The 118,525-nt window shown below is 34.5% G+C and overlaps 5 protein-coding genes and 1 long non-coding RNA gene across 9 annotated transcripts; 1 reads left to right on the top strand and 5 right to left on the bottom strand.

The window, feature by feature from the left end:
• Window positions 1–3,161: 3,161 nt before the first annotated feature.
• Window positions 3,162–50,038, bottom strand: snama (something that sticks like glue). 4 transcript variants are annotated; one of them, XM_089638157.1, is made up of 18 exons: window positions 49,827–50,038; window positions 49,017–49,243; window positions 47,820–48,060; window positions 44,603–44,717; window positions 42,193–42,317; window positions 41,245–41,405; window positions 36,133–36,303; window positions 35,562–35,699; window positions 34,494–34,820; window positions 33,756–33,826; window positions 33,122–33,259; window positions 26,513–26,586; window positions 26,245–26,367; window positions 24,917–25,105; window positions 23,423–23,587; window positions 22,617–22,739; window positions 22,195–22,329; window positions 3,162–7,792 (listed from the first exon to the last, which is right to left on the bottom strand). In XM_089638157.1, the coding sequence occupies exons 2-18, from the start codon at window positions 49,180–49,182 to the stop codon at window positions 4,258–4,260; spliced, it is 5,997 nt and encodes a 1,998-aa protein (XP_089494283.1). In that variant the 5' UTR covers window positions 49,183–49,243; window positions 49,827–50,038; the 3' UTR covers window positions 3,162–4,257. The 4 variants fall into 4 exon arrangements, with proteins under 4 accessions (XP_089494283.1, XP_089494282.1, XP_089494286.1 ...); XM_089638156.1 differs by having other exon boundaries at window positions 33,095–33,259; XM_089638160.1 differs by lacking the exon at window positions 33,122–33,259 and having other exon boundaries at window positions 34,668–34,820.
• A 6,185-nt stretch (window positions 50,039–56,223) lies between these two features.
• On the bottom strand, window positions 56,224–68,533 carry LOC149419225 (soluble calcium-activated nucleotidase 1). The gene is made up of 4 exons (XM_089638161.1): window positions 67,563–68,533; window positions 63,715–63,924; window positions 60,895–61,128; window positions 56,224–59,118 (listed from the first exon to the last, which is right to left on the bottom strand). The coding sequence occupies exons 1-4, from the start codon at window positions 68,097–68,099 to the stop codon at window positions 58,915–58,917; spliced, it is 1,185 nt and encodes a 394-aa protein (XP_089494287.1). The 5' UTR covers window positions 68,100–68,533; the 3' UTR covers window positions 56,224–58,914.
• Window positions 68,534–69,711: 1,178 nt separating this feature from the next.
• On the top strand, window positions 69,712–82,447 carry U2af50 (U2 small nuclear riboprotein auxiliary factor 50). The gene is made up of 10 exons (XM_089637737.1): window positions 69,712–69,832; window positions 69,910–70,210; window positions 70,392–70,550; window positions 71,906–72,036; window positions 72,135–72,217; window positions 73,756–73,878; window positions 74,509–74,596; window positions 79,524–79,686; window positions 80,694–80,778; window positions 81,774–82,447. Exons 1-10 carry the CDS (start codon window positions 69,817–69,819, stop codon window positions 81,903–81,905), a joined length of 1,281 nt encoding a protein of 426 aa, XP_089493863.1. The 5' UTR covers window positions 69,712–69,816; the 3' UTR covers window positions 81,906–82,447.
• Window positions 82,448–82,566: 119 nt separating this feature from the next.
• hoka (membrane protein hoka) lies at window positions 82,567–85,698 on the bottom strand. The gene is made up of 3 exons (XM_089637738.1): window positions 85,480–85,698; window positions 85,194–85,277; window positions 82,567–83,315 (listed from the first exon to the last, which is right to left on the bottom strand). The coding sequence occupies exons 1-3, from the start codon at window positions 85,523–85,525 to the stop codon at window positions 83,149–83,151; spliced, it is 297 nt and encodes a 98-aa protein (XP_089493864.1). The 5' UTR covers window positions 85,526–85,698; the 3' UTR covers window positions 82,567–83,148.
• A 2,606-nt stretch (window positions 85,699–88,304) lies between these two features.
• Window positions 88,305–99,298, bottom strand: mRpS23 (mitochondrial ribosomal protein S23). Its single transcript, XM_089637739.1, has 3 exons — window positions 99,152–99,298; window positions 94,017–94,178; window positions 88,305–89,037 (listed from the first exon to the last, which is right to left on the bottom strand). Exons 1-3 carry the CDS (start codon window positions 99,193–99,195, stop codon window positions 88,725–88,727), a joined length of 519 nt encoding a protein of 172 aa, XP_089493865.1. The 5' UTR covers window positions 99,196–99,298; the 3' UTR covers window positions 88,305–88,724.
• LOC149419229 (uncharacterized) lies at window positions 97,343–98,896 on the bottom strand. Its single transcript, XR_016302869.1, has 3 exons — window positions 98,529–98,896; window positions 98,118–98,339; window positions 97,343–97,771 (listed from the first exon to the last, which is right to left on the bottom strand). It is a non-coding gene; the product is annotated as an uncharacterized LOC149419229 (long non-coding RNA).
• Window positions 99,299–118,525: the final 19,227 nt, after the last annotated feature.

Here is a 118,525-nt window from a genome sequence, read left to right on the forward strand (position 1 = left end):
AAATATCTCTCTAAATATAATAAACACAGAGTTCAAATTTTAGGTATTCCTCCGCAATACATTTATGTATTGCATTAAGCAATTACAATATATAAATACTTACCGAGTGTATAGCACAGGAGGATGAGGATTTTTTTAACACCCCAAGGAAAGGGTTAATACCATAGACATATGAATATTAGTAGACCTGCCCTAAGTGATTAAAAGCGTATTATCCCCACTCCCCATACCAGTTCCATTGGAGACGGCTGTGCTCGCGTATGGCCTCAAGTGAAATTTGAAAACGTGACGTCATCATTCTTGTGCGAACTATGGTCGAGGCATCATCGGTTCATTTTACGAAATAACACGGCAAAATGTTGACTTGTACTATGAAAACTTGTAAAAATAGATGTGAAAAAGAGAATAAACCCAATTGTCGTATTACATTCCATATATAAGCATTATTTTACTTTATTTTAAGCATATTCACATCGTATAATATGAATCAGTTGTTACTATCACATCGAGAAACGTCTGGACGCGAAACACAAAGCTGGTTGGTTGCTGGGAAGTAAATTATGAACATTTATAAAAGTGTCTTAACTAAATACTTAAACGAAATATTCGACTCTGAAAATAAAACTGAATTTTTTTGCCGAATTTGGACTTGGCAAATTTGTTCATAACGTGGCGAGTAATTTGCGCTCCCATGTAAAAATGTCTATTCATTCAAAAGCAGATTTTACTTTTAAGAAGTAAATGGTGATATTATAATGCGAGATGCCTATTTACTGTCAGATTGATTTATTGACGAATCACAGTCAGCTTCACTCCCTTCGTTCTTCAACAGTTGATTTTACCCCTCGCCATTATCTTCTCGTCTATTAATTCCTATGTCTGTGGTTAATACGGGTTTGTAACGTGGTTACACCGGCGGCAGGAAAGTTTCGAAAGATACACAGTAGGCCCCCTGTTTAATTGTTTGTGGAAACTGCAAAATAAGTGTGCCAAAGAAAGAAGTGATAAATTTATTCTATTAAAAAGATAAATTACTTAGTTTACATCACTTTATTTTTATGTGCACAATCTATGTGTTTTATCAAAAATTATAAATAAAAAATATTCCAGGTACTATTTAACCGGCGTTTTATATGAATAACAAATTGAAGAAATTTATATTTAACAATAAAGATAGCGATATTCGAACTAAAAAATCAGGAGTTTACAAAATTAATTTAATGTAATGATTGTATTTTCTTATGTAGAAGTAGGTTAGGAAGCAAGCGCAAGCGGCGTTTCGCTCCATTTGCTGTTGATTCATTCCTTTCCCATAATTCAAGCAAATGTAAACGCAGCATAACAACCTGTATTTTTTAACCGTGTATTTACATCGAAAGTATGATCATTTTCAATAAATGATCAGCGAACTCAGTCACTATTTCCTGAGAGAAAGTCAAGTTATATCCAATTTTCCAATTATGTCCTATATCCTGTATCTAAATTTCGCTAATAAACAATTGGTTGATGTTAATGAGTGTTAGTCTCAATATATGGTTAGTGATAGCACGGATCATTGTGGAAATGTGTTATATATTTGTACAGCACCCTTGAGGTGATTTTGCACAAAAACGGCGCTATACAAATCATCCAAATATTATTATTATTAAAGGAATGTAGCCAGCGCAAGCGGCGTTTTGCGCTATTTGCTATGGCTTGCAAATGTATTCGCGCCATAAGGCATTGCAGATTAATAATTTTGAAATTTTAGTAATAAGAAAAATTTTAACGTCAATACAGATTTAATAAATAAGCAAAAAAATAAACAAACAATCTTTTATATTTTCCTACCTGGTATTTCCCTTCTAATGAAATTATCACCTCTCTCCAAAGGTGATGCATGCATAATTTTTAACTTTAGTGTACATTTACTCATGATGAAGTGAACATTGTTCGTGAAACGTGTAGATTGCTTATATAACAATAAAGTAATGTAAACCAAGTCATTTGTCTTTTAATAAAAATAAATAATGCCATCAAAGTGATAACCGGTTAAAAAAAATTTCTTTGAACAAAAAAATATTTTTCACATTATGGCTACCATGATAAGGGCATGAGCCTAGTAAGGTAGGTAAGAGAAAACAAATAAATTTTATTATTTATGTTATAAAATAAATACACATTTGTCAGAAACTCTTTGTATCACAATAAAATAATAGGTAAATAATTTGGGATAAATAATGTTCTAAAAATCACAGAACTCGATTGTGAATTTAAACTGGATACTCTGTAAATCGGTTTGATCATAAATATATGAAACTAGAGATGGGTTGTTTCACAGAAATTGAACAATTCATCAAATTTCAACATCCATTCAAGTTCTGTTGTTATATCATTATAGGCTAGTTACTTGATAGAACTGAAATGATAACAGAACTTGAAAAGAACTTTCACAGAACTTGAAAATTAACTTTGAAATTTGAAGAATTGTTCAAATTCTCCAAAACAACCCGTTCTAAGTTGCAAATTTTTTTTATTCACAATACAGTAATTTGGAATATTGCAATAAAATCTGACTGGCGGATTATAGTGGCATGTCATCTTGGGATGTAAGGAATTTATCTAACTTGGTATTGGGAAGGTTAAAAAGAATTAACACACTTCAGACGGGAAAGGTATTTCTACCCGTTCGGTCGATTGTTGCTTAAGGACGGGAAGGGTATTTTTACCTATTGCGCCGGCTACATTTCAATGGCAAAAAAGAATAAATTATCCAATGTTTTTGTATGAATATTATATGCCAATCTCTTTCTAAAGGTCCCAACTATATGGACATAATTATCAAATCGCAATACAATTCTTCTTTTTATATTTATATTCGAGTCTTTCGTGTACATCGGTATTTCAACAAAGGGACCTTTTACTATTGAATACCTGACCCTTGATAGGCAATGAGTTTGAAGATTAACGAAATAAGTAATTTTTCAGTTAGTTATTAGTCAATAGCGATTTAAAACAAATTAAAATAATTCGCAAGGGACCTTTATTTTCGCCCGTTTCCAGCGGTCTGCCGGCGCAAAAGATACCCGCCTGAAGTGTGTTAACAGTTAAAGAGGAAAATAATAATAATAAATTAATGATGGGGAAAAGGGAAATTAAAGACATTATTCGAAATATCACTCTTTATTCAAAACTTATGAAATTGTACACTTTACAATAATATCTGCAATAGACTACAGTATGTGTACTTTGGAATCGCAATAAATTGCCTTCCCTCACTTCTCAACAGGTGAAACAAAGTTAAGAAAAAATCTAGTCCGATATTTTCAAAACATCGGACAAAAACATTGGGTCGGGGCCCGAACGTTTTTTGATTTCCATCGGCCACGGAAAACAAAAACACTGTGACCTTGCTCCAATGTTTCATGTTAGCACAGACCCGCCTTTAGCCAAAGTAATTGTGCACAGAATCATCCTGACATTCAAAGTCACTAACAGGAACATTCTAGACATGAATTCGTGGAAAATGAAGAAAAAACACATTTAAAATGGAAATATATTAAAAGTGCAACCCTAAATTTGTGGCTGGGTTTGAAATAAAACATTAAAAGTTCTTATAATTTTGTCCCACGTTGAAGAACTTTTATATAATCTTACATTAATATTTAAAGTTATATGAGAAAGTATCCTATTAGTTTCTAATTCATAACCACTCGAGCGATGGAGATTTCCGGGTGATCGGTTTTTGATTCGGCCATTTGATTTAAAATATTATGCTTACTGCGGTTTAAAGCCAATGAATCCACCTAGATTCCAATTTCCATCCCATATTTTAATTCATAAGTCATAATTTATAAAAATCACCTACCTAAATTTGGGTAGCTATCGCTCAAGTGGATAAGTGGTTAGTTTGAATTATTTGATTATCCACAATATTTTCAGACGTCATCATTGTTGCTAAAAGTATGGTCGATAATATTTTGCAAAAGTAAAATGACATAAAGCTAGGCATATTGCCAATCCTTCCATATTTAAAAAAAAAATCAAGTATAATAATGATAAAATGACAAGTCCAGTGGCAATTAATTCAACTAAAACAAAATTGAGATGTTACATACCACAATATTAATAATGAATTCCAGTCACAAAAGTCTACATAATATGGCGAGATTACCAGGTAACTCTGAAATGATACCTTTATTTCCTCGCCCACGTTTGCCCATGTTGTAGGTATTTTAGAAAAATAACAAAAAACTACATACAAATTACTAGCGTTCATTATTTGTGTTTTGACTTCTTCTTCTTTTTGCTAGCCTTTTTCTTGTGTTTGCGTTTCTTCTTCTTTTTCTTGGGTTCATCAGAGCTAGAGTCAGATTCACTTCCGCTTTCACTGGTCTGGCGCTTGCTTTTCTTCTTCTTCAGCTTTCTCTTCTTGCGGCGGCGCTTCTTGGAGCCGGAGGAACTGGAGCTGCTGGTGCTCTCAGAGGAAGAAGAAGAGCTTGCAGAGTGAGATCTCTTCCTCACATTACTCAAGTCCAAATGGATAGTTTCACTGTTACCTATGTCACCATCTTCCAGGGTCTTGATCAACGGTGCCTTCTTGCTTTCTTGATCTTTTCCATCTGGCTCAGATTCTACAGTTTCATCATAATCAGGTTCAAAGCTCGCTTCATCTAATGTTGATTTTTTTCCATCACCTTCTGCAACCTTGGCCTCGTTTTTAGTCTCAAGTTTAGCGTCTTTGGATTCACTAATGAGGCGAATTTTCTTGGGAGTTCTATCTTTGTTTTCATCACTTTTATCTTTCTTTATTTTTTTTTCTTCTTTTTCTTTTTTGTGTAGCTTCTTCTCTTTTTTCTTAATCTTTTTCTCAGGACTCTCGCTTCGGTTTGCCCGCCTTTCTTTCTTGCGATCTTCTTTGATAGTAAATCTAATGTCTTCATCTCCTTGCCCTCTATGTTTCTCAAAACTGGCAGATTGTGTTTCATACCTATGACTTCTTCCCTCTGTAACAATTCTGTCAGGCCCTGCATTTCGAACATCAACTGGCTCTATCTTGCTAACAAACCTGCGACCCCTTTCTCTGGACGGTTCAACTGTAATCCTCCGATGACCAGGTTCCTTTTCGAATCGTCTCATCTGTGGAGTTCTGGATCTTGACTTGATTCTTTCAACTGTGCTGTGGACTACTCTCTCTTCTCTTCCCCTCCTAGAAGGTTCATCAACTTTCCCTCCAAGTCTTTCTTTGATAGATAGCTTGGGAGGCGGTGTTCTTTCTTGTTTACTTCTTTTACTTTCACTGATTTCCACTGATCTGTGATCTGCGTTACTCGGAACAGTGATTTGTATGTTATTTGCGGACTTTGCATCACTCTCTGAAATCGGTGTAATATCTGCTGAGTACAACTTAGCTCGATCTGTACTGATCTTCTTAATCTCAATAGGTCTTATTGAATTTATTGCCTTGGCAAATATAGCATTTTCTGCTCGTTTCAGGACTTCAGAGGTAACTTTACCGGATTTATCACCTGGGGAAAGTAATTCTCCTTGTTCTCGTCTTTCATTCCCAGAAATCTGATCATCCTCTACTTCCCATTTGGATAGTTCTGGCACAGGGGCAAGCATTTCAGATTTACCTTTATCCTTGGACACATCGATAGTATCGGGTTTCAAATCTAGGTCATTAGCTCTCAATTCCAAGCCATCAAAGGACAATTCTTTTTCATCTTCATTTTCTTCTTCATTATCATCATTATTTACTTCGAGATTTAAATCTTTTCCATATGATTCGATAATGTTTTTGTCTATCCCCTCTGATAATACATCATTATACAGATCGTCAACAACATTCTTGGGTGAACTTTGAGGTTTTTGAACTATAGTTTTAGGGTCAGGAGAAACTGTTTCCCTTTTAGTTCCAGCACTAACTTCAACTTTAAGGATATCTGCTTCTTTAGGTCCTTTACCATCACGAGCATCTTCACCTTTTGGACCATCTACCTTATCTTTCTTTTCTTTTTTCTCTTTCTTCTTTTTCTTTTCTGATTCTTTCTTCTTCTTCTTTTTATCTTTAAGTTTTTTATCTTTATTTTTGTCATCCTCAATCTTTCCTTTGTCGTTATCTTTTTTGGAGTCCCTCCTGTAATCCGTTTCCTTAGAGCGGCCACGAGATTCTCCTCGCCGAGCCTTGGATCTCTCTTCTTTGGGTTCACGCTTGGGTGTGAGAGAGCGGCGTCTTCTGTCTGGGCTGTAATAAGTACCATAATCTCTCTCTTTATCCACATCTCTACTCTTATCGTAATCCCTAGGTCTTTCTTCACGAATCTTTTCATAATTTCTATCTGCATGTTCCCTGGGTCTTTCTGGATCTCTGTGTTCTCTATGTTCCCTGTATCGGTCTCTATTAATGTCTGGTCTGGAATGACCTCTTCCTTGGCGATCATGATGGGAGTAGGGAGCTCTTCCATGACTGTCTCTCGCGTGATGGAATCTCTCTTCCCTTCCATGTGGGAGGCCTTCCCTAGGACCATCTCTCAAATGTGGCAGCCCATCTCTTGATACAGGCGGTCCATCTCTCGGTTTAGGGGGTCCATCTCTTATGTGGGGGGATCCATCCCTCGTGTGCGGCGGTCCATCTCTTGTATGAGATTGGCCATCTCTAGGAATAGATGGATCCCTTAAGCGTAGTGGACTGTCTCTTATGCGGGGTGGTCCTTCCCTTGAATGTGGTGGCCCTTCTCTCGAATGTGGTGGGCCATCTCTCGAGTGTGGTGGATCATCTCTTGAATGTAATGGACCATCCCGAGTATGCAAGACGGCATCTCTTGTGTATGGAACAGCTCTATCTCTAAAGCCTGGTCCATCCCTGTAGTTTTGTTGAGAATCTCTGTAGGGTGGCATCCCATCTCTGGAAGGGCCATCGCGGAATCCTTGAGGACCTTCTCTAAACTTAGGACCATCTCTGAAAAGTGGAGGAGGACCTTCTCTATATTTTCCTGGTGGTCCATCCCTATATCCACCGGGAGGACCTTCTCTAAAACTGTTAGGAGGTGGACCATCTCTAAAGCCGCCGGGAGGTTGTCCTTCCTGGAAACCAGGAGGGTGGTCCCTGAAGCCCCCTGGTGGTCCATCCCGATAACCACCTGGTGGTGGGCCATCCTGAAAGCCTGGTGGAGGATGATCTCTGAAACCAGGTGGACAAGTTTCTTGAAATAGTTGCGTTGGCCCTGGTGGACCGTCTCTTAGTCCAGGTGGGCCATCCCTGAAAACTGGAGGTCCATCTCTAAAGGCTAGTGGTCCGTCTCTTACTCCGGGAGGGCCATCTCTCATACTGAGCCCATCCCTGATGCCAGGTGGTCCGTCCCTCATTCCTGGTGGTTCATCTCTGATACCCGGTGGTCCACCTCGCATACCAGGTGGTCCGTCTCTCATTCCAGGTGGTCCGTCTCTCATTCCAGGGGGTCCGTCTCTCATACCTGGTGGTCCGTCTCTCATTCCAGGTGGACAGTCTCTCATACCCGGTGGACCGTCTCTCATCCCGGGTGGGCCTTCTCTGAAAGGCGGCCTGGAGTCCCTGTAAGGACCATCCCTGAAAGGCGGAAGAGCCCTGTCACGTTCCCTTTCCCTCTCGCTGACACCGGGAGGGGCGATATCATCCTTGCGGTCGATTGGAGAGTGTTCAAAGCCCGGCGGAGGAGGCTGCGTTCCTGGAGGGACATCTTCAAAGGAAGGAACATATCGCATCCTTGGCATATCTGGACCGGACATGGGAACTGGCAGAAGGACGGGGTTAGGTCCATTGAGCCTCTGATACCTGCACACACAGAAATACAACTTGCTTAGTCAACATGTATATCTAACCAATCATTTTAAAAGAATGGATTATGAATTGATGAATTATGATATCCCTCTGGAACTGAAACCATCCAACAGAATATCAGGTTTTCTGAATAAATTCATTCGTCATTTGCAAAATAACACAATACATTTGTCATTTACCAAGACAACATTTTTTCGAGAGATATATTTCATTACTATTGAGCATGTTGGTTGGGGATCACATTCATTCGAATCTGAAGAATAATGTCAATAAATAAATAAAAAATGTAATGTAATTTATAACAGGTTCGCTGCCACAAAATTTTGAGAATGTAAACAAACTAAACGGTCCCAATTAGCCCGGTGGCAGCAAATGAGTTAAAATACCCTTGATGATTTAGTTAAATTCGTATCTTTGATATTGTTGATATGATTTGTTCACTACACAGTGCTAAACAAGATGTTATGACTCTTTGAATTTTTTTTACCTTGTTTATATTTTTTAATTTTTTTTAATGAGGTCATTTATTAATTTAACTTTTCTTTGTAGATTTATCAGTGTTTAGCAGGCATGTACATATATAGTATATAGCAGTGTATCAGGCTGACACCACAAACCACGGGCACCAGCCCATATGCATTTTAACAAAATTGAACTTGTCGACTGTGTGTAAGTGTGAAAAATTCACCTGGCTTTGTAAGATAATAAAGTTTAACACAAATTTATTTCATGTGATGGGGATGGATAATTATGGATGTGTTAAATGGGAAAGGTTCATCTTTGTTTCTTGACTTGCAATGATTTCCCTCACTATAGTGATGAAGAGCTGATCTTTCTTATTAGCTTAGAAAGGAATTTGTTCCAAATTATCGTCTGCTAACACAAAATTATCGTGTGCTAACACCAAATTATCGTGTGCTAACACCAAATTATCGTGTGCTAACACCAAATTATCGTGTGCTAACACCAAATTATCGTGTGCTAACACCAAATTATTGTGTGCTAACACCAAATTATCGTGTGCTAACACCAAATTATCGTGTGCTAACACCAAATTATTGTGTGCTAACACCAAATTATTGTGTGCTAACACCAAATTATCGTGTGCTAACACCAAATTATCGTGTGCTAACACCAAATTATTGTGTGCTAACACCAAATTATCGTGTGCTAACACCAAATTATCGTGTGCTAACACCAAATTATTGTGTGCTAACACCAAATTATTGTGTGCTAACACCAAATTATCGTGTGCTAACACCAAATTATCGTGTGCTAACACCAAATTATCGTGTGCTAACACCAAATTATCGTGTGCTAACACCAAATTATCGTGTGCTAACACCAAATTATTGTGTGCTAACACCAAATTATTGTGTGCTAACACCAAATTATCGTGTGCTAACACCAAATTATCGTGTGCTAACACCAAATTATCGTGTGCTAACACCAAATTATCGTGTGCTAACACCAAATTATCGTGTGCTAACACCAAATTATCGTGTGCTAACACCAAATTATCGTGTGCTAACACCAAATTATCGTGTGCTAACACCAAATTATTGTGTGCTAACACCAAATTATCGTGTGCTAACACCAAATTATCGTGTGCTAACACCAAATACTTTTGAAATAAAAGCACCATTTGTTGTGTGGCTGAAACTTTGTTTTAAAGTTAGAAGTTTCTTTAAGACAGATTTTCAACAGGTAAATCAAGGAAAGCTCACGGCGTTGTCGGAGACTCTTCAAACCTCTTTCAACAAACTCTACATAAAATGGCAGACCTCGTTCATGAGCATACCTTAACTTGCCGCTTTACCACTAAATAATATTTTGTGATCCTTTCAAATACACGTCAACATGTCCTTGTGAAAATCTCAGGCCTTGAGATCTGAATCTTGAGTCTTCTTAATGTGCCGGAGATCCAAGTCTTGATACGGTGGTTCTGTGGTGAGCTGGCAGCCATTGGAAAATATTGTAAGTGACTTAAGTGGAATCAATATTATACCAGATTGAATCATCATACAGAAAAAACCATTCAAACATACAAACTTCTTCTTTCTGATCAAATTAATATAACAAGCTGCTATTTTGTCGTATATTAAAAAAAAATAATACTATTAACACACTTCATGTGGGAAAAGACAACGTCTCGAATAGAAAAAAAAGTTTTTTTAACCCTCCTGCTCCGTAGGAGGACTATACACTTCCCCCAAAATAGTGTTGTGCAATATCTTAATTTTTTTTTTTTTTACATCGCTCTATAATTTAAGAAATCCTAGAAAAGGTATTCCTTAACTATTTTTTAAGATATCACATAATATCTATCAAATTTCGATGCAATAACGATGCTTTCACCCCTGATCACCATTACTTTATTAAAAAATTGTTCCCAACAAACATGCCGTGAGTGCAGTGGAAAAGATGCATTTTTACTGGAAAGGGCTATAATAATAAGTTTTAGAGTTATGCTCAATTTCATAGTCCTTTGCATTACTTGAATGTTACTGGAAAGGGTAAAAGGAATATTAAGAGATACGATCGCTCCGCGATGTACGGGGGACCCTGGTGACCCCCCTTCGGGTAGTGTGTGAAGTTTACCTTCAGGTAGGTAAAGTTCAAACTGCTAGATCTTTAAATATAAAGCATTATATTTTAATGACATATTATAGTAGGTACTCACCATACTCCAGCTACATAAATGTTATATTAAATAAAAGCGTAATTTGTAATACGACTTCATAAACTGAAGTCAGTGCTGGGCATAGACATATGAATATTAGTAGACCTGCCCTAAGTGATTAAAAGCGTATTATTCCCCACTCCACATACTGGTTCCATTGGAGCCGGCTGGGCTCGCGTATGGCTTCCCGTGAATCTTGAGAATGTGACGTCATCATTCTTGTTCGAACTAGCGTCGAGCTATGGTCGAGGCATTTTATGAAATAACACGGCAAAATAGTGGCTTGTGCTATGAAAACTTGTAAAAATAGATGTGAAAAAGAGAATAAACCCAATTGTCGTATTACATTCCATATGTAAGCATCATTTTAAGCTTATTCACATCGTATAATATGAATCAGTTGTAGAAACATATACTATCACATCGAGATACATCTGGATGCAAAATACAAAGCCGTTTGCATAAGAATCAGGGATGTGCCTTCGCCTTTTGCGCTTTAGGTACCACGTGTTAGGTACGCGCTTGTTTCGTATGTACGGTACTGCTGGAACGAGAAGGAGTGCATATCACGTAATGCGCTAGGTTATACCGAGTGGCGATGTGTGATAGAAAATCATGTTTTTTGTTTTTAATTGAAAAAGAGTCATCGGAAGGCAAAATGATGTCCAAATTTTTACTCCAAATACTCTTAGGAATCGCTGGTATAAACTGTGTGTATATAATTTCATTTGTTTTTTTAGTTGTTTTACTTTTCTTTTATCTTCTTAAAATTGAAATGTTATATATTTTCTTAAAGATTTCAATATTTTATTATTAATAGTAACAGAGCGGTTGTGACAACCCTCCAACATTGGTCGAATGTAGCGATTCTCAAGTGTGCGTATCGTTGTTACTGGGAAGTAAATTATGAACACTTATAAAAGTGTCTTAACTAAATACGTAAACAAAATATTCGACTCTGAAAATAGAAGAATTTTTTTTTTGCCGAATTTGGACTTCGCAAATTTGTTCATAACGTGGCGAGTAATTTGCGCTCCCATGTAAAAATGTCTATTCATTCAAAAGCAGATTTTACTTTTAAGAACTAAATGGTGATATTATAATGTGAGATGCCTATATACTGTCAGATTGATTTATTGACGAATCACAGTCAGCTTTACCCCCTTCGTTCTTCAACAGTTGATTTTACCCCTCACCTTTAATTTCTAGTCTATATATTCATATGTCTGTGGTGCTGGGTCAATATACTGTAACGTTTTTATATATTTTATTAAATTACAACTTACTATCGTTGTTATTTGGCCCATATCTTTACAAAAATAAATTAATAATTTCCACATTTTGGTGCCGTAGGTGTAATGATGATTTATTACCCATTTTATGAGTTTAATTTTGTGTCCTTATGATAAAATATCCTTGCACATGAAAGATACGAGGATAAGGAAGGTTTGTATCACATTTTTTTATGTATATACACGGTGTCCGGAAACTCGTAGTACAAGCGGGAAACTGGAGAATCTACACCACATGGGGAACCCAAATAAACATGAAGTCTTTTGATTTGAGCTTTTTCACAAAAAAAAAAAAAAAAACAAAAAAAAATATTTTTCGGCTATTTTAGGGTTAAAGTTTTTTCTGGTGTTTAGGGTTGAACAACAGATGTTTTAACCCTGCAGAGCAGAAATATTTTATGATTACACCGGATTAAATGAAGGGTGATTTCAAAATAATGCTTCAAATCCGAGTTTCTTCATTTGTTTTACTTTCAAATAGTTTTAATTAGTTGGGTACTTTGATCTTCAGTAATAATTTATAAGAATTTGATTAAAAAAAAAAAATAAAAAATCAACTTCTAACTCGATTTACTCGATAACGAAAGTTCAAATCAAAAAAAAATATACCACAAAATCGACTCCAAATGTGATGTAGATTCACCAGTTTCCCGCTTGTACTACGAGTTTCCGGACACCCTGTATAGTTTATTTCTAGAGACCTTTCGAAGATATTGATATATAATATTCATTTAAAGGTATTTGATAACTATCTTAAGTGCCAAAAGTACCCATTGAATACAAAAAAAATTGTATCGATTGAGCACCGGAGTACTCAATACAATTTGTAATCTGAAAACAATACTTTAAGTTCGCGGGATTTTTACCATCTGCACACTACACAGGTATTAATGTCGTGGAAAATCGGCATTTCAAAGATTAATAATAAAACTACCTTTCCCGCAAAAAGTGTGTTAATAATGGCGAAAACAATATAATTTTCTGAAAAATAGTAAATTTGTGATGGAGCATTAATGAACGAAACACTGAAACTATATACATCTGTACTCAAAGATAAAGTTTTAATTCACATAATTTTTACTTGGAAACTAAATCTGGACATTCCATTGAGTGCGTCTTCATTCTGTAGAAGTCAATGACTTGCATACCCACACCACCACACCATATTACGTGCCACACCACAAGCTACAGATACGCCTCCTCAGTATTTCAGCGGGAAAAACTTCAGACAATTAGAATTAATATAATTAGTAATTTACAAAACAAATCGATACGCCAGTGGGTTAAGGAGTACAAACTGAAAAATAGTATTCTCATTACATATTCATGCACACCATTCATACAACTAACAACTAACTCAAAAATCATTTTCTACGCAAAATGATGTTTTTCTCGCATTAATTAAAAACTCATTCATTTATTGAAAATAAGTCAAGATTCCTTCTGTTACAACATGACACAGTAGTTACAGTTAAAAGGTTGAAGAACAAGGTCATAAAAAATCCATAGTATTTTCAGTGAAACGTAACTTTATTTTTTTTCCTGACTTATAAGACAAAATTAAAAAAATTCATTTTGCAAAATAAAATTAAATGGATTCACTGTTTATTGATGACTTAGAAATGTTTTTCCGATAGTGTTCAGTTTTAATCCACTATTGACTGCTCTCCAAAATATGTTATTCCGTTTTGCGTAAATAATTAAATCTTCATAAAGCGCACCTCCAAATCAGCATTCAATTTCCTTTTGTTGATTTTCAATTCCGATTAGGTCTTGATTTGTGAATTTTTGAAGTAACAGAGTTTGTTTCTAAAATAATTATGTAAATAGATAATAGTATGCATCATAGGACAGATTTTTGAAAGTATATTTTACCACAAAAAATTTAACCACATATTTGAAGTTATTAATTGATTGTTCATTATTTTTTACACAATCCATAAAAATCAACATAAAAACAGCTATATATATAAACTTATATTAAATAAATAAATAAATAAAAAATTAACATTTAGGCACATGTTTGAGCTTGAACAGCAATAAAATCTATGAATAGAATAATACATAATTAATTGTAAATGCATTGACCATTTTGCTTTGAAAGCTATCTGAAATAATATGAGGTAAATAAAAATTATGTACTGGATGATAATATTTTAATATTGAAATATAATGCATATTATTTCACAATTTTAGGTAGTATAAATTAGAGAACATATTTTTTTATACATTTTTTAATTGAATGTTTTCCACACTATGATTTCCCGTGTGCTAAGGAGTACATTTTACAATAAAATAAATAATTTTCACCTGCCCAGATATAAAGTCAATGATAATAGACACTCAGAATCTTTGAGGTGATTTCACAAAAACGGTGACCGGAACTCATCAAAATGACAATTAAACACACCTGTAAAAAGTGTTATAAAGTTATGAAAAGTGATGAAACAAAAACTAAGTTAAATAAGTTACATACGTAGCTGTATAATAGTGATTAATTGTCATTGTGAGGAGTTATCATGGAACCCACAAAAACGGCACTACACAAATTATTATTATAGAGACATCTCAACAAGGAAGTAAATAATATATATTTAAAGAGTTATCATTATAGTAAAATTTTTTCAAATATCGAAAAATTTAACCCATTGGTCCCAAACCACAGCTACGAGACGAGTGTGGGTCTCAAGTATGTAACGACAAACAAAAACAGTCATACTGGTGACATCTGAGAGAAAATTTAATAAACGCCAAATCGCTCTGAAGAAAATCAAGTTCTCATTTCATAGTATTGGCATTCAAATTTTTGTAATGCTTTTTCCCTTATAAATTCCCAAGTTAATATGATCAATGTTTTGCAAGCGTCCGGTGACCATTGAATTTCTTAAAATTAGCACCGGGTATGCAAGACATGCAAGTAGCCCTTCACATCCCTAAGTGCTTTGAGGACTACCATACCTAATTATTTTTTTTAATTGTAATTATATTATATACATATGAAAAAAATATTATAACTGTATAAATAATATATAACCAATAAGTCTTTAAAATAAAAATAAAATTGATATAAAAATTAAATGAGTTAATTCTTATGTTCACATTTACAGATTTGAGTAGAAATATTTTTTTACATTCCTTGACACAAATTAATTTATTGAAGCTGGTTAAAAAGTTACATCAAAGGTATGATACAATGCAGATTTCCAATTTTTTGTACAAAATTAGCTATGGGGTGAGGGCCAATTTAAATAGTTTAGGGTCAATGAATCAAAAATTTTAGGGTCAATGAATCAAAATAAAATTTATATAATAAAGGATTTTTTTAATTATTAACTTTGTGGTGATTTTTGAAAGATTTTAAATTGAAAACCTAATTAATTTGCATTTATGACTTATTGTTGTATAAATCAGAAAAATAAATAAATCAGTCTTTACAAACGTCTACTAGTTTCGACACTACCCATGTCATCATCGAGGCCAGACAGCATGAAAAAATTATAAATCTAAAATATGTTTCAACAGTTTTTTCACAAAATAAAATATTATGTACATCGAATTGAATTCATTTTTTAATATTCATTTCTCATAATATATATTCTAGATGTATATATACTGCATGCCTAGATGATGACACGCGTAGGGTCATAACTCAAAACTAGTAGACATGTGTAAGGAATAATTTGTTTTTCATCAAATAAAAATCACCCAAAAGTTGATTTACCTACACAGAGTAACTATTATTAGTAGACATCGGATTATTTGCATTTGTATATGCATAATGTATGTGTGAACCTTTTTGATTGTCAGTAGTGTATATTGTATAGTTTTCGCAAAGAATGAAAGACTGATGTAAGCATAATCATTGAGATTAAAAAAGGGTAGCATAGATGGTTTGGGCATGGAGAGCGAATGAACAAAGAAAGTAGTGTAAGGATAATACATGAACTCGAATGTGAATGGTAGAAGTTGGGGACGCCCGAGGAAGACAAGACACGATTAAGTCAACCAAACACTTGAATCAGGCCATCTATGTATGTATGTATAGGGTATGTATGAAACAATGTATGAAGCAAGGAGTGTGCGATAAGACAAATGTATGAAGTAAGGAGTGTGCGATAAAACAAATTTATTTGGCGGTCCATCCTCTTTGCCTACCCCATGTTAGTAAGTGCATATTTGAGCCTTTTTGTCATTGATTTTATTCTTCCAAATATCAGCTGTTCAAAACTAGAAATTTGGTCTATATTTTTGTCTCTTCTGAGGAAAACGGGCTGTTTGTAATTCAGAAATTCCTTCTGGCTGTGTGTGAAAATTTCACAGCTCCAAAGGACAAATTCCTTTTTTACTGTGTAAATTAGGCGTATATTCGTTAGTGTATATTTTGGCTTTGTTAGTGCATATTTTGGCAACGATAAGAGCGTATTTCGCATATTGATAGTGCATATAATCCAATGTCTACTAAATAGTTTTCCAAAAAAAAAACATTACAATGCGACAAAATGAAAACTGCTAGCAAACATCTATATTTAAGAAAATATATAACGATTGATACAATAACTGAAAAAATATATCTAATGGTTTATAACTTTCAATCTGACATTACAGTAGAACCCCGTTAATTCGAACCCCGATAATTCGAAAAAACGCGTAATTCAAAACTTTCGCCAAAAAAATATCCACAGAAAGTTTTTTTATTACAAAATGGTTTTTTAATTCGAAATTCGTTAATTCGTAATTAGAAATTTATTTTTGTCCGCACACGAAAATTTGTTTGTGTAATTCGAAAAACTTCGATTTTTGTGAAAATAAATCATAAAATTTCGTAAATCTGAATCTAAAAGACAGCCATGACGGTAAAATGCCGATAAGTGTATTTTTACGTGGTTATATATCGCCCTAATTAGTATTATTATTTTGTAAATCGGAATCGATTTACACTGGAGTGTCGTAGTTTTTCCAATTTATTTCGAATATCCGAGTTTAAAGGGCCGAGAAAATTCGTTTGACGCGGAAATATGTGGTAGTTTTATGAATTTACACCAAATATCTGAATTCAAAGGGTCGGCTGCGACGGAATTCGAACACCAAGTTTCTATTTGCGGAAATACGACATACTTTTACGAATATATTTCAAATATCTGAATTTAAAAGGCCGGCCGCGACGAAAACCTGCCGAGAAAATTTTTACGCCGAAATATATCGTATTTTTACGAATTTATTATTAATATCTGAATTTAAAGGGTCGGCCGCGACGGAAATCGGCCGCGAAATTTCGATTTACGCATAAATATATCGCATTTTTACGAATTTATTTAAAATATCTGAATTTCAAAGGACCGGCGCGACGGAAATCGGCTCCGAAATTTCAATTTACATGGAAATATATCGTATTTTTACTAAATTTACTTAAATTATCTGAATTTAAAGGGTCGGCTATGACCGAAATCGGCCGCGAAATTTCGGTTTACGCATAAATATATCGTATTTTTCGAATATCCGAGTTTAAAGGGCCGGCCGCGACGTTAATCGGCTGCGAAAATTTGATTTACGCCGAAATGTGTGGTATTTTTATGAATTTGCTTAGAATAACTGAACTTGAAGGGCCGATCGCGGCGAAAATCGACTGCGAAAATTCGATTTAAACGGGAATAATTCGTATTGATACGAATTTACTCCAAAGATACCACCCGAATTTGAAGGGGAGGCCGAGGAACTCGATTTTCGCCGTCTTTTTTTTTTTTTTTTTCATAAAATTTCGAATTACGTGGGAATTCGTTAATTCGAAATTTGATTTTTGATGTCCGCTGGATTTCGAATTAACGAGGTTCTACTGTATTATCATTATGTAGCTTCACAAAATAAATTAAAACCAGATTTCGTTAACAAAAGAAAAAGATCGTATAAATACAATTCTTATTAATTACTGTATATAGCAACAGCGTGATGCTTAACTGCATTGAAATGGACCGAGACTCAGTGCTTAACAGGGACAATCAAAATGTTAAAAATATCAAATAGGCACTGATCGCCGATTTTATGATTCTCAAATGAGTTCATAAGACCTGGTTTAGAGTCGGTGAAACAAAAAATATAACAAGTAATATTTATTTCAGAAAAATGTTAAAAAAAAAACTCATAAACCCTTTGAACCCATTTTGTTTAGAATAACTCTATAACTCTACTTCTAAAACCACCTACAACTAGTACACCCTTGGTTCTGACATCACGTTAATTCTACATTCTTTTTTAAAACGGCGAGTACTCACTATTATATATTTATATTATTGTGATTGGGATGGGAAGTAATCAATTGGTGGTATAATTTTAACAATAATCAAAATAGAGTAATTATTTCAAATAGATGAAAGTACAACAATGAAATATTAATTATTACAGCTGTAAAAAAATCAAATTCATGAACTTTAATAGTAAAATAAAAGACGAGAATTAATTTGAAATGTTTATTTTAACAAAAATATCACAATTTTTATCACAGAATCGATAGGTACAAATTTGTTAGATTAATTATTAAAAAAACGCACAGTGGCAACCCAAACACTCCTCCATAAAATAAATGTTTTTTAAATAATTGTGGTTATGTTAAATAGAAATTGTAATTTAGAATGAAAGAAGAGATTACAATATACCTACGTTTGTAATATACATGGTGTATCGGAAAGTAGTGGTACAGGCGGGAAACTGGTGAATCAACTTCACATTTTTCGATTTGAGATTTCATTTTCGAGTAAATTGAGTCCCAAGTTGGATATTTTAAGTCAAACCATTGCTTGCTATCGGCTGTTTATTGTGTTTTAAAACGGGTGGAAGTGTAGATCCAGCTCCAATAAGTTCTTAACCCTAAAGTTTCCGAAAAAATTATGTTTTTCGGTTCTCTGCGTGACGTAGATTCCCCAGTTTCCCGCTTGTACCACTAGTTTCTGGACACTGTGTATAAAACATGCATAAATAAATTGAATGAAGTTTTATGATACGGATATGTAGGATTCATAATATGAACATAATTTAAAAAAAAGTCCTACAGCATTTTAGTGCCTCTGGGGAAAAATTATAGTAAATTATGGAAAATATATTTTTAAATCGAGAAAAATATTGTTATTATTATTAAATATAATTAATAATAAACATATAAATTTAATTATTAATAATAATATTAATTATTATAAATAATATTAATTATTAAAATTATTAATATAAAATGGGTTGTTATTATCATAAAATTTCTGATATATTACTAAGCATAAAAATCTCTGATTTATTACCCTAGTAATTCACAATGCAACTCTGATAAATTCAGATTTTTCTCGGTCTGCATTTCAATCTAAAAGTAAACACTTTTTTGGAAATGCATGTTTCAACCCTGTTAAATATTTGAGAAATCTCTATTAACCCTTATGAGACGGGTTGAATTTTGTAAATATATCAGAGCCAAATTTAATATTGAAAATTAGATTTGAAATAATAGAAACGACTATACAAAATCTCCTTTTTTACTTTGGAATTTTCATGGACAGTAACGAAATGCATTAAAAACTTCTAAAACCTAGGTCAACAGCACACTGCAGTGCAACTCAAGGTAGCGCTAATTTCACTGGACTGCAAATGTAGCCAACTGCACAATAGGGGGTTAAAAAAGAATCAAACGTTTTTTACCAGTCATAATAAAGAATTATTCATTGTTAATGTAAATTAATTGATTTATCATTAAAATTCGGGAGGGTAGTTTTAGAACTGACGTTTGTTTTGTTATAATCAGATCAATTTTAGCATTCAGGTTACAGTGCATGTTTATTTTAACAAGCAAATTTTAAAACAAAATGGTTCTGAATGATTATGGAAGGAATAAAATACAGACTCACTATAAGTACAAATAACTGTTACAACATAATAATGTATGTATTAAATACTTATGTACATAACATGAAACAAGATACGTTTTTAATAACCATTTTTTTTAGTTTTTCTTGATTATATACAACCTTCAAATTACAATTACAACTGCCATTATTCTAATTTCATGTTTGATCAATGCTATCTAGATTTATGAAAAATATTTCAATTGAATTTTGGTACAACTCTGGTCGAAGGTTGATGATAAAGTCTCGTGTAAACTCAAATTTCAAACAAAAAACGCATTAGAGGCAAAGCACTGAACAGATAAACCAATAGAAGGGTGTTGAGAGCGTGTCCAAAATAAGCTCAATTTTGTCATACTTCTGGTGAAATTCATCAAACATTGTCAAATATAGAATTTCTTTCTTGAAAAGGGGAAATAATGCATTTTTTTGTGATCTTTATAACCTAAAAATATTTTTAACGTCCATAGTTTATAATAATTTTATAAGCAAAGAGAAGTGGAGTTCCACTCTAATAAAACTAAATTTTAAAATACAAATCATCAGAATTGTTTTTACAATCACAAACTCAGTCTTACATTATTTTAGGACATCACAATATTATTGTAAAAATAAGAAATGGGCAGGAAGGGGATCGGGGAAGTCTTATAGTATTACAAGAATAAATGGGCAGGAAGGGGATCGGGGAAGTCTTATAGTATTACAAGAATAAATGGGCAGGAAGGGGATCGGGGAAGTCTTATAGTATTACAAGAATAAATGGGCAGGAAGGGGATCGGGGAAGTCTTATAGTATTACAAGAATAAATGGGCAGGAAGGGGATCGGGGAAGTCTTATAGTATTACAAGAATAAATGGGCAGGAAGGGGATCGGGGAAGTCTTATAGTATTACAAGAATAAATGGGCAGGAAGGGGATCGGGGAAGTCTTATAGTATTACAAGAATAAATGGGCAGGAAGGGGATCGGGGAAGTCTTATAGTATTACAAGAATAAATGGGCAGGAAGGGGATCGGGGGAATCTTATAGTATTACAAGAATTTCAACAAAACACGAAAGAATTACATATAAAATAAAGATTTTTATAAAATCACATGTCATTTGTATATTTTATAATAAACGTAAGATATACAAAGGACTTAAAAACGCCTTTTAAAATATATTTGGAAAATAAAGGTTTATTACATAAAACATAAGATTACATGATTCAATCAATTAATAAATAAATAAATTGTAAAAACATAACCGTGTCGCCAAAACTCCTAATATCACAGCCATTTTGTATTTGGGGATACATAATAAATTTAATAATACGTATTATTTATTTTTAACACTATGTGATTGATACGCAAAGTATATCAGGTGAAACATTATATTATTACAATAGCATAATTTTAACATGTCATAATAAATAACATAAAATAAAAATCCTTTTATTTTTCAAATCTACTTTTAAATTGTATATAAAACCATGATCATTGTTTTTTAAATGAATTGGAAGCATACAGCGAAGTAAACTTCTGGGCAATAATTAATTATTATTCAGTCGGAATACAAATCAGAATTCTGCGTTAATTATTTCAAAACTAGAAATTATCCACCTAAGGAATGTGTCATCAGGAGTAAATCGTAAAAGGAGCTAGGAAACATTTTACTTTTTCCAAAGAAAAATTTTATTTTCCCTGATTATTATTGCCATTAACTAACGAAAATTTTAGATGTGCATTAAATTAATCTAATATATCTATGCCACATAATAACATAAATAAATCTGTTGGGTGTACTGGAGTTGCTTCCCGGTAGAAACCAGAAAATTTTGCATAATTTTTCAGCAACATTTGCATTATTTTTGGCAAAAATTTACTTAGTTTTTTTGGTGAAAATCGCAATATTTTTTATAGAATTTTGTACAGAAGTGATGTCACGCTAATTTGTTGGTGTTTTGAAACAATTTTTTTTGCAGAATACTGTTGTCAGTAGATGGCGTTTTCGAAGTGAAGTTAGCTGCCTTCCAGTTTATGAATATTTTGTATGTATAATATAACCTTCTTATTTTAAAATTTCAGTAAATTAGCGTTGTTTGCCGGAAATTTTTTCATTTTATTTGGCATAAACATTACGAACGCATATAGCAAATGCGAAATTTTAAGGTCTCTAATTACTGGGTATGCAAGATTTTGTAGGTATGCATACGGCAACAGAATCGAGCATTATATTTTCTTGGGTTTTAATCCTTTAAACCTGTAGCATATTTAAATGAACCATAATCGCTCATCACTAAAATGACCGATCAGAAGAGTAGTTGCATTGAGTTGGGTAATAAATATTTTGAATTGGTGCCTGGCTTCCGTTAAACTCTATCACGTATTGCAGAATGATGTGAGATGGAAGGAATGGGGGAGGGCAGGAGAAAGGACATAAAAAGATAGGAAAACCCACATAAAACACTTGAATTTAATAAACCAATTTAATTTGACCGTAACAAATACTGATCATGGTTTTATTTACTCTCTCAACCAGCGGGGGCGACACGGTTTGCTATGGCATACCTGGACGGATATCCGGGGGGCTCGGAAGGGAAGGGCCTTCCAGGGTGGAGCGGGGGCCCAGACTGGGGGGGCGAGCGCAGGGGACGGGGCTCTCTGCTGGGGCCGCGGTACGGGGGACCTCCTGCATTGTTGAATCTGGAACAAAATTATGATGTTATCAATAAAGTTTATACACTAAGGAAGAGATAAGACACAGCGCCTTTTTCACAAAAGAGGCACTTAACAGATATTTTTATAAAATAGACCAAAAAAATTTGAATTACAATTAATACTTTTCTTCAAATAATATTTTTTTTGTATGAAAAATTTGCTGGAAACTTTTTTTTGGCAAAAATCTAATTTTACGCTTTTTTGAATAGACGGGGATCTACTGTATAAAGCTGGCATCAATTTAAAAATCTGTTACAGTGAATAAAACCAACCTTGGTCTGCCAGGGCTGCCCTGCATGGGCCCCCTGAGGGGGGATCTGAACCTCGGCGGAGTCCTGCGTCTGATAAGGGGACGAATGTCACGGTTGGACAGTGAACGACTTCTTGAACGAGATCTGGAAAAAGGATAACATTATTAAGAGACCATTTTTTTCAATATTTGAAAAATGCTAACAGTTTATCAAGAAAGTGTAGAAAGAATGGAGGTCACTGAAATTGTTCAAACACCAGGATGGTTCAAAGGAAAAAGTATGTAACTTTATTAAAAGCACTATGATCCAAAAGAAATTTTTCACATCAAACGGTGTTCAGAAATTAGTAATGATTCTACGTCACACTCAAAAGAAATATAATATTCTTTGTGTAACTGTTTTTTACACTTAAGTGAGATAATTGCAATGAAAAGATTTTTTGTATTTTTGAAATGCACATATCAAATAATAGTTACACACAAGACCTGACTTGCAGAACCCGACATGCCCAACTGCCGTCTAAATTATTATTTCGGCAGCCCGACAAAAGGATAATTAATAATTCGATCGGTAGTTTTGCCTACACAAGATCAGATCCGATATGTCAGGTTCTGCAAGTCGGATCATGTGTACAGCCTATTGGCCATTTATTAGATGTTAGATTATGTATAACTAGGTGACGTGTACCCGGCGTGGCCCGGAGACTTTTCTCTACTTTCTATATGTATAATATGCATGTATTATATATTTAAACCTTCCGGAAGAAATTCTCTAAATGATGGTGAAAACCCTCAGCACATTATAACTGAATGCAAATGATGCATTACCTGCTCAGAGAGAAGGACTTTGATCTGCGTTCCCTGGAGCGCCGCCGGATGGGGGCTGATGGAGGGGGGGCCCTGCGCGGCGGGGGACTGCGGGAGAAGGAGCGGACATACTTCTCCGGGACCCTGCGGAGCCCTGAGCGCACTGACACGGGACGGGAGCGGGATCTGAAACAAAATTATGTTTTTAGTTTGGATAAATTAATTTACTCTGATGACAGCCATATTGCCATTTTTGAAAGGCAAATCAAAGTCTATGAAGTGTCAGAGAGGTATGTTTTGTCACAATGCATGTGTTTTAGTAACTTGATGGATCATGTATGTATCATGTTGTGACTTTTGAGTGTGATAGAGTGCTAAGTTCGAAAAATTAGACATTATTTGACGATGTAACACAGAAAGATTTTTTTTTTTTGAAAATTCGGTTTTTTATGAAGATTTTCAGGAAATTTCAGTTTGATCTTTATACAAAAACCGTATTATGAAAAAAAAAAAAAAACATTTTTGGTTACAAAGACATCAATACAGTAGAACCCCTGTTAATTCGAACCCCGGTAATTCGAAAAATAGCGTAGTTCTAAATTTTCGCCAAAAAAATTTTTTCATACAAAATTGTTTTTTAATTCGAAATTCGAAATTTATTTTTTCCGCACACGAAAATTTGTTTTCGGTGTAAAACGATTTTTGAACTGAATAAAGCAAGAATGGAGATTATTCTTTTTGTAGATAATGAATATATCTTTAAAATGTAATACCAGTTCTTTGAGGGGAATGTATTTATTAAATATCCTTATTTTCAATTTTGACAGTCCGCAAACCCAACTTCCATAAAATATTTTTTCATAGAAAACTTTAACCATTAAGAACCATGGACAGAGCATTAGTTCGATTTTGTATGGATGGCATTGAAACTAAATCTAGGTGATGAGAAATTGCCTGGCAGCCATCTTGTATGACTAACTTTTGAACTGAATTGTATGCAAAGGGGTGCATAATGAACTAATATTTTATTATGTTTGTTTTGTATGTAGGTTTGGCATTTTCCATACATCTTCCCTCTCACCCCGCGGCTTGAAATTGTTCTCGAATTGCTCTGTCTAGGCCCTAGGTCCATGTTAAAAACTGAGTCTTCTAATATATATTTGTATCTGTGATTATCCAGTAGGCCATAGACAACATACAGAAATAGAAAATATCCAATGGTGAACCAAATAAGTATCTCGCACTGCAATTTCAAAGGAACTAAAGTGCGGAATTCGCTCAATTATAAAGTTAACAATTTTTTATAAATATTAAAAATATTGGATGAACAGTAAAATATAAGTGGATTCATTGGTAATATAGCACTATAATCAGATAACTTGTATCCTTATTAAAATTCGGAGATATGATTACCAAATTAAAACAATCTCTTGATTTACAATACCACATTGAAAGTGCCAACTAATTTTGCCATAGCAGATTACATACATATAATCAATTTGAATTGATTCTCACCTCGAGAATGGAGTCCTCGACCTGATCCTGCTCCGACTGCGGGTCCTCGACCTGGTGAACCTTGACCTAGACCGTGACCTGGAGACGGACAGCGGAGACCTGGTCCGAGACCTCTTCTCTCTCATGCGGGCGCGCTCTTCCTTCTCGCGGATCATGCGCTCAAACGCTTCTAGAGGGTCTTCTGGAACTCTGGATAACAAAAAACAATAATTGAATTAGGAACCTGTATTTGCATGAACGGTTGGTTTCTCAGACAGATCTTTTAGAGAAAAATTATTTGCGTTCTTACATGTTTTACTCCTTCTAGTTTGGCAGTTTTCCATATTAACGGAAAATTACAACTTAATTACAGTGCAACCTCTTATAAGGTTTACACGTAAGAAGTTTTTACAAGCTTAAAAAGTTTAGTTTTGATACCTTGAAGAGTGAAATTTTTAAAATGGCCAATTAGAACTTTTTTCCCAATCCCTCAGAAAACCTTCTAAGGGTGTTTCACTGTCGATCAATTTTTATTTATTTATTTAAAAAGAAAATAACATGATAAAAAAGAAATAATGTAACGAAAGAGAAAAGTCCCAATAAACTACTTTTTAGTAGTTTGTCAATGAGTGCTTTTATCATTGAAAAAACTTATTATACATGTAAAGAAAAATATAATTTTCTTTAATTCAAGGCAATGCCGAGCTTGTCTCGTCATTGTGGCTGTGTGTGTCGTGGACTGTCACTGGCTGGATGTGCGCCACAATACCTACACAGTCGACTCAATATTTCGTAATATATGGTTCAAGACATAGTAAAAATAATCTATGGGTTGTGATAAGGCAGATTGATGGGAATAATTTCAATAATTTGTAATTGCTATCGTGATTGTGATTAAGGAATTGACATAACAATTATAACATTAAATGTCGTTTCTTTCCTTACAGGTTACTGAATACTGTTACTGAATGCTTTTCTTTATGTAAATCTTGTGAGATTAACAAAATAAACCTCTTCTTTCCTTACAGAGAAACTCAATTGTGTTTTAATTGACTGTGTCGTTCAAATCACAAGGAAAATATCATTATATGCATAGTTAATTTAAGAAAGATATTATGTATATATAACTTAAACATACAGACAAATATTATTATGCAAGGCATACAATTATAGACATTATAAAATAATAATAATATCAAAACAGAAATAACAAAAATAAAAGATTTTAAATATCAACCATGTGGCAGGTCAACAGTGATAATATCTAACAGTAAATGGACTCTGAACCTTTGCCTTTTGTCTACGAGTTCCAAGAGAAGCTATAGAATGTGAATGAATATAATATTTACCCAGAGGCTCCTTGAATTCCGGGTTCCCTAATGCCGGGGGGCAGAGGCTGATAGTGCGGCTGGAAGGGAGCCACGGGAGCTCCGTACATGCGGGGACCTTGTGGAGGTCTTCCTCCATAAGCACTACAATTAAAAAGTTCAATAATAATTCAATAAAATAAATAACACAATATTTACATTAATATTACAACTTTAAAAATCAACATAGTTTTAATAATTAACAAATTTTTTGAGAAATTTAAATAATAATAATAATTGGTGTTATTACTTGTAGGGCTGATTAATTAGGGGTTGCCTGGGTTGAGGGGGGTATACTCCAGGAGGGTGCGCATATTCTGAACCCTAAAATAAAGAAAAAAACATCTCATTAGAGTCAAGTACTCACAAAAATAAAATAGGAGGAATTCTTCAGATCTCATTGATTGTGACAAAATGTTTTCATCAATATGTGAATTTTATAAATTTCTCAAGAACAGTAATCGAGTTGTTTTAATTTTTAAATAAGTTAATCTTTTCTTCTCTCTAAATAAGAATCCAATTGAGCTTTAAATTGGTTTATATTAGTAGAATCAATGACATGTTGTGGAAGTTTGTTCCATGCATCCACTACTCTAATTGCAAGGTTAAAATTTTGAAAGTCTCGATCAAGTCACACCTTTCTTTTCTTTCTGTTAACGTTGGTAATCTTAATTCCTTGAGTCTATCTTTATATTGCCGGTGTTTCAAAGATCTTTCAAAGTATTTTTGTAAAGCGTCTCTGTACTCTCTGTATTAGATCTATGTATATCTTTTGCAAAATATGGACTACATATACGGAAAGCATATTCCAGGAGAGGTTGCACACATATTTTGTATACTTTTAACTTCTAGGCTGGTGTTAGGTCAAGGAAGGTTTTCCTGTTATATTTTATTGAATTTGCTCTTTTGACAATCCCAGCAACATGCGGTTCATATTTCAAGTCTTCTGATATGGTAACTCCTTGGTATTGTTGTTAACATCACTGCTTTTAGAGGTGTTCCATTAAGTTTATATGGACAGTGCATTTTTCAACATTGAGTTTTAGAAGCCAATTCTTTGTCCATTGATATACTTTATTTAAGTTGTTTTGCAGATGGTTGTGATATATATCGTCGCTGTGAAATCAAACCGGCATATCTGCAAAATGCTAGTTTTTCACCAGAGCGCTTTAAAGATTTCGCATATGATATTTTCCTTTTAACGTCCGTTTGGTTCACCTCAAAGCCACCTTATGAATGAATAAAATTTAGACGAATACTGCTTATTGAAGTAGTAGTTGCAAATAAATGGAAAATTGCTTAAATTAAGAGTAAAATGCAGATATGCCAGTATGGCTTTAAAATCAGTGTAATATATGCTTTTGTGTCATAGTGGCTTCATCTTTTGGAACCTGTTTTAGGTATAAAAAAAAGATAATGTTGTCAATGAAAAAATAATTTATTGCTTCACAATTTTTTTATAAACAATTAACATAAAACTGCTCTTCCTTTTGCTGGTAACTTCAAAGTTTCCCAATCGTTTATGGAAATCTGAATAAATTGACGGCTATCCCGGCGGTAACTAACTTTAGGATACCATTTTTCTTCTTCTCATCAATGGTCTCTTGGAATAAGCTTGCATCAGAACAGGATTCACGCTCCCATTGCCCCGTTTATTCCTTTTTTTCGCCTCCTCCCAGGCATGTGATCCGTAGGATGTTTTGAAGTAAAAGTTGCCGTCGTCTTTAATTACTTTAAACATTCGAATGTCCAAAATGGGTAAAATTACCTAGGGGTCCTTCAGAGCTTTTATATCAAAAAGTCCTCATGACTCAACTCATGAACCAGGTAAGGCTGGCCACTTTTCTTTGCCGTTTTCATGGTCATGGCGTATTGGGAAGGTAAGTATATCGGTCCGCTTCGGAGTGCTCTTTTAACTTATTTTTCAATGGTTGAGTGAGCCGAATCCACCTTGTTTTGGGTGTGGCCCATTACTAAAAATTTGTGAGTGATATATTTTATTTTTTTTTATGTTGTAACAACATATTTGTACATTACCATCATAAAGTTATTTTTTTGTTCTCCACAACAATTATCGTTGTAAAAGACAACGTCTATTGGACAGCCAGCTTTGTCATTGAAATGTTGCAGTCATTTCATCACACAGCTCCCAATCTCAATAACGCTTCTTTTTCCCTGTGTTGGTTCACTCTTCCACGGGTTTTAGACTCGTATTCCTCACCGTAGTTTCGCATCTTTCAGTTTGCTAAAGTTTTTTTAATTAAATTTGCCTATTTTAATTTATTTTTTTAACCGGGAGAAATTTTACCCGGGTCAGACATTTTGGCATATGTATATGCCGGTTTGTTTTAGTTGAGGCTGCTATAAACGCTTTTGTTAAGTGCAAACCGGATTATCTGCCAATAAGTCATATCTGGGTAATAATAAAAATGTACTATTGTCAGATAATTCAGTTTTACTTACATGATGGACGCATTTCCGCCTTGAAAGTTTTGAAGCAACTGGCGTATTGCGGAATAGGTCTGTCTTCTGCTAAAAAAAGTGGCGATTCCCGCGTAAATGCATACCGGCCCAACGCCATCTTACAGATTTTTATTCAACTATACGACATGCCGGTTCGACATAAAAATAGAAGGGAAAAAAATAAATTTTTTGACACCAATAACTCAAAAGCTCCATTTTTGCACATATGCCGGTTTGATTTAACAGCGACGATATGTGGGTTGGCAAAGAATTATCATTAAGTATCATCTTCGAAACAGTTGGAATCCAGTTTTATCATGGTATGCTGATATGTGCTGTACAAAATAAGCAGAACTGGACTGGACTGAAATAACTGATCCTTGAGGGACACCGAAAGTCACGTATCGCTCAGTTGACAGCGGTTTGACAATTCGAACTATCAACTTTCTCTCGGTGATGAAGGATGTTATCAACATGTGATGTGTTGGTTGGAACAATATTAAAGTCTTCCTCAAAGTCAAGATATAAAATGCCAGTAGGAATCCATCTGTCCCACTCGTTTGCCCAGTAATCTATGTTAAGAATAAGATTGGTAATTGTGGATCTTTTTTATACAAATCGACGTTGTTTCAAAGAACAAGTATATCTCGTTTACTATTATTCTTTCCGTAGTTTTGCAAACGATACTAGTCAAACATGGGTCTGTTAATTTGCTGGTTTGAGTTTATCACCGTTTTTATAGATGGATGTATTTATAGCTCTTTTCCAATCTCTAGGGAGTTTACCGTTCAAAAAAATTGTTACATAACCAGAGCAATAGGATGACTAAGAGTAGCTGCACACTATTTGAGAATAGCAGGAATATTATCAGGGCCAGCAGCTCTATCTTCTCACAACTCCTGCAAAATATTCTCAACTGCTGATGGAGTGAATTCGATTTTGCATAGTGAGCTATCTACATTCAATACTTGACTTATAGTTGGTATATTGGTGTCTGGTTCATTGACAAAGGTGTTTTCAAATTGTGTTGCAAGGGTGTTTGCTATGTCGCTGGTAACTAGTTCATTGGAGAACACTTTAGAAGCAATCTGTTTCCGTATATAACTATAAAATGGTTTCCGACCACTGACTATCAATTTTTGCTCAAAATTCTTTTAGTTGAGAAACAAGATATGTAGTTATTTTTCCTTTTGTATTTCATTTATATACCCCAGATACTGTTGCGCACAGTTCGTACATGTCGCTACTGAAATACCCGATATACCCAAATACTTGATGACCTGCATCGCCACCTATCATTGTTAAATTCTCGAAATGTCAAAACGAGAATGCTTTCATAACCTCACTCTCAACCCTGTAGGAGGAATACCTAACAGTTATTTAATTATACAAATGTATATCGAAAAAAAAAATTAAAATTTACTTCATTAGGCGAAAATAAATTATTTTCATGCTTAAGAAGCTCTGTTCCTTAATAATCAATCAATAAAATATTATTTACATTGATTGGATTGAATTTTGAACATTGATAGCATATTCATACAGTGAATGGATTGGATTATGTACATTGATTGGATATTCATACAGTGAATGGATTGAGTTGGATTATGCATAATTTATAGGATAATCATTCATATAGTAAATGTATTGGATTACAGTAAAACTCGCTTAAGAAGTTCCCACTTTTTTCACGCTTAAGAAGTTTTGATTTTTGGTCCCTTGAAAATTCCATACAAAAAACACGATTTTTTCCCACATAAGAAGTTTTAGAGCTAAAACTGCTTCCCGCTTAAGAGGTTTTAGAAATCCGGCGGTAAAATCAACACAAACGAAATATTGTGTCGCAAAATATCTAAAATGAACCTTTTTCCAAGTCATAAATTGAAAGACGTTGACTGAACCCATACCTAGTACCTGAGACCATAAAACCCTTTGTCGGCCGCCGGGCCATAAGCCGTAACCTGCCATAACCAATAAATAAACCAAATACCCCGTCTCCTAATCCCCTAACTAGGTAAAATAGCAATGGAACGAATAAACAATGCGGAATTATGTAACAAATATGCAAGCGTCTTTAAGGCCGAAATAACATGAAAGATTATATTAAACTCAACCTTAATGACAACGTGGGCTAGATCTACATTTGACGCCTCCTTCAATAATCTTCCCTTTGATAATGAACATAGAGATGTTTCGTAATATTATTGTATAAAATTTTTATTCCATCGAATTTGTAAAACACGAAAAACTTTTGATAATCTATCGGATCACGGTTAATACGGAATATTTCACCTTTAAATACATAACAACATGATTATATGGCGGGGGAGATGGTAAAATATGCATTATAATTACGTTTTTTTTTCATTCAAACATCAAAAATTGCCGTGCATCATGTTTCATCTGACATTTGTCGTAAATTAAGTTTGAAGGTTAGGAAATACATATGCATAAATTTAAAATGTAGATTGAAACGCGTGATAACTAGAAGATGTATATATATTTTTTTCTTTTTTGACCGCTTGGATCATATGAGCTTGTTTTCACGACAATTTAACGTAGGTAGACATAGGAATGACGTATGCCCCGGACTCGAGTTATTAAATGGCTAAAATTGAATCCCACTTAAGAAGTTTTCCCACTTAAGAAGTTTTTTTTCCCCGGTCCCTTGGAAAACTTCTTAAGAGAGTTTCACTGTATGTACATTTATTGGATATTCGTACAGTGAATGGATTGAATTGGATTATGCACAATTATTGGTTAATCATTCATTGATTTGATTGGATTGTGTACATTGATTGGATATTCATACAGTGAATGGATTGAATTGGATTATGCACAATTATTGGATAATCATTCATTGATTTGATTGGATTGTGTACATTGATTGTATATTCGTAGAGTAAATGGATTGATTTGGATTATGCTCAATTATTGGATAGTCAATAATGGCATGCATTGACAGCTGCCAAGTTTTTATTTCGCTCATGAATTTTATGAAATAAAACAAAACTTAATCTAAATATGTATATAATTTATTGAGTTTAGTGTCTTCATATTACAAGTATGAATACTTAATTTATTCCGTGCCAATATGATGACACAGGCTGCAAAAACTGCAGTGAATACAGATACTCTACTCCTCCAAATCGCCTGAAACGAAGTTTGAAGATTTCAAAACATAAATTCTTAAATCTCGAAAACGAGAACAAAGATGAAATTAAAGATCTAAAAAATAAATATTTAAAATCTGGAGAAAAAAAACCGAACAAAAACCAAAAAATGGAGCAATTCAAAATGAATTACAAAATTAATTAGATTCCTTTGAGCAATATACACGCATGAATAATATAGAAATCATTGAAATTCCTGAAAATAAATAAGAAAACCTGACAGATATCATCAAAAAAATTTATACGGAATTAAAAATAGTAAATCCTAACCAAATGGAATATGCCACCAAGTCAAAGGAGACCACCGAATATCATTGTGAAACTTTAACTACAGACAACAAAAACATAAATTCATGGCAGCAATCCGAACAAGGAGGGGTCTAACAGCTGACTATGTAATACATATTTTAAAATGGAATCTTTATATGATACTATCAGAACTAAATAGGTCTCATAATCAAAATGAATACCTTTCTTTCTTTCACTTCCCGGTGAAAAAGAAATTCACATTGCATCTCATTTATTCCGTCTGATAATAAAAACTTTACGAATCTTTTGTCACACATAAACAAAGGATCACACAATATGACAGACAACAATAATGACAGATGCATTATGGTAGGAGACTACAATCTACTTCGCCTACTTTGGTTACTAATAAAACTGTGATCTATGTACGTATGTACTAAAAAAAAGATTTTTCTGAATATTATTGTCATTTTATGTTGTTGGTATAATTCTGAATAGAACATCATTCATTGATTGAATTGGATTGTGTACATTGATTGGATATTCGTACAGTGAATGGATTGAATTGGATTATGCACAATTATTGGATAATCATTCATTGATTGGATCGGATTATATACATTGATTGGATATTCGTACAGTGAATGGATTGAATTGGATTATGCATTATTATTGGATTGGATTATGTAGATTGATTGGATATTCGTACAGTGAATGGATTGAATTGGATTATGCACAATTATTGAATGGATTGGATTATGTTAATTGATAAAATTAGACCGACAAAAAGCTCAGACCAAGGTAGGTATCTTATAGGTATAAGATTAAATTAAGTTACATACTGAAAAATGAAATTGACTACAAATATAAATAGTATATAGGTATGAAACAAAAGGGACAGAACTCAAAATAAGCACAACATGGATAATTCAATAAACATGGTTCACCAAGAGAACTACGGGCAGTTGGACAACCTGCGGGATGAGATGCCCAGACGGCACCACGAGGTGCTGTGTCAGTGGGGGGAGCGAGGGCGGGGGTGCCACTAGCTGGCGGGGGCCCCCCTCGCTCGCAGTGGGCGTGCCAGCCCGCCCCTCCACGTTGGCGAAGCCCTGCAAATACATATTTACATGCAGGTAAATATGCCAGGCACAGGGTTCTCGGTTTGGGTTTATTGAAAAAAATCAATTATTAACCTTATCTATGTGGCTGTCGTCTGTATGTGATCCATGAAGTTTCATCATACAATGTTTCAAAATGTGCCGTTGTGCCGGTGGATTCATGAAATTATTAAAAGCACTGGTTTTGAAAGCGACGCTTTTATTCAGTTTTGAATTTTCATCAGTATTACCAATGAATATACACCCAGTAAAAGAACACCATTCAGAATCGAAAAATTACTTGAAATGGCTTTAGACGTGTTTAGCAACCCATCATCTCCTTCACAACACACCTCAATTGAGGATGACGTAGTTTCACTAGGTCTAAAACTAGTTGGGAAACTTGTGCAGTTTTCAGATTTTAAATAAAATGAGATTATAGATGTTCGAAATTACCGAGATGAAAAAATTTCCTGATTGCAGTGCTCAAATTACAGATTATTCTTACCATGTGTGAGTTTGGTGGAGTTTCCATTCCCGGTGGCTTCAGAGGAGCCCGGTGTCCATGGGGTGGCATACCTGAAATTTAAACAAAGCCATTGAAGAAAAACAACGATAGACACTTAAAAAAATTTTTTTACATTGATGCACTTTACCATTCCACTTTGCCATGCATATATACCAGTAGTAATATTCGGCAACCATTTTTATTTGGCGATACACCCATGTTCCATACATGTACTGGAATGTTTGATTACATTAACCTCTTCACCGTATTCCCGATGTACAAAAAATTATGGTCGTCATAGACTTCACTTAATTCAAACTATATTCTTAAATAATAAAAACTATGTCTCTTGTTTTTTGTTTTTGTGTTTTACATATCTACTAATTGTTTTATGTTTACAATTATTGTTGTACACAGTTACTGGACGGTTGGTAATTTTTAATCTTTGTAATTTTTTTATGTTAACACATAAGATAAAATAAAATTACTATAAGCGGAAAATGTGCAGTGATGGAAGACTTAGCTAGCGTCGTTAAAGGATGGGTTCCTTGCCTGGATGGAAACCCAAAGCATTTGCCTACTTAGCTACTAGCCGGTTGATTTTTTGCAGATTTAACGGATCTATGATCACCACGGTGGATCATGCTTTACATTGTTACATTGAGATGGTAATAAACTCTGTTTTGACGTACTAAACATCATGCATTTAACATTTAAGTTATTATTCGCAGTCATTACCATACGGCTGACTTTGCCTCGGCTGTCTCTCGTAATCTTCAGTATGTGCATGGGGATGATTACGATGTTGGTGATGTTGATGTTGGTGAAGATGTTGGGATTGGGAGTTTTGTTGATTCTGCGAGGCGGGGAGTTTGGCGGCGGTGTCTCTGTTCCCGCTATCTCTGTCTCTACCATTGTTGGAGGTGTAGGGGGCGCCCGGGGGACGCAGCTGGGGCGGCGGCTGCAGAGGGGGCACCTTCACCGTGATGTTGTCGTCATACGAGCCGTCAGAGTCTTCGAGGGTGTCGTCGCGGGAGGCTCGGCGCACGGGGGCACTCTCAGCTTCTGGAAAATTCATTACAATTTTAATAAAAAAATATATTCAATTTTAATGGAATAACTTTTCTTTTAATAACTTTTGAAGGATATACCCATCAATGTAATACATATATCACTGAAGAAGAAGATAATACTAATAAATCTAAACGAAAAATGAAACACAAAACGACACAGAAAAATTAAAAGGTAATTTTCTCAGCTGGGAGACGTACCCAGGTTCTAACCAACGCATCTAACAATTCGGCTGAGTGGTTAGAGGCGTTGTCCGGATAAGATCGGTTGAGACCGTTACCTTTTTATTTTTCTGTGTCTTGTTGTGTTTCATGTTTGGTTTAGATTTATTAGGACTATCTTCTTTTTCAATAAAAAATATTTATTAAGTTATCTTAGTTTGTAGAGTAATTTTCCACTTAACTAGGAAACTGAGAAGAATATAGCTCAGTTTATAGTTTCATAATCGCTGGTCAAAGGTCAAAATATGTCAAGGTGACATTTTACAGGAGAACAGTTCAAACTTTCAATTCTTCTTGTGAATCGAAAAATAATATAATAAGCGTAACTATACATCACTGTTTCTTTAAGAATTGTGGACCATACATGCATAAGACTGAAGTAATCGTAGTTATGGCAAATGAAAGAGGAAACAAAACATAATGAAAGAAATAAGTTAAAACATAGACAGAAAAGGATTCATTTAGATATAAAAGGTGATGAAAACTACAACAATCCAAAGTGAACCAAACAAACCTGCTTCTGCTGTGTTCTCGGGAGTGGGTCCGTTGGCGGACATGGGATCTTGCTTCTTATCCTCCTGCTGCGGAGGGCTGACAGAGGCGACAATGGCCTGCACTGGCGTGGGCTCGGTAACCACTGGCTTTGGAGGGGCTAGCAAATAAGAAACAAATCAATTTCAAAAAAACGATTAACAAATATGTTATGAAATTTTAAAGATTTTTTTTTTCAATTATCATCAAAATATAAGTTAAGATTTGCTAAAAACACAGGAAACACAGGTTTCCCGCAAACAAATCGAAAATGGACAAATTTACCCTCAGGATAAAAAGTCTGATCATCACTGTTCTAGAGCTAGACTGCCCTCCATGCGTAAATGAGCCTAATTATTTCGAAATGCACGAAATTTATAAAGATAGCTCAGTTCATGCGTGAAGAGCCTTTAACATCAAGGATTACATAAATGACATCCGCATACCGGATTAGCCGCCGATGGATCACATAATATGCGACAGCCGGATGGATACGGTTAATAGTAATGCAATAAAATAAAAATTGAATAAAAATTTGTGAATCCTCCATTTACCTTTGAGCACGGGAGGTGGTCTAGGTCTGGGACAGTAACCCGTGTGATTCCTGAAGGTGGTCACCGAGTTCCTCAGAAACCGGTTGGGGATCAGGGTTCCAGGGGAGATGTCCTTGTCCCGGCAGTCTGGGCACTCGTGATCTTCCGACTCCAGGAGCACACTGCGGATACCTGGACAAAAGCAAATTATCATTGTTTATTTTCACTGCATCATCTGTTAAAAGCCCTACACTAGCAATAGGCAGCCCGCTCACCAGGTAGAAACGATTATCTCCTCATTTAAGCACCCCTACCCACAGTTGACAAAGACGCATAAATGTTCCCTGGCTCTGGTTAAAACAAAAATCGTATATAAAAACGGAGCCTGCGTATATTCGTGCTCGTAAAACTCGAAAAATAGTCAACCGATATCGCTGAAAATTTCAAAGTTTGTTCTTGTTTAGAGAGTAGTTTGAATCGTAGAAAAAGTCGGGGACGCCCGAGGAATAATTAATGCAATATCACGGGAATGAGATATGGAGTTGTATTGAAGTTGATGTAATGTAGTTTTGTAACAGTAACATTGTGGTATGCAGTAGTGAATGGTGGAAGAAGTCGGAGACACCCGAAAAAGACATTAGCATTGCAGGGTTAACTAATAATATTTGGATGATTTGTATAGCGCCGTTTTTGTGCAAAATCACCAGGGCAGTACAATATAATATTATAATTTTCACAGATGATACAGTAGAACCTCGTTAATTCGAAATCCACGGGACATCAAAAATCAAATTTCGAATTAACGAATTCCCACGTAATTCGAAATTTTGTGAAAAAAAAAATACGCCGAAAATCGATTTTCTCGGCCGCCTCTTCAAATCCGGGTGGTATTTTATGAGTAAATTCGTATTAATACCAATTATTTCTTTATTTTCGCGGACGATTACCGTAGCCGCCGGCCCTTTAAATTGAGATATTCGTAAAAATATGATATATTTCCGAGTAAATCGAGATTTCGCGGTAGATTTCCGTCGCGGCTGGCCCATTATTTCGAATATCTGAATTTAAATTCGTAAAAATACGATCCTATTTCCGTGTAAATCGAGAATACGCAGCCAATTTCCGTCGCGGCCGACCCTTTCAGATATTTGATGTAAATTCGTAAAAACATGATATATTTCCACGTAAATCGAATTTTATCGGCAGTTTTTCGCTGCGGCCGGCCTTTTAAGTTCAGATATTTGAAGTAAATTCGTAAAAATATGTCATATTTCGGTGTGAATCGAAATTTTTCGGCCGATTTCCGTCGCGCCGTATTTTTAACTCGAAGATATTCGAAGTAAAGTTAGTAAAAATACGATATATTTCCGCGTCCGATTTCCGTCGCGGCGGGCCATTCAAAATTCAGAGAGTCGAAATAAATTCGTAAAAATACGATATATTTATTGGTAAATCGAGATTTCGCGGTCGATTTTCGTCGCGGCGGGCGATTTGAAATTCAAATATTCGAAATAAATTCGTGAATATACAATACATTTACGCGTAAAACGAAATTTCGCAGCCGACCCTTTAAATTCAGATATTTGGTGTAAACTCGTAAAACTACAACATATATCCACGTAAAACGTATTTTCTCGGCCCTTCAAACTCGGATATTCGAAATAAATTTGAAAAAATACGACATTCCAGTGTAAATCGATTCAGATTTACAAAATAATAATACTAATTAGGACGATGTATAACCACGTAAAAATACATTTTTCCGCGTTTTACCGCCATGGCTGACTTTTAGATTCAGATTTACGAAATTTTATGATTTATTTTCACAAAAATCGAAGTTTTTCGAATTACATGAACAAATTTTCGTGCGCGGACAAAAATAAATTTCGAATTACGAATTAAAAAACCATTATGTATGAAAAAAAATTTTTGCCGAAATTTTATTGGCGAAAATTTCGAATTACGCGTTTTTTCGAATTATCGGGGTTCGAATTAACGGGGTTCTACTGTACTATGTATACAATATCAGATGCAGGGAGAAAATGTTTATTTTTATTCTGCCCTAGAATCTCCTAGAGAAAATATTTATTTTAACCTCAAACTTTTTTTTTTTAAAAAAGACAAATATTTGATAAACTTCTACTACATACCATCATTAAAAGACGAAAATGTTGCTTGGGCAATGATGGAGGACACTAGCAAAGTCTGGACAGAAATCCGAAGCGTTTTTCAGCTCCGCTACTAACTGATCAACAATGCTGCCTTAGTTTTGGTCATATGGAATACGTAGCGTTTGGGGAATAAACAAGGAAAAATTTGGAAATAGAAAGTGCAAGTTTTCTACATAATGAATTTGAGACATCAATATGCAAAACAATAATGTAATGACACTAAACTGCACTATATAAATGGTATGTTAATATTATTATTAATAAATTATATGACATCCCCAATTGAGTCAATAGCAACATTTCTCGTGTCATGCTAAGCTCTGCTAGAACATCTGTTTTGCTGTGTGATAATTTGAACAAGTCGTGGCGACAACTAGGACAGAAGTTTTCAGGCAGTATAAAGGCCTATCCGCACACAACAGTGCCGGCACAGTGCCGACACGTGCCGACACGTGACGTATCCATCAGTGTCAGTGAAAAATGATATTGTGGCATACATTTTGTACGGCACTATCCGTACTCGTCAGTGACAGTGACGTTCAGTGATGTCAGTGCTGCACCGACGCTCGCCATGACGGGACGTGAATTTCTAGCGGACAATATTTTCACTGACACGGTCGCAGTATTTCAAGATGGACGACGAACAGTTGATTCAATTGGTCCGTGTACATTCTTCAATTTATGACCTTTCACATAGAAAATACATGGACCTTAATTTTAAATCAAACATGTGGAACAATATTGAAATACACGAAAAACTTTGATTCATCATCTATCAGATGTTTATATAGGGTGGCGAACTCTCCTTCTTCTTCTCTTTTCCTCAACGCATTATGAACCCAATGCCTTCTTCTCACATTAATTTCTTCGTCTTCATCTAATATTAAAGCAATCGCTGCTAATTGTGATCTTGAAGCTGCGTAGAGTACCTACTAATAACTGCGCCAATCACTGCGCGTCGCCGTGTCGTGCCGTGTCGGTACTGACATGTACGAATAGCACGTCACGGTACTGTACGGTACGGAACTGTCGGTCACGTGAGGGCACTGTTGTGTGCGGATAGGCCTTAACCATTCCAAGAGCTATCAACAGAGTTATGAATTATATTAAAACTAAGTATTGCAAGATTTTCACAAAGTCTGGTTTCCAGGCTAAATCTATTTGCTGCTTCAAGAAAGTCTATATTGAGCATGATGAAATTTTTCTGAATTTGTTCCAGTGTATAAATATATTTAGTTTGGTGCGGAGTTCATACACCACTAGCATACACCAGCTGAATTATAATTACATTGGAGATGGCTATCATTGCATCTAGGTCATTTACTCGTAGAAGCTGGCAAGAATATTCAATAAATGAAAATACATTTTTGTCAAGGTCAACGTTAAGGACGGGTTGTTTTGGGGAATTTGAAAAATTCATCAAATTTCAATTTTTATTTTCGGGGTCTGTAAAAGTCCTATTCAAGTTCTGTTACTTATAGGTTAGTTGCTTAACACACTTCGGCTGGGAAAGGTAGTTCTACCTTTTGCGCCGGCCTCATTTCAATGGCAGAAAAGGCGGAATTATTCAATGTTTTTACATGAATATTATATAACAATCTCTTTGTAAAGGTCCCAACTATATGTACATAATTATCGAATCGTAATGCAAGTCTTTTTTTAAATTTATTTTCGTGCCTTTCGTTTCCATCGGTATTTCAACAAAAGGATAGTATTTTATTTGTTAGTGAAATAAATCAATTCCTGGAATGAGGGTTTTTATGACCGTGAAACCCGATTCGAATCTCTTTCTTCGTTCCGCACCCACTCAACTCCTATGTGCAAGCGAGCGAGAGATTTTGAGTGTATTTAAAGAAAGCAGGTATGAGCAAATACCGATAGGCGGACAGTAATAAACATATTACAAGGTTAATTGAGTTGCATTTCAAATGATATTCGATTTTCGTTTAGTACTTTTATAGCTTGGGTATGCTGAGTTAGTATGTAGAAATTTTTATTAAAATATTTTAATTATTTTTGAAGATATAGCTATTTAAAACAAATTGAAGAAATTCACGAGGGACCTTTATTTTCGCCCGGACTCAGCATGGCGCCAGCGAAAAAAATACCCGGCCGAAATGTGTTAACAGAACTTGAAAAAACCTTTCACAGAATCTGAAATTAACTTGGAAATTTGAAGATTTGTTCAAATTCTCCGAAACAACCCGTCCTTGATAAAGTGACATTTCGATTTGTGTTTAAAAAACCCAGTAGAAGTAATATCCAAAGGCAAAATGAATGTATAAGGTCGACACTGCAATTGAACTGCTACGTGACATGCTTGGGCACAATTCTTCAACACTGCAATTGCAGGGCTCCGGCTCCTAAGGGTTAAATTGTTTAGATGTTCTGATGGTAAACACCAGGAGTTGAGAAAACTAGAGTCAGCCGTGATGTGATCCAAGAAGGTTAGTTTGGGATCAACGACGATACCGAGATCATAATGCTTTTGACTTAGCCTACAATATTAGCCCTTTGGGGAGCGGGTATAGCCCATTATTACACATTTGGAATATTAAATTCTAACTTGTTTCCTTCAACCGTTCTGCTACAGCACCAAGCATGTTGTGAGGGTGAAGGGATTGGGAGAGGAAGAGTAAAATTGGAAAATGCCCGGGTATTCAGATCTGGTACCAAACATGTTTAAAGTAACATCAAGTAACGTTTCGATTCTGAATGGTGGTCTTTTACCGGGGCAATACTGAGGATATCTCCCACTTTGGAACTAATCTTCTTATTTCGTTTGGAGGGAGGATCAGAGGGGGACATTTAGGTCTGCAATGGGTTACCCTGTGGACCTCATCAATCGGGCTGAGGAACTAATAGAGCGGGTATTCTTTGACCACTTCACCGCATTCATACATCGCCGACTCTTTTAAACAACACCTCATTCTATTGATGATTTAACTTAGTTATGACTTACATTCATCGCAGAAGGAGTTTCCGCAGCAGGGTATCATGACTGCATCCGTGAGCAGGTCCCGGCACAGCGAGCAGAGCAGATCCTCGGGGATCTCCTGGCGCGGGGCGTCATTGGCTCCGCTGGCTGCCTCCACTCCCGAATCTGATGCTTGGTACGCCTCACTGCAAACAAGCAAGCGATACAGTTCACTTTAAATTGTGCCTAAACGTGCCGCATGGAGATATAGATTGAAAAGGTTAATAATTATAAATAAGTGTACATTAACATGCTTATGTATTCAAATAACTGCATATTGTAAATCATACATACTAATTTCGGCTGTCTGTGTCAAATTCAATGAACTCTAATTTTCTTTGAATTTAAATGTCATTTTCAAAATTGAAACTGCTTGTGTGAAGAATAATTATTCAGACAAGCGATAAAGTAGATACCGAACTATTATACAATATTTAAACAACAAAATTATTTAAATTATTGTCTTTCTCAAAATTCGAATTATAAGCTGTAAGAATTACACATTTATTTAGTTGACAAGTGAAAATACTGAAATAAAGAACTTATCTCCTCTGCTTGAAGTTGTTTTTATCCTTCGACACTAATAACCATAATTAGAAGTGGCTTCATCCTCGCTCACCGCTGATTCTAAACTAAAGTTCTTTTGGTGTCATTTAAAACTGTCTTGTTAACACCGATAGAGGTTAATAACGCAAAAATCAATAATTGTTTATATTACACATACGTCTCAGGGATCTCATTTTTACACCATTCAGTTTACTTCTTTCTCTGCCAGTTCCATGCCTCACCGCAATACATCAGGGTTTACTAACCCAGCACTCCATTATGGACTGCTAGATATAAATACTAGATTGTGGTTAATTCATATGGATTCTCAAATACTCAATAATTCCTTAGTTTAATGGCAGAAATATTAAAGTAGATAAGTCTTACTGGTCGACAACAGGAACAGCAAATTCTCCATCGGGGGTCATCATGGCGCCGGGAGCCTGCGGCCCTTCCACGGGAACCATGAAACTCTTGGGGATACCCGTGCTCCTTCTGATGTCTATGGCCTCCTGGAAGATACAAAAACAATATATTATTAGAAACAAGTTTCATTACATTCTGTAAGTTTATTCATTAAAAATAAAGAAACACAACATGTATATCCGTCAAGTCTAGAAATTTGAAAAAAATGGAACTAAAAAATTTCATTACAGTGGCAGCACCAATTTTACAACAAATTAAGATAGATTTATATGTGAGGTTATTATTGACACCCGAATTTCACTTTTTTTTTTTTTTAATTCCTTTATTTTTCCCAATTTTTACATTTATTACATACAATATTATATAAATCAATACGAATAATGGGAACCCACTAAGGCGCAGCCTGCGCATGGGTAATATATTTAAGTTATTATATTATTGTACCTAGAAATAAACAAACTGTGGATGATAAATTAAATTAAATAGGAATACGCCTGAATAACTTAGAAGCTTTGGAAATTTCTAAATCACCGAAAAATAATTCCCAAATTTTAAATAAACAGATAGAACTAACCAACAGTCCGATTTTAAAGTTGTTTCCTTGCTCCAACCTAACCCGTAACCCCCACCCTTCCTTTGGTCCTCCCCCACCCCCTCCCCCTGCCCCTCCACCAACCAGTCTCTGATGTTCTCTCCCTCTACTACATACTTTCTCTTTCTTTTATGTTTACCTTATATACCTTGCTCTGTATTATAATTTAGTATTATATTTTATTGTCCTGAAGAAGATTGAGTCCAATCGAAACCGGTCGACGAATATACCTCAAAATAAAGTGATTTAAAACTAAGTGTTTGTTTCATTTTGTATAATGTCAAGCCACAAAGTGTTTGCTTTCTTCGATAATTGAATATTTTTCGGTAAAAGATTGAAAGTACGAGGTCCAATGAAACTGCAGTGTAATGTATGAAATACATTATTATTTCTAATGTTGATTCTGTTTTCATTTATATCGAATTTATTTTTGTTTTTAAATATGTATTTCATAGTTTGCAAAATAAATAGTTTCCGGAGACAGAATAGTTTAGATTCTTTGTATAACTCATCTGTTGAAAATGTTCTTTTCCGATTATACATAACTTTGATGATATAATTTTGAGTTATTAGTAAAGGTTTTATATGTGCATGAAGCGCACCGCCCCATCCTATTATTCCGTATATGAGTGAAGATTGCACCAAAGAAAAATAAATAATTTTCAGTTTTTCAACATTAAGCACTTCTTTTAGTCTGTAAAATGTGTATGTAAGATATCTTAATTTACAAATGGTATAATCAATTTGTGACTGCCAATTTAATTTTGTATCAATAATAATACCTAAATATTTGATCTTTTCAACTTTTCCGAGTTCAAAGCAAGATGAGCATATTTCTTGATTACAGTTCTTCTTCTTCTTCAATGGCGCTACAGCCCATTTCGAGCCTTGGCCTCCTTTAACATGAGCCTCCACCGCCCTCTGTCCTCGGCCGTCGTCTTCCAATCGTCGTCTTCCAATTCTTGATTACAGTTAACGTCATGTATTCTAATTTTAAGGTTATTGGGGGGTTTATTTTTATTATTTTTATAAAAGGTTAGGTAAAATGTTTTATTATAGTTTAAGAAGAGTCTATTACTTTTTAGCCATGATGAGACAGACATATGTAATACATTTTGTTGCCTTCAAAAAAGTTTCAGGCCACGATTTTCCATCCACTATTATTGCTGTATCATCAGCGTAAGACACAATTATACCAGGGACCATAACATCACATAAATCGTTTATGTATATTAGAAAGAGAATTGGGCCAAGCACAGTTCCCTGTGGTACTCCATTTTTTATTCCTGTTTCAGTACTATAAAAATCCCCTATTTTTGTTTTTTGTTTTCTGTCTTTGAGATAGCTAGTAAGAATTTTTTAGTGTATCATTTTGAAACCTATTTTTTTTATAAGTAGATTGTGATTTACCGTATCAAAAGCTTTTCTAAGGTCTAGAAATATAGCTAAACTCTTTTTATTTTGATCAACAGATGTGTATAATTTTTTAGTCAGATCAAATATTGCATCTTCAGTGCTTAGTTTTGTTCTGAAGCCATATTGATTTTGGGTCAGAATTTTGTTTTGTTCTAGGTAATTCATTATTCTATTTTTGATACATTTTTCAAATATTTTTGAGACCAAGGAAATAGGTCTGTAGTTGATAATGGATTGATAATGGACAGGCAAAAATAGTACAACTTGGTTTTTCTTCTCTTTTTAATTAAAATTTTTTGTTTTTGTTAACAATGCACATTTTGCAATTTAACTTTTGATCGGGATCATAAAAAGATAACTTACATCAGAATTCCCTATGGGGCAGTTACTAATCCAATGTCCTGGTTGATGGCACTTATGACAGCGGTAGTGTGTCGGAACCTCTCCCCTCTGATTCGCCCCACGAATCCTCTGATAACTAAAAATAAATAGAACAAAATTATTGACACACAAATCTCGTACTTATTGCCAAAACGTGAACACGGCTTCAAGATTACTTACTAAGTTACTAGTTAAGTGACTGATTCAGTTGTAATTTATTTTTTCATGCTTAAAACAATATGTATTTATTTATCAGAAAACAAATTTGACTAAAAGCATGCAAATAATGTTATCATTCTAATTCTAATCTACATTGATTGTCGGGACTTACTGTCGAAAACTTCAGAAAGCAGCAAGCAAAAAGAATATAATTTGAATAAAATTACAAAAGCAAGAACCAAGATAAACAACATAACGTAATCATTGCATCTAAACATAAAAAACGAAAGCTTCTGTAATTGATGGAAAATGTCATTATGTATCGGATACCATATTTGTGAATAGATAAATCTCTAGAAAACAGCTTTGCTATAAGCATGGGATGTGAATGGTCATATGCCTTTCACTCTTTCTATGGAATGCCTATACGGTATGCCCTATCACCGTATAATGTATTATACGTGATAATTATGTGACATGAAAAAAAAAAAGAAAATATACTTGTAAAACTATATTATGTATTCTTAAACTAGTTTATCTTGCATCCAAAAAAAGAATGTTCCTAATTTTCTCTTATTTCAAATCATTTCATTTAAAACATTTCCTCTCAACTCATGAGATTTGTAGTAGGTACTTAATTACCTACCTACTTAATTGTAAACCATAAATATTTTACATAACCTTTTTTTGTTTTTCAAATTTCAAAAGGAATTATACAAATTATCCATAGAAATATCACCATCTCAATGACAATTTCAAACTTTCTTTAGGCAGGTAGGTACCATAATATTGATTATTCCGATTGCGAATCATGCCAACTCTGAACAAAAATTGCAACCGAAAAAAAAGACACGGTAATCTCCATGGCTTGTGACGTGACACAATTATCTAACCACATCCACCAATGAAAAAATCTGAATGTCTATGGAAAAACTGTTGAAAGGTGAGTGCAGGGGGGTATAACTCCGATCGAAAATCGGAACCGTGGATATTGTGACGTCATATTGTTGCCTAACTATATCCACCAATGAAAAACTAAGTCTATGGAATAAACTGTTGAAAGGGGAGTGCTGGCTGAGTGGGACATTTATAGTTGATTGATATTTTGATCTCGAACTATGCCGTTGTCGTGTAGCTTTGACGGATTTGAATTTATTGTTTATCCAATATTAGCGAAATGTCTGTCAGTTTGTGACTCTCATTTCTCAATCAGAAGCAAAAGGCCAAGTGGTTCGTTATGAAATTACGCATTGCCAACACTTAATCTTGACATCTCGAATACAAAATAGAAAACGTATTTGTAAACAAGCAAAAATCTCCTTTTGTTTTGTTTCTAATTTGCTAATTTGTAATGGCCTTAATTAAAGTTCACGGCAGAAATGAATCTATTTTCTTTTTCAGACAGTATCCGTATTCCTGCCAGGAATATGCGTATTGTATCACGCGAGGTATAATTCCATCGTTCTACCTTATTCATAAATGATTTTAGTTGTCAATAATTTATTGTCTTGCTGAAATAAAAATACTTCACATGTAACTCAGTTACATAGAGAAAAGTCAAAATTCGGTATTGTCGTAGAAAAGAACAATCATATTTGAAAATGTTCATTCAAATTTCTACTAATTTTTCAACAGTTCAATTATTTTTCAACAGGATAACATGTTCCATCTAACTAAGCGTTCTCCTAAGCCCTTTTTTGCAGGACAGTACTTTGTTAGATAGAACCTTGTTGTCGTGAGGGAACATTTTAACATTCAAACGATTTTATTTATAAAATAATATTTTAAGCTTGCGAATGGGGTAGGCTCCGAATGAGAATTATACTGTCTATGGTTGCATCTTTTTATTTTAGTTTCCTTTATCTTTGTGACATATTCGAAATGAACCCATAAAATTTATTTCATTTATGGGATCCTACACGGCCACCATCCTGAACCGGAACGTAACAAACATTTTTACAGACAGATGAAATGTCAAATGGTCAAGTTACAATAGGACTCGCTATGCTCAGTCAAATATATGTAGTTGTAGTGCTAGTGTTGGCAAAATATCTGTAAGTTATGTGTAAGGATACACTTTGCACATAATAATCTCTTAAAAAACAGAAAGCAATGTGTCCTAATGAAAAAACAATAAGGAACTCCAGTGACAAAATATAGTGTAAGTTGAAAAGTCGACGGTTTATGTTTTGAAGATCACCTCGCCGTCACTCACACCATTTAGATTCACACATGATTGTAGCAAATCCCGAAAATTTTGAGTAGCGTCAATTAACATCTGATATGGAATCCGAACGATTTCCCACTGGATTTTCGTCTTGAGAACTTCAAGACAGTCTGGCTTGTCAGCATATACCCGAGACTTCAGAGGAAATAGACGAGTGAATAGTGCCATATGACTGGAAACTGATTCCGTAAGACAGCCATTGAATTACGAGCTGTGTGTGCACCGGTAGTTTTTCAAAAAATTTCAGTTGAAATTCACAAATTTCGGTAGATTTTCTACGAATACTGGTAGTTTTTTGCAGAAATCGATAGATCTACTGAAATTTCAGTAGGAATGACATCACTGTGCTCTAAGTTCCACGACATCGTGATAACTAAACTTCCCACTTTAACAGACAAATCAAGGCCACCCCCACTCTCTGAGACCAACCACTCGGCCGTACTAGCCAATCAAAAACATGCGGTTTGGGTGATGAACCCTGTATAATATGAAAACAAAACTCACCAACAAAAATTTGCATACGTAATCAGACTGACAAAATCAAATGTGATGGTGTTTTATTCATTTTTAAATAACGATTTATATATTCTGCGTACAATAAAACTTATATATTCAGAATCAGCAATGTTGATCTTTATGAATGTATTTTTTTTAAGTAATAATATTTTCACTGGAGTTCCTTATTGTGAGTAAAAATGTGTGTGATAGTAAAGTAATATAAAAATGAAAGCACTGCTGCGAAAGATGATATTTTATGTTTATGAGATGCTTCCGCAGTTATTTATAAATGAACATATAATACAATCAACTCACTTGCTGGGATCGTAATCCAACGTGGACTGTGAAATCATAGCCATGATCTTGTCGTCTTCCGAGCCCTCCATACGAGAGAGGTCTGAGCCCCCTTTGGCAGCGCTGGCCCCGTCCTGACTGCGGGGCACGGGTCCCCCCTGCGCTGCGCCCTCCCATTGCTTCTTAGGCTGGTGGGCCAGGGGCACCCGGGCAACCAGCAGCGAGGTGTTCTTGGGGATGAGGGCATTGTTGTCGGAGTATACTGTAAAGAAGTTTCAATGTAAAAATAATCCATTCCTAACTTAATTTTGGACGAGCTAGGCAGCCACAATAGGCTACCAACAGTCTGCCTACAGCGTATCTTTACTTGCTCGCCAAACTAAGAACTCCAACTGAGTAAGATCATCAGAACGTCGGTGTCCATGGCTCTATATGCAGCGCAGAACCAGAAGGAGTGGAGGAGTCGTTCACCAGGGAAATGGGGTGGGGGTCACAATCATCAGCAGTGAGCCAATGACTAAAAAAGAAGATATTCATAACCCTTTTAGAACAAGGAAAATTGCAGAAGCACCCCTTACCAGGAGGAGTCATTTTAAGGAGATTATCAGTTGGCCTTTCAGATTCAAACATATTGAAAACTGGCTCACATACCAGCACTGGAAGGAATTGGAGAAAGCACTCGGAGTGTTTGCCTATAAACGATCCAATGGATTGTCTGAATCGCTATCCCTACCGATTTAACGTTTTCAAAATGCTCTTAAAAGATACAGGCAGTATTTTACGTAATGGCTGAGCTGTCGTTTGGAACTGAGCTACCTTGACCTTATTTAATGGGGACCTGTTTGATTGGTCTAAATAAATTCACAACAGAATTTAGATCAAAGTAAAATGATGCAGACCCAACTTAATCACAATATGTTCTTTAAGTTTTCACTACCTAACAATGTAGAAAAATTAATAAATGCTTGTGCTATGATGGAAGACTAAACTAATGAGGAATCAAACCCACAGTAACTGGTGCAAAACATATGCTTTGTACAGTCCAGCTATTTAAAAGTCAAATAAATAACAAGTGCCAATATTTGTAGAGAAGAAAAATCAGACACAAGAGGATGAAGTCTCTCAACAGTAAGTAGTACATGAAACTTTATAATAATCACAATTGACATTGGCAAACGTCATTTTGTGCATTATAGAAGTGAATGACATAAAAATTACCTTCTTTAGTTTGTGCATTTGTTACTTGGAGGTCAAAGTCAGAAGTCTTTCCGATTCTCTTCTGTTGGAAGATGGCTGTCTTCAGATCTGCTACGGATATGTGTAGGCCATCAAACGTAACAGTGTCATATTCGAGTGAGCTTTTGAACTTGTAATGAACAGACATTACGCCCTATCATGTATCTACTATAACAAGCAGTGGAGATGGATCATTTTTCTTGCTGTAGCTGAAAAGCAAACAGAAAAAATGAAAACATTAGTATCTTCTACTTGATGAATCGTCAGGTAATAAATAGAGCATTATGGGTAAAGTAAACAAATCATTAACATGAGTATCTATGAAAGCCGGGTGAATTTTACTTCCATTGCAATTGCTTATTTCGTGTGTCGTTATTATATGTGAGTATTTACTAAGTTTCAAAATTCATAATATTTTTATTAAAAACCATATGGGACACTTTCAAGAAATTTTCAATGGGAAACATAACCCCTCGAGCCAATGTTTGCCAAGGTCGCGTACACAGAAAGCGTTTCGTTTAAATCGTTTTAAAACTTTCATTAAGGCAAGGTGTGAAATTTTAAATTGAATTCCTCACAAAAACATCGCTACACAAGGCGAATTAGGCTATCAAAAGAGAAACTCCAGTAGCTTATTTTGGGTCTATAGAAAAGGTAATTAGTTCGAACGTTTACAAAAACATACGCAGAGCACAAAATTAAAAGCAATTAGAAGCATAAACTGTCCAAAACATTTTCAGTTCGTAGGAGAAGAAAAAAGATACTTCCAACGATCTCAAAACGACCACTTACTTGGAACAACGCTGTCAGGCCGCCATCATTTCCCAAGGAGTTAATAAATGGAGATTAACAGTGAAGAAACTACACAAATAATAAAAAATCTATGTAACTCATTTAAGACTCGAAATGTATATACAAATTTATAAATAAAACGCAGCGTATTTTATGAGTAAAGGTTTAATTTGCAAAAATTAGCGCCAGCTATTATCCGCAAAACGCTCGGTTCGATTTTGTCATAGAAAACACATTCTACCATAGATAAAAGGGAAAGCCATAGATCGGAATGAGTAAATAGAAGAAACTAATCGAACATATAGCCTTTCAGACGTGGTGATTTCATTAGATCAACTTTTATTGAACGACAAAAATTAAACAAGATTTAGTCAGACGTTTCAGTTTAACTCGATCCGATATTAATAATACAGATGGGGGTCAAGTTAAATTATTCATGCGTGCGTCTCTATATTTTCTGACATTTTGTGAACGACTTGAGAATAACGAACTTGTCATTGAAAAAGCCCAAAAACGACAAATTTGTGTTGGAAAATGGATTCAATTGAACTAGGTGCATCTAATACTATTTTGAGAGATAGCATTACGATATCAGAAGATACTGAAAGGTATCGAAATCATTTATGAAATTGGGATAAACAATTTCATAGAGTTGTTGAATTCCGCTGCACGCACAATGCACATTCATTTATAAAATCAACATTATTTGATTTCAAAATAATTACTACTGGTAACAACAATTTAAGTAGGGGTCGAAGAAAATACACGCACAAAATAGGTTTGGGTTTTTTAAGAATTTAAGCGTATTTCCTAACCTTCAAAATTAACTCGGAAAGTGATTGAGGAAGAATAAAACTTTAATGCATCTTTATCATCTCCCCCGAAATAAATCATTGTTTCTTGTAGTAGGTATGTAATTAAGTTGAAACCAAATGTTATTTTTTCAAATTTTGCATTGTAGGCGTGCAGCGGAATTTGAGAACTGTACTGAACAGATCTGGTCACCAAACGTTCCAAATTAATTTGAAGCAACGTTTCACTTCTGAATGGTGATCGTACACCCGAGTGATCCTCAAAAGTATCTTCCACTCTGGAAATACTAATATTTATCCTAAATGGTCTTATATCCTAAATAATATCTTGTACATGGTTCTGATTGTTTTAATATTATTTTTTTATGTATCATTTTAAAAATAATATTATATTTATCGTGTTTTTATGGTTAAATATTTCTTCTTTTTTATTTCAAAGACAAGCATCGCATTGGTAAAGATCAATAAACCTGAACATGTTGTCATCCGACCACTAATTATTTTTATCATGAAGAAGCTATGTTCTTTAATATGAAAGCAACTAAAAATCGCAAGCGAGTTGAAACATCTGTTCACAGGTCTCGATTCGGTCTAAAACTCGAACGACTATTCACACTTGAACAGCAAAAGTAGACGGGCTTTCATCTTTAGTCGCTCAACTAAAAACTTGACCAACTTTGTTGAAAGGGTTTTCAAACTTATCGATTATGCCTCATTCAGACGTGGCAATTTTAGCTGATCAACTCTCCATTGAATGACACTTGAAAGCTAATTAGTTGACATTATCGGTTTGGTCGACAATGAGTTTTTGGGTTCGGCTGTGGAAAGATTTTCATGTTTCCTCCGTCCTACAACAAGGGTCTCTTCAAGACCCATTTTCACAACCTAATCTTCACAAAAAGCCCTTCCGCAAAGCATCCCCAAAGATGACAAAGACCCTAAGGAATTTATTTTCCTCGGGGTCACCTCTGTGAAGTTGATGTTAAAAAAACTTGTTTTAATCCATGTACAAAATTGGCTTATTTCGGAATAATTATGTTATATTATTCCATTTAGCTGTGATAAGAATAGTTTGGGCTACTTCAGCATAGGGAGGGAAAGTAAATGGGAAAGAGGAAAGTGGGGAAGTACCTGGCTATTAATTTATGGGCACCAAATACGGCTAAAGCCATTTCTAGCAACGCTTAGATTCCGAATGGTGGTTTTTCACGACTTTCCACCGAGGCGATGCTGATATTATCTAGCACCATGTGTGACTCTTTGCATAGATAAAATTATTTTTATTTATAACATTATTTTATATATTAACACTTTCCCTGTCATATCCTTGTCATAATAATTTGCTAATTACTACTTTACACCATACTTTTTCATACCGATTCCCAAATCGGGAGCCACACGAAAAAAATCGCTTTAAACGATCATTATTTTCATGCTTACGATTTCGTACAGATACTCGTAGTTGCCATTATGAGGTGGAACTACCAAAACACAGCAGCGCAAAAGCAACAGCTCTCACAACCCTGTATCCATAAATAAACCACTCACCCTGTTCTGTTGAAAAAGGGTAAATATTCGGATTCGCTGGCTACGAATTATACGAAATATTTTAAAATAAAACCTTCTGATTTACCTTAATTACTATAAAGGGAATTTGACTGCATTTGGGATATTTTTAATTGAAATTGATGAATTGTTCGAATTCTCCGAAATAACCCGTCCTTAGTATTTATTACTGATTGTGAGTGTGTATTACTGTTATATATTGTATATTTAGCGTGTATATTTAACGATTTAACATTTTATTTTGAGGAAATATTCCACGAGAACTCTACGTAGTAGGTACAGATATCTCATAGAATAAATAATATCTATGTATGTTACAGATACCTCATAGAATAAAGAATATCTATGTATGTTAAATTGATTTTGAAACATACTTTTTAAGATAATTATTCGGAATCGCTGGACACGGAGAATTTAGGTATGTTTTATAAATAACGAAAATTAAAAAAAAGTAAGGTTATTATAGGTTAGGTTGGGTTATTGTAGGTTAGGATACTTTAGGTTGGGTTATGATAGGTTAGGTTAGGTTGGTTTAACGCTGAATATACAATATATAACAGTAATACACACTCACAATCTGTAATAAATACTAAGGACGGGTTGTTTCGGAAAATTTGAACAATTAATTAAATTTCAACGTTCATTTTCGGGTTCTGTGAAAATCCTATTCAAGTTCTGTTATTATATCATTATAGGCTAGTTGCTTGACAGAACTGAAATAAGGCAGAACTTGAAAAAATCTTTCACAAAACTTGAAAATGAACGTTGAAATTTGATGAATTGTTCAAATTCTCCGAAACAACCCGTCCTTAATATTTTAAATATAATATGCAACATTTTCACATAATATAGTTACGTAAAAGAATGAGAGATGGCAGAAACAAAATGTCAATCAAACATACACACGAAAATCACAATACGAAACAGCAATAAATAGATATTGTATTATTTTTTACTAATATTTTAAATATAAAACTGAATAAACATGCAACATTTTCACGTAATATAGTTACATAAAATAATGAGAGAAAGTAGATGTCAAATAATGTCTGCATCTTAAAATGAACGAAAATCGGAAATACCAATACACGTCTCTCACGGTACCAACTACCAAAATAGAGCACGTCCCTTTTTTTATCCCGGTTAGACAAACTTGATGAAAAAAGGTGTCATGCAAAACGGCCATTTATGAGACTTTTAATTTGAAAATCTTCAAAAGCAATATGTACAAGACGCCAATAAAAAAACCCGTTTCTATTTCATCAATTTAGAAGTAACACTACAAATTTTCCCCTTTGATTCTGAACATTATTTTTAATATAATAATTAGAATAATATTACCAACGCATTATAAATCGCTTGACGCCATTTGTATTGTAATAAATTCATATCACCCAGTGGGAAATGGGCTTCTAGCTACGTCATGACTTTCTAGCTAATCACCGCTTTTCCCTCTGGATGAGTACCTTGTTAAATACATTTTCTACAAACCTTGGACTGTGACGTCATTATCCGTTTAGTTTATGGTGAAGGATAAAGTCAACGTCTTGTCTATGAAAATATTTCTAAATTTATTAGCGGCAAATAATTTCCTTTACAGCTGGAAATGGATCGAAAAATTGATTTGAACGATCCTGATTTCTACGATACTCTAAATAAGGAATTAGAGTCTCTCATGGAATCTATTAAGAGAAAAAAGGAACAAATCTCGGTGGTTGAGAGTAAGTAAACTAACATGGAATGACACTTACATGTTTTATGACAATAATAACAAATTATATTAATATTTTTTTAAATATATGATGATTTATTTATAGCGAAAGCCTCTATATTGTCAGTGGAGTTTGCATTGATGCTTAGTACCCTCAAGGCGAAAGACCTCCATAATTTGAAGAGAGCTTTTGAAGAGTTTGATAAAAACATGACAGAAAATCCTATACACAAATATTAATTACTTTATGAAAGAGATAAAATAAAATTGTCCATTACTTCCACGTGTTTATTTCCAGTAATATCACTTACAAAATAAAACAAACAGTGTTTTAAAATGTTATTCGTTCTCTGCAAAATAGTATTTATAAAAAAAAAAACAATGACACAGGTAACAAATTTATTTCACACACACTAATATTAAATACTGTACAGAAGGTAATTTACAAAATTTTCACTTAATCCTATTTATATGAAACGCTCAGGACTAGAGGGGTTTAAGTGGAATTCATCACTAATGTATTGGTAGTGAAAATAATTAGTAATGAAAAGTTTTATTTTTTTATCTGGGCATTAATTGCACACACAAGAAAGAGAATTAAATATTTTTGCATACAGCCTGACAGGAGGTTTTAATTATGATTGTTTAAATGTTTTCAGTGGCAACACCAAGACACGCCTTATAGGAAGTTTAAAAAGTAAAATGCATTTTTGTAAAATTTTATCTATTCTACAAAACTATTGAATAAGTAGGTATGAAATTAATAATATTTGTTAAGTGCGGCTTGATGGAAGATTGGAATAATATTTCAGGGTGAGAGGAATGAGGTAACTAGGTACGGGGAAGTGCAAATCATTACTGCCGACCAGAAATATACCATTCATTGCTGCCACTATAGATCGTACCCTCTAGTAATGGAAAATACCAAAATAATTATGTTTTCTATTTGTTCGGTATTTTCTGCCGAATATAATCAATGTATTACCACAAAATCAACAATGGATGAAAAAATTATTTTTACGCCATAAGTCCGTGAAGTCCCAATTTATTCCATACATTCTCATACAAATTTTCCCTACAACTTACGATATTTAAATTTTTAGACCTCCAGTTTTACATAACTTAAAAATAGTCCCAAAAGTAGACTACCTGGATGGATAACAGACTCCTGCAAAATAAAATGTTCTTGTTCAAAATTTTCCCCATACGTCATTGGTATCAGAGATAAAAACAATATTAGAAAATAAAATAAAAAAATTATTTTGTTTAAAACCGCGATTTTTTATTAATTTATTGACCAACCGGTTTCGTTTAATACTCGGTATTAATTTGCACCATGATGATGTTTGAGTTAAAAACCAACCGGTTTCGTTTAACTCAAACATCATCATGGTGCAAATTAATACCGAGTATTAAACGAAACCGGTTGGTCAATAAGTTAATAAAACATCGTGGTTTCAAACAAAAATTAATATATTTTTATTAAATATGTCAAACCACAAAGTGATTGCTTTCTACAATAATAGTAATAAATATTAGAAAAAATATGTAAATTAATTTTTCAATCAAATTTTGGCATTAAGGCGGCATCAGATGGTTCACTCTACTGAATGTTCATTTTAATCTCATTCCGCGTTCACACAGCACATACAGAATGATATAGAAATGAATATTCATCCGTCCTTTCCCATTATGACGATGTCGTCGAACAAAGTTGTGCGCCTTGGAATTCGTTTGATTTGTTACCATTTGTTCGAAGAATTTTACTAAAAAGAAGCAAAGAAAACACCGACGGTGGTGGGTGTGACCAGAGGCGGCTCTAGGGATCCAGGCGTGGTAGGTTATTTGAAAAAAATGTATGACTAATCTTTTTTTTGATATTGTGAAAAATGCCCATATTTTATTATCTATATCAATTTGTAGGTAGGTATGTCATGAATCCGCGACTCAAAATACATATTTTATTAATATATTAAATTGGAAATAACTACACAATCCATGTACTTACGGAAAATTATTTTAAAGAGGATAAGTTTTAATGTAGTTGTGCACACCATAAAATAGTTAAAAACATAAGAGTTTGAAACGCCCGTCCGCAGTATCCAAAGATACTGGGTGCGAAGCTAAGACTATGGTGGTTCCATGGTGCAAAGCGACGTGATGTTTCCATTTAAATTTAGACTTGCGATTCTATTTGACATCTTTTACGTTTTTTGTATTGTTTAATTCTTCAGCCTCATTCTACATCCATAACAACAAATAATTATTCCAAACCTTTCCCAAACTGTCCAATTGAAATAAAACCATTTAAACACACACGACAAGCATGTAAAATTAAAAACCGACATATGTTTATGTCACTATCTCTTTAAAACATATGTGTACTATTCATCGTGCTGTCTCCCTCACGGCTATGACCTGAGCGTCCTTAAGATCCTGCACACCCAAAACGATTTATAATTTTGTAAACGCCCACCGCCAATAGCTTTAATAGCTGGGCACAGGGGTTCTATAGTCGTTCAAAGATAAGAGATTAAAATGTACTGCATTTTAGATTACCGCCATCTTTTGAGATCATTACAAATAAATGATTGGATAGTCTTCATGTGTCGTGTAATTAACTAAAGCCGCCATGCGTTTAACTGCCATATGTAAAAAGGGTTGATATCACGCACAATTATTTGGCATGGGCTAATAACCTCTCCACTCGTTGGAAAATTGCTAGCAATATTATTCTGTTCATCGGTCGGTGATGCAAAATGATGATAGCCGATGACTCTCAACCTTTGAGATATACCCTTTTAATAAATTAAATCATTTAAACATATATTATACAGGGTGTTAGGGGGTAAAGTGCGTTTACTTAGGGGGTCATTCTACACGATAATACAAGTAATAAAGATAAATAACTTTTTCCAAAATTCCAATGTTTTAAGGTAGTTTTTAGTTAAAAAAAATGAATCGTTTGTACTGGAAAATAACATTTGAATTTTGAAAAAAGTTATTTTTCTTTTTACTTCTACCATCATGTAGAATCACCTCCCGAACCTTTTTTGCTTTGACTTTTTTTTTCAATTTAAGTAAAAAAATAATTTTATAAAGATATATGTAAATTTTATAAAAGTATATTTGATAGATACATTTTAATTAAATATATTATTAATATAAAAAAGAAGAAAGCATGATTCATTAAAAAAATAATCTCACAGTTTTAGAACAATCAGCTACCACGCATTGAGTTGCGAAAAAAGTGACTGCCCATTTTATATGATTTCAGAAATTTGGTTTTCAAGCGGATATTTCTGTAAAAGTTAATTCCTACAATTAAAAAACCCCAGGTGGTATTTAAGATTTGGCATTGGTACAGCGGCTGATAATATTTATCGAAACTTCACAAAAAATTGTTTTTGTTGGAAAAAATATCAATCATGACCTAAAAATACTTTTCAAAAGATTGGAGTTAGGATTATTGTGGTACTCTTTCAGAATACAGAACGGTAGAACGTCCCATAATGTTATGTACCTGCGCTAATGCAGGCCATTCCATTTCATTTTAAGAACATGATCAATAATACTAAATTACCATTTTTAAGTTTGTTATAGTAACTGGCACTTGAAGTGAAATGACACTGCGCTGTATAAATGCTATGTTATTATTATTATTCCATATCATGGTACTGAGAATCGGACACTGAAAGTTTGCAAATAAAACTGTCGTTTTACAATAAAAAATAAAAAAAGTATTTATTTGGAGTAAAAAGCGTATGGTAACATAATATAAGAAAATAATATATTGCATATAATATATTAATATTAATGTGATAATAAATAAACAGGAACTATGCAAAATTTTACGCCCTCAGTAGCAAGAATCTAACGTCCAGATTGCAGCATGTGTGACTTTGGAGATTTAATATATGTTTCTTATTTATTTCACATTTTTGAAAAACAATATTATTTAACCGATAAATGCTTTATACATGTAAAATAAATTATTCAAATATTTGCAATAAAATATTATTTACAATAAATCACGTAATTTTAGTTGCCGATAGCACTAGGGCAGGTCCACTAGGCTTGCCGTCTGGGCGGCAAATGACGATTGTTTGAAAGGGACTTATGTAAATCCGAATGTTAGAGAGAGCGCGCTAACATTCAAAACGATTTGAATGAACAGACGTAAGTGACTGCCGTGAAAATATTTAATAAAACACAACCTGAAATAGAGCAAAAATCGCTCTAAAAATGCTTTAGTTGTATTTAAAGATACACTGAATTTTTTCATGCCTTTATCATATTAAATAACAGAACAAAACGTGTTTTTAATAATTTTCGTAGCTTACTTTGTGATTTTTTTCTATCGAGGGAATTTTATTTAATTCACTTTTTGGCAAAACAAATGTACAGATATTATCTGAAAAAATAACATATATATTTTTTTGGAACTTAAAAACTTTAGTTAGCGAGAAACTTGTTATAAATCGGTTGAAATTGGGTACGCGGGGGTTAAGCTTTCTTCAGTACATTTCAAATAAATTAAGAATAAGACCAGTTGTTTTGATGCATTTATTAATATTTTTGGGGGTCAAACACCATTGACCTAAGGGAAGAACCGCCCCTGGGTGTGACCACGGATTTTAAGGAGAACGAGATCTTCAAAGAATTAGGATCTTGAGAGAATTAACGGAAAATTAAAAAAATGTAGTTTAGGAAAAAACTTCAAGACGATTTCTAACAATAAAATAAATGTCAAATACCCTTGGTGTTGCCAAAGTAATGAACATTTTTAATTCCATGTTAGTAAATTTCAACATAAATAAGGCCAAACTGTAGGCGTATTGTTTAATATCTTGTTTTTATGGTATCTAAAATTTATAATAAATAGTTACAGAATTCAAATTTCGTAAAAAAAAATATAACTTTATGATTTTATTCGAAGCTGCTAAAATCGCTTTTTAACCCCTCTTAAACTGAGCACCTCAAATATTTCACTAAGAGTTTAAATAAACTCAAGTCCTTCAAACTTCATGTTTGAAATTAGCGTTTCCTCCATCAACATCTCTCCGTTTATCCGGAAGGCCATGATGAAGGAAGCGGTGGTACCCTGGAACTCCATTGTACGCAATGCTACTATGGCCTCGTCATTGCTCCCTGGAATGAACTTGAATGAAGAGTAGCCGTGAGTCGGGGAAGGCGAACCAACCTAAAAAACAAAACAAAAAACTTATAGGGGCGAACAGTACATACATACATACGTATTAATGTGTATGTTTAACCTTTTTGCAGTTGAAATGGTGTGTAGATTTTCATTATAATCTCTGTTGACTAGTGTTTGTGTACGTCTGTTTAAATTTAACTAGTATGATTGCAATTTGATCAAAAGGTGAAACGGGGTGAGAATCAGTGTTTATTGAGGACATTTAAAATGTCAAAATAAATATGGTACATTCATATGGCAACATTTTGGTAGGTAAGTACTTCATTTATTTGCAATAAATGGGAAAAATCAATTTTTTCGCACTGACATACCATCGGGGACTTTTCTGTGGGCCTTTTAAAGATATACAATTCCGTAGTACATTATTTCGATGTATCTCTTAAGTTTTAGCCAGCGTTAGCAATGTAAGCACCCAAAAATATATTTTTAAGGCTTTATTACAAAACATCGACTTTGTCTACTTTCTATAAATATAATGCGCATGTATTATATATATATATAAACCTTTCGGAAAAATTTCTCAAAATGATAGTGAAACCCCTATCAAAATCCGTTGCGTACTTTACAAGAATTAAGCGCACAAACAGACAGATGCGGATAGTGACATTGTTTCTACAATTTAGAGAAGAAAAACATAATTTAAATTTTTTTTTTTTTTTAAAACGATAGAAGTGTGTTGCTGGCATGATCGTGTAGTAAAAGTAAGCTTTATTTTTTCTTACTTTGGGTGAAATTCATCAAATATTGTAAAATAGCAATATAATTTGGGAGACCGCTGCCGAGGGAACCAATTATTGGATTACCAACACCTCTAGGGAGAGAGACTGGTTGAGGGACACTTTTCGACCTCTCTAGCAAAACTCTCTCGTCCCATCGCCCGTTGCTGCAGTAGGAGGGATGGATTCATACGTCTGCCACTCCTGGACACACTGACCCTCAGATTCTTGCCCACCCCTCATACCTTTTTCCTTCCAAGAACTTTCTTTCCTTCCTATTCTCTCTTCTTTCTCTCTTCATAGATGACATGCCTATGTCATATTTGGGGATGCTGTGTGGAGGGTCTATTTAAGGAAATGAAGGAGAGGAAGTTCTGGAAACGTATTAGGTCGAGAGAACCTGACTGGAGAGATCATAGGGTTTCCCATAACCGGCCTCTCCTGATCCGACCTGGACAAACCTCAGCCCTGCTATGCCTATGGCAGAGGTTTTACTTACCCAATAAATGGTTCCAGGGGCGGCGCTATATCCCAAGTTTTACATGAATAATCATCACCCCCCAAAGTTCCCCAGTATGAGCGTGGAACACGGTGTATATTTATAAAAATCGACATATCTATCCTATGTAGTTTCCCCATGATAGCTACTTATATTCAAGGAAATACGAGGCTTTCCTGCAATAATAATAATATTTGGCTGAATTATATAGCGCCGTTTTCGTGAAAAATCACCTCAAGGGCGCTAATAAAAATAAATAAATTTCTGTGACTTTTGAAAATGAACAATTATGACATTTAACATGGAATTTACGACGCGCTTTTTCACCGTCGTAAAATAAATATGTTTGCAAGTGACAAAACAACAAACTAAAATAGTATTAAGATGGATAATTTCCTTTTCAAGCAAATGAAATATATTTTAGTATGCTAGAACCATTTTTTAAGGTTTAAAATACCATCAAATCTAGCCAATTGCGGTGAGTTCCTAGCATATCCGCTATGGATAAGCTTGAATTACAAGGGTTAAGTACTTTTTTAAACCTACATTGACTACGTTAATGTCTGAAAACTCGGGATTGGCAGTGATGAGCACATTACATCCCTTGCTCTCATCCTTGGTCTCGTTGTAGGGTTCCTTGGAACACCTGCGTGGCAGGAAGACCCATTGGTTCCTGTGCGGAGACCAGGAGCCTGACTCGTGGATCATGTAGCCAGGCCAGTCTATCCCGATGGCACGACGGATCTGCTTGTACGGCAGGGCCCAGTTCATGTGGCGAACCTGCAAAAAAATGTATTAGAAATGAGACCTCTGCTGACCTCTGTCATGTTGAGAATCAGAATAACAGAAGAGTATGTATGAGGATACACAGGATTTTCCAATAAGAGGTGTTATTTTGAATAGCCGGCTATTTCGGTAGATGTTACTTTTGAAGCTGTCATTTTTTGACATTTGACAAGTAGAAATTACGCCATTAATAAAAATGGAACGATACACGCTTCAATAACGCATTGAAATTATTAAAGTTCACTTGAGTGAATCAAATGCCAAACCATCTTGAGTGATGAGGCCCATTTCCACCTCGGTGGCTTCGTCAACAAGCAAAATTGTCGCATCTGGGGCTCGGAAAACCCAAGAGTTATTGTTGAAAAGCTTCTCTATCCTCAACGTGTGACTGTTTGGTGCGGTTTATGGTCCGGCGGAGTCATTGGACCTTACTTTATCGAAAATGAGGCTGGAGCAACAGTTACGGTGAATGGATTGCGCTATCGAGAGATGATAAATGATTTTTTATGGCCGGAATTGGATGGTATTGATCTGGACAACGTTTACTTTCAACAAGACGGCGCTACGTGCCACATAAGCAACGAAACCATTGATCTTTTACGATTGAATATCAAAATAACACCTCTTATTGGAAAACCCTGTATAATATGAATGTGAATGAAGGAAGGCGTGCCGGACTATCCTCTCTGCCTACCCTTGCGGTGAAACGGTGTGATGGTTAGTTAGTTAAACTCTATTTTATTTCACTCTGTAGGAAGATGTCCTCTGCATATTATTTATTTTTGGTTTATTTCAATAGATTCCACATGACCGGAATAACTGTATGATCAGTTTCACCATAAATAAGAAAAAATTGAACTTACTTAGCCCAGTATACATGTATATACATATCGTTTTATCTCTTCAGTGGCTATAACTGATATTGTATTCGCAGCAAATTTTTAACATTGCATACATATACATAACTTTATATTTAACTAGCTATACTCCGCCACGCGTTGCTGTGGCTCAGTATGTATGTGCAGATAGAGAAACAATAGTGCGAGTTGCTCTTACGTCCAACAGATGGCATTGTTTTTAAAAAAAAAAGCATGTTTGTTCAACAAATGGCACTGTTTTTCAAACAAAGAATGTTTGTTTAACAAATGGTGCTGTTTTTCAAACAAAAAATGTTTGTTCAACAAATGGCGCTGTTTTTCAAAAGAAGCATGTTTGTTCAACAAATAGTGCTAGTTTTCAAAAAAGCATGTTTTTACCTGTCACAGGTGAGATATATATAATATAGGTATACAAAAACACAAGCGTATTCCAATGCAACGTTGTGTCAAAATTTCAAAGCTGAAGAACTTTCGTAGATTTAAGATTTAACAAATGGACATTTACATTTTTATTTATGTAGATAGATAGATAGATGAAAAGGCCTGTACCACTAAGCATCAGAAGAGATAGACACGTTCTTACGCAAAATCTGGGTATCATTTCCACAAGCTGAAGGCGTTGCCTGCCGAAGAGCGCACATAGAAAAAATCAGACTCTTCGCAGAAAAGTAAAGGTTGCTAAAGTAAGGTAATGGTTTTGCAGCTTAGTCCACTGTGGAACTTTTCTGCACAAGGCCTCGTTTCTTACCGAACCGTCAGGTGTTCATTAAACTTTCTTGTGCTCGTTTTGCGGTGAGTAAATTATAAAACATTTTTAAGGCAATGCACTACGTTGTGTAATATTTTGAATCGTGCCGCTATCAATAATACACCTTACGTAGATGGCGATAAGGCATAAATTCCGCTTCACACCATCCACTTGTTTTGATTTATGAAAGAAAAAAAATGCCCAAAAAAAGTGCCTTTTATTTTATTTTGTGGATGTTCAGGCACAAATATTTAAATGTTTTTCGATCATTTTATAAATAACTTAATTTGCCAAATTATACAATAAACCCATAACCGAAAATGGGTTCGTAAGTAGGAGATTTTGAACTTTAAAGCAGTTTTCATAGGCCTACACATTATTTTTTTCTGGGCTTAAAAAAAGACTTAATAATCTAAAAAATTCTCGATTATTTCAAAGGCCAGGATGTATTCTTCTCGCAGTATTTAATTAAAGCATCTGAAACATTTCTAGGCGACCAAATTTTCAAACCAAAAACACATGATTTTAAATTAATTAAAAGGTCTAACTAAATACTGTAACAAAATATTCGATTTTGGAAACAAGCCGGATTTTTTTTTTCTGATTTGGGTTAATAAGTTATAGTTATTACGCAGCGAGTAATTCGCGCGCCATTGTAAAAAGGACTATTTATTCATTTTATTTCGATTTTATGTTCGATGGCTACAATAGTGAAACTTTTCAGATTCATTTATAGATAAATCACTGAAAGGGACACACCCACGCCACTTCCCTGTTCCACGCAATTTGGTTTTCACTCTTCGCCCTTGGGTGTATCTGTTGTTTCTTTAACCGTGGTCTGTACTATAAATCTTAGGTATTATAGGTTTTGATTACCACATTGTAAATTGTCTATAATAGGTACACATTTTTGTATTTTAGTTTTTATAACAATAAGTACAAATTTTTACATACCTCCCCATGAAGATTAATTAACTTGATCCACATGGGATCTACGCTTTCGAACTGGCCTCCGGGGGTAGTCCACTCTTTCCCCATGGATCCCACGTATAAAATATCCCCTCGAATAGTCGCCCACTCTGACTTGAAACCCTTGGTGGTCCGGCCATCACCGTCTATCAACACAACCCAGGGGATAACTCGGTTGTCTAGTATTTCATAAACCTGAAAAACAAAAACAAAAAAATTTGGTATCTGCGGTTTTTCGCATTGGATTAATGGGTATGGTCACCACACTGTGATTCAGGTAGTGTAATAATGACTCGTGTGTATGTGTTATAGTTCGTGATACAGGAATGTGTTACAAATTAGGAAGGTGGAGTATAAAGATGGGGAACACAACAGTCGTAAGTCTTTTATTGCGTACTAACCATCATGCTGTCCCATTTATACTCGGTTGGCTCTTTCACACATTTGGTCAGGGGCAGTTTTTCAACAAGGGCACTTGGGCGCGTGCCCTCCTATCTTTTTAGATGAATTATATCTTAAAATAAGTACTTTAAATATCAGCAATCGAGTTCATATTTTAGTGGCAAAGTTTTTTATGATAATATATAAATTAATTACCACCATCTATTGGCGATTTTTACAAACTGAGTGATTTGCTAAATTTGCATGACCGGGCTCATTTCGTTTCATGCCCTGAATCTTGGTGGTCTGCGCGCGCGCATTGTGTAATGCACTACATAATGTCTCAAACACAAATATTTAATCCCAAACACAAATATTTGATTGTGGGCTCAACCAACTTCTCTATCTGGCAATTCTGACCACTTTGTTGGTTTTATAACACGACATTGAAATTACTGTGTTACATGTATTTTATGGTACCTATCTAATAGCTAAAAGTTGTAAACTTTACTTATTTATTTTTTTAAATGAAAAGGTACATTGATGCCCCACCCAAATTTGAACCAACAGGCCGCCACTGGATTCGGACATAAGTTTCTTTACAGTATCACAGATAATAGAAATATAAATAAGAGAGATGGGCAATGAACCATTATTATTATTATTATTATTTAATATCAACGGTATAAATATACCATAAACAATGATAACATGTCACAGTTAAAATTGTAGAAATATTTAAAAAAAAGAATTACAAATATATGTGGCATTTGATTGTGAAATGACATTAGAGAGTAAGTAAGTAAGTAAGTAAACATGAGATACAAGTACATAAGTTTAATTATTAATTATTTTTATTATCAGCATGAAACTGCACACATTAAAGTGTCGCCAACATTGTTCATCCATACAACTGCAAATCACATCTATGCACCGCCTTTATTCCTAGGGTCAGACCAAACGCATGTAACTTTCATTATTTTCACTGCCTTGATAGTTCGAGCAGATAGGTCGTTTCAATGTCCTGTATCGCCCTTTTTTTCTATTACTATAGTTGGTTAAGGTTACATAACTTACTTGACACTGCTATCGACAATCATAATGATTAGGTGAATAGCTTCATTGGAAGTACAAATTGTTATTTGCGTGTCATAAATATTATGATATGGTCAACGACAAATAGTGTAAACTTCAAATATCAATATTATTGCAAAACATAATAGGACAACTCAAGAAGGAAAAAATGTGTTTTACTCATTATTATTGGATGGAAGCTGACTGGTACATTATTTTGTACTATATTGTATTTGTGCACTTAATTATTATAAACTAGCTGTAACCCGGCACGCGTTGCTGTGGCTCAGTCTGTCTGTGCAGATGGTAGAGAAACAATAGCGCGTGTTGCTTTTACGTTCAACAGATGGAGCTGTTTAAAAAAAAACACGTTTGTCCAACAGATGGCGCTGTTTTTAAAAAAAAGCATGTTTTTACCTGTCACAGGTGACATCTATATGATATAGGTATATAAAAACACTAGAGATGTTCCGACTAGTCGGCGACTAGTCGGTAAAGCCGACTATCCGGCCACTATTGTAGTCGTCGATTAGTCGGCGACTAATCGGCAAAGAGCGCCGACTATCCGGCTTCTTACGTTGTATGTATTTCTCAATAATATGAATGCGGGGGAACTACATGAAATAAAAACCTTGATTATATTTATATTTTTTTTTTATATAATCAGTCTAATACATTAAAAAATGTAAAGCAATCTTTCCTTTGGTAATCAGTTTTTAAAATTACTTGCTTGTAAAGAAAACATAATTATGACATTTTTGAACAAAATTAGTACCTATCCTAATTAACATAAAAAACAACATAATATCTTCTTATCTTCAATGAACATTTATAAGTATTTCTTATTAATAAAAAGTAGATTTTTTAAATTAACAAACTCAGTTATATGTATTAAAGCAAGATTGTATGTACAAGATGCACAGTAATATATGTATAAATTATATAAATATATGAAAAAATTCAAAACATGAACTTTTGATAAAAACAAAAAAAAATGCAAAAAACATATTTCTTATAACCATACCTACATAATCTAATCAAATCAAAGTCACAATTGTGACAACCAAAAATATCATAATCTCCTTATATTTTTTAATTAAGGGTAAATTATGATGTAAGAAGACTAAAGCTTCTGCCCTTTCTGGTAGCAATCGATTTCTTTTTGTTTCATATATGTTTCCGGCCTCTGAGAACAGCTTCTCACTGTAAACAGCAGGGACTGCGGGACAGCAGAGGTAGACTTTGGCCATGCGCGACATTTCAGGGTACCTAGAACTATCCCCGAAACCGTAATCGGCTTAGCCGACTAGTCGGCCGACTAGTCGGTCTTATTACAACCGACTAATCGGTTAGTCGGCGAAAGTCATAATCGGCACATCTCTAAAAAACACACATGTGTTTGAAAGTAAAGTTGTGCCAAAATTTCAAAGCAATCAGTGAAGAACTTTCGGAGATTTAAGATTTTAAACAAACGAACATTGAAATTTTTATTTATATAGAAGATATCACTCTTTAACTTTTGAAGGTTATACCCAACAATGTAATATATCATTGAAGAAGAAGATGATAGTAACAAATCTAAACGAAACATGAAACAGAAGGAGACATGAGGTATTATTAACCTTTTGAACGCTTTAATTTGCTCCCTTTTATCTATACCCGTACGCGGTACATATTTTCAAATACCTATGCACGCAATTAAATATCAAATTATAGCATTTTGGCATGATTTATTGGACTATATAGACAGAACAGATTATTCTCCACAATATGAAAACAAATCCTCGTGTGTCAACACTCTTAGATGTTTATAAAAACAAAAACATAAAATTTCATACAAAGACGTACCGTATCTTTTGAATGTGGTCCCGCCATTCACTCGGCGTGTGTGTACTTAGGCCACTGCGCATAAATAAACCACTTGATAGACACAAGTGGGACACCATGATCACTTATCATTTTTAGTTATGAAAAGTTGTGAATGACATACTAGTACTAACGCCATCCGTTGACAAAAATGTAAACTAAAGGACTAAAAGGCGCGAAGAGGCGCACTTGATTATCGGTCTTTTTTTATGAAATACAATTTTATTTTTGAGAAATTCTTGTAGATGTCAGCATCGTGATAGTTCTACGAATGTCCAAGTGAGCAAGAAATACATTTATGACGAAAAAGCACTGGAATATCGGCCGTCAAAGTTTCCGTATCAACTGTTGATACAGCCGCGTGTGAGTATAGACTTTTTGTCGTAACAACAGTTGATACGGCCGCGTACAAAGAGTTAATATTATAGGGTATTTGGATAAAGTCAAATCATAAATATAAAGATGGTTGAAACAGAGATAAACCTCAAAACATTTATTAGGTTTCCACTTACCATTCCCGATCTGTCATCAAAAGTAAGAAGTCTTCCGTCAAATACTACGAGCTCAGATAATTCCATTCCTCGTCCCTTCAGGGCATAACTCGAGCTCAGTATAAGAGGAGGCTTCGTATCCCATGTCACAACCACAGAGTTCTTCGAAGGGCTGTAGCTAAGATACCCCTTCTTCAAATAACTACGCCAGGTGTGTTTCTGATCGTCTGCTAGTGAATTAGTATCTAAATCTGCAACTATTGCTATTCTAAATGACATCATGCCCCCAGATTTAATCGGAGGGGTTAAGGGATATGTAGAATTGTATACCCTAGTTTGTGGAGTCCATTGATGAACATAAGGACTCGCTTCTTTTTTACTGTAGTAATAGAATATAAATAAAACTACGACTCCGACTGTGCTGACTAGTGTGATGAATTGTGTTTGTACCCTGACGGTCCTGTTACCCACTCTGTAGGCTGTGGGCGTCCTGAGCGCCGAGCGCCAGTCTCTCAAGGAATTCCTCATTGGATCTTCTGCGTCGTCTAGCAATAGCATGACTTTTAAACATATACACTATACACGTTGTAATTCACATCACATTTTACGTAAAATATCGCATTAACGTTCACTGGGTAAATTCGTTACCATCTTTGGGAATTCGTCTGGTCTGATCTGTCACTCGCAAAATTTAGACAGTTGACATCTCAACTGTCACGTGGCAAAGTTAATTTTGAAATAAGCGAAAAACGCTCGCTAGCAAGGTATTTTAAGATAGATAACGCCGATATTATCTTACAAGGAAGCAGATTTATGATACTATTCAGTCAGAAATCTTGCTCAAACTTCATTGTGCTTCGTTGATAACTCTAATTTTGACATTTTACGTACATAATTGCCAAACGAGTAGCTACATAGATAAATACTTAAATATATAACACTCACGATCTACGATATATATGAGTAGCTACATGTAAAATAGGTTCGGTACTTAATTATTTATGTACTCATGGTTCGATGCACAAGTAGCGTTGACAATCGATCAATCATGATCATAAATATTATGGTTTTCAAATTTAAAAACGAAATCGTGCAAACACCTTCACTATGGCTAGACGGAAAGAACATGAATGTAAGTCGTATCGTCAAGTAAATTAAATCCAATGACTTAGGATGGGTTGTTTCGGAGAATTTGAACAATTCTTCAAATTTCAACGTTCATTTGCGGGTTCTGTGAAAGTCCTATTCAAGTTCTGTTAATATATCATTATAGGCTAGTTGCTTGATAAAACTGAAATAAAAACAGAACGTGAAAAAATCTTTCACAGAACTTGAAAATGAACGTTGAAATTTGACCAATTGTTCAAATTTTCCGAAACAACCCGTCCTAAGAGTCATGCCTGTAATTTTATAATAGTTAAATGTACACTCACTAACAGCTACGCACGACGGTTCCCTAGGCAGACTAACTGAAGTTGGTTTAACCATTCATCGACGACAATTCATCTCGGTTGACGGTAGATCTTGGGTGGATGAATGGTGGTTGGATGCTCTGGCGGTACAACACGGTTCAACTTTACGTTCGACTCAAGCAGATTGATACAACCGCTCAACCAAATCGAATGGTCTGTAATACCCATTACAGTGTACGTCGTGCGCCCATTATGAAATAGGGAGATATTACGACGAAGTTTTTTTAGTGTGTCCTATGTAAGAAAATATTCTCTTTTCAATGGATGTATGACTTTGTACAGAGCACGTTCGTTTCTTTTACCAGCTTAATTTATTTTATGAAATCAGATATTTCGATTATATGCACCACGATTACAAAGTATAGACCATAGATCAGTGATGAGCAGGATCGAAATATTTTAACCAAAAGAATCGAATGATTAATCGATTTAATCACGCAGTAGTCTTGGGGGGGGGGATGAATTGCTCTTCTACTACACTGTCATGTCATCAATTACTTGTTCGATGACGTTTCAAAACTATTGTCTTGAACTGCGTGATGATTTTTGACAGAATCGATTTGTACATGACATTGTATCTAAATATTTCGATGATTAAAAAGCTCGAGTAAATCATCGATTGTGCCCATCGCTACCATAGATAGATTCAAAGAGAGCATAAATGAACCTGAAAGAGAGTGGTATATTTATGATTCAAATTCATGGTTTTTCTATGGTCTCGCGGTTGTCTGCCATTTTCTATTGATCGAGCGTCCGCCGTTTCTGTTTGTAATTTTTTAAACAAAAAGTTTCTGTTTTAAATAATGGGTGAAGACAAAGGTAAGCTTGGTTGTGATGATTAAAAATTATTAAATAATATATACGCATTTGAATGAAGTGATGATTGTAAATTTTAGAACGCCGCCGTAGATCGCGTTCCCGAGAGGGACGAGAGAGGAAAAGGTCGAGGTCAAGAAGCAGGGATCGCAGAGAACGCAAAAGGAGCAGGTCTCGTTCACCTAGCGGGAGGAATACTAGATCGAGGAGGCGTAAGCCTTCTCTGTATTGGGATGTGCCACCACCAGGCTTTGAACACATCACACCTCTTCAGTACAAAGCGATGCAAGCCGCCGGTCAGATTCCGGCGAATATTGTTGCAGACACTCCTCAGGCCGCAGTGCCGGTCGTTGGTTCAACCATCACTAGGCAGGCCAGACGGTAAGTTGTACTCATATAATTCTTAAATTTTTGCTGTCTGAGCTATTTATTTGCCCATTGGGTCTTGCTTCACTATGTAAGATTTTTCTCCTAAGAAATCATAATACGAAACCTATACCTCTAATAGTGTCATAATATTTATGTAGTTTAACTGGTAAAACTTATTTGATTTTATTTTTAGGTTATATGTTGGCAACATTCCCTTCGGTGTGACAGAGGAAGAGACGATGGAGTTCTTCAATCAACAGATGCACCTCTCTGGGCTGGCTCAGGCCGCTGGTAATCCAGTTCTCGCTTGCCAGATTAATCTCGACAAGAATTTTGCTTTCCTTGAGTTTAGGTTAGTATATTTAGCTTATTTCAATAAATGTCTGACGAATTCACTGTTATTAAGCTGTTACAAAAACCCCATATATGTTCGCATTGACAGAATGGCCGTCAAAAAGTCCTGGGTTGATCGATAATTTTGCCCAACCCTTTGGCAAAGTGATTGGATACTTTTAAACACAGAGAAAATGACCATAGATAGATCGATGCTCTGCCGTCATGTTGACGTAGACCTAAGATGTATAAATTCTCTCGCCACGCCCTTCACGGGTACTCACTGAGCTGACAGCTCCTCAATCAAATGTTCACATCTTTTGAAAAAGTTACCTGATTGATAATCTGGGTAAAATTTCCTTACTCCCCTTAGTTCTATACAAATTATTGAAATAACGCTTCGTTACAACTTAATTACTACAAGAAATAACTATTTATGTCGCGGGAGATGGTAAAAGAAGCATAAAGTTCCATTTTTTCAATTGAAGCTCAAAATTTCCCATGTTTTGACCAGTTTTGATGCCATGTTTGATCTTTTTAGTAAGATGTGTGATATTTACTTAAAGATTCCGCTTCAATCTAAATACGCATTAATTATACATATACAGGGTGTATCGGCACTAACCCGACAAACTTTAACCAGCTATTCTTTAGCACATTTGGAGTAAAAAATGTTATTGGCACTTTGCTGTCCGGTAGCATTTTTTTTTCAATTAAAAACAAAAAAAATTAAAAATTTCCACACTACATCACTGTCATTGGCATTGCGTTTCGTGTTCAACAGCTGTTATAAGCAAGTATGTCAAAAATCGTCTTCGCTCTTTCGCACACACTAAATAATAATAGTTAAAAATGAGACGAATGGTGCCGTGCCATTTCGTTGTGATTGTAGAAGTGCGCCAATATAGGTACACACGTGCATTATTCAACGGAATTCGAATAAAATATTTGCCAGATGGGTTTTCAAACTTTGACAAAGGATAAAACAGTTGTGAAAATATGAATAGTAAATTTTTTATTAAAAAAAAACGTTACCGGACAGCAAAGTGCACATAAGATTTTTTACTCCAAATATGCTAAGGAATAGCTGGTTAAAGTTTGTCGGGTACGTGCCGATACACCCTGTATAAGCCAAACTAAGAACCAATAACCTATCTTGTGTATGTTTTTTCATCTCCCCAGATGTAAACGGTTGTCTCTTGTACTAATTAAGTTGAAACGAAGTGTTATTTTAATAATTTGGGAACATTTAGAAGTAAGCGGAATACAGCAATTTTACCATCATCGGTGGTTCGTGATCAGGTCAAATTGGTCAAAATGCTTCAAAGATGCAATAGTTTAAAACTAATTTATTGTACCTCATGTTTTGTCTAGATCAATTGATGAGACAACGCAAGCCATGGCATTTGACGGGATTAACTTTAAAGGACAAAGCTTGAAGATCCGCCGGCCTCATGACTACCAACCAATGCCAGGAACGGAGAATCCTTCAGTGAATGTACCAGGTACACCACCATATATATAGTTGTTTGCGGTTGCTGTTTGCCATTCAGCAGATATAGAATGTGATTGATTGATTGTGCAATGTATTGATTATTTCCAGCCGGAGTAGTGAGCACGGTTGTCCCAGACTCGCCGTATAAGATATTCATCGGAGGTCTCCCCAACTACCTTAACGAAGATCAGGTATGTAGTGATTTTATGATATTGTTTGCACAGACATACGTAGCATAAAGAGTACATTTGTTCTATTGAATATAGCATATAAAGTAATCAGAGCACTTGGAATCATAATTTGAGCGACACTAGTGCAGAATAAAATATATCTAATAATATGATACTATGTCAGCCATATAATACTTATAATATGATGTTGGAGTTGTCTTGTATAGCCCAGTGGACACTATCCAGAAATGTTTTTGAATATCGTTTTCAGCTTTCTCTTTTAGTAGTGCAGAAAAAAAAGCATCATCCACGTCAAACATTTGGTTTTTTCTATAGGTTTTAGCATCAAACGTACCCACCGCATCTATTTTGTTCTAGCGCAACTTTATTGAGATTGGACGAAAGAGATTTCGTTTGCCTCAAGGTCGTCCATTGGGAGAAGTGAGCACAAAATCGTTTGTGATTTTTTTCAGCCTTTCTTTTCAGGCACGGAATTTTCATATTTCAGGGAATTTATTTTCAGAGAATCACAGGTTCTCGGCCTTTCTAGGTCTACAGCGAGTGCGATTTCCCTTGTTTAGCTTCTAGCTAGAGAGCCTTCAGGTTGCCTGCCAGCTCTTGGCAAGAGATAAAGACATGATAACTTACTGATTCCGTGTGCTTTTTGCCCTTCCCTAGCGTAGATTTGGCAAAACCGCGGCCTGTCTAACATTGTGTTCCCTCATTATCATCTATGTTCTCAGTGAGTGAGCGATACACCTCGGAACAGCAAGGCAAGTTTCTTTTATCAATTCAATCAATCAACCAACCAATTTAACTTTACCGCGCTTTCTGAGTCCGAGTCCGCATTGGTGGACTCGGATCGCAGTCAGACTAGCATTTACAATTACTATTGAGGGTATTCACATTTGATGCTAAAGTCTTTTTAAAACAAAAGTTAATGATGACTACTTTATGAAAAGTGTGATGAATTTATTGTATTTTTCCTGTACAAATAGTTTAGTTTTATCCATTTTCAATATTTATAATATTATATCTGCTATATAAATATTCTTTCGCACCACCTATTTTACTTTTCTTTCAATTATTATTTATGAATTCAAACTCCTCCCCTCCATTATTAATATCAAATCCTTTATTTAAAAACAAAAAATTAAAATTTACCAGTTATTTTAGAATAAAAAAAACACCCTTTTTATGTTTAATCATATACTTTAACAGCTAGTATTTTAGGTGCTTAAGATGACGGTATGTACAATAATTTATTTAAATATCTGATTTATTTATTATTTAGTCCAAACACACAAAAAATCATTTAATAAATCTTTTAATTTGCAAATTTTTACCATTACTAAAAAATGTTTCAAATTTTAAACTCGTTAAAAAAAATCTTAGAAGCAGTGTTTATATCGATAATTTAATAAAGGCAAATGCAATATCACAAAAACCTTTCAAGATATAAGAATAATTCTTAAATATGACGTAGAAGTTAAATATGTAATGATAATTAATTGGTTGCGGCATGCAGAGCAAAGGATTAATGGGTTCTGTGTGTATAGGTCAAAGAGTTGCTGATGTCATTTGGACAACTGAGGGCTTTCAATTTGGTGAAGGATTCTTCGACCGGCCTCAGTAAAGGATATGCTTTCGCAGAATACGTCGATGTCTCCATGACAGATCAGGTAAGCCCTTGTTTTAATAACATATCGCACCCCCGCAAGAAAAGTGTCTCAATTCAAAAGAGTATGTTTTGAGATCATTTTGTAAACTTATCATATTAGAAGCAAATATAACAAAAGTGCAGTTAAACAATATTTTAATTAAATCTTTCATATTTTCTGTTTAATGGAAGGTTTAATAATAAATTATCACTTTGGTTAAAACATACAGTTATTTTTTACTCAACTTCAATGACTTCCGCGGGGACCACTGAAACAGATTATTCAAATATAACGGAAGCTTTTTTGGAGTTGAAACATTTCAATAAAATCAATGTGAAGATTTTCTTACATTCTAATAGAGAACTTGGGAATCTGAACAATTGTTCAGTTTTTCCGAAACAACTGGCCCTAAGAAATTTGGAATCTACCTACATATTTAAATCAAAAATCACAATTTTTAAATTGTAACACTTTTCTTGCAGAGGAATATTTTTCTTTGGCACTGTTATGTTTGTTGGTGCGTTAAATCAGAATTACTTTGATGTTAATGATGTATGTTTAGTGAACTTCTTGGCCCGACTGAGAGTTAACAATTGTTAAGCAAGCTATTAGAATGGCGTTGACAGCTCATTGAATTAATAACTTTTTCAGGCCATCGCGGGATTAAATGGAATGCAGCTGGGAGACAAGAAGCTCATAGTCCAACGAGCCAGTATAGGCGCCAAGAACTCCTCAATAGGTTTGTAACATAATTTTTATTTTTGTTTTTGAATCTTTATTTAGATGTATGCAAATTTTTTCATACATCTAGTAGGAAAATATAAAAAAATAACAATTACATTTTAAAAGAAAAAGATAAATACACAAAATTATATTATATACGATATCTAGGTGACTAAAATAATATTGGTGAGTTCAACAATCAAAAATTATTTTTTACATATAAAGCACATGTCCTACGAAAAGTGCTAAGGCTTGGGGCTTCCTTTATGACATTTGGTAGGTTATTATAAAGTTTTTGCCCTTTATAAAAAGCGCTGTTTTGTGTGCATGAAAGTTTAGTTTTGGGAAGCCTAAAATCTCTGCGTCTTCTCGTAGGATAATTGTGAACATTTTTATGGTACATAATATTTCTTGCGGATAATTTGGGAGCATATTATTTTAAAAGTTATACATCATTGTTAACATATTATATGTTGTTTGGTTGTCATCATATTTAAATTTTGTAACATAATTTTAACTCTAGTAAAAATGTTGCATTTTAAAATCATCCTCATCCCCCTATTTTGTATAACCTGTAGTTTATTATTTTGGGCTTCGTTACATAAGAATAAAACACTAGAACAATAATTTAAATGCGGAGTAACAATAGAATTGTAAACAAGGCGCGTTGTCTTTAGATCCAAGTTATTTCTGATCCTTTTTAGGAATCCAACTTTTTTTAGCAATTTTCTTTGTTATGTATTCTAAGTGTTCATCAAATTTTAATTTTTCATCTAATATTATACCCAGATATTTAATACTACTCACCCTTTCTATATTTACGTTATCAATTCTTAGTATTGCCTGCTCATTTCCCCCTACACTCTCCACAATTAAAAACTTTGTTTTCATAACATTCAATTTTAGTTTGTTTTGGTTTAACCAAAGTGTTACACAATTTAAGTCAATTTGTATTTTTTCAGTGGCGTCCTGTAAATTTTTACTGGCTATGTATAACAATGTATCATCAGCAAAGAGTTTAATTGCACAATGCTTTAACACTTTGATAATATCATTCATGTATATAATGAACAACAGTGGACCGAATACAGAACCCTGCGGAACGCCTTTATTAGTGTGATGTGGTTCAGATGTTATACCACCATATTTTTTTATTTGCGTTCTTTCTGATAGGTAATCAACGAACCACTTATTTTCTTTACCATTAATTCCAATATTACTTAATTTCTTGATTAATCTATCTCTGTCGATTGTTTCAAATGCTCGTTTTAAGTCTAGAAATACTGCAATAATTTTACTTTTTTTATCTCGAAAATTTTTCCACTCGTCTATTACATAATTAATAGCAGTTTCACAAGAACATTTTTTTCTAAAACCAGATTGTTGTCGAACTAATATCTGTTTGGCCTCAATGTATTCATTTAACTGTTCCTTTACAATGTATTCCAGTACTTGTTCATATTTGGGTAAACAATTGATAGGTCTAAAGTCGTCAAATTTTTTTGGGTTGTCAATTTTCGGAATAGGAGTTATTACATACAGATGTCTTCCAAGTTTTGGGAAATACTCCACTATTTAAAGATTCATTGATAATTTGGACCATCGATTCGCCAATAATATTTATAGAGTCTTTGAGTATATTTATTGTAATACCATCTGGGGATTCCTTCGACTTCATATTACTCGGCACTCTCTTTAAGTACGGTAAATCTATATTTTTAAACTTAAATTCTTCATCGGTGCATACAAGCTTGTCTATTTGGTTCTCAGGATGTTGTGGAATACTTTCAATTATAAGATCTATGCTCGAAATAAAATGCTTGTTAAATTTAGTCGCTATCTTCTCTACGTCTTCTTCAGTTCCATCTGGGAAATCAATTGACTTTACAACTTCTTTTTGTTTACCCTTAATAATTTCTTTTAGTGTTATCCAAAGTTTTCTTGGTTCACTCTGTTGTGATTCTAATTTTTGTTTATAAAAATCGCATTTATGTTGTTTAATTTGTTTGGAATAAATATTACGAACTTTTTTGTATGCATTCCATTTTTCTTCTGATGGTTCCAATTTTGCCGTTTTATATGCATTATCTCTTTGTTGCTGAAGGTTGTGTAATGGTTTTGAATACCATTTATTCGTATTTTTAAACTGAACCCTTTTCAAAGGCATATTTTTATCGACTGCTGAAGTCAAAATATTGACGAAGTTCTCGGCTTTGTCATTTAGGTCATTAGATTCGGTAACTTGGGAAATATTATTTTGTAGAGTTTCACAAAACATCGTTTGATTATATTTCCCTTTATCTCTATATGTAATTTCTCTTGATTCATTTTTAATTGTGGTCGTTTCAAATATTGTTAATATGTTTTCGTGGTCAGATATTTTTGTAGTATCCATAACATTAACATTACACATGTAAAAATGATTTGTTATGACTAAGTCAATAAATGACTGATGTATTTGAAATTCTAGTTGGTTTGGTCACAAGTTGTTTCAGTCCTAGATTATTCACTAAACTTTGAAGTCTATTACTGTAGGTATTCTTGACTTTCATGTCAATATTAAAGTCACCAGTTACATAAAACATATCTTGATTTTTCATGTTTTTATTACACCAACTTTCGAAAAAATTAAGAATTTTGAATAGCTTTGGTTTGGTGAGTGATATAATACAGCGTATGTTCCTTTAATAAAGTTTTTTCTTGTTTGCACTGCCAGTATCCATGTATTTTTTTTCATCAAACACTTCATTTGATATTATTTTAAAAGATATACTATTTTTAATAATCATTAGAACTCCTCCCGTATGCCGACTAAATGAATCGCATCTTACAGTTGAATACCCAATAAATGATACTTCAGAATCGTTATCACTAGTTATACATGTTTCACTTAACATTAAAATTTCTGGTTTCAATTCTTGTAATAAAACATCAATTTCATTTACGTGGGCCAAAAGACTTGAAATATTTAAATAGTATATGTTTGCCTTTTTTTTATCTTAAAAAATCAATTTTTCTCTTCTCCGATTCTATGTTTCTTTTGTAAATAGGACACTCCTTGCTCCATGCATGGTTATCATTCAAATTTAATGAAAGTTTTTCATTTGTCAGTTTGCAATTTACACATTTGATTTTGTCAATATTTTCCTGACAGTCTGACGTATCATGTTCATATGAGCATCTTCCGCATGATTTATTATTTTTACAAACGCCTGCTTTATGTCTGTATCCGTTGCAATTGAAACATCTCAAAACTGAGAGATGATCGAAGACCGCACATCTATTCCATCCAATATTTATCTTCGCTTCCTCTAACATTTTTGAGTGTGTTTTTCCATCTACCTCTATTAATACAGTAAAGTTATTGTTTTCACTACTTTTTTCATTTTCTTTTATAAATTTTACCGATATTTTTGAGTTTTCCTTGTCTGTATAATCATTTTGCATCCTTATTTTATTTTCTATTTCTTCGGCGGTATATTTATCCGTCATTCCTATCACTTTTACTGTTGGATTCTTGGGTTTAGGAATATCAACATCATACCTATCCCTTTTACTGTTGGATTATTGGGTTTAGGAATATCATCATCATACCTATCCCCAAGCTTAGTGATAACTTCTTTTCGGATCTTTTTTGTTGCCTCTGTGTTTTTTAATTCCACTATAACTGATCCTTTTTTGAAATTCTTGATTCCGGCCACGCCCACATCAACTGGATCTATGTTGTTCTTTATGTCCTCTTGTGTTTTTGTGTTTTTTTGTTCATGATTTTTAGGTTTAATTATAACAATTGGTTCATGTTTCCTTAATTTTTCTTTGAAATGTTGTTTATCATCGAATTCAAGAGATTTAGGACGGGTTGTTTCGGAGAATCTGAACAATTCATCAAATTTCAACGTTCATTTTCAAGATCTGTGAAAGATTTTTTCAAGTTCTGTTTTTATTTCAGTTTTGTCAAGCAACTAGCCTACAATGATATAAAAACAGAACTTGAATAAATCTTTCACAGAACCCGAAAATGAACGTTGAAATTTGATGAATTGTTCAAATTCTCCGAAACAACCTGTCCTTAAATAAGACCATTTAAAGGTGACAGGCAACATTTGTATCATGTCTATTTTAGTGTATATTTTTTCAGATAGCAATTTTGGCTGTAATGATAATGTTTGTTTTATGATATTTTTATGAATATTATAATTTGCAAGCTTTACTAAGCGCCCTTGAGGTGAATTTTCTCAAAACGGCGCTATACAAATTATCCAAATATTAATATTACTAGGCAGACGCGGCTTCACCTCCATTTTAATACTTTTTTCTCAACTCTTCACATTCATAAAAACATGAAACGTATGATATGGCTGCTTTTCTTATTTTTGTTGATATTTGAATGCACCATGGTTCTTGATGTGAATGGGAATTGCTAGCTGAAAACAGTATCATTTACCTAGAACAGGAAGTGCTGTGTAATTTTCATTCCAGAACTCACCGTTCAAGAGTTTTTTCCGCCATAGAAATAAACATGAACTGCTGTTGGTGCTTTATGAAAATGATGATATTTATTTATGTAAACATGATGCAAAGTTTTGACTATCCATAACAAATATTGTACAGTGAAGCTTACATAAATGGCATGGTTTTTTTTGTTCCTTTCAAAATTTTAATTTGCCAAATTTGTCCCACGCATACAGTTTTCTCACATAAGTTTTGTTTTGTGGTCCCTTGAAACTAAGAGAATTTCACTATATTTTGAAGGTTTATTTGCCGGTTGGCTGTTTTTTTTATTCACCTAAGGGCGGGTATTTCAGTATACTCAGGAACGTTACGAGTCTGATTGGGTTGTCAGGATTTCTACTAGATAGGAACCTAAACATCTCTCGAGCCAAGCTTAAAAAGCAACTGAATTGCTGGCCTTTATTAATATATTATGAACTATTAACTTCCAGCGGCAATGATGGCCGGCGGAGTGGCCCCAGTGCAGCTGCAAGTACCAGGGCTGTCCCTTGGGGGCTCTGGACCCGCCACCGAGGTGCTGTGCCTTCTCAACATGGTCACTCCCGAGGAGCTACGGGACGAGGATGAATATGAAGACATTCTCGAGGACATCAGGTAAGAACTGCTCAAAATTTTCACTGATTCTTTAATCCTTAGTGGGGTACGTTCACAAACTATGAATACCGTTAGATATGTGCGAAAGATTTAAAATAAATTTTTCTGATTATCACTCAATACTAAAATTGTATAATTTTCACACATAATAATTGATTTAAAAAAATTTGCGCATCCCGAAACAGTTCCAACTAGCTACAACGTCATTATGATGTGGAAAATGCCAATGTCTGGTAATACAGCTGACACCAACGTCGCCCGGCAAGATGTCAATGCTGCCGAATTCACAAATAAAAACGAACATGTTGGTTTGGCGGCAAATCGAAAATGGCATCTTAAAAATTTTTGTGGAAAATTTATTCATCGACGTAAAATAACATCATTATCGTAATTAAAAAAAAAGAAAACTGAAAATACAGTGGCAGGGCGGTAAGTTCTCTTAACAAAAATCTATCAAATAAATTTGCTGTTTTTGAATGTATCTCAAAATGAAATACTGTTTTTGAAAGCAGGTGAAAGACTATTTCACAATTTAATATTTCAAATTAATAAAAACAGTTAAAAGTATTAACATTTTGAGGATAAACATAGATAAAGTTATTAAAATCGCTTCCTGGGTTTTTTTTTTTTTGAAAACTCTATTTACTACCTTATAACGAAACAAAAAAACACATTTAATTAGACATATTTTATACAGGTTATTGTTTTCTGTTTTATTGAATTATTTTTAACTGTACAGGAGTGTTTATGGAAATCTTTTAAATGCAAAGAAAAGCTTGGTGTTCGCTCTAAATATGTATGTATTATATTTTTGACCATAAAAGAGAAGACGATAGAACGAGGTTTATTAAGATGTGTCATTTGGTGACAGATATAGCACTATGTGGCCCGAGTGAGTAATGCAATAACATGTAGATAATACATTTCTTCCACTTTTGCTGGAGAAAAATCGCAAAACCCCTCTAAATTTTATGTGTGTTGACGTTTTGTTGTTGTTTTTCTTGCAGGGAGGAGTGTAATAAGTATGGCTGTGTGCGCAGTATAGAAATACCGCGACCAATCGAGGGCATCGAGGTGCCCGGATGCGGAAAGGTAAGTGCTGTCATCCTCAAAATCCCATTCGATGACCGCAATAAAATACACATTTGTCTCTCTTGTAAAGGGGCCAAATATGTTTTTATGCTGTGATGGATTGTTATCATAGATAGTAGGAATGAGGTGAATGGACCATGAACCATCATTAGTGTGAAACTGCATGCTCAAAAGTGTTGCCAACGTCATTCACTCATACTATTGCAAATTGCTTCAACGCACAGTGGCCCGCCTTAGATTCACTTGCGCACTAGAGATGGGTAAAAAAAGTGTAACTAGGCCTGCCATAAACCTGCGCGAAATTATTCCAATAGAGCACAGTACGATTGCAAAGAAACGCTTCCACCTTAAACACTTAGTATGTACGCAATACTCTGCCCTTAAATCAATGTAAAGAAACACTTTCTCATTAAACACTTCCTCACTAAACAGTTATCCGCCCGTCTTCTATTTGCCGCCTGTAAACTGTTCAAAGAAAATGCCTCCACCCGCCTGCGATTGACCGCACGTAAACCTTCTCTTCTTCTTCCTAGCACTATCCCAACTCATTGCCTAGGTAGGCTGTTGGGGATTGACCGCACGTAAACCGATGCAAAGAAACGCTTATTTTCGAAACGCCCACCTCTACTGTGCACAAAAAGCATAATTTTGTTTGGCTCCGCTGCCATAATAGTCCATGCAGTTTGATCATGCTATCTCCCCTTGTTTCTGTTATCTATGATTGTTACATATTGACTACTGCGCATCGCATCTATGCCCGACATCACCCCGCCTCTGTTTCTGTTTACACACCAAAAGTATAACTTTCATTGGCTCTGCCGCTTTGGTGGTCCTGCGCAGTTTGGTTGTAGGTTAGCTACAGTCTGCACAAATCCATGTTCCTTTATCATTTCTCCCTCTGTTTCTGTTTTATCGATGACATGTATAAAAAGTGCAGGTTTTGTATTGAATACCTAAAATGTGATCTAATGGCTGTGTTTACTTACCTCCCCCAGGTGTTTGTGGAGTTCAACTCGGTGGCGGATTGCCAGCGGGCCCAGCAGACCCTCACAGGCCGCAAATTCAGTCACCGCGTTGTCGTCACATCCTACTTTGACCCCGAGAAATACCACCGCAGAGAATTTTAAACAAATCTCCCCTTCCAGTATTTGTCATAACGTGTGCTGATCTTCAAATCCACAAACAAGATCCCATATTGTAAACGAGTCATGAGAAATCATCTGTAGTTGAATAATAAAAAAATTATCTCTGCAATTTTTTTTTCCCTAATTATAAGCAGTTTGATGCATGAACTCATAGTAATATTTGACCTAAAACATTCAATCCCATTTATAATTTAATTTAATTTAATATACAGCGATTATACTTTTGAGTGAATTTTCAATATTGATAATTATGAATAAAAGATTTAATCCGTGACGATAATAATATTGTGCTGTGAAGCACTCGACATGTTAAGAGTATTAGCCGCTTTTTAGCGAAGAAGCTATCGATACCTAGCCATGTTTTAGTATTTCCTTATTAATTCACCGCTAGTTAACAGTAATGACAACTTACATAGAACTAACGACCGATTAGTTATTTCATTGATAATGCTTAGGTTAAGGCCAAACATGAGAATTTATCTTTATGTATTTTAAAATCTTAATAAACCTGAAATTTATATTTCTTTTTGCTGTTTTAATTTTGTTGTGATTTATTTCAGGAAGGAGTAAACAAAGTTATAGTATTTTTGTAATTTTTTTAATTTGATTTTGTTTTTATAAAAAATACATATTTAAAACTGCAGTAAAATAATGTATAAAAATTGTACATTTTGAAATGTCACAAGCGCGCATTTGTGACATTTAGTTGAAATAAATTCTTTTATTTGATTAATAAAAAGTAGATTTTACTAACGGCTAAATATTGTCTTACTGTCCTTCACGAGGAGGCTAATATTTATTTATAATAGAATAATTGGAGAACTCCATTGGGAACTAAACAGAAATTAAATTATTTTTATTTTTGATAGCTGGTCACACTTAATTATACAATATAACGGAAGTTATTTTTAGGTTAAGCCGTGGGCCATCTGCAATCTAAACATCATTCTGCATAGCAGGCTGGTGGTATGCCACTTGATATTTGTGACATTTAGTTGAAATAAATTCTTTTATTTGATTAATAAAAAGTAGATTTTACTAACGGCTAAATATTGTCTTACTGTCCTTCACGAGGAGGCTAATATTTATTTATAATAGAATAATTGGAGAACTCCATTGGGAACTAAACAGAAATTAAATTATTTTTATTTTTGATAGCTGGTCACACTTAATTATACAATATAACGGAAGTTATTTTTAGGTTAAGCCGTGGGCCATCTGCAATCTAAACATCATTCTGCATAGCAGGCTGGTGGTATGCCACTTGATTGGTCTCCGGTTCGCTACTGCCCAGGACCATCTTTCTCATGACGAAGTATATAATGGCTCCGACGAATAGCATCCCTATTCCCACCAACACTGAGACAACCCAGGCTGCCACAGCATTTTGACCTGAAATTAAAATATAATGCTGAAACTATGGAGCTTTTTTTCTTCTTACATGCCACACAATACTCACAACTGCCTGGAGCCAGTGTGACTTGTTGATTGGGGTATTTTATGAGGCGAAGCTGAAGGCGATGGGCAAGAGGAATGTTGGGAAGTGAAACTACAATGAAACTCACTTACACAGTTTTTTCAGCATCTTGAAGAGGGAAATTAAAAAAAATTACCCTGTTCTTCCTACATACATAATTTTTTTCTGGCCTTTTAAAAAATCATTATGAGAATTTAACTATTCCTGGCTGTTCAGATATGGTCACTATACTAGGCTAAAGCCATTTTAAGCAATGTTTCATTCTGAATGATGGTCTTTTTACAAGGGAGGTACTTTTGGAGGGACCCACCACTTTCCCGTCCCGGTATAGGTGACTTATTGTCACCCCTTTGGGGCTCTCGCAAGGAAGCTAATTTTTTGGTATAAATAACTACAATTTCATAAAAAAAGGACTCTAGACCTCCAATGTCCCCGCATACATGGTTAGGTGGCGGTATGCAAGCGCCAAACATATACAAGAGGAGGATAATAGTAAATTTTTTAAATATATAATGTTCGGCCGGCACTGCGTCTCCTAAATTTACAAAAGAAATATACATGTATGTAATTGGTCTGAAGCTGGGGAGACAGTAAATGGAGAAGCTGCATCCCTCAGTGCTAGGCTGTCCCCGGGGCACGGAGCGGAAATCCGATCGAAGTTACTCCTGCCTCTGGAACTCTACGCTTTTCTCCTTGGGGTCTTGGGTTGTCCCGCTTACTGTCTTCAAGGCACCACCAAGTACCCAGCTTAAGGACGCGGTAAAAAGGCCTCGTAACCAGGGAGGTACTGAGAGTTTCTAGGTTTGTAATCACATAACCAAGTGATTATTCGGTAAGAACCGAACACTGCTTGACATAGTTAAGTCTGTAGGCAGCCATAAGAGGAGATGTAATGTTTTGTGTTACTCGCAGAGATGTGCAAAATGGGTACCCAAAACCATTTGAAATGCAAAATGGAAATGGGTCAAAACTTTTCCATTTGAAAATGCAAAATGCAAAATGGTTTTTAGAAAGGCATTTCAAATGCAAAATACCTATTTTCAAAATGCATTGAAAATGCAAAATGGTTTCTCAGGTCAAACAATTAAAATAATTATAGAATTTTTAACCAATTTTGTCATTTAATAATGGACATCAATGTAGAACAAACATATTACATGATGGTAAATCCAAAAACACCACGACTACAGATTATGAAACCACAAAAAATTTGCGCGGGACTAATGTTGCCAATGTAAAAACATAGAAACTGCTCTCTAACATTTAATATTACAGTGTCATGCCCCCATGTTCAGTATTTGAATCAGTATTTTTTGTAATGGTTTCACTCAATTGCCAGGGCTCCTACCAGGGAGCAACTTGACAAATGTAAATTATCTCTCATAGCGAGGTTGAGGACCGACTGATATTTGGGGCTTATGAAAAAAAGATGAGTGGAGATAGTAGGAAGAATGTTGCCAAAAAGCATTTAAAATGGAAAATGCATTGAGAAAAGCATTTAAAATGGAAAATACCCATTTTGCATTTCCATTTGAAATGGATTTATTTGAAATAAAGCACATCTCTGGTTACTCGGTTGGATGATTGGTTACTATATTTTAATTAACTTGTATTCTGATGATGTGCAATAAATAAATGTAATTAATAATTACTTATATGTACAAATAACTACAATAAAATCCCAAGTGTTGCCCATTTTGTTGTAACATGTTTAATGTTAACGATTAAATTTGATTTTGGCTTCTTTTCACATGTCATAAAATTCATAATCATTTTTTTTAAATAATACTTACGGTAATATGTTCGGGTCAAAGCTTTTCGTCCTCGTAAAATTTTCCTTCGGGCTTCAGTTTCCTGCACCAATACACTCACTACCACTAAACAAAAGAAACAACCACTCATTATAAAAAAACATTGCTACCATATTTTTGACATTGTAGTAGAGTTAGAAGAACTAGACAAAGAACTCTAAAAAAACTAATGAATTTAAAAAATCATTTGGTAAATATTTTAAAATCGTTAAATCAAATTCATGTGACATAAGTAAGAAAGAATCAAAACAAATGGTTTGTTACATACCCAGAAGCACCGTCAAATAAAAGAATAATGAACGTCCAGACTTCATACTGAGTTTTTTTTTTCAAATTGTAGGCACTGATGAATGTAAATTAAGAAGTCCACTACAACACAACGCACAAATATTTTGACACACCTAGTATTCTCCTATTCTAATCTTATCACGCTAACCTGTAACTCATCACCAGGGCCGGTTCGATGTAATCAGGCTTACACAGAATAATTTTTCTTATCTGCCTCCAGGTAAGAATTCAAAAAAAGCACTCGATTAGTACCTACCCCAACACTAGTTATTTATTGTATCTGATTACTGTATTTTGTTTATGATTACTGTATTTTGTTGATATTTATTCTGATGGTGTGCAATGAATAAATCTGTGCATTATAATTTAATCAAAATTTGAATATTCAGATAATAATTTCAAATTAAGATAAAAATAAAAAGATTATTAGACATTTGCATAATTATGGCGAGGCTACCATGGATCTTATCACTGTCAACTGTACATAATATTTAATATATATATATTATTATGGTTAAAATATTGATGTGACGGTACAGTGCCATGATTAACCTTTCGGCTAGTGAGTTTTGGCAAACTTTGAATAAAAACATAATCAACATCATTCCCGTTTGAATTTTAACTGCTTTTACACTGTTTCGGCCATAGTCCTCTGAGCATTTTTTGTTTCGCTTCACCTTTTCGGCCATACTCGCGGAGAGGTCAAAACTTAGTAAGTATATATATTTTTTTATAAATGATTACTTTAATAACCCAATTTAATATTTTCAGGTGTAATTTAGTACATTCCTGATAAAAGAACCTGATACAAAGCCCACACAAGATAAGATAAAAAGTTATCTGTGTGTTAGTCACACATTGTTTGTTCATTTCAACACCATCAGATAAAAAAAATTGATTATGAATAATATTGTGTCTAATGATTCTAATGAAAAAGGGTGGAGCATTGGCATTCTGATCCACAAGTCATGTGCTCAATTTTTTCAGATGTGAATAATGCACAAGAGTCCCAACTGCCTTTAGGTGTCTGGAGCCAGTGCGCTAATGACATCCCCAATTGGGATATGCTGTGAGGTTGAATGCAGTGGGGAGGGGAAAGAGATGGGAAGAAGATGGTTGGAAAGTAACTGGTCCCTAAACAAGGCTATTGCCATTCGAAGCAATATTTTGATTCTGAATGGTGGTCTTTCACCAGGGCGATATTGCACTATATACCACTCTGGAAAGTGCCACAAATATACGATACGGGCAGAAATAATTACAAGTCATAGTCTCATAATAGGAGATGCTGGGTAACTGGAGTCTTAATTCTAGGAGGGATGTCATCGCATTACTGCTGATGGCTTACAAGCTTTTATACCAGACAATAGCAATACCAGATATCCTGGCTGAAATAGGATTCCGCGGCTCCTGATTCTTCCCAGGTGCAGAACTAACTTACTAATGCTATTGACCCTGGGAAGACTTAACAAGTTAATTGAAATGGAATATGAAAATGCCTTACAGGAAATATGGATATCTTCCATATGTCCTTAACCGGTCAGCAACGTAAGCAGATATACACGATAAAATAACGATAGCAGTCAAGTACAATAAGCGTGTTTACACGTCAACGCGTGTGTTTCCACAAAAATCGTCATAACTCCGTTATTCTTCTAGTGACATCCCTAAAACAAAAAGTAGAATATTCGTATTGAATGAAGCTTCACATCTCTATTCAAAGTTATCCATAGAAACCCGTAAAAAGACCTACTCAGTGGAAGCAAATTTTACCCGCCAAATCGTAAAACGACGCCAAGAAAGCCGTTTGACGTGCCGACCCGCCTCGCAAGTTTAATTATTTTTTTAAAAATATATTTTGTATGAAATGGTCAAAAAGTGAAGTGACAGAATTGTTTATTGTACATTTGTACGATGAAATAAGTGTTTTTTTTTTACATTATCCGTGATTTTAGTATCGTTTTTACATAAAACATTACAGGTGAGTCATTTTTACAATTTTTTCATGTTTCCATTCTAAATTTAAATATTTACAAATGTTAATATTTATTTATGATACAACAATTTGAAAGCCTATTTTGTAACCTTTCTAAAACAGTTTTTACTATTCGGCTCCGTTCAGTAATGTTTCATTTATAGAGCTTTGATTGTGAGGCGGTAATAACACAACATTTTCGTGAAATTGACATTTCGATAAAGACATTTTAGCTTCAAGTTCGCGAAAAGTCGGAGGGGTTAAACCAGTTTAAGCACAAAATACTTTTAACTATAATGTGTACCTACATGCAACCTTTGTATTATTATGTTACCTATATTTTTTGTAACCTTTTATCGCTTTCGCCAAAATAAAATAAATAATATATCACAGTTGACTTCTTAAAAATGTTTTGATATTTTTCTTGAAGATTGTATCAATGATTATGAAACAGATCTCACTAAAAGACCGCACAAAACATCTAGATACTGAACACAAGGTTTCTATTTTATATGATTTCTCACAAAATGGTTAACTCTTAACAATCTCTTAACCCATCCGGCATATTCTGTTGAATGGTCGGAGTATTTCCGCTTTCCAATAAAATCCAAATAAATGTAATATTTCTGAACGTATCTGAATACTAAACACAGTTTTTGAAAGTTGATGAAATACTCTATTAAATTCATTATTAGAAATAAATGTTTAGTTTTTGAAATAATAAATTTTTTAATGCATAAAGAAGTTATAAAAATTACTCTCCTTTTGTTTTTTGTAATTAAAATTACCGATAACAAAAAAAACAAACACATTTTACTAGACGAATGTATTACAAACATTTATTGTCACTTTACTTTTCTGTCTTTTCATACAAAAATTATTCATAAAAAATTCAGTTTCATATTTTTTTTTCAAATTGCGGTCAGAACCTTTGGTTTCATAGAGGTGTGCATTTTAATACTTTTGTGGTTTACTTCTAGATTTTTATATAAAGTGTGGTGTTTTCTCTTTCTAAAACTGTTTAGATCACATTTCTCACCGTGACAGTAAGAGAGACAATGATTTCTATGAGACCATATGAACAAATTAGCTTGAGGGGTTAAACATTGTCTCTTCCGGCAGAAAACAACTAGAACAGGGATGATATTTTTGAAATAAATACGGCAGACCTTATTTTCTTATTTTTTTTTCTAGTACATACGTATAATTTGATATCTAACAATGTATAAATTCATAACAAAAAGGCATTTTCAATCTTTAAAAATATTTTTGATGGTTTGTTCCGTGTTTTGAGATTTTTGTCCTTCGGCAAACATGGCGGTGATTGTTGTTGGCTTATCGTCTGCTACCTCAAGCTCCTCACGGCGAGATTGCTGATAGTTTTTCTGAGAGGACAATTCACTTTCCAGGGCTGCAATACACTCATCATATAGGGCAGGCCCTGCCCCTGGATTATCAGCGCTCATCTTCTTGTATATATCAATCACCTTTTGAGAGTTACTTTTGTATTTTTCATCTGATAAGGTGACAGTTCCCAGCGGCAGGCCAGTTTTATGAAATTTTCTGGAACATAATAAGCAGACGATAAATCATTTATATTACAGATATACAAGCTTATCTGACAAAAGAGAAATTAACAGTAAAGGTTTACATTGGTAGCTCTGATATATAATGATGTAAACAAGCAGGCAGGTAGTGACGAACATACAGTCAATGACGTTGCAATATAAATAGATGCGTTATGGAACTCTCAAAGTGGCAAGCACAAAAAAAAACATCGATTGTGGTGCTTTCGATTGAATAGTTTTATTTATTTAAAAACACTAGTACTAAACTGTCACATGTAGTATGCTACCTCTAACTAAATTGCACATTCTTTGAATGTCTATCTTTGTCATATAAGTGAACAATGTTTGAATTAAGAATTTACAGGAAACATAAGAGTTTCTTACTTGCCACATTTTTCTTTAGTTTTGTGAGACAATAACAAGTCTAGGTGTATTGAAACATCATCGCATACAGTGATAACCTCAAGTAACTTAGTGCGTATTACAATTATATAATTTATAATTTGCCGTCTTGAATAAACTACGAAATTTATTCATATATTGACCGCCGACAAGTGAACATCGAAATAACCAGACTTTGCACAGAAAAATAAAGGTTTACAACACAGTCTATTGTAGAACTTTTCTGTGCAGGGTCTGAATGTTCGTTTCTAACCGAACCGACTAATACTATCACATCGGATTGCATAGCGACACATATACATCCCAACTTTGTTATAACGATCACGGCAATAGCGAGTTCATGGCTATAATGAGAAATTACAAAAAGATATTTTAATTCAGGCTTATCTTCATATAATTAATTGTTGACTGTTATAAGGAGGTCGATTCACTGATAATGAATATGATTAAAAACCAATAAATGTGTTTATTTATTTCGTTGAGGGGGAGGGGGTTGACAGCGAAATTCAAGAGTTAAGGTTTCTGTTAACTTTTTTGAATTTCGTGTTATGCAAACCGGTTCTTCAAATTTGGTTCCATTTAGGAAATGCAGCGCAAATTAACCAAAACTCTATAAAAAATGTTCTCAGCCAAGAATTACACCAAAAATTTAGATTCTCTATAACAAAAAGGGCCATATGAAATTAACATGCGGGCAGCAAGAATGAGGCAGCCGATAACCAAAACAATCCCGCAAGCTAGTTTATGACAAGTGCAATTTTACAAGCGGTAGGTACAGTTCGCACAAGGGAGTGATATTTTTCTTGGAAGCCTTGAACCAGGTGATGAAAGTTATAATGCGTTGATTGTTTTGAAGAGGAAATTGAGAAGTGGCTCATTGCCGCAGTGATTGTACATACAACAATGTGCGGACACAAATTAAAAATCCGAGCCCTAAGCTCTGTAATTGGCGAGAAACAAAATGAAGCTAGCGGTGACCGATGTCGTTACGAAACGTTAGTGTTTTTTCTGACATGTTTAAAAATAAATAAAAATTATCCTTTATTTTTTTGCAGTAATTTTACAGCAGCTTATGCCACTACGTTTTTAGAAAAAAAAAAATATACGTACATAATATAAAATATAAAACAAAGTTAAGCAGAGGGAACCCACTAAGGCACTGCCTGTGAGTTGTTAATACAACAAAAATTCACTAATAAAATAAAATACTAAAACACAACATCTAGCAAGTTACAATGTAAATTTTAAAGTTATGTGATGATAATGTAATATTGTTGTGAAGAAGTGAAACATATACCATCTTACTCATAATAGATAATACGGAGGAATAAGAACAGATTAGCAGAAAATGTTACACATAATCACGTGAATGCGTACTGCGTATACCGGCCGTAATATTAGTGGCAGTATTAGTGGCTGACAAATTTTTAAACCGCCGGACCCCCACAATTATGGACGCATTACTGTGGTATTAAGACAGCGATCGCGGACTTTGTTTGATTTGACAAATTTCAATTGGTCGCCCAATGAAGATGTAAAAAAAGTAGTAATACCCATTGGTAGCACTATCAGAGGAATATTTTAAATCGATTTACCAAAGCACGGAACGCACAATCAAATTGGCCAAATTTCGAAGCAATTCAAAGCAGACCTGGTCAATGACATCGCAGATATCATCCGAATAAACGTGAAGTTAGCAACTAAACGCAAAGTGCAAAAAATGTTATAATAATGTATAACTAGCAGTTAAAAACCCGCTCCGCGGGTTTTTGCTGCTAGGCCCTGCGGGCGGCACTTGGTTGGGCTGCGCCCAGTTTAAGTGATATTAACAACAGTTACATTTAATAGATAGATATTAGGTCATTCACAGAGAGAGGGTGAGTATATATTGTTAAAACACGGAACAGGAAGGAGTTAATGAATAATAACATGCTCAATTTAGGCATAATAAGAATGACAGTTGTTTGAATAAATGAAATTTTACGTATTTGTGTTGGATTATTTCAAATGAAACACTATTATTGACTACATGTCTACAACTGATATTAACTGTTATGGTACCTAATATAATTTGCTCATAAGAGACTTGCAGTGCTTAAATATGTGTTACAACCGTCAATGTCTATAAGTTGAATCAATATCGTATAGTTTGTCACAACAATTAAAGATAGTTACAACAAATTTGACTGAAATAATACATTATTACATATTGATTAATTGTACCCGTGTTTATGGATAAAAGGAGGGTAATGGTGCAATGTGATTAGCAGTCGGTTTAATTAAAAGGTGTGAATTTTACTCCAACTGGTGGTAATTCTTTTCCTAAAACTGTTACTGTATCTAATAAAGTTTAAAGTTAGATTATATATACACCTTCATCAGGAGAGTAAAAATCTATATATAAAGGTAGATTATTACAATATAGCGCCCCTGAGGTAATATCTCACAAAAGCGGCGCCATGCAAATTGTCCAATTAATAAATAAATATAATGTTTACATTTTATTATGTACGTATGCATTGATATACAATGGAAATAGATAAAATAATGTTATCCGATTAAACTTTATTTTATTAAAAAACAAATAACTTTTTTAACTTCACTTTATTATATACAACCAATACATGTTTCATGAACGAAGTATACACCGAAGTCAAAAATTAAATATAGATTACAATTGGAAAAAAGAAGTGGAAGGAGGGGGGAGGGGTAAGAGTAGGCTGGGTTTATAAGAATTAGGAATTACAATATGAAAGACCAGTTAAGTGGGAAAATATTTAAAAGAGAGTTTATAAAAAAAAATTCTTGTTAATTACATCTACTTTTATAAACATGTTCTCTTATTTCTAAAATTTCGAAATTATTTATTTGTGATGCTTTATATCCTGTGTGAAGTATTTTAAGACCTGAAATTTTTTTTTGCATATAACCATAAAACAATATATTCATAAGACAAATAACATTTAATAACGGTTATTCTAATAAATTGATAGTTGAAATACTAAATAAAATAATTAAACATATTATCTTCAAACGGTATTTTTACCCTAGTTCTTAAGATATAAATAAACAATGGCGTAGAATTCTGTTTGTGGATAACGACACTTCTAAAATGATATATATAAACATTCCTGGTACTATTCAACCGGCGTTTTACACTAATAACAGAATGAATAAATATATTCTTAATAATATAGATTGCGAAAATCAAACAAAAAAATCAGGAGTTTATAAACTCAATTGGGCTGGATTTGTAATTTATTTTACAAAGGTAGAACCAATAGAAACTTTGAAGTCAGAACTAAAAAATATCTCAGGGTTCTAAATGGAAATAGTGAATATGAGTTTGCAAATCATCTTTTGAATCACACTTTCGATAAAAATTCAGGTCTTAAAATACTTCACTCAGGATTAAAGCATCGCAAATAAATAATTTAGAAATTTTAGAAATTAGAAAACATGTCAATATAAAATCGGATGTAATTAATAAGCAAAAAAAAAATTATAAATAATAATGAAAAATGCCATTGCAAAGTAGAACTAAACTTCCAGAAGAAATCTTATTATTAAATGCTTGATGTTCAAGTAATTTTGCATATTTAAATATACGCGCCAGTCATTTGATTCGTTTCTTCACCGCCAGAGGGGCGCTCTGTCGGCCACCTAGCCGCGATGCGTATCGGGAATCGGCCATATTGAATTAACGCCTGCTTTTTTCGTCAAACGTCAAACGTAATCACGTAATTGTGGATAATTTTCACTGTAATGTAATTAATCCAATGGATTATGAACTTTCTAAGACATATTTTCTTCGATATTATCCAAAAATTGTATGAGCAGAAACGATATTTTTTAAGAAATATCGTATTACATGTGGCGATTCTATTTCAGTATGAAATGGTGTCTTAATCTTTAAAGTCTTATTTAAACACAATTTGAATTTGACCAATCACAGGGCCTACACCGTCCAGACGCTGGAGTAATAATATTATCAGATGTTTGTAGTTTTTTAATAAGACTTTGAATACTGTTGACACATCACCTTTCGAACATTATTTTCCTTTTGTATTTACTTATTCCTTACATAAACACGAGCTCCTGGAGCTCACCTTATGGAGTAGTAGAATAATTAGGAAAAAAAATATTATTTTGCATACTGTTATAATTTGAAATTACCGTATTTTCGAGGAAAAAAGTGATGCCAGTCTAAAAAAATCTTGCATGAATATTATTGTGAGTAATATTTTAACCTGAGTAGTATACGGCCCTCCTCACCATGTAGCTATACCAGCACTGCAGCAGCGTATTAGGGAATCTTTATGTAGTAAGATGGAATGTGTTATAATTTAAAGCTTTTAAAAAAATAGAATAACAAGTTATGAGTAACTTTGCTGTTATTATTTATATAATTCCGTTATGAATTTATTATATTATAACGTTGTGGTTTTTGTTTCATGAACGTCTTAACACAAGGAGGAAATCTTTAATTGTTTGCATTTTTAATGTAAAAAACTTCCAATTTTCAAGTGTTGATTTCTCAAAGATTAATAAATAAATCCATAGGCTACTCACGCTCTCAATACATCCTCTTCATAGAAGATGTTTCTAATGGGGACTTTTGGGACGGGTTTTGCAAAATCCGGTTCTCTGGCTGCCGGGAAGGCACGGTACACATCCCACCACAGGGGTCGCTCCTCTATCCGCATACCTCCGCATCTTAGAAGGCCTTCCACCCTAAAAATAATGAAAGCTTAGTTACAATTGTACGATTACAGTGACGTGGCGGTTTTCTCTGAAGTGCCTTTGTGCACATTACAATCAGCGTGCCATTAAAATTCCACCTTTAAAATCGACGCAATCGAAAAAAATGGTCGTAGAGCAACCCGATATTCCCAGGTTATGTGCGTTATCGAATCAGCAGAATATATTTAAAACAAAATAATTCAATAACCTACGCCAAAACAAGACAATCTTTGTGCGCCACAATAGAAGAATGTTTGATGCCATATGACCAGGTCACCAAAATTGGCCGAGTCACCATTTCTCCAAATGTTTGCTAATAGCATTTGTCAACCTATTAGTAAATCCGATTTTGGTATAGTTGGCGAATTCCGCATCACACACGCATTTCAAAAAAAAAAATAACACTTGATTTCAACTTAGTAATTATCAAATACTACTAGAAATGACTATTTAAGTCGGGGAGATGTAAAATATGCACAAAATAGGTCTTTATTTTGGGTTATTTTAACAATTTATGCATATTTCTGTAATAATTTATTCTCTTTATAATTTATAAATACATAATATAAGAAGCGCAACATATTTTTTAGCAACAGCAGAACATTTTTTCTGAATACGTATAAATTTTTAACTAAAAAGTCTACTTCAACACACTCTATCTTATTATATAGTCGACACATTTGGGTCAGAGGGCTAAATTAGGCGATATTATTTTTAAATATGTATATTCAAGTAAAACATGCTATGGCATCTTAAACAAGGGGAATTGAGAACTTTTATTCCTGCTGACAAACTACATAAGTAGTTTAGCGGGTTTAAATGTGAATAAAATAAAAAAATAAAAAAATGGAACACAAAAAAAAAAAAAAAAAAAAAAAAAAAAAAAAAAAAAAAAAAAAAAAAAAAAAAAAAAAAAAAAAAAAAAAAAAAAAAAAAAAAAAAAAAAAAAAAGATTGTTAAGACATACGAGGGGGCGTAGTTAAGTTCGCGGAATGGGTAGGTAGGTGATTAGTGGGGGTGTCGCTGAATTAGGTACTAATTGAGCAACTCATAATTAGTATAAATACCGGGTTTTATCGTAATTATGTCATTAGTCTTTGAGCTATCGTCGACTAAAAAAGTCAATGAAGGGGAGAATTGTGAATATGGAGAAAATCGAGTTCCGCTCTGTTATAAAATTCCTTACCAATCAAGGAAAATCAGTTCAGATCATACTGGAAAAGATGTCATCTGTTTACGGGGACTCTTGTCCAAGTGAAACTATGGTTTACAAGTGGCATACGCTCTTTAAACAAGGCAGGGAGTCGCTTGAAGACGACCCACAGCCAGGAAGGCCTATCGAGGTGACCACTCCGGAAATTATTCAAAAAGTCGAAATATTAATAATAGAAGATGCCCAAATAAATAAGAAACAGCTCGCAGATATGGTTGGAGTATCAGATACAACCATTTTCCAAATTCTTCACGACCATCTTGGCATGACTAAAGTCAGCGCAAGATGGGTGCCGAGAATGCTCACGCCGCCTCAACGACGACAGCGCGTGGAGTTTTCTCGTGCATTTTTGGACCTCTGTAGGGAATACAAAGATGGAGTGTTGGCTCAAATTGTTACTGGTGATGAAACTTGGGTTCATCATTATGAACCTGAGTCTAAACAGGACTCTATGCAGTGGCACAAGAAAGGCACACCACCACCCAAGTAGTTTAAGGTGTCACAATCGGCTGGGAAAATCTTGGCGACAGTCTGTTGGGACTCAGAAGGGATCCTGTTGATCGATTACAAAGAAAAAGGTGTTTCCATAACCGGAGTTTACTACGCTTCAATTCTAGAGTAATTAAAGGAAGCCATCAAGGAGAAAAGAAGGGGAAAATTCACCAAAGGTGTCCTCCTTCTGCACGACAACGCGCCTGTTCACAAGAGCCGTGTTGCGATGGCTGCCCTGCAGAAGATGGGCTTCGAGATTTTGCCACATCCACCCTACAGTCCTGACCTGGCTCCCAGTGATTATTATCTTTTTGCAAACTTGAAAAAAGAACTTCGTGGGAAAAAGTTTTTAAGTGATGAAGAAGTGAAGGATGCAGTTTCGGCGTATGTTTTAGACGCAGACTAATCTTTTTTTTTTGAGGGTATACATAAGTTAATTGAAAGATCCGAAAAATGTATAAGGGTAGCTGATGAATATATTGAAAAGGAAAAATAAATTTGGATTTTTATTTCCACTCCTTACCCCTTATTCCGCGAACTTAAAAATGTTCCCTCGTAATGCAGTATCAAGATGGCCGTGAATTATTTTGTGTAAACATATTAGATGATTGTCAATTGTATAAACAAACATATAAATTGTTATTTTTTTAACGATAAACTAACGTTTATAAGACAAGGTTTTATGCATAGCATAAAGGATAACAAATAATTATAAGCAATAATTAGTCATCCGAAATACTAATACAAATTATACAGATACAAATAAAATAATAATAAAAAAAAATATAATAAGCAGTAATTGTTGATTGAGGTACTAGTACATATTGAATCATTTGGCGGGTTGGAAATAAGCCGACATAGCTCAGTGGATACGGAGCACCTGACCGGACATCAGAAGGCATGGGTTCAATTCCCGTTGGCGGCATTTATTTTTACTCGGGAGATTTTTTCAATTTGTAATAGTATTTCGGATGACTAATTATTGCTTATAATATAAATTGTATTAAAAAACCTAATTTCCTCTATTAAATTGTAGTGTATAGAGTGGAAGATACTCTCAGTTATCGCCCTGGTGTAAGACCACTATTTGTTTTGTTTAGTACCTACCTTCCATGTTCATAGGTATGTATGTTTGTGATATAAGTGCATTTTTCGGATTTCCCATAGCAGCGAAAAAAAGGTGCTTCAAAGCTATGCGACCTGAGGGTTGGAAGTGAACCAAAAACTCTTGTGTTCAAAACAATTTGAAGAATGTTTCGGCAACACAATATCATATGTAGGTATAATTATGTTTATTAGGTTATGGAGTAAAAAAATAAATAAGAAATACATATTATTTATTGACATTTTGAAAATTTATTATTATTTTCTTGACCTACTACAGAGTCCTAGGCTTGTCAGAAAAATATTATACTTAAATACAGAATTGTATACACAAAAATATGTCCTATTTAAATAAAATAGGTTATGATAAGTGAGAAATAATTGTTGCCCCAAATGTCGAGCCACTGAATAATACCCACGGAAACGGTCTGGCGTTGCCACCATCTTGGCAGCCATTTTTGTTGTACCATTTTGGACAGATTTTTTTAATGGTATGCCAAGTCCTCTCTTGTATTTTATTTAGTCATTGAAAAAGATACACCCAAAATAATAAATAAAAATGACAAGTAAATATTTATTCTTAGTTTGATTATTAATACATCAAATAATAACGAAAAAGAGGAAAAAGTCAGGAAAACAAAGCTTTCAGGAATATTTCTATTTTTCATTCCTTGCGCTCTTGACCAAGTTATTAATCATCGTTAATGCATCTTCTAGCACATTCTGGGCCAAATTTGATTCCTGAACCTTCTGCTCTGCTTCCAAAATTTTCCAGCTGAAATATTATATTTATTTGTAAGTAATAAAATTTATAAATTCTCTGGGTTAACATAGGAAAATCAACACGAAAAAGGGACTATTGGGACAACTAAAGGGACTACTGTTATTCATATCTAATACTGTGCTTGTTCTGAATCAAAGTGGCAACTTTTTACTGATTTTCATGTTGATAGCAAAGGCATTTTATCATTAACATGAAAAGTCTACAAATCTACAAGTCTACACATCTGCAAATCATTAACATTTCATAAAAAAAGAACAGTTAATAATAATAATAACTTTGTAATTTGTATAGTGTCATTTATGGGAAAAAATGATCTTTGCCAAAAGGCAGAATTTACCTGTCTTCAAAGGACTTAAAGAAGTCCTTGAATCCCGTGATCCGCCATTCAAAAGTCTTTACAGCATCTTTAGAAGACTTTATGGCATCTTTAGAATATGTTATTGCTTGGGACATGAAAACCTCAAGCTTACTTATGTTGTCCTTCATCAAGCAAAGATCCTTATCATATTGGCTGGTAAGATATCCCATATTTGTAAATAGTTTATCCATGAGTTCTTTTCTGTACGATTCATCACAATATTCAGCCAAAAAACATGAAAATAAACAAATATTTCACATATTTAATAAAATTGAACAACAGGAAAACATCACAATACAGAAAAAATATATTAGGTTTTCTTAGTGTGACGCTTTATGAAATTGCTACCATAATATTCACAAATAGTTAAATTATAAAAAAAATTCTCACCTGTTAGCATTTTGTGAGTTGAAAGACCTCATTACTATATCCTTGCCTATACCAATTGAGTTGTCCAATTTAGGTTTCTCCTCATCTTGGTACAATGTTTCAAATTCCTCGGACATTGCTTGGTAATGTTTTTGGTTAAAGGGTTCAATTATATTTTTATCACCACTTCCACTTTTCACTGAGAGCATTTCGTTTTTGCATAAATATGTCTTACGTTTATTATTTTCAGAGAGAGCACAATTTTCATTCATAGAATAAATCGATTTGTTCTTGATTTTACGAATTGGAGGCATTTGTAAAAATATATATCGGCTCAAATATTATCAAGAAAACAAGACACTTCCCGCCGAAAACTTTCACAAACAAAAGAATACCTACAGACGGGGGTAAATATCTAGAACAATATTTGAATTAAAACGCATACAAATAAAAAAGTACAACGGTAGGTACTTTTTATTCCTTACACAGAAGAAACGTATTAAATGGGTGAAGAAATTGTTATAAATGTTTCTGGAATGTGCTATCATAGAGATATAAGTTTTAAATTTAAAAAATCTGAAGTATATTCTTGTGGTAACCGTACCGCTTTAAGGATATTTAGAAACAAAATGAAATCTCATTACCTCGAGAATATGGTGCCTATTTTTTCCAGACGACTTCCAGCCATTTTCGTTAAATATGTGTTATATTGCAGTAATATTAAAATTGCATTTTATAATATAATATAACATAACCTACATCAGCGAATTCTTTTTTGACACTCGTGAAACTTAACGGTGTTACCATAAATATGCTAGGGAAAAAAAATAAATGGTCGACAAGAACTCTACCCCACTAAAATGAGATGAAATAATGATCAATACATTATAGTTATTTTGTATAAAGTGTAAACAATATAATGTAATATTTTAAACCTTACTAAGAAACGCGTTTTAAACCCTAAAAAACTGATAACCAACCATTAATGAGTAAATGGTTGTTCGTCAGCTGTACAAAATCTAAAACACGCCCATTAGTAAGGGGGTAAAAATATAAATATTATGAATAGATCTAGTTTTGAATTAAGGTTTTAATTTCTTCATAAAAACTTGTTCATCTTTCGTTTAATTCTATGAGGGTGGTCTGAGAAATTTCCGACCTAACAATGAAACAAGAATTTTTTATTCTTCAATCTGTTACTACTATACTCAAGGGAATTTAATATTAATACTATTCATGTAAAAGAAAAGGAGGAACGAGTAAAAAAAAGAAGTTACTTAGTTGCAAACAATATTAAAAATTTATTAAAAAAATGTATAAAGTTAAGGGTTAGTCTTAGTCTAGGCTTAATACTAGTCTTAAATTGTAATTCTTAAAATTAATTTTCCTTTTACTTAATCCTAAATTATTGTTAATTCACTGTCTTTAAAAGTTGGGTCACGTTACGAGATAAATATGCAAAAATTGTTCAGAAACTTTCCTTTACGATGATTCTGGAACCACGGATCTCCACGTTCGCACTTATCACTGCTAACACAAGCTGCAACTTGGGCTGGTTCCGAAGGGCGGAATCAGTTCAGCCTGGGCCGAAGGGCGGAGTCGGCAGGCAGCGACTTCTGAGAGGGCAGCTTCCTGGGCGGAAGTCTGGCGACCACTCTGGCTTCCTGGGCGGAAGTTCGCGGGGTTACGGGAAGAGCCTCGGCGACCGCTCCAAGGGGGTGGGCAAGAGGTTTCTCGGCGGAGTGCGGCGGAGGTGAGTGGTTCATTTATGATGGTGACTGTCGAGAGCTGAATCAGTTGTATTCACCCGCGCGATCTGGCGACCGTAGCACGCCTGTGGTGGGGTGCTGGAACTATAGTGGTTCCGCTTTAAACCACTTCGGTACGTTGTCTTGAGTCCGTGGCGCTGGCATCGCCATTTTCACCGCTAGATTGCGCTGTCTGGCTGATTCTGATTAACTTACGGTTCTAAATCTTAATATAGGTATATTAGGTATCTTAATATTATGCATGCATACACTTAATTGGTATCTGGTTGCAATTACATTTCTAATCTTAGTTGACAATTACTCTTACATCTAGATTTATACCTTATGTTAAATATTTTAAAATTACGTTTTTTAATACGACCTTCAAACTAGCCTTGGGCGAAAGTTTTGATTGCCGGGTCACTGGCTTAACGTTCCCATTTCAGATTTACTACTTGATGAGGGTCTAGAGCTAAATCTGCTGACTAATGGGTGTATTTCTAAGTTGGCTTTCTAAATTTTTATTACGGTTGCCGGCCATGCTATTCACTAAATATTTAAGGTCTAATAATGCGAACTGCCGCCTCAATCTGCGTGTAAAATTACAGAGACAGATGCGGGCGCACGTGTTCGCTTTGGTCTTTCTGTGAATTCAAGTCACGTAGATACCTAGGGACAAATCTTTAGTTTTTTATTTATTTTCTACATAGTCTCCTTGTAACTCTATACACTTCTCCCAGCGATGCTCCCATCTCTCTAACCCGTCCAAATAGTACTCGGCATTTTTCTCTGTAAAATAATTGTTCACAAAAGTGATTGCTTCCTCATTTGACGAAAATCTCTGTCCTCCGAGCGCAGTTTTTAGATTAGGGAACAAAAATAAGTCGCTTGGGGCTAGATCTGACGAGTAAGGCGGATGGTCAAGCAGTTCAAACAGTAATTCGTGGATTTCTGCGATGGCAACCGCTGAGGTGTGAGACGGCGCCGAGAGTGGTATATTTATGGACGGCGCATTGTCTTGGTAAAACAAGATTTTCTTTTTCTGCAAATGTGGCAGTTTTTCCGCAATTTCTGCCTTCAGCTTGTCAAATAATGATGCGTAGTATGTTTCTGTAATAGTTTTTCTTTTTTGAAGATAATCAATTAAGATAACTCCATGACTATCCCAAAAAACAGTCGCCATCACTTTCCCAGCCGAGAAAACAGTTTTTGCTTTTTTTGGAGCCGGTTCCCCCATTTGCAGTCCACTGTTTTGACTGTATTTTTGCTTCGGGCGTATAATGGTGTATCCAAGTTTCATCTACAGTAGTTAATCGGCGTCAAAACTCGGATTTATTGCGCCTAAACTGCGCCAACAGAGCGTTGGAAATGTTCATTCGAAGACGTTTTTGGTCTAACGTAAGCTAACGCGGCACCCAACGAGCGGACAGCTTTCTCATGTCTAAACCTTGATTTAATATGTGACAGACACGTTCTTTGGACATTTTCCTAACCTCTGCTATCTCTCTCACTTTAATGCGGTCGTCTAACACTATTTGGTGAATTTTAGCAATGTTATCGTCAGTAGTTGCAGTTTTTGGACGTCCCGAACGTTCATCATCACCCAAGCTCTTACGGCCACGTTTAAATTCAGCTGCCCAAAATTTCACTGTGGTCATAGACATATGAATATTAGTAGACCTGCCCTAAGTGATTAAAAGCGTATTATTCCCCACTCCCCATACCGGTTCCATTGGAGCCGACTGGGCTCGCGTATGGCTTCCCGTGAATCTTGAGAATGTGACGTCATCATTCTTGTTCGAACTAGCGTCGAGCTATGGTCGAGGCATTTTATGAAATAACACGGCAAAATAGTGGCTTGTGCTATGAAAACTTGTAAAAATAGATGTGAAAAAGAGAATAAACCCAATTGTCGTATTACATTCCATATGTAAGCATCAATTTAAGCTTATTCACGTCGTATAATATGAATCAGTTGTAGAAACATACACTATCACATCGAGATACATCTGGACGCAAAATACAAAGCCGTTTGCATAAGAATCAGGGATGTGCCTTCGCCTTTTGCGCTTTAGGTACCACGTGTTAGGTACGCGCTTGTTTCGTATGTACGGTACTGCTGGAACAACAAGGAGTGCATATCACGTAATGCGCTAGGTTATACCGAGTGGCGATGTGTGATAGAAAATCATGTTTTTTGTTTTTAATGATGTCCAAATTTTTACTCCAAATACTCTTAGGAATCGCTGGTAAAAACTGTGTGTATATAATTTCATTAGTTTTTTTAGTTGTTTTACTTTTCTATTATCTTCTTAAAAGTGAAATGTTATATATTTTCTTAAAGATTTCAATATTTTATTATTAATAGGAACAGAACGGTTGTGACAACCCTCCAACATTGGTCGAATGTAGCGATTCTCAAGTGTGCGCATCGTTGTTACTGGGAAGTAAATTATGAACACTTATAAAAGTGTCTTAACTAAATACGTAAACAAAATATTCGACTCTGAAAATAGAAGAATTTTTTTTTTGCCGAATTTGGACTTCGCAAATTTGTTCATAACGTGGCGAGTAATTTGCGCTCCCATGTAAAAATGTCTATTCATTCAAAAGCAGATTTTACTTTTAAGAACTAAATGGTGATATTATAATGCGAGATGCCTATATACTGTCAGATTGATTTATTGACGAATCACAGTCAGCTTTACCCCCTTCGTTCTTCAACAGTTGATTTTACCCCTCACTTTTAATTTCTAGTCTATATATTCATATGTCTGTGACTGTGGTAAATGATGGTGCAGAGCAGTGTTGCCAACGAAGGCGATTTATCGCCATTTAGGCTACTCAGAACGAGAATCGGCGACGTAAAAATTTAAAAGGCGACTGGTCGCCGATTAGGCTACCACAAATTTTGGAAAAATGTGAGGAATTTTTCGAAATGGAATTCCGTACCACCCCCCCCCATTTTTTTTTTATAGTGAATACCTCACAAGAGTCCCAACTGCTCCCGTCTGGAGCCAGTGAGACTATGGCATCCCCAATTGGGGGATGTTGTGAGGCTGAAGGTAAGTGGGGAAGGGAAAGAGGAAGGTAGGGAAGTACCTGGATATTCAGATCTAGTCACTAAACACGGCTAAAGCCATTTGGAGCAACGTTTCAATTCTGAATGGTGGTCTTACACCAGGGCGATACTGGTAGTATCTTCCACTCTGGAACGTGCCGCAAATATACTATATATTATTTTAATTAATTAATTGTGAAATAACACAAATTAATCAAATAAATTTTTTTTGCGCACGCCGGGTTCGAACCCGCGACCTTCGGAATGGCAGTCCAATGCGTTACCACTGGACTATGCCGGCCGTCAAATGGATTTCAAAATTTGTTGTGGGGAATCATACAATGTTTTTGGCTGTGCGGAATTGTTTTTCAGCGAAGTTCTGTAACAACCCCCCCCATGGATTTCGAATAATAAAAGGGGGAATATGTGGGCAGAATTACTGCAACTGAAATTCGGCTACATTAGGCTACTAAATGTTTGAAAAGCGGCGACATTAGGCCAAGATCCGTTGGCAACACTGGTGCAGAGTCCCCACCAGGGGCATTTCTCTCAGCTTTGGCCTCGAAACTCATTTGAAACCGCCACGCCCACCTCAAAATTCTTATAGAAAACGAATAATATGGCTAAAAGCTCAGATCTCATTGGTGAGAACAGAAGCATTGGTTTGATCTCTCGCTCTCTACCATAATGACTCGTGTAACAGAAAGAGATGACGGAATTTTGCCGTTTGACAGTTTCAAATCATTCAAACAAAATGAGAGTGGTTTTTTATTTATACACGCGGGTTGTCATTTGCTGCCGAAATACTATCATTTCCGTCGAAAATATTGCGTGTTAAAGTTGTTCGTGATAAAAATACAATATAAGCCAGTATAGTGTTAGCGAGTTACAAACATATATTCAACCTACCTACGTAAGTTCAAGTTTAAAGTGAATTGACAGTTTTTAGGTTATCGTTCGGTTTTTTGAACAATGCTTCATACTTGGCATATTATGTATTCCTCCACAACGTATAAATGTTATTTATTATATCGATAAACTTATTCATGTTATTGATTAGTGTTATCCTGTATTATCTTATTGTTTTGGTGAAATTAAAGATTTTTAAACATATGTAACCATGAGTTCATGAGGCTGAAAAATGTCGGAATTCTTCGTCGTACTCTCGGAAAATCATGTTTTCGAAATTTTCTTCAGTGATTTGCAAATTTCTTGTCATTTTGGGTTTCTTCTTCTCAGATTAACAAGTTTCATCTTAAGGCGAATATAAACGCTAAACATATTTGGGTTTCTACCCCTTCCAACAGAATATAAAATGTGCACATTTTTTGTTACTTATCTGCACGAGACAAGTAATTGCAGTAGCCGCGTACTATGTACCTGCTATACGTAGGAAGCGCCCGACTAGGCCTCCCCGTTCGCCAAGGCTTCCGTATACCTACTAATACCTTTTTAACTGGTGGACGATTACTATCAATCTTATTTTGACAACAGCGGCAGAGCTATGGCTGCCGGATGGACTCAAACTGTGGGGATATTAGTGATTAATAAAATAATTAATATTTTTTAATTTTTAATAACTGTATATTTTTTATTAATTTTTATTATTTGTATGCATTATTAATACATATAAAATATTTGTTAATAATACGTTACATTGAAATGTCACTTACAAATATTATTTAAAAAAAAAATTAAATAAACTTTTATCAAATTTATGTTGCTAATATATTTTTTAAATTTAATTTACAAATAATTTTTGAAGAACAATCAAATTACCAAACAAATATCCAGTATTAGAAATTATCAAGGAACAATTCTTAAGTTCTTTTTTCTAAAAATAGTGCATGAGTATATAATTCTACATGCATGTTAATTGTAGCAACTACTAAATATATAATCTAATATCAACTTGTGATAGTACTCCCTCTCTAATCACGATAATTTCTCAAATATGGAGGTATTATTACCACTAATTAGAACATATCAGCTTTACATGTATTTAAAAAAAATTACTTATACCTGCTTTTATTATAATGTAAAAAAATTGGAAAAACAAAAAATACTTTTATTGTGAATTTATATAGCATATTCATAAACCTAAAATTTCTCAAATGATATAACATTCTCAATATCAATAGAGTTGAAATCAGGAACAATTGTTGATGACACATCGTCTGTAATTATGCCATTTTGTAACTCCATTGATGATGATTGCGTTAAAGGCGTAATTTCTACAACATCACACGGATCTGGTATTTTTTCTGAATATGTTAATTTACGCTTTGTTGGAGGTTGAGAGAGTGTTTTTTTTAGTTTGTCATTGATTGCATCGACTATAAAAGGAGGATTCCTAATTGGCATATTCCTGTTATTTCTTGGATCAATAATTTCAGGAAGTAAGCAATGTAAATAAAATCGGACCAATTTGGGTTCCATTTTTATTTTCCAGAAATCGTCGTCTTTATAAATATATTCAGTTTTTAAAGGATATTTCCGTCCACTCCATACAACAAATAAACAGACATTTTTTTCCGTAATGCGAAGTTGCCCTTGAACCTGAAAATACCAATCATGATTTGTATTTATGCTCATACTTCCATCTTTGTTTGTCCTCCAAAAAGTAACTTTCTTCTCTTGAATAGCTCTTTCTAAGCCAAGTTTGAAGGACGTTAAAGGACATTTTACTTCTACTAGCATATCGCCGCTAAGACCGTCCGGAGAAGCTCCTAGAAATGGAAATTCCTTGTCAATAAATAGCCCACACGGTTGAATTTCAATATCGTGTTCAACGCTAGCCTGATGTAAGGCTTCTTTCTCATATTTTCTTCCGTGACTTATTGAAGATACATGAGAGATATTGACTTTGTACAGCAACGATTTTACAAGAGCTGCACAGCTTATATTGTCTCTTCTACGTACAACTTTTCCAAATGAAGATGCTGTGATCATTTTACGTCGCAACTCCATCCATTCACTGCAGTTACTCTGTAAAATTGTTTCCCGTTCTATTTTATTCCTATCTTTTTGTTTTTCTCTCAACTCATCCAAAAGTATTTCTTTCTCCGCCTCGAAAATAGATTCAGGAATATCTGGTTTTATGCAGAACTCTCCATACTCAGCATCTTTTCGATTCATATGTCGCTGAATTCGATTTTTCTTCCGAAAATATCGCAAAGTAAGACGACATTTCGCTAGTCTGTTTTCTTCTGATTTTTTTAGTCTGCCTCCAGGACTTTTCCCTAAAAGTTGTTTATGTTATGTATACAGTGGTTTTCGAGAGTTGTGGGATACAACCGCTGCATAGCATCGCCCTTGATAAGATTGCTTATTGGAATAATTTATCCTTTTTCCACCTACAAATTTGGCTATTATTCCGTTAAACCTCTCTACAACATTGCTATCTACATCGTGAATCAAGCTTCTCGAATGAGCTGCAACTGTTGAAACAATTTTTTTCATTTTATCCCATAGTACATTTTTAGACAACTCAAGTACGTGATTACTTTCTCCGATCTTCTTTCCCACGCAAAAATAGTTTTGGCACTTATCGTGACTTCCAAACACATGCTGAGGGGAATTGATTATATCCCTATGCAGATTTTCAATTCGCTTCGATAAGTCGAGATTCAGAGCCTTATTATATTTTACCGCAGAACTAACTGATTTTCTTATGTGCAATATTTTTTCACTTGAAAATAATTTTCGAAGTTTTATTGGATATCTGGTATCAGTGCTCACCGCCCTTAATTTATTACACAAATTACGCAAAATATGATTACGGCACTCAACTTTCTCCACGGTGTGATGCGGGTATGGTCTTACTTGTAAGATTTTAGCGTAGATATGTACTACTATCACCATCAGATATAATAGTTGAGTAAATTACATTATACATATCTAGGGAAGCTTTGAAGCCTTCAACTAAAATGTCGGCTTCCATACTGCTAGACGACCCACTAAAATTTTTGAAGCATTTGTGCGGTTTTGCGGTAATTTTTATTTTATCGGCCCTAGCACATATGCAGCAATACTTATTTCTCACCGCCATGAATAATACTTTTCCAAACTTTTGGCCAATTATAGCTGCAGCACCTGACAATGCAGAATAATTGTTTTTGTAAGACCGCTTAGACCAGCATCCGTCAGCAACGCCATTGATCAATGGTATACCATTGGAATCAACACGCCCTTCCATTATTGCTGCATCTCTTTCTTCGGCTGCTGCTGACTCCATCGAATCTAAGGCTGTATGTTGCCATTGTTCACATATTTCGGTGTGTAATTTAGTATATTGGCTATAACCATAGACATATGAATATTAGTAGACCTGCCCTAAGTGATTAAAAGCGTATTATCCCCACTCCCCATACCGGTTCCATTGAGCCGGCTGGGCTCGCATATGGCCTCAAGTGAAATTTGAAAACGTGACGTCATCATTCTTGTGCGAACTATGGTCGAGGCATCATCGGTTCATTTTACGAAATAACACGGCAAAATGTTGACTTGTGATATGAAAACTTGTAAAAATAGATGTGAAAAAGAGAATAAACCCAATTGTCGTATTACATTCCATAAGTAAGCATTATTTTACTTTATTTTAAGCTTATTCACACCGTATTATATGGATCAGCTTTAGAAACATATACTATCACATCACAATGTAGCGATTCTCAAGTGGGCTCATCGTTGTTTACTGGGGTAAGTAAATTATGAGACATTTGTAAAAGTGTCTTAACTAAATACTCTGAAACTAACTACGACTCTGAAAATAGAAGCTGCCTTACTTTACCGAATTTGGACTTCGCAAATTAGTTCATAACGTGGCGAGTAATTTGCGCTCCCATGTAGAAATGTCTATTCATTCAAAAGCAGATTTTACTTTTAAGAACTAAATGGTGATATTATAATGCGAGATGCCTATTTACTGTCAGATTGATTTATTGACGAATCACAGTCAGCCTTACTCCCTTCGTTCTTCAACAGTTGATTTTACCCCTCGCCATTATCTTCTCGTCTATTAATTCCTATGTCTGTGGCTATAACTCATAGCTGGTAAATCAACCGAAGCAGATAGTTCATTCAGTTGCGATAATCCACCTCCTATAGTCATTATTCCCGAAACGATAGACCTATTCACATCTAAAAGTGTTGATTGGCTATCATTCGTATCAATATAGAATTTTATTTTGCACATATTACATTTGAAAGTAATCTTTGAAGCTAATCCAACCTTTTTCTCCAAAACCATTTCTAGGTTTGTAATATTGCAACCGAGAATCGGGCAGTGGTTTGATATTTCTTGTAGCTTCTTAAAGAAATACTCAATTTCGACAATTCTCCTACCCGAAGCCTTAAAACATTGTGCATTTGGTGGACTCTGAAGATCGTCATCACATTCCATGGGAATGAGAGTAATTCGATTAACTATATCTTCTGTCTCCTGGAGATTTTCCTTGTTTGATGTCATATGTGTATTAAATCTATCTGCTTCCGGTACATTATGTTCCTTAGTTGTGGCTGTGGTATTTCTGAAATAAAGAAATGGATTGAAGTTCTTTGTGTATGGGGCTAGTTAAACAAATAATGAAGTATACACGCCACGGAGTATGGAAAATTCCTAGTGCAAGCCGGAAACCTATATTTGCCTTGCACGAGTTTCCCCAAGATGTTATTTCGTATCGGATAGTAGATTCCGCTAGTGACAGATAGATTATTTTTAACCAGTCAGGCCTCAAGGCGTGTTTTCACGTATATATAAATGGTTATAACTCCACCATTAGTGTACTGATAACCGTAAAATAGAAAGGAGATCATCGATAAAGAACCACTCTTAACATTTAATCATTTAACATTTATATCAAAATATGTCAATGGAAATAAATAATAATGTGGCGTGTGACATGTTGATCGGATTTAAATAGCGCGGGAAAAATATTATTTATGTATGAAATGATAACAAAAATGAGGATTAAATTGTTTATTATACATTTGTATAATAAAGGATTGTTTTTACGTTGTAAGTGTTTATAGTACCATTTTCAAAAAAAATTACGTGTGAGTCATTTTTGCAATTTTTTTATGTTTGCATTAGAATATTAATATTTCAAAAACAAAATGTTTACTTCTAATAATATAATTTGAAAGCATAGTTTATCTCCTTTCAAAAACAGTTTTCAGTATTCGGCTACGTCCCGAAATATTTAATTTTTGAGCTTTTATTGCAAATCGGAAATAACTCAAAAATTTTACGATTCTGTCAGAATTTTTAGGCACTATAATATGCAAATGGCGATAGCTATAAGTGGTTATACACTAAAAAGGATTACTCACCTATTGTACTGCCCTAACGCGAGTCCTCTTTAGGCACTATAATATGCAAATGGCGACAGCTATAAGTGGTTATACACTAAAAAGGATTACTCACCTATTGTACTGCCCTAACGCGAGTCCTCTTTAGGCACTATAATATGCAAATGGCGACAGCTATAAGTGGTTTTTTTTAAATTTTTTATAGTGAATACCTCACAAGAGTCCCAACTGCTCCCGTCTGGAGCCAGTGAGACTATGGCATCCCCAATTGGGGGATGTTGTGAGGCTGAAGGTAAGTGGGGAAGGGAAAGAGGAAGGTGGGGAAGTACCTGGCTATTCAGATCTAGTCACTAAACACGGCTAAAGCCATTTGGAGCAACGTTTCAATTCTGAATGGTGGTCTTACACCAGGGCGATACTGGTAGTATCTTCCACTCTGGAACGTGCCGCAAATATACTATATATTATTTTAATTAATTAATTGTGAAATAACACAAATCAATCAAATAAAACTTATTTGCGCACGCCGGGTTCGAACCCGCGACCTTCGGAATGGCAGTCCATTGCGTTACCACTGGACTATGCCGGTTATACATATGTATTGGATTACTCACCTATTGTACTGCCCTAACGCGAGTCCTCTTTTCCTGAGATTATTTTTTCGTTTTCTGAGCTTGCCTACATTGGGATATTTGTATTTCGTGTTATTCCCCATCTTCAATAAATTATGGACCTGTAAAAACGCATTATTAGTCAACATAAATGCAAACGGAAAGCATTTTTCCGTAAGAAGTAAGTCATTAATTTTGTTAAATAATGAATAAAACTATACATTCAAAAGTATTTTGAGATAAAAAAGTATAATATTTGGATGAATAATAACAATATAATAACAAAACTCCCTCACCGTTTGAGAACTAATAATACTCGTAACCTTAGAGTGTATATTATTAAAGCTCGTAACCAAAATAATGCCGACAAGAAAAAACCGTCGAAAAAACTGTCACAAACCGACTTCCGTTCCGTGCCACGTTCCGCGGACTTCTGTACAGATGCTAGAATGTTTGCGTCTTATATCACCACGAATAGAGGCGACAATTGCTTAACCAGCGGAGTCTGGATATATTTGACGTAAGCGCCAAAGTGAGTTTTATTTATTTGTTGAATATTTTTATATGAATGAAAAAAAGTTAGTCAATAATAATTATAAAAAATAATCTTAGCCATAAAACGGTATTTTTTTAAAGGTGTTTCTTATATGAGTTCTTAGTTACCTCAAGAAAAAACAAAATTATCAGTGGTTTACGTTTATATTTTTTGTAACGCAACCAATAATTTTATTCCAATTCCGATCAATAATAAAGAAAGAAAAAGCTTCAATTTATGCATAGTATATTTTTAGGCATTCATAATGTATACCGATTCGTAGCAAAGATTAATCTAAATAGTGATTTAGCATTTACCTTCGCCTTAAGGAAATGCACTGTAAAAGTTTATTTCCTTAGTCAGATGAACCTTGCCCTTGGAAAACATTTCGACATTTTTCTGCTTCAAGGACATTTTTATTTTTATAATAGTTTTTTTGGGCTAGTGAATGAATAGAGTAGGCTGAGAGCAATTATGTTGTCTATGGTCGCATCTTTTTTTAAATGGCCTTGAGTTTCCTCTACCTTGTCTACTGCTCTGCTCCGCACGGTAGGTACTGATTGTATATCTGTGGTTAAGTACTGTATAATTCCGTTACATACAAAAAGCCCGAAGATATCGATCTAGAGAGTGGTATATTTATGGTCCCCACACTGGTTTATCTATGCACAGAGTCCAACTCATCTTTGATTTACGTAGGTGTATTGCCTTTCAAAAACAAAAAATAATAACAGCAAGATACTCATTTTTTTAAATTTTCACATAAACACGCTCATCGACACGCTCAAACTGTTGTCAACCATTGTCATATAAATAAACCACTCTCCATTGTCAACTAAAAACTAGGCGTCCAAAATGGCCGAAACTTTGGAGAGTAACTGTCAAAAGATGCACAACTACATTCACTAGCTTTTATTGACGAGTACCGCCATCTTTGCGTTGAGGTCGGAAACTTTTCAGACCACCCTCGTACAAGGGTAATGGTTAGTACACACGCAAAGCTCACATCAAAAGTTAATGTACAGCGCATCATCTTTTCTACCGACACACGACGCTATCAAATATTTGTACCTATGGTAGGAGAGGGGGTCAGTTGAATTCGAGAGCGGCCGAGGAACATAATTTCATCTGTCAAAGTGACAACTTTACTAAGGGAACACGGAACTTAGTTGGTAGCTCCGTAATTAAAATGACCCCCTCTCCTTTTTGCGGCGGAGAGGGGGACGCATAACTTTTCAAATATCGCGTCGGGAGCGGTTACGTAAAATAAATTCGGTTAGCGAAGTTCAGAACCACACTTATAGCGCGTTATCTTTTTACGTGTGTCGGGTCTGTATGGGATTGTATGGCGAGCGCTATTGTGCTTTATATTATCTGTTGATGTGAGCTTTGCGTGTGTACTAACCATAAAATATTATGTACTAAATAAAATTAAAAAATGTATTTGCTGTCCTTTTTTAATACAATGTAAAAACATAATTATTTAAGTACGCAAGAACAAGAACTAATCATGCTGGAAAGAGATGATTGCAATAAATATAATGAGATGAAAATGAGATCAAAACATTAGCATTTCTGTAAATAAGTTTCACATAGTAAAAAATTAATTAATTAATTTAAATAAATAATTAATAAAAATAATAATTACACAATTAATTTTAACTAATAATTAATAAATAATATTTTTTAATAAACATACCTATAGTTTTTAATGTACAATTTTTTATTCAGTATTAGTTTTGATAAATGTATCGAATGGTGCAAGTAAACCTTGAATGAAAATATAACTACAAATGTTGTTGCTAGTGAAGAATATTTGTAGTAAAAAGATATTTTAATTGCTTATGTGATGAGAATATTGAATAGTAAAGTATGAAATTACATTTTGCCACTGTAATTGTGTTAAAACCTGAGTAGTCTATTCAAGAAACAAACACACACACACACATATATATGTTTATATATACACACATTTACATACATACATTTATATATATATACCTGAAACAGCCTAAAAATACATTTAAGGAATGTATAATTTGACCCAATAAATGGAGAAGTGACTAGTACAATCATTAATTTCTCATCCGACAGCATTCAGGAAAAGTAATACCTTGTTTTGTTGACCATCTTCGTATCTTCCCACTGCTTCTATAAAGCTTTTACCGTCCATGCCCGGCTCAAGCTAAAGGGTGCAGTGTTTTTTTTTCCTTTAATTTCGGATTAAAATTTATCTAGATTTCAGAATGAGTTCAAGAGGTAAACAAGTACTGAATTGGACATAAAATTCCTGAGAATGTTCGAACATTTCCCCAGATTTGGACGTGATTTAACCGCTCCTGTTTAATCCTTTTAGAAAGTTTCCCTTGTTAAGAGATTGCTGAAAAGTGTTCAACATACGTGTTTTATGTAGTGCTTACCTTCTCAGGTCGCGAAATGTGCCTAACTTTTATCGTATTTCCGGAATTTTCAATTGTCATAATATTTTAAACCGATACAATTTGTAAAGTGAAGCTAACGAATAAAGACTCTCAATGCAGCTGGAGATTGTATGCACGGCCCCTCAAATATCAAGAAGTGTCATTAGTTCGGGATTAAAGGGACCAGAAGGTGCAAGAGAATTCAAGAATAGGCTAGAAGGGACAAGAAGAGACTAGAAGAGACAAGACGTACCTAAAAGGGTCGAAAAGATGCAGTAAGTGGCATGAAGAGCTAAGAAGAGACCAGAAGAGACGAGAAGCGGCGGTAAGAAGAGACCAAACTAACTAAGAAGGGGCGAGAAGATGCGAGAGAAGAGCCAAGACTAGCCAATAAGGTGCGAGAAGGTGCCAGAAGATGCAAGAAGAGTCGAGAAGAGACAAAAATAAGTATGATGTAAGGTAAGTAATAATAGGCAAGACATAAGAGTATGCAATAAGAGATAAGACTAGCCAAGAAGAAGCAAATATATGTAAGAAGAGCCAAGGGGAGTCAAGAAGAGGTAAAAGGAGCTAAGATAAACTGAAAGAAATAATGAGAAACAAGAAAAGATAAGAATAAACAAGATGAACCAGGAAAGGCCAAAAAGAGGCAAGTAAATGTATGAAGAGGCAAGAAGAAGGAAGTCATAAAGAAGAAACAATAATGCTCCATCAATTCCTTTATTCCTTCCCATCCTAAATTCCAATATTGGCTTTTTAAGTTGCCATGTATACTAGAGGTGGGTCCTGGGAGTACTTTTCGTTACTGGGTACAGTGAGTGCTGGTACAAAAAAATACCTGGTACAAATTATTATTTAAGTATTTTATACCTACTTTGAGTATCTGGGGACTGGGGACGGGGATTGACGGGGACGTGAGGCATGTTGAGCACTGCGCAGGGAAGTTGAGGGGTAGAGAGGGGAATTACAAGCAGGATTTAAATAATAATACTTAGAGGGTGTTCAAAATTAATAATGTTGGCATGATTTTTTTTTAAATTTTACTTTCATAGTGTAAGATAGGTTACATAATCTAATATATAGAAGTAGGTGATAGGCACAACTTTTGGAGTAATTTTAAGTAAATACATCTATTCAAAATTTATATTGCATATAAATGTATGGTATTGCATAATTGGGGAACATAGGACTAGTTTTTCTCGCAGATATTTTATATAAAAAAAATAATAAAGTAAATTTTAGAAACGGTCTGTAGCGAGCTATACGAATTCAACAGATAATGCGATTGAACTGAAACTTCATTGTAAATTACGCGTACTACCGTAGGTTGAATACTCATTACTGTCCTTTTTGCTCGTATACGTTTCAAATAGGACAGAGCAAAAAGGTGGTATTTTACAGTGCGATGCATCACATCAACCAAAAAAATATACCTATCTCTTTCCCCCTTGCGAAGAGTGAAGAGTAAATCCGCAATGTCAGAACACATCCATTCCACTCCACTAAAGAAATACAATGGCCAAAAATACTTCTTTGTCCCTTTTCCCCATAAAACTTTCTAACAGACCAGAGTGAGAAGTCAGTAGTATTTTAAAGTACGAAGTACTTTAAGGCCTGTGATATTTACAAATACTTAGGAACCAGGTATTTTGAAGATTTAAGAAGTACAAAGTACGGCGTAAATATACCCGGTACTTTTACCGGGTACGATAAATACGCCTCTCCTCTAATGTATACCGGTCGATTAAATTCCACCCTCCTTCCAATCCTCCGAGGACGCATTCCAAATCCTAACAAAAGAGTGCCCCCCAGTGTACCAGTCTCACCGGGACAGGAGTGCTCCTGGCTGGGGTGGTTCAATCGTATATCATGTAGTCAACAATTCAAAATATGACTAGATTTTGTGCTTTTACCTAAATACTTTTTTTCTCCCCTAGATCTAGGGAAATTTACCTAGACATGCCATCACTGCTGGGCTCGATTTGAACAAAACAACTTTGGGATCAAGATGTGCATGTGTGCCAATGTCCTGTAGAATTTATAACATTTGTGCAGGCTTCACTTGTCTCATACAGTCACAGTGGATATAATTATTTATTTTTTCATTTTTCTTTAGAATGACAAAAATTACATTGATGAATCTTATTTATGAGCATAATTATTTTTTTTTACATAATAAACACTTGGAACAAAAAATATAATTTTGTGTGATAGCCTCAAAGTACTCAGGAATCTCAAGAGCCACATTACATTTTTTGCATATTCAACGCCATTTTGAATGGAGTGTCATTGTCCAGAATGTCCAGAGTCATGGTTATGTACTTGAAACAGGTCTCTCTTTACCTTGGTTTGAATCCAATGGATTAAAACCACAGACATAGGAATTAATAGACGAGAAGATAAAGGCGAGGGGTAAAATCAACTGTTGAAGAACGAAGGGAGTGAAGATGACTGTGATTCGTCAATAAATCAATCTGACAGTAAATAGGCATCTCGCATTATAATATCACCATTTACTTCTTAAAAGTAAAATCTGCTTTGAATGAATAGACATTTTTACATGGGAGCGCAAATTACTCGCCACGTTATGAACAAATTTGCGAAGTCCAAATTCGGCAAAGTAAGGCAGCTTCTATATTCAGAGTCGTAGTTAGTTCAGAGTATTTAGTTAAGACACTTTTATAAATGTTCATAATTTACTTCTCAGCAACCAACCAGCTTTGTGTTTCGCGTCCAGACGTTTCTCGATGTGATAGTAACAACTGATTCATATTATACGATGTGAATATGCTTAAAATAAAATAAAATAATGCTTATATATGGAATGTAATACGACAATTGGGTTTATTCTCTTTTTTCGCATCTATTTTTACCAGTTTTCATAGTACAAGTAAACATTTTGCCGTGTTATTTCGTAAAATGAACCGATGATGCCTCGACCATAGTTCGCACAAGAATGATGACGTCACGTTTTCAAATATCACTTGAGGCCGTACGCGAGCCCAGCCGGCTCAATGGAACCGGTATGGGGAGTGGGGATAATACGCTTTTAATCACTTAGGGCAGGTCTACTAATATTCATATGTCTATGATTAAAACAGTGATTATGACAGGTTGTTTTAGAGACTTTTATCAATTCATCAAATTTTGAAGACAATATTCAATATCTGACTTGAAATTTGATGAATTGTTCTGATTTTGTGAAACGGGTATCCTAAACAAATATTATTATTTTCATTTTATTACAATAATAATTGTTCATTTAGATCAGAGGTTCCCAAAATTTTTTGCCCCGTAGACCACTTGCCAAATATTTTTTTTCTGTAGACCCCCTGCCTGCCGAATATTGAATTTTCCTAAAACCATTAACGTCCCATGTGATAATCACTTATTTTTTTAGTAAAAATATTCCCTTCCCTTGCCTGCCCAACAACCGGGTGGCGGTATAGTTGCCCTGTCTTTACATTGTGCAGACAGGGGCACCCTTGTGAGGTATTACACCAAATGAAAATGAAGCAGGATAAGCAACGGGAATTTCTTTCTGTAGCTGGCCCTACAGAACTGTCCCTTAAGTTCTTTGTCAGTGCTTATTCCGGTCAGTTCTTCTTGTCACATGATATCCGATTCTTCAACGTTGCATTTCCATAGTCAAAATGTCCTCAAACTTAGTTTTGAAGACTGTGTGAAGTGCATTTAAATGTTGAACGTCATTATTACCCTGGACGTTTTACAAAAACAAGTTGGGGAACTAGGAAAATTCGCAGCTTCCAATGTGCAATGTTTAGCTTGAATATATTAATTCTGACGGGAAAAGGAACGTAGACTCTATTTATATACCTCAATTAACAACTTTACAAAATATAAAAATACAAATATCAAATAAGTAATTTCTCAGTCTATTAAATATATTTGTGTTAGGTCTATTGTGTCATTTACGGAACTCCTAAATGTTGACTTGAGGTAAATGGGGGTCCGCTCGTATGTACCCCCATTTGAATCTCGTGAACCCCCAAATTTTTTTCTCGCTTACATAGACCCCCAGCATGCCGATATCGACCCCTGAGGGTCCATATAGACCACTTTGGGAACCTCTGATTTAGATAATAAGACGGGTAACAGAGCAATAGACGTGGATGAGAATTGAATAAAATGAATGAAGTAGGTAGGTTCATAGTAAGTTTTTATTTTCAAAATATTTGAAAACAAAGCATAATTGTTGCATTCTATGCGTTTTAAAATACTTTTTTTTATTTTTCACAAATTCAATGTTCCCTGAGGCTATGGTGGCAATGTGAATCAAAATATTTTTATGTTTTAAGTTTCGGGATATTAATAATCATGTATATATCCATATTACGCTTTGTCCCACATAGAGACCAAACATTTTGGAGAGTCTTACAGATTCATCATCAGGGCAGATGTGTAGAAAATCAAATAACTCTACAAATCCCTGTTGGACCAAGAAAGGTTGAAAGAAATGGGGACTGTAAAAAGGAAGAAAAGAAAAAAAACTGCGCTGATCATCAATATGCGACATTTGATGGTTGGTCGAACAACTGGTCCTAAGCATAGATGGTTTGAAAATAATTCCTAAAGAAAATCATCACACCATTTGTAATAAATTCGAGCGGTCGGTGGCTGAGTTGACATTGCGTTTGGGTTCCACCCAGGCGTAGTGTGTTCAATTCCTCGGCTGGCTAAGTCCTTCGTCACAACACAAGCAACATTTTCCGCTTCCTGTAGTGGTAGTAGGAGATTTTAAAATATTGACAGGTTATTCGTAACTCGGGAATGTTTGTCATTCTTTAAAAAAAATAATAAATAAGGAACTCCAGCCTATTTGATTAAAAAAATCAATATTGACCTTCTAACTTAAATACTGGTACAGTACCATGGGGTGACTTTGATCATCAAGAATATCTGCATAATTCTCACAACCACTGCAAAATTACTCTCTTCTTTTTAATGTTAATTATATGAATTTTATCATTTGATAAATACTCAGTACTGAATTTTGTACGCCAAATTCGAGACATATTTTATTCTCACATTTAACTTCTTTTAATTGAAGTACACAAAAATGTAAGCAACTTATCACTATTTTTTTTCGGCATACTAAAGTGTGCAAATTGAACCATTGCTGCAATCGATTAAATTTTTCCATGTTCTGAAAGTTCTATTCCGATTTTGAGGTTATGATTACAATGTGAGATAAAATAATTTTATTTTACATTCATAGTACAATAACTAAATCAAAGTATTAAAATTCATTGGCCCGATCTTTAAACTTTGAGGATGTTATTGATACTTTTGCAGAACAGAAAGCTTGGA

Source organism: Hesperophylax consimilis, chromosome 12 (assembly GCF_061612785.1).
Source record: "Hesperophylax consimilis isolate HC1 chromosome 12, BYU_Hcon_1.0, whole genome shotgun sequence".
In the NCBI taxonomy this organism is placed as follows: Eukaryota; Metazoa; Arthropoda; class Insecta; order Trichoptera; family Limnephilidae; genus Hesperophylax; species Hesperophylax consimilis.

What these genes read in the sequence shown, in the direction of transcription:
- hoka (XM_089637738.1), bottom strand. Translation starts at nt 85,525, where the DNA reads ATGAAGTCTGGACGTTCATTATTCTTTTATTTGACGGTGCTTCTGG. An exon ending in TTATTTGACGGTGCTTCTGG is followed by an intron (nt 85,278 to 85,479) that starts GTATGTAACAAA and finishes TCTTTTGTTTAG; the next exon opens with TGGTAGTGAGTGTATTGGTG. An exon ending in TTTGACCCGAACATATTACC is followed by an intron (nt 83,316 to 85,193) that starts GTAAGTATTATT and finishes TTTTAATTTCAG; the next exon opens with GTCAAAATGCTGTGGCAGCC.
- LOC149419225 (XM_089638161.1), bottom strand. Translation starts at nt 68,099, where the DNA reads ATGCTATTGCTAGACGACGCAGAAGATCCAATGAGGAATTCCTTGAGA. An exon ending in TTGATGACAGATCGGGAATG is followed by an intron (nt 63,925 to 67,562) that starts GTAAGTGGAAAC and finishes TTTGTTTTTCAG; the next exon opens with GTTTATGAAATACTAGACAA. An exon ending in CAGACATTAACGTAGTCAAT is followed by an intron (nt 59,119 to 60,894) that starts GTAGGTTTAAAA and finishes TTTGTTTTTTAG; the next exon opens with GTTGGTTCGCCTTCCCCGAC.
- mRpS23 (XM_089637739.1), bottom strand. Translation starts at nt 99,195, where the DNA reads ATGGCTGGAAGTCGTCTGGAAAAAATAGGCACCATATTCTCGAG. An exon ending in ATAGGCACCATATTCTCGAG is followed by an intron (nt 94,179 to 99,151) that starts GTAATGAGATTT and finishes CATTATTTTTAG; the next exon opens with GGTGGAAGGCCTTCTAAGAT. An exon ending in GAAGAGGATGTATTGAGAGC is followed by an intron (nt 89,038 to 94,016) that starts GTGAGTAGCCTA and finishes ATTATGTTCCAG; the next exon opens with AAAATTTCATAAAACTGGCC.
- snama (XM_089638156.1), bottom strand. Translation starts at nt 49,182, where the DNA reads ATGTCTGTTCATTACAAGTTCAAAAGCTCACTCGAATATGACACTGTT. An exon ending in ACCACCTCCCGTGCTCAAAG is followed by an intron (nt 35,700 to 36,132) that starts GTAAATGGAGGA and finishes CTTATTTGCTAG; the next exon opens with CCCCTCCAAAGCCAGTGGTT. An exon ending in CTCCACCAAACTCACACATG is followed by an intron (nt 33,260 to 33,755) that starts GTAAGAATAATC and finishes ATGTATTTGCAG; the next exon opens with GGCTTCGCCAACGTGGAGGG.
- U2af50 (XM_089637737.1), top strand. An exon ending in TCCTTCAGTGAATGTACCAG is followed by an intron (nt 72,037 to 72,134) that starts GTACACCACCAT and finishes GATTATTTCCAG; the next exon opens with CCGGAGTAGTGAGCACGGTT. An exon ending in AGGTGCCCGGATGCGGAAAG is followed by an intron (nt 80,779 to 81,773) that starts GTAAGTGCTGTC and finishes TACCTCCCCCAG; the next exon opens with GTGTTTGTGGAGTTCAACTC.